Raw genomic sequence first — 111,161 nt, forward strand, 5'->3', positions numbered from 1 at the left:
TGGGAATATATGTATACATATAGCTGATTCACTTTGTTATACAACAGGAACTAACACAACATTGTAAAGCAATTATACTCCAATAAAGATGTTAAAAAAAAAAACTGCACAGCATATCTAGGGGCCTACCAATGTGCTCTCTCAGGATGGGGGCCAGGGTACTCTATCTTTGCTCTCTGTTCTTCTGCCTCTTTCCAGGTCACCAGTATCTCCCAGAAAGGAGCTTATATACTCTTCTGGCCTGTGATTTTGGTGGTTGCCATCCAGGGGACTCCTCTAGATCACCTGGCTCTGGTGGCCAGTGGGGTTTATGCTTATGGGCCCCACAGAACTGTAAAAATGAAGAGTTCTTAACTGGCTACCACCCCCAGGGAGAGTAGAGCAGCAGAGAGGCAACAGACTGAGGAACCCAGTCTTTCTGTGAAAGAGGTCTATTAGCTTATCTTCATAGCTATGGCCTGAGGCTCAGGTTTCTAATTAGACACACACCTAAGGCCATCCGTAATCCTCTCCAAAGACCTCAGAGTGTGGGTGCTATCTTTGCGTTAGTTCTCTGCCATGCTTCAGAGGGCAGGTACTCTTGGCAGTGCCCCAGTTTTTACATCTGTTACCCTGGTTTTTGTGGCTGCCACCCAGGGGACATCCCTATATCACCTGTCTGTGGTATCCAGTGGGGCTTATGTTCACAAGTTAAATAAGATTGTAGCAAAGAAAGAAGCCATTCTTAACTGGCTATAACCCCAGGGCTCAGTGCAAAGGGAGCAGACAGAAACAGCCATCTCAGTCTTCCCCCAGAAAAAAAAATTTACATACTTTAAAAGCTTCAGCCTGAGGATCTACTCTTCTATCAGCCTGAATCTAGGTGCTGACTGAGGTCATCTCCTCTGAGACACTGACAGGTCTTTGCACACTCTCAACTACTAGGAGCCACTTAAAAAAAAAAAAAAGGCTGCACAAAGGTTTGAGGACAAAAAACAGCTAGGCAGGGTTGAACAAAAAGGCTCATCTCCAATATGAGGTTATTCCTTTAAGACTGGAAGTGGTGGTTGCTTTATCTAATGCACAGAAACCAACACAGAGAGTCAAAGCAAATGAAACAGAGGAATATGTTCCAAATGAAAGAACAAGATAAAACTTCAGAAAAAGGCCTTAATCAAATGGAGATAAGTGATTTATCTGATAAAGAGTTCAAAATAATGGTCACAAAGATGCTCACCTAGCTGAGGGGAAGAATGGATGAACAAAGTGAGAATTTCAAAAAAGACATAGAAAATATAAGGTATTACCAAATATAAGTCACAGGGCTGAAGATACAATAACTGGACTGAAAAATACAACAGAGGCGTTCAACAGCAAACTAGATGCAGAAGAAGAAAGGATCAGTGAGCTCAAAGAAAGGGCAGTGGAACTTACCCTATCAGAGTAGCAAAAAGAAATAAACAATGAGAAAGAATAAAGCAAGCTTATGAGACTTATGGGAAAACATCATGTGGACCAACATTCACATTATAGGGGTCCCAGAAATAAAAAAGAGGGGCAGAAAACTTATTTGAAGAAATAATGGAGAAAAACCTCCCACACTGGGGAAGAAAACAGATATCCAGATTCAGGAATCCCAGAAAATTCTAAATAAGAGGAACTCAAAGAGACCTACATCAAGATACATTACAATTAACACGTCAAAAGTTAAAGACAAGGAGACAATCTGAAAAGCAAGAGAAAACAACTTGTTATGTATAATACAAGGAAACCCTCATAAGGTCATCAGCAGTTTTTTTTAGCAGCAACTTCACATACCAGAAGGGAGTAGAACAATATATTCATTCAAGTGCTGAAAAAAACAAAAAGCCAACCAAGAATACTCTACCAGGCAAAGTTGTCATTCAGAATTGAAGAGATAGAGTTCTCCAGAAAAGCAAAAGCTAAAGGAGTTCATCACCAGTAAACTGGCCTTAGAAGTTAAAGGGACTCCTTTAAGCTAAAACCAAAGGGTGCTAATTAGTAACAAGACATGTGAAATTAAAAATCTCACTGGTGAAGGTAAATATTAGTAAAATTCAAAATAATCTAATGTTGTAAAGGTGGTGGATTAATCACTTATAAAGCAAGTGTGAAGGTTAAAAGACAAAAGTAGTAAAACTAATTATAATAATTAAAGGGATACACAAGAAAAAAGGTGTAAAATGTGAAATTAAAAGCAAAACGTAGGGGTGGGGAGTAAAAATGTAGAGCTTTAGAATGTGTTAAAACTTAAGTTGTTATCAACTTAAAATAGATTGTTATAAATATACGTTGTTTTATATAAGCATCATGGTAACCACAAAGCAAAAACTTATAATAAATACACAAAAGATAAAGAGAAAGGAATCTAGCATACCACTATAGAAAATCATCAAATCACAAAAGAAAAGAAGAAAGGGACAGAGGAACTACAAAACAGCCATAAAACAATTAACAAAAAGGCAATAAGTACATGCCTATCAATAATAAAATATAAATGACTTAGATTCTCCAATCAAAAAAGAGAGTGGCTGGAGCAGAAGCAAGAAGACAGCAGAAGCAAGAAGGACTACAATCCTGCAGCCTGTGGAACAAAAAACACATTCACAGAAAGGTAGACAAGATGAAAAGGCAGAGGGCTATGTACCAGATGAAGGAACAAGCTAAAACCCCAGAAAAACAACACAATGAAGTGGAGATAGGCAACCTTCCAGAAAAAGAATTCAGAATAATGATAGTGAAGATTATCCAGGACCTCGGAAAAAGAATGGAGGCAAAGACTGAGAAGATGCAAGAAATGTTTAACAAAGACCTAAAAGAATTAAAGAACAAACAAACAGAGATGAACAATACAATAACTGAAATGAAAACTACACTAGAAGGAATCAATAGCAGAATAACTGAGGCAGAAGAACGGATAAGTAACCTGGAAGACAGAATGGTGGAATTCACTGCTGAGGAACAGAATAAAGAAAAAAGAATGAAAAGAAATGAAGACAGCCTAAGACACCACTGGGACAACATTAAATGCAACAACATTTGCATTATAGGGGTCCCAGAAGGAGAAGAGAGAGAGAAAGGAGCAGAGAAAATATTTGAGGAGATTATAGTCAAAAACTTCTGTAACATGGGAAAGAAAATAGCCACCCAACTCCAAGAAGCACAGAGAGTCCTGTACAGGATAAACCCAAGGAGAAACAAGCCGAGACAAATAGTAATCAAATTGGCAAAATTAAAGACAAAGAAAAATTATTGAAAGCAGCAAGGGAAATTGACAAATAACATACAAGGGAACTCCCATAAGGTTAACAGCCGATTTCTCAGCAGAAACTCTACAAGCCAGAAGGGAGTAGCATGATATACTTAAAGTGATGAAAGGGAAGAACATACAACCAAGATTACTCTACCCAGCAAGGATCTCATTCAGATTCGATGGACAAATCAAAAGCTTTACAGACGAGCAAAAGCTAAGAGAATTCAGCACCACCAAACCAGCTCTGCAACAAATGCTAAAGGAACTTCTCTAAGTGGGAAACACAAGAGATGAAAAGGATCTACAAAAACAAACCCAAAACAATTAAGAAAATGGTCATAGGAACATACATATCAATAATTACCTTAAATGTGAATGGACTAAATGCTCCAACCAAAAGACACAGGCTCACTGAATGGATACAAAAACAAGACCCATATATATGCTGTCTACAAGAGACCCACTTCAGACCTAGGGACACATACAGACTGAAAGTGAGGGGATGGAAAAAGATATTCCATGCAAATGGAAATCAAAAGAAATCTGGAGTAGCAATACTCATATCGGATAAAATAGACTTTAAAATAAAGAATGTTACAAGAAACAAGGAAGGACACTACATAATGATCAAGGGATCAATCCAAGAAGAAGATAAAACAATTATAAATATATATGCACCCAACATAGGAGCACCTCAATACATAAGGCCACTGCTAACAGCTATAAAAGAGGAAATCGACAGTAACACATTAATAGTGGGGGACTTTAACACCTCACTTACACCAATGGACAGATCATCCAAAATGAAAATAAATAAGGAAACAGAAGCTTTAAATGACACAATAGACCAGATAGATTTAATTGATATTTATAGGACATTCCATCCAAAAACAGCAGATTACACTTCCTTCTCAAGTGCGCATGGAACATTCTCCAGGATAGATCACATCTTGGGTCACAAATCAAGCCTCAGTAAATTTAAGAAAATTGAAATCATATCAAGCATCTTTTCTGACCACAACGCTATGAGATTAGAAATCAATTACAGGGAAAAAAATGTAAAAAACACATGGAGGCTAAACAATACGTTACTAAATAATCAGGAGATCACTGAAGAAATCAAAGAGGAAATCAAAAAATACCTAGAGACAAATGACAATGAAAACACAATGATCCAAAACCTATGGGATGCAGCAAAAGCAGTTCTAAGAGGGAAGTTTATAGCTATACAAGTCTACCTCAAGAAACAAGAAAAATCTCAAATAAACAATCTAATGTTACACCTAAAGGAAGTAGAGAAAGAAGAACAAACAAAACCCAAAGTTAGCAGAAGGAAAGAAATCATAAAGATCAGAGCAGAAATAAAAGAAATAGAAACAAAGAAAACAAGAGCAAAGATCAATAAAACTAAAAGCTGGTTCTTTGAGAAGATAAACAAAATTGATAAACCATTAGCCAGACTCATCAAGAAAAAGGGGGAGAGGACTCAAATCAATAAAATTAGAAATGAAAAAGGAGAAGTTACAACAGACACCACAGAAATACAAAGCATCCTAAGAGGCTACTACAAGCAACTCTATGCCAATAAAATGGACAACCTGGAAGAAATGGACAATTTCTTAGAAAGGTATAACCTTCCAAGACTGAACCAGGAAGAAATAGAAAATATCAACAGACCAATCACAAGTAATGAAATTGAAACTGTGATTAAAAATCTTCCAACAGACAAAAGCCCAGGACCAGATGGCTTCACAGGTGAATTCTATCAAACATTTAGAGAAGAGCTAACACCCATCCTTCTCAAACTCTTCCAAAAAATTGCAGAGGAAGGAACACTCCCAAACTCATTCTATGAGGCCACCATCACCCTGATACCAAAAGCAGACAAAGATACTCCAAAAATGAAAATTACAGACCAATATCACTGATGAATATAGATGCAAAAATCCTCAACAAAATACTGGCAAACAGAATCGAACAACACATTAAAAGGATCATACACCATGATCAAGTGGGATTTATCCCAGGGATGCAAGGATTCTTCAGTATACTCAAATCAATCAACGTGAAACACCATATTAACAAATTGAAGAATGAAAACTATATGATCATCTCAATAGATGCAGAAAAAACTTTTGACAAAATTCAACACACATTTATGATAAAAACTCTCCAGAAAGTGTGCATAGAGGGAACCTACCTCAACATAATAAAGGCCATATATGACAAGCCCACAGCAAACATCATTCTCAATGGTGAAAAACAAAGCATTTCCTCTAAGATCAGGAACAAAACAAGGATGTCCACTCTCACCACTATTATTCAACATAGTTTTGGAAGTCCTAATCACGGCAATCAGAAAAGAAAAAGAAATCAATGGAATACAAATTGGAAAAGAAGAAGTAAAACTGTCACTGTTTGCAGATGCCATGATACTATACATAGAAAATCCTAAAGATACCACCAGAAAACTACTAGATGGAATCAATGAATTTGGTAACGTTGCAGGATACAAAATTAATGCACAGAAATCTCTTGCATTCCTATACACTAATGACGAAAAATCTGAAAGAGAAATTAAGGAAACACTCCCATTTACCACTGCAACAAAAAGAATAAAATACCTAGGAATAAACCTACCTAGGGAGACAAAAGACCAGTATGCAGGAAACTATAAGACACTGATGAAATAAATTAAAGATGATACCAACAGATGGAGAGATATACCATGTTCTTGGATTGGAATAATCAATATTGTGAAAATGACTATACTACCCAAAGCAATCTACAAATTCAATGCAATCCCTATCAAATTACCAACGGCATTTTTTACAGAACTAACACAAAAAAATCTTAAAATTTATATGGAGACACAAAAGACCCCGAATAGCCAAAGCAGTCTTGAGGGAAAAAAATGGAGCTGGAGGAATCAGACTCCCTGACCTCAGAGTATACTACAAAGCTAGAGTAATCAAGACAGTATGGTACTGGCGCAAAAACAGAAACATGGATCAATGGAACAAGATAGAAAGTCCAGAGGTAAACCCATGCACCTACGGTCAACTAATCTATGACAAAGCAGGCAAAGATATACAATGGAGAAAAGACAGTCTCTTCAATAAGTGGTGCTGGGAAAACTGGACAGCTACATGTAAAAGAATGAAATTAGAACACTCCCTCACACCATACACAAAAATAAACTCAAAATGGATTAGAGACCTAAGTGTAAGACCGGACACTATAAAACTCTTAGAGGAAAACATAGGAAGAACACTCTTTGACATAAATCACAGCAAGATCGCTTCTGACGCACCTCCTAGAGAAATGGAAATAGAAACAAAAATAAACAAATGGGACCTAATGAAACTTCAAAGCTTTTGCACAGCAAAGGAAACCATAAACAAGACAAAAAGACAACCCTCAGAATGGGAGAAAATATTTGCAAACGAATCAACGGACAAAGGATTAATCTCCAAAATATATAAACAGCTCATGCAGCTCAATATTAAAAAAACAAACAACCCAATCCAAAAACGGGCAGAAGACCTAAAGAGACATTTCTCCAAAGAAGACATACAGATGGCCCAGAAGCACATGAAAAGCTGCTCAACATCACTAATTATTAGAGAAATGCAAATCAAAACTACAATGAGGGGCTTCCCTGGTGGCGCAGTGGTTGAGAATCTGCCTGCCAATGCAGGGGACACGGGTTCGAGCCCTGGTCTGGGAAGATCCCACATGCCGCGGAGCAGCTGGGCCCGTGAGCCACAATTGCTGAGCCTGTGCGTCTGGAGCCTTTGCTCCGCAATGGGAGAGGCCACGATAGTGAGAGGCCTGCGCACCACGATGAAGAGTGGCCCTCACTTGCCGCAGCTGGAGAAAGCCCTCGCACAGAAACGAAGACCCAACACAGCCATAAATAAAAAAAAAAAAAAAAAAAATAGAACCTGCAAATCAGAAAGAATTTAAAAAAAAAAAAAAAAACTACAATGAGGTATCACCTCACACCAGTTAGAATGGGCATCATCAGAAAATCTACAAACAACAAATGCTGGAGTGGGTGTGGAGAAAAGGGAACCCTCTTGCACTGTTGGTGGGAATGTAAATTGATACAGCCACTATGGAGAACAGTATGGAGGTTCCTTAAAAAACTAAAAATAGAATTACCATATGACCCAGCAATCCCACTACTGGGCATATACCGTGAGAAAACCATAATTCAAAAAGACACATACACCCCAATGTTCATTGCAGCACTATTTACAATAGCCAGGTCATGGAAGCAACCTAAATGCCCATCAACAGACGAATGGATAAAGAAGATGTGGTACATATATGCAATGGAATATTACTCAGCCATAAAAAGGAATGAAATTGGGTCTTTTGTAGAGACATGGATGGATCTAGAGACTGTCATACAGAGTGAAGTAAGTCAGAAAGAGAAAAACAAATATCATATATTATCACATATATGTGGAACCTAGGAAAATGGTACAAATGAACCGGTTTTCAGGGTAGAAACTGAGACACAGATGTAGAGAACAAACATATGGACACCGAGGGGGGAAAGCAGTGAGGGGTGGGGGTGGTGGTATGGTGAATTGGGCTATTGGGATTGACATGTATACACTGATGTGTATAAAATGGATGACTAATAAGAACCTGCTGTATAAAAAATAAATAAATAAAATTCAAAAATTAAAAGTTTGCCAACCAAAAAAAAAAAACAGAGTGGCTGAATAGATATAAGAAAAACAAGACTCATTACATGCTGCCTACTAGAGCTTCACTTCAGATATAAGGATACACACAAGCTAGAAGTGAAGGGATGAAAAAAGATATTCCATGCAAATGGAAACCAAAATAAAGCTGGAGTAGCTATACTTAGACAAAATAAACTTTAAGATAAAGGCTGTAATAAGAGACAAAGAAGGGCATTACATAATGCTAAAGGTATCAATCCAATAAAAATATATAACATTTGTAAATATTTATGCACTCAACATAGGAGAACCTAAATATAAAATATTAACAGACCTGAAGAAAGAAATAGATAGCAATACAATAATAGAGAACTTTAATACTTCACTTTCATCAATGGATAGATCATCCATACAGAAAATCAATAAGGAAACATTGGTCATAAACAACACGGTAGACTAGATAGACTTAAACATTTAGAGAACATTCCATCCAAGTAACAGAATACACATTCTTCTCAAGTGTATGTGGAACATTCTCCAGGATAGATCATATGTTAGGCCACAAACAAGTCAATAATTTAAGAAGACTGAAATCATGTCAGCATCTTTTCCAACCACAATGCTATGAAACTAGCAATCAATTACAAGAAAAAAACTGGAAAATTCACTAATACGTGGAGATTAGACAACATGCTACTGAACAACCAACGGTCAAAGAATAAAAAAATACCTTGAAATAAATGAAAATGGAAATACAACATACCAAAACCTATGGGATGCAGCAAAAGCAGTTCTAAGTGGGAAGTTCACAATAATAAATGCCTACATAGAGAAACAAGAAAAATCTCAAATAAAACATCCCAATGTTACATCTTAAGGAAGTAGAAAAAGAACAAATGAAACCCGTAGTAGAACTAAGGAAAAAACAAGGATCAGAGTGGAAATAAATGAAATAAAGCCTAAAAAGACAATAGTAAACATAAAAAAAAACTAAGGTGTTTGAAAAGATAAAAATGACAGGGCTTCCCTGGTGGCGCAGTGGTTGAGAGTCTTCCGGCTAATGCAGGGGACACGGGTTCGAGCCCTGGTCTGGGAAGATCCCACATGCCGCGGAGCAACTGGGCCATGAGCCACAACTACTGAGCCTGTGCATCTGGAGCCTGTGCTCCGCAACAAGAGACGCCGCGATAGTGAGAGGCCCGCGCACCGCGATGAAGAGTGGCCCCCGCTTGCCACAACTAGAGAAAGCCCTCACGCAGAAATGAAGACCCAACACAGCCAAAAATAAATAAATAAATAAATAAATTAAATCCTTGTTTAAAAAAAAATGACAAAACATTAGCTACGTTCATCAAGAAAAAAGGACTCAAAATCAGAAATGAAAGAGATGTTTCTACTGATATCACAAAAATATAAAGGATCATAATTACTATGAACAATCATACACTAACAAATTGGACATCCCAGAATAAACTCCTAGAAACTTACCAAGACTGAATGATGAAGAAATAGAAAATCTGAACAGACCAAAGAGTAGTAAGGAGATTGAGTCAGTAATCAAAAACTTTCCAACAAAAGTCCAGGACCAGGTGGCTTAACTAGTGAGTTCAACCAAACATTTAAAGAATGCCAATCCTTCTCAACTATTCTAAAAAATAGAATGTACACTTCCAAACTCATTTTATGAGGCCAGCATTACTGATACCAGAATGAGACAAGAACACCACAAGAAAAGGTCAATATCCCTGATGAACATAGATGCAAAAATCCTCAACAAAATATTAGCAAACTGAATTCAACAATACATTAAAAGTATCATACAGGATAAAGTAGAATTTATTCCAGGGATGTAAGAATGGTTCAGTATCCACAAATCAATGTGATACCACATTGATAAAATAAAGGATAAAAACCATATAATTATCTCAATAGATGCAGAAAAAGATTTGACAGAATTCAACATCCATTTATGATAAAAAACTCTTAACAAAGAGGCTATAGAGGAAATGTACCACACATATATGGTGTGTTTAATAAAGGCCATATATGACAAGCCCATAGCTAACATCATTCTCAACAGCACAAAACAAAAACAAAAAACAAAAAACCAAGAAACCCAAAAAAAAAAAAAAGTGAAAAAATTTCCCCTAGAATAAGAAACAAAACTTTTCCCCTAAAATCAGGAACAAAGTAAGAATGCCCACTCTTGCCACCTCTATTCAACATAATGTTGGAAGCCCTAGCTACAGCAATTAGTCAAGAAGAAATAAAAGTTATCCAAATTGGAAAGGAAGAAGTAAATTGTCATTATTTGCCGATGACACGATATTATGTATATAAATTCTTAAAGATACCATCCAGAAACTTGTTGGAACTAATAAACGAATTCAGTAAAGTTGCAACATCTATACACTAATAATGAACAGTCAGAAAGAGAAATTAAGAAAAATCCCATTTAAAATAACATCAGAAAAAATACCTAGGGATAAATTTAACTAATGAAGTAAAAGGCCTCTATACTGAAAAATATCAGATATTGATGAAAGAAACTGAAGACACAACTAGTTGCAAAGATATTCCATAAGAATGGATTAGAAGAATAAATACTGTTAAAATGTCCATACCACCCAAAGCAATCTACAGTTTCAACATAATCCCTATCAAAATTCCAAAGGCATTTTTCACAGAAATAGAAAAAATTCTAAAATTTGCATGGAACAACAAAAGGCCCTGAATAGCCAAAGCAATCCTGAGAAAGAAGAAGAAAGCAGGAGGCATCATGTGCTCTGATTTCAAATTATGTTACAAAGCTCCAGTAATCAAAACAGTATGGTATTGACATAAAAACAGACACACAGATCAATGGAACAGAATAGAGAGCTCCAAAATAAACCCACACATATATGGTCAATTAGTTTATGGCAAAGGAGTCAAGAATACACAATGAGGAAAGGATAGTCTCTTCAATACACAGTGTTGGGAAAACTGGACAGCCACATGCAAAAGAATGAAACTGTACCACTAATTTACACCATACCCACAATTAACTCAAAATGAATTAAAAACTTAAACATAAGACCTGAAACCATAAAACTCCTAGAAGAAAACATAGGCTGTAAGCTCCTTGACATTGGTCTTTGCAATGAAATTTTGGTTGTGACACCAAAAGCAAAGGCAACAAAAGCAAAGATAAATAAGTGGGACTAAGTCAAACTAAAAAAGCTTCTGCACAGCAAAGGAAACCATCAATAAAATGAAAAGGCAACTTACCAAATGGGAGAAAATAATTGCAAATCATATAATCTGATAAGGGGTTCACACCCCAAAATATATAAAGAACTCATACAACTCAAGAACAACAAAAAAAAATCTGATTAAAAAATGAGCAGAGGACATTCTTTTCCAAAGAAGACATACAGATGGCCAACAGGCACATGAAGACATGTTCAACATCACTAATCATCAGGGAAATGCAAATCAAAGCCACAATGAGAGATCCCCTCACTTCTGTTAGGATGGTTATTATCAAAAAGACAAGAAATAAATGTTAGTGATGGATGTGGAGAAAAAGGAAGCCTTGTGAACTTTTGGTGGGAATGTAAACTGGTTCAGACACTATGGAAAATAGTATGGTGTTTCCTCAAAAATTAAAAATAGAACTACCATATGAATCTGGCAATTCCACTTCTGGGTATTTATCCAAAGGAAACAAAAACATTAACTTGAAAAGATATGCACCCCCATGTTCAATGCAGCATTATTTACCATAGCCAAGACATGGACGTGTCCATCAATGGATGAATGGATAAAAAGATGTGGTGTACACACACACACACACACACACACACACAGGAATAATATTCAGCCTTAAAAAAAAGAAGGAAATCTTGCCATGTGGCAACATGGATGGGCCTCAAGGCATAATGCCAATGAAATAAGTCAGAGAAAGACAAATACCATATGCTTTTACTTATCTATGAAATCTAAAAAAGAATAAAAACCTGAGCTCACATATACAGAGAACAGATGGTGGTTGCCAGAGGCAAGGGTGGAGGGTGGATAAAATGGGTGAAAGAAGTCAAAAGGTACAATCTTCCAGTTATAAAAAAGTCATGGGAATATAATGCAATGGTGACTATAGTTAATACTATATTGTATATTTGAAAGTTGCTAAGAGCATAGATCTTAAAAGTTCTCATCACAAGGAAAAAATGTGTAACTATGTGTGGTGTTAGAAATTAACTAGACTTATTGTGGTGATCATTTCACAATATATATAGGTATTGAATCATTATGTTGTATGCCTGAAACTAATGTTATGTCATTATGTTATATACATCTCAATTAAAGATAACCCCATTTTATATATAAAGTCATTTGCAGAGTTAAGTCTAGACTCAGTTCATTATAAATAGGCTTTCCACCTACATGAATGTCCAGTGGGAGGTTAGAAATTTGTGTAGAACATGAGAATTCTTCTTTGTATAGGAGTGCTCCGTGCTCTGCAGGATGTCTAGCATGAAATTCAAGCAGTAGCTCCCCACTGTCATTGTGACAACTCCAACCATCCCCAAAGATTTCCAAGATGACTTCTAGGGGGGTGCTGCTGCCGCCCCCCCCCCCCATTCCTCTCATTGAGTAGCACTGTTCCAAGATGGTGAACTTTATGCTAGGGCTGCCTGCGGTCCTCTCTCCCAGCTTCATGGAAGCAGCCATTTGTGGAAGCTATGTATGAAGCCAACGTGGAGAGGATGGCAGAACAGAGAGGGGGCAAGGGAGAAAGGCAGAGTCCTCAAGATATTATTTGAGCTCCTGGATCCAGCTATGCCTGAAGTCAGATCTATACTTCCCCTTCACATGAACATTAAATGTCATTTTTGTTGCGTTTGGTTTCTGACATGTGCAAACAAAAATTTAGTCTAATACATGCTTCAAAAGGCAGTTGTAGGGCTTCCCTGGTGGCGCAGTGGTTGAGAATCTGCCTGCTAATGCAGGGGACACAGGTTCGAGCCCTGGTCTGGGAAGATCCCACATGCCGCAGAGCAACTAGGCCTGTGAGCCACAACTACTGAGCCTGCGCGTCTGGAGCCTGTGTTCCGCAACAAGAGAGGCCACGATAGTGAGAGGCCCGCGCACCGCGATGAAGAGTGGCCCCCGCTTGCCGCAACTGGAGAAAGCCCTCGCGCAGAAACTAAGACCCAACACAGCCAAAAATAAATAAATTAATTAATTAATTTAAAAAAAAAAACGGCAGTTGTAGACACAACTTTACTTTTTTTTTGCTTGTTCAGTGATATTTTATCATTACTACTGACTTATTTTTTCTCCTGCAAAGTAGGAATAGAAAGGGAAGGTGAACTCTAGGGTGTTACGTTCCAATAGGTCAGACTTAGTAAAGCGTATGAGCAAATGACTCTACCTTCTCTTTTTCTCATGGAATTGATCTACACCCTGCCCCACCCCACCCCCACACACACATGAACTCTAGCAAGCATATTCATACACTATGGTCACGTTCTCTGGGTATAACTGATTGGACCAGGGATGCACCACTCAAATTCTCTTTCCCTGGAATTACAACCCAGGGCCTGGCGGACTGAAGCACTCTCTCCAGGGCTGGAACTGTTACCAGGTAACAATGAGCACTCGGGTCGGGGAGGGGGAGAGCTGTAAGGCAGCTTTATTCTGCCTGGCGGCTTCGGGAAATAGGAGAAACTGATTAGCAGATACATAGAATGAGGAAAAGAGACACAGAGTTTCAGGAACTTTCTAGTTCCAAGACCCATTGCTTCCCAAGATCCAACTATAGTCTGCTCTTGGGCTCTTTAAGAAGCCCTGTATCTTTAAGTGAATTTCCACTCTTTGTTTACATCTCCAGTGGGTTTCTATTACTTGTCTCTAAAGAATTCTAATCTAACACTTTATTCCTATAGGTATTCTAAGTTTTCTCCTCACATCAAATCAGATCACCAGGAAGCCACACTGCATGGTGAGGGTAAGGGGGTGGGTTGTCCCTGCAGAACCAGGGGGTTGGGAGAGGTGGTGGGGAGCTAAGTGTTGCCCTTGGCTTTATTTTTAATTTTTCTTTTCAGAGTTTCTTTCATTTTTTTTTTTAAACGTCTTTATTGGAGTATAATTGCTTTACAATGGTGTGTTAGTTTCTACTTTATAAAAAAGAATCAGCTATACATATACATATATCCCCATATCTCCTCCCTCTTGTGTCTCCCTCCCACCCTCCCTATCCCACTCCTCTAGGTGGTCACACAGCACCGAGCTGATCTCCCTGTGCTACGCGGCTGCTTCCCACTAGCTATCTATTTTATATTTGGTAGTGTATATATGTCCATGCCACTCTCTCACTTCGTCCCAGCTTCCCCTTGGCTTTAATCAAAGGTCAACACAAGAAACAACCACAGGCTTTCACAATCAAATCTAGAAATCCAGGCTCTGAGCTTCATCAGCTGTCTCTTTGGGTAAGTTACTTAACTCCCCTGATCTTTAAGCTTGGGACAATAATGACAACCTAGCTCCCAGGGTTGCAATGGCAGCTCAGTGAGATGAAGACAGAAATGTGCTCAGCACAGTCGTCTGGGCTCAGTAAATATTTCTCCTACGTCCTCCCCTTTCCTCTTTGCCACCTTGCTCTTAGCTGTTAACCAGTTCCTCAGTATCGGCACAACAGGTAATGCCTCTCTTGCACTTGAATTTTAATCTGAAATTCTGACAAAGCACAGAATGATAGAGGAGGATTGGGTCTTAAAGGTTATCTAGTCCAATCCCCACCCTGTTTAATTTAAATTTTTTTAATTTTTAAAAGGTTAGAGTTGCATATAGGTTAGAGAGCCAACTAATTCTATAAGGTTTATGAAGGCAAACAGCAGTCTCTAGACCTCACCACCATCTTACCCTCCCTAGAGGCAATCTTTCCTTGTATCTGGCTGATAACCTCCATGCCACCAAATACCACGCTTGTAACGCCGCATATTTTTCGGGATCAGGCATCATCTATTGACCTCTCACTATAGAAAATGAGGATCTGCTCCCTTATTTTGCAGATCAGGAAGCTGAAGTGGTTCAAGACCAGTGACTTGTCCAAGGCCCCACTTAGATAATTTGAGGTTGAGGTCAGAATTGTTTTTTTTAAAGCTTCTAAGCATTGTCTCACACTCGATGCAAGTTTGAGTCGCTGCCAAGGCAGTGAGAGCTTCGGAGGCGGAACTTCAGCATTTAAGTCTTGGCTCTGATGCCTCTGGCTATGTCCTCTTGAGAAAACCTTTTCTGAGCCTCAGTTTCTTTATCTCTAAAATAGGCACATTTTTAAGGACTTACAGGAATAAAGGGGGACGGCATGGTCAAATGCTGCATGAATATGAGTGATGATTGTGAGTTCCAGCTACAAAAGCGTAGGCACAGTAGTGGCTTCCCAGAGCCTCATTTTCCTCATCAGCACAATGGGCCTCACCTGGCCCCATCTTACCTCCTGCTCCTCCACTCCAATTCAATGGCCTTATTTCTGTTTCTCCAACTGAACTAAGGGTTTCCTCACACTTGCCCATTTTTCTACTTTAAACACTTCTCTTTCTCACTCTCTTCACAGGCTCTTCATCCGACTCATCCTGACTCACACCTCAGGTCTCAGCTAACTGTCCCTGGTTCAGGGAAGCCTTGCCTTTGCCCCTGACTCAGGGATGACCCCCCCTTCCCCAACCCCATGCATGCTCTGTGCTCTATGCCTGTCCTGCATAGAACAGATTGTGCTTAGAGTCTATTGTGATTTTTTTCTTGCTGAATGTCTGAGACTGTGTGAGCACTGCAACAACATCTGCACGGTCCCCAGGTACCCACAGCCCGGGCACAGGGCAGACACATGGTAGATCTCCACTAAACATTCTCTCTCTTGGCTGAATACCAGTGCATCTTGCTGAACCAGCTCACTGCTGGAACCACCAGCTCAACCTTGCCCTTCCAACTCACCGACTAGAGATGCAGAAAAGCTGGTTGTCCTCAAGTTCATGTTTGTTTCAACAAAAGCAAAGTCTGATAGCTGAATAGTAAGACAGGCTCAACAGGCAGGGCATACCCAGGCAGGTTATTGTTGACAGAGTGTCCTGGCCTGGCTGGTAACGCACTGTCTTCATCGCCAGCCATGGACCTGTGGCTCTCATTTCTCTTGAAGGAACCAAATCTTCTTTAAATGAATCCTTAAACAATAGAGGGCCAAGAGGCAGGGAGCGCCCAGCTCTGCTGCAGAGCTGGGGGGCATCACTGCAATTCACATGGTATCCTCGCAACTGAGGAAGAGGGGCCAAAAAGAATCAAAAGCAGAAACAAAGCTTTTCCGAAAAGGCATTCCAAGAAAGCCCTGTACTCTCAGAAGAGGGTGGCTTGGGTCATTTCCAGTTGTACTGTTGGGAAAAGAGTTATTTCTCTTTTTAAACTTTCAAATACAAAGATACTATTCAGTGGCAATCATGTGTTCCTGATTTTTGTTGATTTTCAGAAGTCAAAATTATTCTTTTAAAAAGATAAGGCCAACTGTGTTATGATATTCTATCGTTGGAAGAGAAATTTCTAGTGCTAAACAAATTCATTTTCCATTCAATGAACACCTGAAATAGATGTTGTAAGGGGACTTAAGCATGTGGTAGGACCGTTTAGATGACAAATGATGGCAGTTATTAAAAGCCTGGGCACTGCAAATACAAGGTACAACTGCCATCTCCCCACTCCCACATAGGACAGGGGTGGCTAAGTTTTGGTAACAGTTAAGCAGGACAGTTGAGAATGTTGGCTCTAGAATCATGCTGTCTGGGTTTGAATCCTGGCTCTGCCCTTTAACACCTGCATGACCTTGGGCAGTTTACTCAACCACATAGTGTTTCAGTTAGCTCATCGACAAAGGAGCAGGAGAAGAGTACCTGCCTCATACTGTGTGATTGGCTGAATGACTAAGTGATTTGATATATATATATATATGGTGTTTGGCCAAAGTAAGTACTCAAAAAATATTAAGCTCTTAAGTCAAAAACTGGACACAACCCATGTGCCCATCAACAAGCCAATGAATGGATAAATTGTGGTATATACATACAATGGAATACTACTCAGCAATGAAAGGAAAAACTATTAACACACACGAGAACCTGGATGAATCTCCAAATAACTGTGCTGAAGGAAAGAACCTAGACCAAAAAAACTATTTGATTCCATTTACACAGAACTCGTGAAAAAACGAACAAATCTATAGTGACAGCACATCAGAGGTTTCTTGGGACTGGAGAGGTGGGAGGGAAGAAAAAGGGGCACAAGGGAACTTCTGATGGTGATGGATATGTTTACTGTCTTGACAGTGGTGATGGTTTCAGGAGCGTATGCATGTCAAAACTGATGAAATTATACACTTTAAATGTTCGGCTTGTATGTCAATTATGTCTCAGTAAAACTTCTTTTAAAAAATGTCAGCCATTACAATTTCCCACTAATCCCATCCTTGTTTACACAGCACCCCAGGTGGTCATTAATGGATCAGAGTCACTCAATTCTAGTCCTATTGGTTATCCCTGGTTTAGATGAGCTTTTCTGATTCTCTCCTACTTTTGAGAATTTATTATTTTGTAACTTACTAGTGCTCTGACCTTAGACAAGTCACAAACTCTGAGCCTCCATGTTTTCCATCAGGAACATGGAAATTATATCTACCTGCCTTTCTGGAAAGTTGTGAAGGTTGAATGTGGAAATGTTCATCAAAGTGCTCCAAAACACAGTACAGTGTTAGGCAAACACGAGGGACTGACATGTGCTGTATTCATTTGAATATCTGATGTATTTGCCAGGACTTGGTCTGCCAGCAGAGCTTGAGACTAAGCACCTCTTAAAGCAGCCCCTTTTACAAATACTACTTGGATTTATGGTTTTTGTATGAATACCGTTTTAGCTCATTCTTATGGTTACTCATCAGGCTGTGAGGAGGAGGGATTCAGAGGTGTCAGAGTCTTGAGGGACCCAGGCCAGGCCACTTGGAGAGGCATGGCCAGTGTTAGCTGGATCATCTTATACAGGAATTTTCCAGGTGGAGACTCTGCTACCTATCAAAGCTTCTTCCTTCTGGCCAGGGCCCCTTGCCCTTTGATGAGTTAAAGTCTGCTGCTGAGTAGTGTAGCAGGGACTGGTTTGATCCCTTGTGTTAGAAAAAGACAGTTGTTTAGTATCACTCCAGAGAGCCTACAGGGGTGTTTGCAAAAAACAGCACTTGTTAGAAGATCTCATTTTAGGGGTGAGAGGGAGTTTATAAACCTGGAGTGAAAAAGAGTGGAAAGATGCAAACTAAAATTGTACCAAGTATGTGCCAAGGGGTATAAACCAAAACACTAACGGTGGTCACATTTTGACTTAGGGTTAAGCTTTTTACTTTCTTCTTTCAGCTTATCTGTATTCTCTAAATTTTCTACGAGTGGACATCACTTTTTCAATAAGAAACTTAAAAAAAAGCCAAACCAAAGTATTTCTGGTATGGAATTGCTACCTTTGTTCAGAAAAGCAAGAAACATTCCTGTTACCTCTAACCAATAAAGATAACATCAGCTGTAAACAGAAAAAGAATTAAAATGCCGAAGTATGATCTGCCAGCTCAGGCATCCGCCTCTGAAAGCTGTGCCACTGGGTAGTTTCAGGAAGGTCCTGCTATGCCCCTTGACACCCAGATGAAAAAGATAATGCTGTCCCCAAGCCTCCTTATGTCCCTTAATGCTAGATCTTGCTCTGTAATCCATATGTAAATCTCAATTCTTCTTGAACCCACATGTTTTCTACCTGTATGACTCAGCTTGAGCCTAACCCTATTGGACCCTGAATTCCCCCAAGACTATTAGTCACTGGGTCCCACCAAGAGTGATGAAACACTGTCACCGGTTCATGGCCATCCCTGCTCAAACCGAGACCGGAAGTCACCGTAAAGAACTTTCTAAAAAGTATGGTGATCCCAGGAGCATTTCATGTGTCCACTTTGGCCATGCGCCACCACTGTTCTTTTGTCTTACATTTCATTGCAGAGCCCAAACAGTCGAATTTCAAATCCTGGGATTTACCAGCTGTGTAACCTTGGGTGAGATAGTTAATTTCTCTGTATCTCAGTTTCTTTGCATCCACTTACCTCCCTCAGTAGGTCCCCAGCAGCATGGGAAGCAAATCTTCACTCTGCAGATGGATGAAAAAAGACTTTGAATAAAATCCCAGGCGATGCTTCAGAGACTTCAGTTTTATCTCAGCAAGCAGCTTGGATGAAGCTCTTAATGCAGCCTCCTAGGGACCCACCTCTTCAAGACTAGACATCATCTCGCAAAGAGCACGTTGGAGCCAAACTCAACCTTCAGAATCCTAAAAACCTATGAGGGGCTCTGACTGCAACGGCTTTTATTCACCCTCCCGTAACTTTCACACCTGGGAAGTTTTAAAAACCAGATAACCAGGATGTAGCCCCAAACCGATTAAATCAGGCTCCCTGAAGGTGGGACTTAGGCTTCAGTAGTACAAGCTCCCCAGGTGATTCTAATGGGCAGTCAAGGCTGAGAAGCGCTGCCTGGGTCTAAACCAAAAGTCATGAGTTTATGAATGTTTTCACAGTAGTAATGGGTCACAGGTGGTGACTAATGTGTGTTGATATTTAAAGATATGCGATGCTAAGAAACTGGCAAGATTGGGGGCAGAAAAGGTTCAGGAATGGGGCCCTTTAATGAAATAGGCTGGGACTTGGGACCCTTTGCTGCAGTGCTTGCACCTGGACAGACAACTCTTTGCGCAACAAACTCCGTAAGATGTTACGGATAAAACCTGAATGAACGTTTTGGCCAACCGAATACAAAGATACTATAAGGGACTAAAAATAACTGCATGAATGCTCAGTTGGGCAAATTATGAACAACAGATACCAAAAGACAAAAACCCAGCTTCCACTTCTGAGGTGCCAGGAGCAAAAGCAGGGGCTGCCCATGATCCCTGCACACGGCACCCCCCGGGGGCAGGCAGACCACCTAAGCCGTCCCTCTGGCCTGACCCACCAATCCACTCCCACCCTCACCCCATTTAAGGGACCAGCTCACCCCGCCTCGGGGAGCAAGCAAGGGCACCTGTTACTGGTTTTCACTCCCTCGTGCAGCAGCAGGAGACTCAATAAAGCCTTGCCTGAATTTCTCGTCTGGCCTCTTAGCAATTTCTATTGATTAAAGAGTCCAAGAACCTAGATCAGTAACATTAAGATGTCAAAGCTCCATAATATTTGATCTCCTTTTCAAAAGATGCTTGGTCTGGGGGATCCTCAGGTGGTACTGCTTGTGTTCTTGTAATTTACAGAGTTTTAGGGGAACAGTTCCCTCTTGTTTGCTAACACCTGCCCTGCTCTCAGAACCTCCTATGTGAACCCAAAGGCAGGGCCGGGCAAAGGCAAAGGTGAGCCTCGCCCTTCTGAAATGGCCCTCACAGAGGAGAACTGATGTATAAAGGGGAAATGACCAACCCTCCCGCACATGCTGAAGGTGCAATGGGACCCACGCCTGGAACACAGAGAAGGGGGCTATGGAGAGTCTCTGAAGAGGTGAGGGGAAGCTGGAGGAGGCCATGAGGGAGGGATGAGGGCTGTGCATCCCTAAGAAAGTTTCTCAACCTCACTGTGCCTGTTTCTTCAAAGGTCGAATGGGGATAATAGCATGTATCTCAGGGTCACTGTGAAGACTGAGTTAATACAGTATATGGAAAGTAGATAGAGCTTGGCACTGAGAAAACCCTTACAGGTTTAGCTGTGCTTATTATTATCATCGTCAATATTAAGTAGCAGTGGTTATTCAGACTCTTCTACAACCTGGATTAAGTTTTCCTTTGAGAAACTTTTGAGAGGCAGCAAACTCCTTTCCATTGTAGCTTTTGGGTAATGCTTTGGATGGTCTTTGAACTCTGATGTCCAAGGTCTGTGTTTGTGTCATAATCATGGTTGACATCTACACCACCTGTAATAATTTAACAGTGTGCTTTCACTTTATAGCCCATTTCTCTACAAAAGGTCATTTGTTCTTTATCCCCTACATCAAAACATCTATCTTTACCTCAAAAGCTGTGGGTGTGGGTACCATACAGCAAAGGACCAAAAAATTACACAAAGTAGATAAGGGGCTATATGCAAATAACATTTAAAAGGCTTAAAAAGCAGTAGATGGATTGCCGCAACCATGATGCCCAAACGAAAGAAACAGAATCAGCAGCCTTCGCCGCCGCAGCAGCAGTCCCTCCACCCCTCCCCACTGCCAGCGCGGGAAGAGCCGGGAGATGAGGAGGATGAGTCCCATTGGACCACCCAGGCTTCTGGGCCCCCCCCCATGACCAATGGAAAGACTGGTGGCCCCAAGTCAGACAAATTCGACCGCCCTGCCTGCCGACACTTTGCCAAAAAGGGCCACTGTCGATACGAGGACCTCTGTGCCTTCTATCACCCAGGCGTCAATGGACCTCCTCTGTGAGACTGTGCCTTCCCATCCACACTGGACGGAGCTCTCTGACCTAGCGGCCATATACTTCCCTGTGGCCCTGTGATGGCTACCGTGAGGCTGTTCCACCCACCACCCTCAGTCAGTCCAACCCCACCACCACCTCCCTTACTTGGGGTCCAGAATCATGTTCCATCACTGGTGCACGGTGTGCACCCTTTCTTCCAATCCAGCCTCTAGAGACTCGCCTCCTGGACCCTATCTTTGTTCCATTCAACTGCCTCCTGGATCCTCTTCCCCCTCGCCAGCTGACTGTGGAACAGGAAACCTCTTTGGTGCCATTTCTTGTGCATCTGTCCACCCAGCCCTTGGTATTGCCCTGGATTCCTGAGAGCCCTGGAGCAGTTTCCTACCATTCCCTTCTTCAAGCTGCTTGTTCTAAGTCCTTTTTATGTGACACCCCCTCCCCGCCAATGTTGTCAGCTGCTCTGTGCCACTCACCAGGTTGTCTGACCTGGGGTCGAGTTGGGATGACTGGTGCAGAGTCACTCCTGAGAGGCCACGTTCCCTGCTTTTGCATGTCGTGGTTTCTGTGTCAGCAGCGTGATCCCCACCACTGTGGTCTGTGATCACTGTGCCTTGTGAAACTGAGCATCCCCTCAAGGCCTTTCTCAGTGTCTGTGGCATTTCTGTGACTTCCCAACACTAGAGTAAGTTTGTCTGCCAAAATGTGTGGGGCCATTGGTGCCCTCTAAACTTTCCCCAACTCCTGACATGGGAAAACTGTGAAACTTCCACAAGACTGCCTCTCTGGTCCTCCCCATTCTCCCAGTGTCGGTTTCTCTGGGTTTCACACAGGCCCAAGAGATGTCGTCTAAAGCCTTGGATGGGCCTACCCTATCTCCTCTCCGGCCCATTTTAGTTAGACTACATTATTGTTAGGCCACCAGCCCTTTCGTTTGAATTCGGTGAATCTCCACTTGGTCTTCCTGTGGGGGAACTGGGCGACAGTACTGTTGCCCTCTTCCAACCGTCTTCCCCTACATCCCTGGCACTGGTTATTTCCTGTGAAAATGGCAATGAACAGGTTCAGTTTTGAACTGGCCCTGACGAAATATGTCAGGAGTTGTGTAGGCAAGAGGGAGGGATGAGAGCTGTTGGAGAACTGAGAATTAATTTTTTTCTTTTTAACGTTTTTTATATTAGTAATAAAGGCAGTGGAAACAAAAAAAAGCAGTAAATGGTGTATATGTTTGGTAATACTACGGATCACACTACAGAAATAACCTTTAAAAAAAAAATCTATAAACTAGGCTGTAGGTTCTATGAGGTTGGGATACTGAATCTGTCACGGCAGTGCCCAGCCTATAGGAGGCATTCAATAAATAGTCCTTGACTGAAGGAATGTTAAGCTTTTGTTGAATGCCTACCATGTGCCAGGCACAGAGTAAATTAAAATACCCCTTAAATACCCCTTAAAAATAATACAGAGTTGATTCAGAGATTGAGCACCATAAAATTTATTTACTTAAAACTGCATTAATTGTTAAAAACTATAAAGGGCATCATGGTAAAGTAATGGCAGAGATTTCACAAGGAACCCTTGAAAAGCAACTTCCTAGAACATGGGCTGTAGATGCAGACTGCCTGCTTCATATCCCAGCTCCACCACTTACAAATTCTGCCATTTGGAGCAAGTTTCTCAACTGTTTGTGCCTCAGTTTTCTCATCCATATATGAGGATAATATTAGTACCTACTTCATGTGGTTATTGTGGGAATTAAATGAGTTCATTTATGTGAAGTGTTCAGAACAATGCCTGGGAGAGTAAGTTCTTAAAGTGTTAGCTATTATTATTATACTTATCTCTTGGACATGTTTGAGCAATGTATCTTGCATAGTGCTGGGTACACAGAAGGAGCTCAATAATGTTCTTTGATAAATTGTAACATCAATAACCTAAAATGTGAGGGGAAGAAGCAAAAGCATAGAATTTCTATATGCTATCAAATTTAAGTTATCAGCTTAAACTAGGATGTTATAAGATATTTTATGTAAGCTTCACGGTAACTACAAAGGAAAAACCTGTAGTAGATATGCAAAAGATTATGATAAAAGAATCAAAGCATACCACCACAAAAGGCGTCAAGTCACAGAGGAAGACAGCAAGAAAGACTGAAACAAAGGACATATAAAACGGTCAGAAAACAATTAATAAAATGGCAATAATAAGTCCTTACTTATTAATAATTACTTTAAATGTAAATGAATTAAATTCTCCAATAAAAAGACATAGAATGACTGAATGAATTAAAAAAAAAAAAGAATCAATGACATTCTCCCTCAAAGAGACTCTCACTTTAGACTGAAGGACACACAGGCTAAAAGAGAAGACATGAAAATATATATTCCAAGCAAATGGTAACCAAAGGAGAGCAAGGCAGCTGTAGTTATATGAGACAAAATATACTTTAAGGTAAAAATGTTAACAAGAGACAAGGAAGGTTATTACATAATCACAAAGGCATCAACTCATCAAGAAGGTGTAACAAATGTAAATATTTACCAACTCACATAAGAGCACTGAAACATATAAAGCAAATAGTAACAGAACTAAAATGAGAAACAGCAGTAGAATAATAGTAGGGGACTTTAATACCCCACTCTCAATCATGGATAGATCATCTAGACAGAGAATCAATAAGGAAACAGTGGATTTGAACAACACTATAGACCAAACAGACTGAACAGACATGTATAGAATATTCCATCCAACAACAGCAGAATACACATTTTTCTCAGTGCACATGGAATAATCTCTAGGGTAGATCATGTTAGGCCACAAAACAAGTCTCAACAAATTCAAGGGAATAGAAATTATATCAAGTATATTTTCTGACCTCAATGGTATAAAATTAGAAATCAATAGGAGGAAATATGAAAAATTCACAAATACATGGAAATTAAACAACACTCTCCTGAACAACTGATCGATCAAAGAAGAAATCAAATGAGAGATTAAAAAATTCTTGAGACAAATAGAAATGGAAATACAATATATCAAACTTAAAGGATGAAGCAAAAGCAGTTCTAAGAGGAAAGTTTATAGCCATAAATACCTATATTAGAAAAAAGAAAGATCTCAAACAACCTAGCATTATGCCTCAAGGAAGTAGAAAAAGAATAAACTAGGCCAAAGTTAGCTGAAGGAAGAAAATAATGAAGATTGGAGCAGAAATAAATGAAATAGAGAATAGGAAAAAGACAAGATTAACAAAACTAAGTATTGGTTCTTTAAAAAGATTTAAAAATTAACAACCGTTAGCTAGACTAACCAAGAAAAAAAGAAAGGACTCAAATAAAATCAGAAACAAGAGATGCTACAACTGATACCACAGATTTAAAGGATCATAAAAGACTACTATGAACAATTATATGCCAACAAACTGGGCAACCTAGAAGAAATGGATAAATTCCTAGAAATATACAACTTACCAAGACTGAATGATGAAGAAATAGAAAATCTAAACAGACCAATTGCTAGTAAGACAGTTGAATCAGTAATTAAAAATCTCCCAAAAAACAAAGGTCCAGGACCAGATGGCTTAACTGGTGAATTCTACCAAACATTTAAAGAAGAATTAACACAATTCCTTTTTAAAATCTTCCAAAACTAGAAGAAGGAACACACCGAAACTCATTGTCCAAGGCCAGCAATACCCTGATACCAAAATGAGAGAAGGACACCACAAGAAAAGAAAGGTACAGGCCAATATCCCTGATAAACATAGATGCAAAAATTCTCAATAAAATATTAGCAAGCTGATTTAACAATACATCAAAAGGATCATGCACCATGATCAGGTAAGATTTATTCCAGGGAAGCAAGGATGGTTCAGTACCTCAAATCAAAAAATATGATGTACCAAACTAACAAAATGAAGGATTTTAAAAATCATATGATCATTTCAATAGATGAAGAAAAATCATTTAGAAAATTTAACATTCATTTATGATAAAACTCTCAACAAAGTGGGTATAGAGGAAACATACCTCAACATAATAAAGGCCACATATGACAAGCCCACAGTTAATATCATAATCAATGATAAAAAGCTGAAAGCTTTTCATCTAAGATCAGGAACAAGACAAAGTGCCCACTCTCACCACTTTTATTCAACATAATATTGGAAGGCTTAGCCAGAGCAATTAGACCAGAAAAAGAACTAAAAGCCATCTAATTCAGAAAGGAAGAAGCAAAACTGCCACTATTTGCATATTACATGGTATTATACTTAGAAAAAACTAAAGACTCAATCAAAAACCTGTTAGAACTAATAAATGAATTCAGTAAAGATACAAAAATCAACATGTAGAGTTACAGAAAGATAGAGAAGATGAAAAGGCAGAGGGCTATGTACCAGATGAAGGAACAAGAAAAAACCCCAGAAAAACAACTAAATGAAGTGGAGATAGGCAACCTTCCAGAAAAAGAATTCAGAATAATGATAGTGAAGATGATCCAGGACCTTGGAATAAGAATGGAGGCAAAGATTGAGAAGATGCAAGAAATGATTAACAAAGACCTAGAAGAATTAAAGAACAAACAAACAGAGATGACCAATACAATAACTGAAATGAAAACTACACTAGAAGGAATCAATAGCAGAAGAACTGAGGCAGAAGAACGGATAAGTGACCTGGAAGACAGAATGGTGGAATTCACTGCTGCAGAACAGAGTAAAGATAAAAGAATGAAAAGAAATGAAGACAGCCTAAGAGACCTCTGGGACAACATTAAACGCAACAACATTCGCATTATAGGGGTCCCAGAAGGAGAAGAGAGAGAGAAAGGACCCGAGAAAATATTTGAAGAGATTATAGTCAAAAACTTCCCTAACATGGGAAAGGAAATAGCCACCCAAGTCCAGGAAGCGCAGAGAGTCCCATACAGAATAAACCCAAGGAGAAACACGCCGAGACACATAGTAATCAAAGTGGCAAAAATTAAAGACAAAGAAAAATTATTGAAAGCAGCAAGGGAAAAACGACAAATAACATACAAGGGAACTCCCATAAGGTTAACAGCTGATTTCTCAGCAGAAACTCTGCAAGCCAGAAGGGAGTGGCATGATATACTTAAAGTGATGAAAGGGAAGAACCTACAACCAAGATTATTCTACCTGGCAAGGATCTCATTTAGATTTGATGGAGAAATCAAAAGCTTTACAGACAAGCAAAAGCTAAGAGAATTCAGCACCACCAAACCAGCTCTACAACAAACGCTAAAGGAACTTCTCTAAGTGGGAAACACAAGAGAAGAAAAGGACCTACAAAAACAAACCCAAAACAATTAAGAAAATGGTCATAGGAACATACATATCGATAATTACCTTAAACGTGAATGGATTAAATGCCCCAACCAAAAGACATAGACTGGCTGAATGGATACAAAAACAAGACCCATATATATGCTGTCTACAAGAGACCCACTTTAGACCTAGGGACACATACAGACTGAAAGTGAGGGGATGGAAAAAGATATTCCATGCAAACGGAAATCAAAAGAAAGCTGGAGTAGCTATACTCATATCAGATAAAATAGACTTTAAAATAAAGAATGTTACAAGAGACAAGGAAGGACACTACATAATGATCCAGGGATCAATCCAAGAAGAAGATATAACAATTATAAATATATATGCACCCAACATAGGAGCACCTCAATACATAAGGCAACTGCTAACAGCTATAAAAGAGGAAATCGACAGTAACACAATAATAGTGGGGGACTTTAACACCTCACTTACACCAATGGACAGATCATCCAAAATGAAAATAAATAAGGAAACAGAAGCTTTAAATGACACAATAGACCAGATAGATTTAATTGATATATATAGGACATTCCATCCAAAAACAGCAGATTACACGTTCTTCTCAAGTGTGCACGGAACATTCTCCAGGATAGATCACATCTTGGGTCACAAATCAAGCCTCAGGAAATTTAAGAAAATTGAAATCATATCAAGCATCTTTTCTGACCACAACGCTATGAGATTAGAAATGAATTACAGGGAAAAAAATGTAAAAAACACAAACACATGGAGGCTAAACAATACGTTACTAAATAACCAAGAGATCAATGAAGAAATCAAAGAGGAAATCAAAAAATACCTAGAGACAAATGACAATGAAAACACGACGACCCAAAACCTATGGGATGCGGCAAAAGCAGTTCTAAGAGGGAAGTTTATAGCTGTACAAGCCTACCTAAAGAAACAAGAAAAATCTCCAGTAAACAATCTAACCTTACACCTAAAGAAACTAGAGAAAGAAGAACAAACAAAACCCAAAGTTAGCAGAAGGAATGAAATCATAAAGATCAGAGCAGAAATAAATGAAATAGAAACAAAGAAAACAATAGCAAAGATCAATAAAACTAAAAGTTGGTTCTTTGAGAAGATAAACAAAATTGATAAACCATTAGCCAGACTCATCAAGAAAAAGAGGGAGAGGACTCAAATCAATAAAATCAGAAATGAAAAAGGAGAAGTTACAACAGACACTGCAGAAATACAAAGCATCCTAAGAGACTACTACAAGCAACTTTATGCCAATAAAATGGACAACCTGGAAGAAATGGACAAATTCTTAGAAAGGTATAACCTTCCAAGACTGAACCAGGAAGAAACAGAAAATATGAACAGACCAATCACAAGTAATGAAATTGAAACTGTGATTAAAAATCTTCCAACAAACAAAAGTCCAGGACCAGATGGCTTCACAGGTGAATTCTATCAAACATTTAGAGAAGAGCTAACACCCATCCTTCTCAAACTCTTCCAAAAAATTGCAGAGGAAGGAACACTCCCAAACTCATTCTATGAGGCCACCATCACCCTGATACCAAAACCAGACAAAGACACTACAAAAAAAGAAAATTACAGACCAATATCACTGATGAATATAGATGCAAAAATCCTCAACAAAATACTAGCAAACAGAATCCAACAACACATTAAAAGGATCATACACCACGATCAAGTGGGATTTATCCCAGGGATGCAAGGATTCTTCAATATACGCAAATCAATCAATGTGATACACCATATTAACAAACTGAAGAATAAAAACCATATGATCATCTCAATAGATGCAGAAAAAGCTTTTGACAAAATTCAACACCCATTTATGATAAAAACTCTCCAGAAAGTGGGCATAGAGGGAACCTACCTCAACATAATAAAGGCCATATATGACAAACCCACAGCAAACATCATTCTCAATGGTGAAAAACTGAAAGCATTTCCTCTAAGATCAGGAACAAGACAAGGATGTCCACTCTCACCACTATTATTCAACATAGTTCTGGAAGTCCTAGCCACAGCAATCAGAGAAGAAATAAAAATAAAAGGAATACAAATTGGAAAAGAAGAAGTAAAACTGTCACTGTTTGCAGATGACATGATACTATACATAGAGAATCCTAAAACTGCCACCAGAAAACTGCTAGAGCTAATTAATGAATATGGTAAAGTTGCAGGATACAAAATTAATGCACAGAAATCTCTTGCATTCCTATACACTAATGATGAAAAATCTGAAAGAGAAATTATGGAAACACTCCCATTTACCATTGCAACAAAAAGAATAAAATACCTAGGAATAAACCTACCTAGGGAGACAAAAGACCTGTATGCAGAAAACTATAAGACACTGATGAAAGAAATTAAAGAGGATACCAACAGATGGAGAGATATACCATGTTCTTGGATTGGAAGAATCAACATTGTGAAAATGACTATACTACCCAAAGCAATCTACAGATTCAATGCAATCCCTATCAAATTACCAATGGCATTTTTTACGGAGCTAGAACAAATCATCTTAAAATTTGTATGGAGACACAAAAGACCCCGAATAGCCAAAGCAGTCTTGAGGGAAAAAAACGGAGCTGGAGGAATCAGACTCCCTGACTTCAGACTATACTACAAAGCTACAGTAACCAAGACAATATGGTACTGGCACAAAAACAGAAACATAGATCAATGGAACAAGATAGAAAGCCCAGAGATTAACACACACACCTATGGTCAACTAATCTATGACAAAGGAGGCAAAGATATACAATGGAGAAAAGACAGTCTCTTCAATAAGTGGTGCTGAGAAAACTGGACAGCTACATGTAAAAGAATGAAATTAGAATACTCCCTAACACCATACACAAAAATAAACTCAAAATGGATTAAAGACTTAAATATAAGACTGGACACTATAAAACTCTTAGAGGAAAACATAGGAAGAACACTCTTTGACATAAATCACAGCAAGATCTTTTTTGATCCACCTCCTAGAGTAATGAAAATAAAAACAAAAATAAACAAGTGGGACCTAATGAAACTTCAAAGCTTTTGCACAGCAAAGGAAACCATAAACAAGACGAAAAGACAACCCTCAGAATGGGAAAAAATATTTGCAAATGAATCAACGGACAAAGGATTAATCTCCAAAATATATAAACAGCTCATTCAGCTCAATATTAAAGAAACAAACACCCCAATCCAAAAATGGGCAGAAGACCTAAAGAGACATTTCTCCAAAGAAGACATACAGACGGCCACGAAGCACATGAAAAGATGCTCAACATCACTAATTATTAGAGAAATGCAAATCAAAACTACAATGAGGTATCACCTCACTCCTGTTAGAATGGGCATCATCAGAAAATCTACAAACAACAAATGCTGGAGAGGGTGTGGAGAAAAGGGAAACCTCTTGCACTGTTGGTGGGAATGTAAATTGATACAGCCACTATGGAGAACAATATGGAGGTTCCTTAAAAAACTAAAAATAGAATTACCATATGACCCAGCAATCCCACTACTGGGCATATACCCAGAGAAAACCGTAATTCTAAAAGACACATGCACCCGAATGTTCATTGCAGCACTATTTACAATAGTCAGGTCATGGAAGCAACCTAAATGCCCATCAACAGACGAATGGATAAAGAAGTTGTGGTACATATATACAATGGAATATTACTCAGCCATAAAAAGGAACGAAATTGAGTCATTTGTTGAGACGTGGTTGGATCTAGAGACTGTCATACAGAGTGAAGTAAGTCAGAAAGAGAAAAACAAATATCGTATATTAATGCATGTATGTGGAACCTAGAAAAATGGTACAGATGAGCCAGTTTGCAGGGCAGAAGTTGAGACACAGATGTAGAGAATGGACATATGGACACCAAGGGGGGAAAACTGCGGTGGGATGGGGATGGTGGTGTGCTGAATTGGGCGATTGGGATTGAAATGTATACACTGATGTGTATAAAATTGATGCCTAATAAGAACCTGCAGTATAAAAAAACAAACAAAACAACTAATACTAAACTTTCATTGGGCTATTTGTATGGAAATATGTTAATATAAATGTTTCAGACATTACATGAAATTTCTAAAAATCTTATATTTGTATTTGTATGGAAATATGTATGGAAATATGTTAATATAAATGTTTCAGACATTAAAAACAAACAAACAAACAAACAAAAAAAAACAACATGTAAAAGTTTGTTGTGTTTCTATACACTGACAACAAACTACCAGAAAGAGAAGAAAGCAATCCTATTTACAACTGCATAAAAAAGGAATAAATTTAACCAAGAAGGTAAAAGACCTATACAATGAAAACTACAAGACACTGAAGAAAGAAATTGAAGAAGACACAAATAATTGGAAAGGTATTCCGTGTTCATGGATTAGAGGAATTAATATTGTTAATACCAGAACTTCCCTGGTGGTGCAGTGGTTAAGAATCCGCCTGCCAATGCAGGGGACATGGGTTTGAGCCCTGGTCTGTGAAGATCCCATATGCTGCGAAGCAACTAAGCCCGTGCACCACAACTACTGAGCCTGCGCTCTAGAGCCTGAAAGCCACAACTACTGAGCCCACGTGCCACAACTACTGAAGCCCATGCACCTAGAGCCCGTGCTCCACAACAAGAGAAGCCACAGCAATGAGAAGCCCGAGCACTGCAACAAAGAGTAGCCCCCGCTCACTGCAACTAGAGAAAGCCCGCACACAGCAACGAAGACCCAACGCAGCCAAAAATAAAAAGTAAATAAGTTAATTAATTTTTAAAAAATGTCCATACAACTCAAAGCAATCTACATATTTAACACAACGCTTATCAAAATTCCCATGGCATTTTTCACAAAAGTAGAACAAACAATCCTAAAATTTGTATGGACACTCAAAAGACCCCAAATAGCCAAAGGAATCTTGAGAAAGAACAAAGCTAGAAGCATCAGGTGCCCTGATTTTAAACTATATTACAAAGCTCTAGTAATCAAAACAGTATGATACGGGCACAAAACCAGACAATGCAACAGAATAGAGAGCCCAGAAATAAACCCACACATACAGGTGAATTAACTTACTACAAAAGAGTCATATAATGGGGAAAAAACAGTCTCTTCAATAAATAGTGCTGGGATAACTTGACCACTATCTTACACAGTACCTCCCAAATTAACTAAATATGGATTAAAGACTTGAATGTAAGACCTGAAACCTTAAAACTTCTAGAAGAAAACATAGGTGGTAAGATCCTTGACATTGGTATTGGCAATGAATTTTGGATGTGAAACCAAAAGCAAAGGCAACAAAAGCAAAAATAAACAAGGGGGCTACATCAAACTAAAAAGCTTCTGCACAGCAAAGGAAACCATCAATAAAATGAAAAGGCAACCTACCAAATGGGAGAGAATATTTGCAAGTCATATATCCGATAAAAGGTTAACACCTCAAATATATAAAGAATTTATACAACTCAATAGCAAAATTTAAAAATCTGATTTAAAAATGGGCAGAAGATCTTCCTTTCCAAAGAAGGTGTACAGATGGCCAACAGGTATAAGAAAAGGAACTCAACCTCACTAATCATCAGGGAAATGCAAATTAAACCACAATGAGATATCACCTCACTCCTGTTAGAATGGCTATTATTAAAAAGACAAGAAATAACAAGTATTATTGAGGAAGTGGAGAAAAAAGAACACTTGTGCGATGTTGGTGAGAGTGTAAATTGGTGTAGCCACTGTTGAAAACAGAGAGTTTCTTCAAAAAATTAAAAATAGAACTGCCATATAATTCAGCAATTACACTTCTGGGTATTTATCCAAAGGAAACAAAAAACACTGACTTGAAAAGACAAATATGCCCCCATGTTCATTGCAGCATTATTTACAATAGTCAAGACTCGGATACAACCTAACTGTCCATGAATACACACACACACACACACACACACACACACACACACACACACACTCAATGGAATATTATTCAGCCATGAAAAAGGAAATCCTGCCTGGTGCAAAAATCATGGATAAAACTTGAGGGCATTATGCTAAGTGAAATGAGTCAGACAGAGAAAGACAAACGTTATATGATCTTACATATGTGGAATCTAAAACAAAACACATTCATAGAAACAGAAAGTAGACTGATGGTTGCCATGGGCTGGGGCTGGAGGAATGGGTGGTGGTGGTCAAAGGTGTAAATTTCCAGTTATAAGATGAAAGAGTTCTGGGCTTCCCTGGTGGTGCAGTGGTTGGGAATCTGCCTGCCAATGCAGGGGATATGGGTTCGAGCCCTGGCCTGGGAGGATCCCACATGCCGCGGAGCAACTAGGCCCGTGAGCCACAACTGCTGAGCCTGCGTGTCTGGAGCCTGTGCCCCGCAACAAGAGAGGCCGCGATAGTGAACGGCCCGCGCACCGTGATGAAGAGTGGCCCCCACTTGCCGCAACTAGAGAAAGCCCTTGCACGAAACGAAGACCCAACACAGCCAAAAATAAACAAACAAACAAAAAAAGATGAAAGAGTTCTGGTGATATAATGTACAGTATGGTGGCTGTAGTTAATAATCTGTACTATGTACTTGAAGGTTGCTAGGAGAGTAAACCTTAAATGTTCTCATGAAAAAAAACAATGTAGCCATATGAGGTGATGGATGTATTAATTAACTGTATTATGGTGATGTATATATGTGTATCAAATCACCACATTGCACACCTTAAACTTGCACGATGTTATATGTCATTTATATCTCAAAGCTGGGAAAAAAATACTCTAGCAAAAAAATTGCTCACTGGCAATGAGTGATTAAGAGCTGACTGTCAGGGGCAGAGACTGGGGATGGAGGAGGGCAGGGACTTACACAGAGGCCAGACCTGTTTTAGTTCAGATTCAGGTGTGGCATTAGTTAAAGGAAGGAAATGGCCTTGTCTGGACATAGCCATGGGGGTTGAACCAGGGCCCAGGCCCTTCACAGGTAGAAGTAAGTTCCCAGGAGGAGAAGCTTGACCAGGATGCTTTGCTTTGCTGCCTGAAGACTGGACCAGATCCCAGAGCATACCTGATTAGCCTCTAGTCAAGGGGATGCTCAGGGACACCCCTGCCTTGCTATAGAGCAGCCCTCCAGATCAGAGATGGCCCACAGGCAAAGGATGCAATGAAAATCCTCTTGAAGTGGGTAGAGTGATTAACATGAATTCATAGGAGGAAAGTGTAGTTTAAGAATCCACTAACATGCCCGAGGCCCCTGAGCCAGAGGCCGCTGAGCTGGGATATGAATTCCTGCTGCCATTCTCTTAGCCGCTGCCTTATTCAGTCTCCCTAACTCTAAGGCCCTAAGTCTCGATTCCCTTTTCTGAAAAACCAGAACAGTCGAAGGTTCCTAGCTCTAAGTTACTGGGGAAATTAAACGGCATGATGTACATCAGAGCCTGGTACCCAGCAAGCCTGTGAGAATGAATGGGGGCTCAGCGGTGCTGTTCTCCTTCCCTCGTCTCAGATTCCCATGTCAGGCCCTCAGCTCTCACCCAGTGGTGACCTGCATCTTTAAGGACTTTCCATGATTCTGATGAAATCTTAGAATAAACTATTCAGACCTATGAAAAAGTGATCTGTGAGCTTGGAAAAGTTACTCCACTCTCTGGGCCTGTCATTGGTGGGATGTTGCTCTTACTGTTTACCTGAAAGAGTTACAGGAGGATTAAAGGGCAGGAAGCACAGAGAGGGCCCCATGCCTGCCTATGACGGACACACGTGTGACTGCTGCTTCCCTCCAGCCTCCTTCCACCCTGATGACCACCGCAAGGCGGGAGGAACGCTATCTTGGTTTAACTAAAATAACAGAATTGGGAGGATTACTTTCCACAGCAACTAACAATGAGAGACTGTTGAAAGAACTTGGGATGGTTAGTCCAGAGAACAAAGGGTTTATATGAACCCAGCTAACTGGGTGCTGGCACCTATTTGAAATCAGGGCTTCTTGGGGATCAAGAGTTGCCCAAACCACTTCCAGTTGATGAGGTTTCTGGTATATTAAGGGGAAAAAAATTGTTGAAGTTTCTCGTATATTAGGGAAAAAAAAGTTTTTCTAAAAGGAAAAATATTTAGTATTTAAAAAATACTAAAGCAGGGTTATAAATACTGCGGCATACCTTAAGTGTTACATTTAACAAATGTTAACACATAAAACTGAACCTAATAGAAATGTTCTAGTCATAGGGTAATTGCTAGATGTATGCATATTTTGAAAACCTTAATTCACAGTGTACTGCAGGCAGTGTTGGCAGGTAATGGGACACAGAATTTTTTCAACCCTGGCAGGGCACTGACTTGCAGAAAATGTCAACGTTTTGAGTTTGAGGGTCGGTCTGAATGTGATCTGTCTCTGTCTCTCACGCCAGACCCAATGGAAGGCAGACTGGACATTCTGCAGGCCACAGAGATCAGAACGCGGCCCTGGGGCGGGCGCTTGGAGAAGAGGGGCTTCTCCTCAGCTGTGCCTCCCTCACCCCTAACCCCCAGCAAGGAGCCTGAGCCGAGATGCTGGGGCAGTGTGGGGAGTAGTTAGTGAATTACTCATCAGGCGGGGGTACGGGACATCTATGCAGCTGGAGCAACGATTTTTAACTTTTGTGAGTTCGAGGAACCTTCTGAAAATCCGATAAAACCCTGGACCTTCTCCCCAGAAGAATTCCATCACCTCACCCATCCACGCACAACTTTCCCCCAAAGAGCCCCCAGGAGTCCATAGACCCCAGGGTGAAACCCCTGGCCCGAGGGAGGCACTGGCACTTTCTAGAGTCTCTCTACCCTGAATTGCGTCTCAGGCCCCGCCTCGCACCTGGGAGCCCTGCCCGGGGCGCAGGCCTGCCTGGGGGCTGTGCACGGGGCCCGGGCCCTTGGCCGTGGACGCGCTCCGCCTCCCTCCCTTCCCGGGACCCGAGTGGCGCAGCCGGAGCGGGGCGGCGACCAGGAGGCCGGCCCCACCTGCGGACACTAGAGGCGAGGGGTCAGCGGGAGCCCGGCCCCGCCCCGGACCGCGGGGCCAGCCCACTGCACCCACCGCCGCGGGGCTCAGAACAGAGGACCGCGCCGCCGCCGCCGCCGCAGGTCCGGCTTCCCCGCCGATCGCGGAGTCCGGATTCGCTAAAAGCGCCGCCGCCGCTGCCACGGGTCGGGTTCCCAGCGCTGCTCCGGGGCCTCCGCCCGAGCCATGAAGATGCATTTCTGCATCCCAGTGTCCCAGCAGCGGCCCGACGCGCTGGGGGGCCGCTACGTGGTGCGCCGGGGGTCGGGGTCCGACTGGGCAGGGAGGAGGAGGCCGGTGACAAGGCGGGGGCGGGAGCTCACCTCGCTCGGCTAATCCGGACGTGATGACTCTGTTTGCAGCTGTACTCCGTGTACCTGGACGGGTTCCTGTTCTGCAAGGTGCGCTACAGCCAGCTGCATCGCTGGAACGAACAGGTGAGCGTATCCGCGGTGGGTACCAGCCCGCCCACCTGAGGCAGGTGAGGAAAAGTGCGCCCAGGGGGCTCTGGGTGCTTGACTCTGGCAGGACACTGCACCTCTTTTTTAAAAAAATTATTTATTTATTTATGGCTGTGTTGGGTCTTCGTTTCTGTGTGAGGGCTTTCTCTAGTTGTGGAGAGCGGGGGCCACTCTTCATCGCGGTGCGCGGGCCTGTCAGTGTCGTGGCCTCTCGTTGCGGAGCACAGGCTCCAGATGCGCAGGCTCAGTAGTTGTGGCTCACGGGCCTAGTTGCTCCGCGGCATGTGGGATCTTCCCAGACCAGGGATCGAACCCGTGTCCCCTGCATTGGCAGGCAGATTCTCAACCACTGTGCCACCAGGGAAGCCTCGACACTGTACCTCTTGAGGGCTTCAGGCTCTTAATCCTGGTCGTGGTAACAATTAATTGTGAATTGCTTGGCATACAGCTCAATGAGTACATGATATCGCCCCTAATCACCTATAGCTGTGAAATGAGGGAACAGGGCGCAGGTAATTATCCCGACCCGTTCCAGCCCGGTGATCTCCACCAGCCCCACCTGGGCTGCATCTCAGTGCCAGCTGCTCCCCCAGGACAATATCCCTGTTCAAAATGAGCAAACCAAGTCTAGATCAAGGCGTAGTCTTATGAATCTTGTACATGGGTAATCTCTTTTCTCCCAGAGTTTAATTTCCCTCTCTTTAAAAAGGTGTGTCTTTATTTTTGTTTTCAAACGAGGGTATTCATAGGCTTCAAACACGGGCGGTCTGGAAACCCAGGAAACAGACGACTTATCAAGTCAGAAGGCCATTTCTCACTCCAGTTTCTCACAAGTCCCGATGGCATTTTCTTCCGGGAGGTAGACTGATTTATTAGCCTGCCCTAATGGGTTTTTATTTTCCTAATAAGGAAGTGTTGCAAGTCTTCAAAGTGGGTTAGAGGAGTTTGAAAGGAACTCCACCCTTCCCCCACACTCATGCACAGTGTTTTATTGTTTTTTTTTTTTAAGATTTTGTGTACTGATTATAAAGAGCACATACCTAAAGTTGAAAGAAAGAAAGAAAGAGAGGGAGAGAGAAAGAAAGAAAGGAAGAAAGAGAGAGAGATGGAGGGAGGGAGGAAGGAAGAGAGGAAGGAAAGAAAGATGCTTGCCTAGGCAACAACTATTAACATTTTTGGGAGAGTCCTTTCAGACAATCCTGGTTTCTAGTGAGTAGATACATCACGTTTCCTTTAAGACCATTTTCTGTTGATAGCTCAGTTCCATTGTTCTGCTATTAAAAACATCATTGCAGTGAGCCTTCTTGCTCATACATCATAGTGCATTGGAAAAGTCCATTTTCAAGGTATGACTAAGTTTCTTTGGAATCAACGAAAACAGGTGTAATGTGGTCGTTAGTTAATTTCTGTGCTTGTCTTTAAGTCGGTAGCACCTAACACAGTGCCTGTGACCTGGTAGGTCCTCAGGAATGATTGTCAATGGCTGAATAAAAAGGGCATGGATTCAGACTTCTGAAGGATGACAGGCTACTTGTGACCGAAACATTTCTGGGGAGTTGGGAGGACTGCAGAGGAAGGCAGATGCGGATCTCAAAGGAAGAGAAAGTACAGGTCATTTAGGCATTTGGAGGAGGAATTTGAGGGTCATATCCCGCCCTCATCTGTCTTCCTGTGTGTGAGGTGTGATCAGGGAGGTGACTATCACGGGGTAAAAGCAGGAGACGGCCGGGAGGAGCAGGGAGGGTGTGGGATTGACTGACCACTTCCTGGCTGGACACTTCACCTCTTCTCTGATCTTCAATTTCCCTTTCAGAAATAATCAGGTAATTGGTTATGGATGTCAACTTCACACGGCACTTATGAAGATTAGGGTCCAGTTTCTCACAGAGCGTGGCACATAGTTTACGTGCTCAGTTAACATTTACTGACTCAGATGCTTGGAGAATTCCTGAATCTGGTCCTTATTAACCAACAGACATAGGAAAATGCTTGTTTTCAGGAAAATTTGGACCTATCCAATCTTAGAAGGTCCAGAAGTGGAGATATAAAGCCAGTTCTTTTGACCTTCTATTTTGGAAGCCATGAACAAGAAACCGTCTGTTATTCACTGCAGTGGATTTTTTGTTTTGTTTTTCTTTATTTTTTTGGCTGTGTCAGGTCTTAGTTGCGGCACGTGGGATCTTCGTTGTGGCACGCAGGCTTCTCTCTAGTTGTGGTGTGCGGGTTTTCTCTCTCTAGTTGTGGCACACAGGCTCCAGAGCACGTGAACTCTGTAGTTTGCAGCACGCAGGCTCTCTAGTTGAGGCACACAAGCTCAGTAGTTGTGGCGTGCGGGCTTAGTTGCCCTGCGGCATGTGGGATCTTAGTCCCCCAACCAGGGATCGAACTCTCATCCCCCGCATTGGAAGGCAGATTCTTTACCACTGGACCACCAGGGGAGTCCCTGCAGTGGACTTTTACATATGGAATTGCCACAGCCCAGTGCCCTCTGTGAAGTATACAAGGGATATTAATGAATACTTCATATCTGTCCCAGGTTTTTCAAAATTCTAAAGTGGGGATTTCTTTATCCAGTTTCTAACTACCTTACACGTGTCATTGTTTCCCTTTTCTGTAGGAACAACTTCATTTTAAAGAAACTACTTAGATCTTAGGAGGTGGCTATTGGTATTATTATTAATTTAAAACAATAACTAACATCAGTTACTCTGTGCTAAGGTTGGTGCCAAGAGCTTTCCATGTCATATCGTGTTTAAGTTTTACAACAGTCTTATGAGTTAGGATTATAATTAGCCCCTTTTAACAGATGAGGAAACTGAGGCACAACTTGCCCAAGGTCATACTGCTAGTAAGTGTTGGAGCCAGGATTTGATCTCTAGAACCTGCTCTAACCCATTACATTTTGTGGTTCCTTATCAAAGTTGACAAAATAAATTGCATCAGAAAAACAGTTGCATCCTAAACTACCATCCTGTTAGGCATAACATAATAAAATTCCCCAATTTTATGTATTGTGTGATGAATTTTGGTAAATATATACAATTACCACCACCATAATCAAGACAGAGAACAGTTTCCACACGCATAATGTTCCCTTGTCCCCTTGCCCTTGGTCCCCTCCCTCCACCTCTAGCCCCAGACAACATCTGATTTCTGTTATTAGAGTTCCAGGCACAGGATTTTATTCCACCTGCCCAGGAAGCCCCTGTAAGGTTGGTATTGCAAGATGAAGAGTCCAAGTAAGGTTGCTAGATTTAGCAAATAAAAATACAGGATCTCCAGTTAAATGTGAATTTCAGGTAAACAACAAACACTTTTTTAGTATAAGTATGTCCCATGCAGTATTTGGGGTACTCTTAACTGGTCATCCTCTATTTTAACTGGCAACCCTAAGTCTGAGACTGAAGGGTTGGGTGACTTCTCCCAGCCACTTCTCAGCTAGTTTTTATTCTTCCTATTCCATGGAAGATGTGAAATGGCTCAGAATTCTTAATCTGATCTAATACTAAGCACTATAAAAAAGGGAAACAGTATAAAGGCCCCATCTGTGTTTATGTGTGTGTGTGTGTTATGTGTATGTTTGGTGAGTATAAGTTCATTTCCAATTGATTTTTGGGGAAGTTCTGCATCACAATAGAACAGAAATTTCATCTTAATAGAGTTAACTGATTTACTCATTTACTTAATAATATTTACGAAGTACCTATTAAATACCAAGCACTATGTTAAATTAAGTGAAGACTCTGACTTTAGCACGTGTGATTTTTGGATTTACGAATTGGATTTCTGTTTTGTGTATTGGGGAACTCTGCAATCAAGGAGGAGAACCTGGCCCAGGTGAAGTGGCCCCTGCTCCTCTCAGCCAAGCTGTGCGGAGACTAATGCCTATAAGACTGACCTGAGGAGAGATGGTTGTGTTTCCCAGAGGTCAGCTGCGCTCTCTGAAGACATCACTGGCGGCCCTGTCCCCACTGAGGCTCCCTTTAAGGTCTGGCGGCTTCCCTCGGCTGCTGAGTGCTGCCCATCTCTCCGCTGTGTGAACTGCCTGACCTGACTGCTTTCTGTGCCTTTAGATGAATAAAACCAGTTGGATCTATGCCCTTGTCTGTACCGCCTCCCTCAAGGGGACTTAAAGAAATCTGTAAAAGAAACCTTTAACTAGCTCATTTTGGCCATCCTGTGTAAGTGAGGGTAGACTCTGTGGAAAGGATGCTTGCTTCTTTGAAAATACCCTGCCAGTGCCAGACATGGCAATGCAGACAAGCCGTGGGAGCTTGCAAAGGATCCTTCAGTGGGAGAGGAGGGCTACACACCGGCTTAGTCTTCCTCCCTGCCGAGTGCTGACTCAGCCTTGCTTCTTCCCTTCTTTCACCGGATATCCCCTCTTTCCCCCACTCAGACCCTCTGTTCTCATCAAGCAGCCCATTGCCTCTGCCTGGCTCACTTCCCCCTTCTGGGAAGACCCCTGCTTTCTGGCCCATGGGTTAGGGACCAGCCCTTTCTCAAGGCTCACCTTAAGCCTCACCACCTCTGGGAAGTCCCCCTTGATTGCACAAGATGCCTTTCTCTGATTCCTGTGCCTCTTTATGTTTAGACCTTGTTGCGTTCCTTTTGTGTGTGTGAAGATCTTGTTTCCCCTGTTTATTTAGTTGAAAAACCCAAATACTTAAATGAAGGAATGAATGAAGGCTGTAGGCATAGTGTATCCAGCACAGAATCGTGCTTTAGGAGATGCCCAATAGAGAGTTGATGGAGGAGGAGGATGGGAGGAAAAGAGGGCAAGGAGAAGGAAAAAAGAGTAAAAAGACTGTGTCCAAGTTCTGCTGCTGTAGGATCTTGGTTTAAGTCACTTCAGCTGCCTGAGCTTCAGGTTACTCATATTGTCAAGGAACCCTGTTGTCAAGGTGGAAGGATGTTGTGAGATTGCCCTCATTGTCAAGGTGGGAGGATGACAATGTTAATGGCAGCAATGATCATCTACCTCACAGGATTGTTTTGAGGAAGAAATGGAATAATATACAAGGCTAGTGTTCTTTGGTACAAGATATCACAGTTCAGATTGCTTTGAGCTTGTGGCCCTTTATCTGGAGAATCTGAGATTTTTATTACCAGGGGCCTTGGAGAGGTGGGATGAATGAGTCAACAGTAGAAAAAGAGACTGTAAAAAGGACAGCATTTGTGACTGTAATTCCACTTGTCCCAGGTCACCATTGTTGGATAAGAATAGGGGTCTGTGAGTGCATGGGATGGGGAAGGAGGTGACATTTTCAATTGGCCAGTAAAGTTCTCTTCATGTTAAGAGGCAGAACTGTACGATGGAGAAATTAGAACAGGAGATTGTGCTGGGATTTAAAAAATATGCTATCTGGGGCTTCCCTGGTGGCGCAGTGGTTGGGAGTCTGCCTGCCGGTGCAGGGGACACGGGTTCGAGCCCTGGTCTGGGAGGATCCCACATGCCGTGGAGCAGCTGGGCCCGTGTGCCACGACTGCTGAGCCTGTGTGTCTGGAGCCTGTGCTCCGCAGCAGGAGGGGCCGCGACAGTGAGGGGCCCGTGCACCGCGGTGAAGAGTGGCCCCCGCTCGCCGCAGCTGGAGAAAGCCCTCGCACAGAAACGAAGACCCAACACAGCCATAAAAAAAAAATGCTATCTGAACATGGTCTTTCAAAGCAAACAAACAAGCAAAAACACCTCATAATAAATGAACAGAAGAGGTGTGTTTTCCTTTTGATCTCTTGAAACAGCTTTTGAAAGAGTGATGGAGCTAAACTCTAATGCCAGATAATTCTTAGTATGTGAGTGCTTTTACTAGCTAAACTATGTGCTATTTGAGACCAGTGGAAAAGACTGTATTTTGATAGAGTTGAAGAACTTGTGGAGTGGGTGATTGACTTTTGGTGGACTTAACTGCTCAGTTTATTGTGTGTTTATCTCCCCCCCTTAGACCAGTGCTCAAGAAAGGAGGGGAAAGATTCCTTGAGAAGTCAGCTCAGGTTGTAAAACCTGCTGGGAGAGTTTTTGCTCTGGGTTGGGTATTAGGACCTTAATCCTTGTTGACTTTTTCCCCAGCTCTTGGCCTTAGGGCTCCCCCCCTCCAGATGCTCCCCTGTAGATGGGTAACCCAGGCAGCCCTACTGGCTCAAGGCTGCTATGATTCCAACCAATTTGGGAGCATCTGCTGCATTTATGAATACATGCCAAGGAAGACAATTGCCTTTTAAAGATCACTCACTCAGTTCATCAAGAAATAATTGCATGCAAAGAAGACAAATTCCTGCTTCTACTTAATGGAATTAGCAGAGATGGGGTGCATAAATCCCAGGTCGTTGGAGCAGCCCTGCCTGGGATGGTGCTCTAACTGGGGGGCCTTTGGACCATCTCTGTCACAGCAGGAAAATTTCCTTGAATTTAAAAGAAACATATCGTTCCTCTAATATTTTATACTACTAGATTTAGAGGAAAGATGACAAACTAAATGGCTACTGGGGTCAGGCAGGTAATTTAAATGAGAGGCATGGATCAGATGAGAGGCAGTGGTGGGTGGTGGGAACAGCCTGAGAGAATGTAAACTTGGTGATTCCAGACCTTCTGATTTTTCAAGAGAAGCCAGAACATCAGTTTTTCTTTTTTTTTAATAAACATTATTTTTGTGGCCCAATCTTAGATTTATTTTAAAAAATTGCAAAGATAGTACAGAGAGTTCCCATCTACCCTGCAACCAGTTTCCCCTGTTGTTTTCCATGAGTATTATACTTTGGTTACAGTTAATGAACCAGTATTGATACCATGTTATTTATTCAGACTTCTTTAGTGTTTACCCAATGTCCTATTTCTGTTCCAAGATCCCACCCAGGTCCCACATTACATTTAATTGTCATGTCTCTTTAGGCTCCTCTTGACGGTGACAGTTTCTCAGACTTTCCTTGTTTTGAATGATTTTGACAGTTTTGAGGAGTACTGGTCAGGTAGTTTGTGGAATGTCCCTCTATTGGAATTTGTCCAATGTTTTTCACATGACCAGACTGGGGTTATGATTTTGAGAGGAAAACCACAGGAGCCAAGTGCCATTCTAATCACATCATGGCTAGGATACTTGATATTGACATGACTTAACACTATCGATGTTTACCTTGGTCACCGGGCTGAGGTAGTGTTTGTCAGGTTTCTCCATATAAAGTTACTTTTTTCCCTCCTTTTCCACAGTGTGCTCTTAGGAAGGAAGTCACCATGCACAGCCCACACTTAAAGAGTAGGGATTTATGTTCCATCTCCTTGTAGGATAAGTATCTACATACATTATTTGGAAATGTGTCTATTCTCTCCGATTTGTTTATTTATTCAATACTTTATTTTTTTTTAATACATACATTTATTTATTTATTTATTTATAGCTGCATTGGGTCTTTGTTGCTGCGCGCGGGCTTTCTCTAGTTGCGGCGAGCGGGGGCTACTCTTCGTTGCGATACGTAGGCTTCTCATTGCGGTGGCCTCTCTTTGTTGCGGAGCACGGGCTCTAGGCGTGGGGGCTTCAGGAGTTGTGGCTCACGGGCTCTAGAGTGCAGGCTCAGTAGTTGTGGCACATGGGCTTAGTTGCTCCGCGGCATGTGGGAACTTCCCAGGCCAGGCATCGAACCCGCGTCCCCTGCATTGGCAGGTGGATTCTTAACGATTGTGCCACCAGGGAAGCCCGTAAAATCATAATTTTTTTATAGACAGGTTTTTAAGTCTTCATGGGAGGGGTCAGCCTGCATTCAGTCTTAGCTTTTAAGGTAAGTTGATCAAGTGTGGGTCCCAAGGGGGGGAGGGCAAGTTCTTGCTAATTAACAATCATCATTTTGGTGAGTTAACATTTTTCTGGAGCAGTAGGAGGAGCAGTGAGGCAATGGATCAAGGGCTTAGGAAGAGGAGCCTCAGGGACCAGGCCATGTAGAGCCACAGGGGACATTCTTAGTCCTTACGTGTCCCTCACACTGCCCAGAACAGTGAGCGGGTCAAACACATAACAGGGCAACAGGGACAACCTGAGGTGGGTATATAAAGAAGATGGACAGGACCTTGGAAACGAATCACTGCATATGGCAATGGAGCCAGTGTCAAATCTGGGGTGACACCAATAACCCAGTCCGGAGTGCCTGGCTTAGTGCTGCTGTCCCTGTGGAGAACTTCCCAAGCAGGAGGGTGTTTCCGGGAGATGTGCACTGGTGAAAATGAAGCTGGAGACCCTGGTGGAGATGCAGATGTCAGGTGTGGGTAGTTCATGGTCAGGACACAGCAAATGGAGGCCCTGCTCGGAGGGGCAGGAGAGAAGCCAGTGGATGGGTGCAGTGTGTAGATGAACCACTCTCATCAAAGTCCTGGCAGTAGTGAGCCCTTGTGGAAGTCCCTCAACCTCTCTGAGCTGGACACCCCTCCTTTCATAAATGGCAATAATAATAACTGAATCACAGCACTGGTTTGGTTGAGTAGATAAATGGAGTCAGTCACAGGAAAGTCATCAATATTGGTTCCCAGAGAAAAGATAATCCTGTCCATCAGCATGGGACTGGGGTATGAGCAGGGCTCCTGGTGTGGGGATCGGCTGGCAGAAGTGTCAGGATGGGCAAGGTGTTCTTTCAGTCCCCAAACCTGGGTGGGGGGCAGGGGAGGAGTGAAGTGACCAGACTCCTGATATCCTGAACCAGGCAACCTGGCATTGAAGCCCAGATCCCTGTCCATTTCTGGAAGATCACAAACAGATGACACATCATCTCTGTGCCTCAGTTTCCTCTCTAGAAAGGGTCCATTAGCTGTACGGGTTCTTCTTACTCTCTTACCACCTGAAACTCCTTCAACATCATTGCCAGCCATATTTGCGATATTCATAAGACCCTTTCTCCACTGTGAACTCTCTGATGTTTAATCAAGTGGCACCTTTGGGTGAAAGATTTACCACATTCCTTGCACTCACAAGGCTTTTCTCCAGTGTGGATTTTCCTATGGATGCAGAGGAGCTGTCTTTGCTTAAAGGCTTTTCCGCATTCAGTGCACTCATAAGGCCTTTCTCCAGTGTGAACTGTGTGATGATCATAGAGAGAGGATCGAGTAGTAAAAGATTGCCCACATTTACTGCAGTCATAAGGCCTTTCTCCACTGTGAACTCTCTGATGACGAAGAAGGCTAGAGCTACCAGTAAAACATTTCCCACATTCACTGCAGTCATAAGGCCTTTCTCCACTGTGAACTCTCTGATGATCATGAAAGCCTGACCTAGCAGTAAAAGATTTCCCACATTCACTGCAGTCATAAGGCCTTTCTCCACTGTGAACTCTCTGATGACCACGAAGGCCTGACCTAGCAGTAAAAGATTTCCCACATTCACTGCACTCATAAGGCTTTTCTCCAGTGTGAACTGGCTCATGCTGAATAAAGTTACATGTGTGGGTGCAGGCTTTCCCACGTTTGCTGCACTCACAAAACCCTTTACTAGTAAGGACTCTCTCATCCTGAACAAGTATTTCTGTGTGGCTGGAGGCTTTCTTGCCTTCTCCCCAGCTGTGATGACCTGTTCCACTGTGAAAAACAGCTTCACACTCCTTACTGTTGTTCAGTTTCTTCCTGGTGTTAGTGGCCTGTGGCTGAAGTCCCATGTTGGCCACGAAGTCGTTCCCAATCTCCATGTAGGTAGGTAGATTCCCTATTGTGTGGATTGTGCAGCTCTTCCAAAATGAGGGTCTCCCCATATCATATCGTACGGGATTCTCTCTAATATGCGGCTTCTGGTGCTCTTGAAGGTTTTCAGTGAAATAGAATTGTTTCCCGCATGGCCCACATGTGTATGCTTTCTGCCCCCTATTTGTTCCTTGCTCTTCAGCCAAGTGCAAAATGTCTCTCAAGACTGGGGTGCACATCTTACAGGGCTGGGTCTTCTCAGGAGACAAACCTGCCCTGGGGGTCCTCATCTGTGACACTCCTTCTGCAGATACGCTCTGTTCAGAAGGTGTCTCTTCATCCTCAACTCCAGGAAAAGAGCCTGCGGGAATTCCCTGGCAGTCCAGTGGTGAGGACTCGGAGCTTTCACTGCTTTAGCCTGGGTTCAATCCCTGGTCAGGGAACTAGGACACTGCAAGCCTGAATCCTTAGCTGCAACTTTGGGGCTACTGGTGTTAGGGCACTAAGGAGTAGGGATGCACTCTGGCTAGCCATAGTAACCACAACATATGACCAAGCAGTTGAAGAAGAAAGCAGTATCCATGGTCCAGATGTGAGAATGACACAGCAGCCCCTAGGGAAAAGCAGAAAGGCAGAACCTAGCTCAGAAGATAGGGGTGGGTGTGAGGGCCTTACCCAGCATGCATACAAGTGCAAAGTTCTCCACCATGACATCGAGGTACAGGTGTATCTGAACCTCATCAAGAAGACACCATTCCTCCCAGGAGAAGTACACGGCCACATCCTCAAAGGTCACACTGCCCTGAGGTGGGTCCATCAGCGCAGGCGCTGCCATCGGATCCTTTGCGCGGAGCGGAGCGGCGACAGTCCAGCAACCGGGTCAGACTCGACATGGTTACTCCCCACCTATTCAATAATTTATATATATGTAGACTCCTAGATATTTACTTTATACTTTAGGTTATACTTCAGTAAGACTTTATTTTATTGTTCAAATTGTTCCAGCTTGTCCTATGGGAGCTCTTTCAGTTTGCTCCTGCGTTTCTTTGACACACCCCTGTTGTTGACTCTTGTTTGTTTTGCACACTTTCTTATTTGCTGGTGCTACAAGATACCCCAGACTCACCTTGTATATTTCCTGCCTCGGTCCTAGAGTCAACCATTTCTCCCTGGAGCCCTAGTTGCTTTTATTGGAGAATGATATTAGAAACCAAGATCTGGGCACCAGATGTGTTCCCTGCTACTGCAGTGTCATTGCTTCTAGGCCCTCTCAGCTGACACAGCAAGAAAATATATGTGTATATATGCATGTCTGTAAATACTTCTATGTGTAACCATCTGTATGTCTATTAAGTTAAACATGAGTTCATACCAATATCTCTGACAATAATCCATTACCACATGGCTTACGCTAGCCTATTCCCTTTACTTACCCGAAAACTCTCATTCCAACAGTAAGAAACCTGACTCCCACCATCTGCCATCCATTTACTTAATTATTCCATTCTGTACACACATATAGTGGTATTAGAATTGTTAACCTGTACCTGTGTAGGAAACAACTTTATCAGCTAAAGCGCAGTGCTTCTGTACAGCTTCTTTTGCCTTTACTGTTACAGACTCCACTCATTTGCAAAGTGACTTAGGTCAGCACCTTTTCCCTCATCCCCTTCATTGCAGTTGTTTCATATATTTGTAATATAGTTAAATTGTTTTCTCACATTCTGCATTCCATCCTGTTTTTTTCCCCACTTCCTAAATTATTTTAAAAAATATTTGGACACATTAAGGTTGTATTGTAAAGTTCAGTAGGCTTGACAAATGCATAGCCTCATGTATCCACAATGACAGTATCATACAGACTAGTTTCACTGCCCTAAAAAATTCCATGTGCTTCACCAATTCAATACCCCCATCCCAAGCTCCTGGTGATCATTGATGTTTTCACTCTCTCTATAATTTTGCTTTTTTCCAGAATATCATATAATTGAAGTCATATAGTATGTAGCTTTTTCAGACTGGCTTTTTATTTATCAGTATGTATTTAAGATTCCTCCATGTCTTTTTATGGCTGACAACTCATTTCTTTTTATTGCTGGGTAATATTCCATTGTAGGGATACACCAGAGTTTGTTTATCCATTCACATACTGAAGGACATCTTGGTTGATTTCAGCGTTTGGTGGTTATGAATAAAGCACCATTTGTATGCCGGTTTTTGTGGACATAGTTTTCAAATCTGTTAGGTAAAAAACTAGGAGTGGGATGCTGCACTATGTGGTAAAACTATGTTTACTTTGTAAGAAATTGCCAAACTATCTTCCAAAGTGGCTGTACCATTTTGTATTCTCTCCAGGACATAACTTTAAAATTTTTTTAATTGCAAAAATAAATGTTGGCATCAAATGAAAATTCTTTAGTAGTCAAACAAACAACCTAGCAGACCAAACAAAGCAAATCAGGGAGCTGTATCTTCCCTACAGGTAGGCAGTTAATAACATTTCTAGGTGTTAGATCAACACTGTCCAATAGAACTTTATGTGCTGGTGGAAATGCTCTATATCTTTTGTGTCCAATTCAGTAGCAACTTGCCACATTTCCAGTGGCTATTGAGTATTTAAAATGTGGCTTGTATGACTGAGAAACTGAATTTTAAATTTTATTTTATTTTAATTTAAGGAGTCACAGGCAGTTAATGGACATCTTATCGGATGGTACAGTTCTGGGCCACTCTAAGAATTTTGGCTTGTACTTGAGTGAGATGGGATGCCATGAAGGATTTTGCACAGGGCAGAGGAATGATCTGACTTACATTTTTAAGTTATAACCTCAGATTCTGTATTAGGAATAGACAGAAGGGAAGCAAGGACAGAGGCAGAGAGATCTGTTGGAAGGCTACTGCAATAAACTGGAAGAGATGACAGTGGTTTGGGCCGGGGTGATGGCAGTGGGGGTGGAGAGATGTGGTCAGATTCTGGTTGTATTTTGAAGTTAAGGCCTATGCAAGGTAAATATTTGCCAAACACACACTGTATTTTTGACAGAGGTCATGGAATGAAAGTTCTTATTTGTTTGCAGTCTCATTTCTCTTAGATCTGCTTTCATTTTCTTTAAACCACTGAGCCTTCCTGCTCCAGAGGTACCATGTTAAAATCTCAGTGGGTTTCTTACTGGTTTCCTTTCTCCTATTTTAAAGAGAATGATGAGGTATCTTATCTTCAAGCTATCACTGTAAGTGTAAGGCCAGAATGAAGGAAGATGCACTTTTGGTTATCTTAATTTAAAAATTATTTTTGATGCATCCACTATGAGCTTGCATAAAAATAATTTCCGCCATGGTCTTGGGTCATATGTGTGTGGGGAGGAGGAAGGGGCCTGGCTGGGTTTCTACCGGGATCATCTGTCAGCACTATAGGAATTCTAGAAACCAGCGTTGTCCACTAGAAATATAACGTGAGCCACATATGTAATATAAAATTTTCTGTTAAAATTTTAACATGTTAAAAAGCATAAAAAGAAACAGGTGGAATTAATTTTAAGAATATATTTTATTTAATCCAACAGATCCAAAATATGATTTCAACAGGTAATCAATACAAAAAATTATTAACGAGATGTTTTGCATTCTCTTCTCTCTGTACTAAGTCTTCATAGTCTGGAGTGTATTTTACTCTTACCGTCCATCTCAGTTCGGACTAGCTGCATTGTCAGTGGCTACCAAATTAGATAGCACAGCTGTAAACATCTGCTGTTATATTCAGATTGGGTGGGGGGCATGGTGGGGGAATTAAATTCCTAACTCTCATCATTGACGTCACAGATGCTATTGGGGAATTAATTAAAGGAATATTGTATGATGTGACTGGTGGGCAGTTTTGTAAAAACAAATGAAAAATTAAAATGTACCCCAAATCTACCAAACTCAGACTGGAGTTGTCAGTCCATGATATTTCTAATAGTGTTCTAGAAACCTATACAGAAATAAATTGCTCCTTAAGAAAATCAAGGTATCTCCTTTTGGCCACCAGGAAGGGTTCATTTTGAATAAAGTGCTGGAGAGAGACTTGCCCTAAGAGGAGGCTTTGGTATCTCACCAACCCTGAATTTCAGGCGCTTTGCCTTAACCGTGTGTTTTCTGGATCTTTCAGCTAAGGCGGGTGTTTGGAAATTGCCTGCCACCCTTTCCACCAAAGTACTATCTCGCGATGACCGCATCTATGGCTGATGAGAGAAGGGACCAGTTGGAACAGTATTTGCAAAATGGTATGTATTTGGATTTTTTAAAACGGATTTATCGAGATGTGAAAGTCACCCATTTTATATATATACTCAGTGGTTTTTAGTATATTTACAGGATTGTGCAACCATCACCATAATCTAATCTAAGAACATTTTTACCACCCCAAAAAGAAATTTTATACCTATTATCAGTCAATCCCTGTTTCTGTCCTCCACCAGCCCCTGTCTTTATACACTAATTTATGCCTTTATAAATTTGCCTGCTCTGGATATTTCATATAAATAGAGTCATAAAATATGTGGTCTTTGTATTTGGTTTAAAAATGCTTTGTTGGGCTTCCCTGGTGGCGCAGTGGTTGAGAGTCTGCCTGCCAATGCAGGGGACACGGGTTCGCGCCCTGGTCTGGGAGGATCCCACATGCCGCGGAGCGGGCCCGTGAGCCACAATTACTGAGCCTGCGCGTCTGGAGCCTGTGCTCCGCAACAAGAGAGGCCGCGACAGTGAGAGGCCCGCGCACCGCGATGAAGAGTGGCCCCCGCTCGCCGTGACTGGAGGGAGCCCTCGCACAGAGACGAAGACCCAACACAGCCATAAATAAATAAATAAAATATTAAAAAAAAAAAATGCTTTGTTTAGATTCATCACCCCGCAGCCCCTGCCCCCGGGTGCTCTGTGTTGGCTTTGATTGTAGAAGTCAAAGAAATATCTCTGGATTAAGACTGAACAAACAGATAAAATGAACTGCTTATGTGAAAGCTCTCAGGAGATAGCGGAGATGTTTACTGGCAGTGCCAGAGTTGGTTATTCCATCTCTGTCTTCCCCAGGAGCCATGCTAAGGCACCAGGGATACTCTGAGGTCTACTCTGGCCTTGTGAGGTTGGCAATACAGAGGTCCTGGCCCATTGCTGGTTTCCTGAAAAGTGTTGTGCACAACAGGACTGAGCTCTCACAAAGAGAACGGGGTGGGGAAAAATAGAAACACTGGCATTCAAATATTTAAAGGTTTAAAAAGGGGGAAATGGTATAGACATAAAATGTTTTAAAAATATAGCCCGTCCAAAGAGTATAAAATGAAAGGTACATTCCCTTCCACCTCAGATTCCCAAGCCTCTAGAAGAAAACACTATTACAAGTGGCTTGTGTATTTCTCAGAAACCATCATGTGTATTCTAGTGTGTGGGTACATCCCTGTTGGTTAAACACAAATTGAAACTTACCTTATACACATTTCTGTATCTGAGTCTCTGAAACTTTTTATTCTGAAAGAATTTCTGATTTACAGAAAAGTTGCAAACCTGATGCAAAATTTTCTGTATTCTCTTTACCCAGATTTCCCAAATGTTAACATATTACATTTGCTTTATCATTCTCTCTCACTTTCCCATGTCTCTGTTTGTATTATGAATGTGTGCATACATATATATTATATATAACTTTTTGAGATGCTTGTTTTGCATATACAAGCCAGTTTACCCTTAAATACATCTATGTGTATTTCCTAAGATGGAGGACAACTCTTCTGTAACTACTGTATAGTTATCAAAATCAGGCAATTAGCATTGATATAATAATGCTATCTAATATAGAGACCTTATTCAAACTTCACCAACTACCCCACTAATGTCCTTCATAACAAAAGAAAAAAAGCTTTCTCTTCTGTATGCTGATTTTATTCCTTTTAAAATATTACTCTTACAGGTCATTTTAGGTGAGAGATTATAGATTTACCTCATTATTTCTCAGGGCTGCACATATTTTTTTTAAACATGGTAAATAGAAATTCTAGAAGTCATCTATTTTCCATTCATCTTTTGTAGTGGAGACTATACCTCTTTTAGACCTGTTAAATAAACCCTTTCAAACTCAAAATGTAATATCTTCTGAATTTTCATTCCTTCTTGGTTTGTGTTCTCATATCTTCGTGAAATACTCCTTTTAACAACTGGCCTTTTCACAAATGATCACACTGCTTAAAGGGTCACTTCTCCAGGCCTGGCCTTTATCTGTAGTCAGGATGCTTCATGCATCCTCTTGGAAGGTGAAGGAAGGAGACAGTGCAGCATAGTGCTGTGACTGTGAACACAGTCTCTATTCAGACCTAGAGTCAAGTCCCAGGTTTGCACCTCACTGGCTGTGTGACCTGGGGCAAGACACTTACCTTCTCTGAGCTTCAGTGTCTTTATCTGTAAAATGGAGATACTATCTACTTCAGGTAATCTTCTTTTGTTGTGAAGATTAAGTGAGCTAAAATATACCAAGTGCTTTGCATAGTACCTGGTACTTAACAGTTGTACAGTAAATACTAGTTGGATGAACACTTCTTCAATAGCTTTCCCCATCCCCAAGGATCCACGCTAATGATTATAATGATTAGTTTGTATACATGGTACACATATTCCAGAAAATAAGACAAGAGCTTTTTCCCCCTTTAAAAAAAAAAAGTTTCTCCTGTTACAGAGACACTCTCTCTCTTAGTTACTTTATTTTGAAAAACATGGCATCGTTTGGGAAGCACTACCTCAAATGACCTCAGTCAGTGCTAGTTTTGAATGCTGGTAGAAGTTATTTGACAAAATCAGTAAAACAGCAACAAAAAGAAAGACATTTAATACAGATTTAGAAATTGGATAAGTTTAGCTCAAGTGCAGGGTCCAGGAGAGGACTTGTGGGGAGGAAGATAAGAAGTGAGGAAGCCGCTGAGAAGCACTTCACGTGTGAGTGTGAGGTCCTCAGGGGAAAGTCTTGGCCCATCTGCTCGGGCCACAGTGCTGGGTATTGGTATCTGGAGCCTTAAAACTAAGGGGGAAATTGCTCTTATAAGTATAGAAGAATGAAATTTTAAATATCTGACGGCCTTATAATTGCTTTTTTTTTGGTAACCTCTTGAGAGCTCCTATCGTGAAAAGAGGTCCTCTCAATCAGTGTTTCTTGGTTGATTTAAAATTTTCAAATTACCAAGCATCTTGCTAAAGTGGGAGTCTAGGTCCAAATTTTTAGATCTTATTGCTACCTCGTATTAACCTCATAATCCTTCTATAGGGGCAGCTAGATGGATATTGGGCCATGGGTGTGCATGAATAAAGTAGGATTCCTGGAAACAGTCAGCCGGATTGGTGTGATGGGTTCATGCCATCTGCGAGGCTGCCTGGAGGAGGCGGGCTTTGTAGATTTTCTTGAATTTGAGAAGTCACAGGCTCCATCGCCTTCAAGGAGGCAGCGGTGCACTGGCAAGGCCTGGAGGGCTTCCTGGAGGACAGAGCAGTCAACCCAGCCCCGTGGTAACCTGGCTCGCTGTCCCTGTTTTTCAGTAACCATGGACCCAAACATGTTGAGAAGTGATGTCTTCGTTGATTTTTTGAAACTGGTGCAGCTGGTAAGCTTGCTTTTCTTGACTAAGGTCATTATTTCACTGCAGAATATGTCTCCATGTGTGCTTTTCTGGTCATCAGCCCTACAGAGCCTGGATTCAGATAAAATACATTCGTTTGGAGTAACAGGAAAATGGTTCCTATTTTGTTGTTTTGGAAGTTTAGATTCTAGATGGAAAATTAAGTGTGTCACTTGACCTTTTGCCCATTTTATTTAAGCAGATACCTTTTTTCCTGTAGCTTAAGCATTGTGCATCTCAAAACTGGCCATGGAGAAGAGAACATTTTACCATTAAGGGCCCCCATGACAATTGTGGGACCCTACTTTTGTATCTGGGACTTCCAAGTGTGCCACAGTGAAGACCTCAGGACAGCAGTAATAGCCATGTATCACTTGTATATTCTCTGCTCCTAATTTTTTTTTTAAATATTTATTTATTTATTTATTTATTTTTGGCTGTGTTGGGTCTTCGTTTCTGTGCGAGGGCTTTCTCTAGTTGCGACAAGCGGGGGCCACTCTTCATCGCGGTGCACGGGCCTCTCACAATCGCGGTCTCTCTTTGCCGAGCACAGGCTCCAGATGCGCAGGCTCAGTAGTTGTGGCTCACGGGCCTAGTTGCTCCGTGGCATGTGGGATCTTCCCGGACCAGGGCTCGAACCCGTGTCCCCTGCATTGGCAGGCGGACTCCCAACCACTGCGCCACCAGGGAAGCCCCCTCTGCTCCTAATTGTATCGTAAACGGATCATGGAGAAAATTCAGTCTCAACATAGTGACAGACAGCAACTCCCTTTCCTTTGTTGGTCTAAAGAACAACTGGCCTCTTGTCCCCTAGAGGCTGGAACTTGGCCAAGTACATTTGTTTAGCACAACACCCATTCAGGTGGTACACATGGGAACATTTTTATGCCGCATGTACATTCTTTTTTTTTAATATATAGATTTAATTAATTAATTAATTTTTGGCTGCGTTGGGTCTTTGTTGCTGCGTGCGGTCTTTCTCTAGTTGCGGCGAGTGGGGGCTACTCTTCGCTGTGGTGCGCGGGCTTCTCACTAAGGTGGCTTCACTTGTTGTGGAGCACGGGCTCTAGGCGTGCGGGCTCAGTAGTTGTGGCACGCGGGCTTCAGTAGTTGTGGCTCGCGGGCTCTAGAGTGCAGGCTCAGTAGTTGTGGCGCACGGGCTTAGTTGCTCCACGGCACGTGGGATCTTCCCGGACCAGGGCTCAAACCTGTGTCCCCTGCATTGGCAGGCGGATTCTTAACCACTGCGCCACCGGGGAAGCCCTGCGTGTACATTCTTGACTGAATGGAAGAGCTTCAAAAGGATTGAAATTACATGATGACGTGATATTATTGAACTGGCTCCTTAGGTCAGGGACGAATGATACCTTGATCAGACGTGTAAAAACTGGGAGCAAATTTGCATTTACTCAGTTGTTCAAGTGTGTTGACAAACTTACTGGTCCAGCCAACTGAGAAATGCCCCTAGAGCCTCCCCTCCCATTGTATAATTGCTCGTACTTTCACATACACTTAATGGTATGTGTGTATATATATATATGTATATGTACATACTTTTCTTTTCTTTGAAAAGGTTGTTTTTGAGGCGGTGCTGGTGGTAACATTCCAACAGCACAAAAGGGTCTATGATGAAAGTAACCTCGCACCCACCACGGATCTCCAGGGCCCCCCCCTCAGAGACAACAGTTGTTTACAGTTTAATGTATGTCCCTTCTACACATTTCCATGCACATGCAAGCATTCATATGTATGCATATCCTTTTTTGCTTTACAGATAAGCACACACTCTACCCACTTTCTGAACCTTGTTTTTCAAAGTTTACATCTTGCAAATCATTCTATGCGAATGCATGGAGGTACAGTCAGCCGTGGTTCTGTCATCTTTGTGTGCATTATGGTTTTTGCTTTCAATGCTTTCTAAAAATCATTCAGAGGGTGGCAGTGTTTTGGAGCTTTGTTTTGAGTGTTTTTTTTTTCCTGATAATTTAAAGGAGTTGTTGTTTTTTTTTTTAATGTGTTTTTCTTTCCTCCTTTCTTTCTTTCTTTCTTTTTTATTGGGGTATAGTTGTTTTACAATGTTCTGTTAGTTTCTACTGTACAGCGAATTGAAGTAGAGTTCCCTGTGCTATACAGCAGGTTCTCATTAGTTATCTATTTTATACACATTAGCGTATATATGTCAATCCCAATCTCCCAATCCATCCCACCCCGCCTTTCCCCACTTGGTGTCCATACATTTGTTCTCTACATCTGTTTTATTTGATTTTAGTGCTCTCAGTATTTTTTTATCTGTATAACTCTGCACAGAAACCTTTTGCCCCCGCTGCATTTTGCAGTGTCTCTTCTTGCTTCTTCTGATGAGATTTTCACTTTTGCAATGGCTTTATTTTTCGCTTCTGTTGCTTCCGTGAACTTGGCCAGCTTCCTTTCATGTCTATTCGCTTACCTCTTTTTTGAGACCTTGATCTGTTCTTTGAGGTCTGAGTTCAGAGAAGCCTTATTTTGATTAACACAGCCATTGTTTTCATCTCCTTGGTGGCATCACTTTTGGGGGGATATATTTTTCACCCTTAGTTGGTCATGTTTCTTTCCTCCTTTCTTGCGGGATTTTTGCCTCTGGTTCTTCCCAGGTGATCCGTCAGCTTTGAAAGGGGTGCATTCAGTGAGCCAGCTGATGGCTGACCCACGGTGTTGGGAGTTGCTGGAGCTGAGCTGGTGGAACCTGTCTGCCGTACTTCTGGATCTTGCCTCTCCGTTTCTGAGGACTTTCTCACTAACACTTTGCCCCAGGCCAGAGCGTCATGTCTGCAGTGAAACCCAAACCACAGTTTCTCTTATCAAGATCACATCTGCAACCATCCTGCTGACTAATCAGCCTCAGAACTAGCTTAGTGGTTAGGAGTGCAGGCTCAAAGTGAGATGGCCAAGGTTCAAATTTGGGCTGCCCTACTTTGGATTTGTATTTACTTAGTCTCTTTGTATCTCAGTCTCCCTATCTCTAAAATGGGGAGAATGGCTCCTCTCTTAGTGTTGTTGGGAGGATTAAGTGAGCCAGTGCTCTTAAGGCACTTAAATGTAATCTGGCCAATGTCATAACACCTGTGAGGTCCTCCTGCTATTACCAATGCCAGTCCTTTTTCCTCTTCCCAGCCTGCTGAGAGATTGCTTCCGGCAAAGATGGCGCCAGCACATCTCTCCCCAGACACTAGGTGGTGTCAAATGGGCCCAGAGTTGTGCTCCCAGACCTGCCTAGTGCCTCCTGATGAACTGCTTTAACACAGCTTCTATGTGGCTTGAGTCCTGCCTGCTGCATCTTTGTACCTCTGCTTCCCTCCTCCCTGACCAGACCCAATTTTCACCAGAGACAGCCCCTCTGAAAACCCAGTTGTCCAGGCTTGGGACCATTTTCAACTTCTTCAAAGATGGTGAGGTGTGGGTCTGCCAGACCATTAAAGGAACCCAGGGAGCAGGGATTGGGAAGTTTCCCCACCGCAGTATTATATAGACCCCACCTAAATATTTTCACTGCCTTTGATAAGTGCCTGGCCTGCAGTTTCCCAGTGGTTATTGCCAAATTATCACACGCTCACGGGCGTGGCTCTCCAGGGCTCAGCAAGTACGAGCACATCTTCCTGTCTCTGGGCAAGGACACGCCGTGTGAGAAACGTGAATACATGTGACCGCGTAGGAGACTTCCGAGGAGGCTCTATCAAGGATGGCCAAAGGCAAGCTGCAGTCATCAGAGGGGTTTGCCTGTACAGGGCATTCAGTCTGGGCCAGACCCAGTGCTTTCTGTGTGGTATCTCATTTATCCCTCACAACTTGTGGAGGATGGTGCTGTTAGTATCTCTTTTTCAGGTTAAGTAATTTGTCCAAGGACCCACATCTTCATAAGTGGAAGCCCAGCGAGCCTGGATCCACTGATGCCATGAGATATTTCTAGAGTGGTGGCCGCCCCCCAGCCCCGCCCCCCACCAAGTACCCCTTGTTGTGTGTGTCTAGCCTCCACCCACCCCCTCGCCCCCCGACTTACCATGCTCTGTGTTTTTGCCCTGCGATTGCCTCTGAGATGAAGGGACTTTTGAAAAGGCAAAACCAAAGTCTTTAGACTAAAGACTTTTTATGTTCCTGGTTCTTAATCTAAAGTGTGAACAACATGTTTGAGAAAAAGGAGACTAAGAAGGTATTTGGAATGGCTTTTGTATACTTGGGAAGTTAGGGGCAATTTATGTATCTGGGAAGTGTTGCCCACCATAGCTCTGGGGGCTCTAGGAAATGACTGTTTCCCCATTTCCTCTTAAGAATGTTTTCTGTGTCCCTTGGAGTGAAATGATTAGGGCCGATTATTAAGTGTGATGGAAATTTAGAGGTTGGCGAGTCCAAATATGGATTTTCTTGGATAATAAAGCTCAGGGTAAGCACTGTGGCTACCAGACATTCTTCTGCCTCAGAGCAGAATATCAATAAAGCATACTGATGGAGCTTCTTTGATAAATTAAACAATTTCTCAGGGTGTTACATTCGACTTGAAAAGAATTAGCACATGTTTCAAAATGTGTTAAGGCAGCCCATGGTATTGGAGGATTTCGAGGTTTCTTAAAGATAAATGCATTCCATTTACTACTGTGAATTGTTTTAATTCCTGATCTGCCCTAGATCAAGATGAGTTAAGTTTTGTTTTTCTACAATCCGAACCCACCACTTTGGTTTCTTTCCTCTAATTGCGTTTTTGTATGGCTTTTACATTTTATAAATTATATATGTAAAGTAAAATTCAAATATCACAAATAGAGCCAAATTCCTCCTTGATCACCACTCCAAATGTTTTATCTGTTGTTCACTTGCTTTTATCTCATAATACAAAGGTTTTTCAATGGTTTATTTCTCCTCTTTACCATATTGTTCTAAAAATGTTTATTTTTTTAATCAAAGCAAAATGTGCTGATAGTTTTAAAAGTAAAATAGTGCTAAAAAGGATTTAAAAGTAAAATAGTGCTAAAAAGGATTTAAAAGTAAAATAGTGCTAGAAAGGATTATACTATAACCATTTCCTGCTTTCCAGAGGCAATGGCTTTCAAATCTTTTAGCTTTTTCTTTAGATATTTAAATATCTAGAGGTTAACGATATACATCTCTTTCCCCTGTTCTTCAATTTGAAGACATTATCCACTGACTGCCTGTTATGGGGGACGAGAATTCAGCCTTCTTGTATCACCTTCTTTCATTCCCCTCTTCCCCCCAATTTTGTTATATTACAATTAAAAAAAATTAAATCCTTAGTCAATATTTTGATCATTATAATACATAAATATTTCTTACTACTGAACAAATAATGTTTATGATTACCCTTACTTTCTTGAACAACTTTTGTGGGTTTTTGGGGGGGAGTTAAAAATGGCATCATTTAAAAGAAAAAAAAATGCTTAGTTGTTTTTAAACATATGACTCTATCCATACCCATAGCAGTACGGAAAGCAGAACTTCTCCCACGGTCAAACCAGTCAGATCCTTTTCTTGGAGGTGATCCACCCAGAGTCTCTGTCTTTCTGATGTTTGAGAGAGATTTGAGTAAATCCGCCTGCCGGTGGGGAGTAGCCAGTGGAGAAGGAGATGGGATTGGCCTTGATAATCAATGGGACCAAGTCCTTGAGGAAGGAGGGTTGAACACGAACTGGGATTGGGTGGAGGAAGGAGTCCTCCTGAAATGAATGTGAGACAGAGAGAAAGACTGGGCGAGGCTACAGGCAGGTCTGAGGTTTGTGAGATGAAGTAGACTGAGTCCCCTCTTGATGTTTCCTCTGTGACTTATAAGAGGTGAGGTCACCTGGTGGGGATGAGGGAGGAGGTAAATATGGTTGGAGTCTTGGGGAAAGTGGGAAAGCTTGAAGCAGAGTGAGAGTCAGAACTCCGCTGGCTGAGGCAACCAAGAGGACAAGCTGGAGGGGCGGGCAGTTGAGGGCCGGTTGCCAACCAACGCGTCTCCTTTTAACCAATGGCAAAGAGTTGGGTGGCACTTAAACTTTGTACCTCCTTTGATGAGGAGGTTACCCACGGAGAGGAGGTTGCCCAACTGAAACCAGTGTCGCTGTGTCAAACAGAACACTGGAGACTTTAATCTTAACATTCTCTTCTCAAATCGAGGTCATGTAAATATGGAGTGGTGGGCTCGAGAGGGAGGTTATGTGCATAAATAATCAATATTAAATGTGCCATTTTAGATGCCACTATCATAGTTCCTTTGATCCTCTCACTTGGATTATTTTGAGAAATATGGCACCAAGATTATTCAAATATCTGTTTGCACAGGGCACCCTTCAAAATAAATGTACTGCCTAATCCCTGCTCTGAAGGAGTTTATCATCTAAGCAGCCATCTGACCCAGCTTTAAACAAATTACGTATAAAAAAGCCAAGAGCACAGGGCTTCCCTGGTGGTGCAGTAGTTAAGAATCCACCTGCCAATGCAGGGGACATGGGTTCGATCCCTGGTCCGGGAAGATCCCACATGCCCATGCACCACAACTACTGAGCTTGCGCTCTAGAGCCCACAGGCCACACCTACTGAAGCCCGCGTGCCGCAACTACTGAAGCCCACGCGCCTAGAGCCTGTGCTCCACAACAAGAGAAGCCACCGCATTGAGAAGCCCGCACGCAGTAGCAAAAACCCGACGCAGCCAGAGATAAATAAATAAATAAATTTATTTATTTATTAAAAAAAAAATAGAGCATGCAAGAAATGAATACTTAGCATAGGTAAGGTGGAGTTCAACTATTTCCATATTAGTCAGGCCTTTTTCAATCGCAAGGGACAACCATAAAAGGGAAATGTATTCATTTAACGGAAAAGCTGGGGAAGCTTGGCCGGCACACTCTTTCCACTCCCTACCCCGAGCTCTGCTTTCCTCTGTGTTGATTTCATTCTCACAGAGCGTCTTCATGCCATGGCCTCTGCTTCAGGATTGGCAGCCCCACCTGAAGGAGAGCACCCTCCTTTCCCTCTCTCGGATGGGGTCAGAGCTCCACTGGCTGAGGCAACCTGTAGGGTGATTGCTAGAGAGAAGGAGGAAGGAGAGTGAAGGGCAACTGCCAACTGACTTGCCTCATCCTGACCAATGGCAAAGGGTTGGGTCTCCGAGACAGAATAAGAAATAGATATTTAGACTCTGAAGTTTTTCAGAGTTTTTGGTGAGGAAGATCACAAAGGTAAAGTGCCATTCCCATCACATCATACCTAGGGTATGTACTCTCAAGATGACTTATCACTGGTGATGTTGACATCAATGCTAACATTTTTTTTTAATTGTTTTTAATTTATTTATTTATTTTTGGCTGTGTTGCGTCTTCGTTTCTGTGCGAGGGCTTTCTTTAGTTGTGGCAAGCGGGGGCCACTCTTCATCGCGGTGCGTGGGCCTCTCACTATCGCGGCCTCTCTTGTTGCGGAGCACAAGCTCCAGATGCGCAGGCTCAGTAGTTGTGGCTCACGGGCCTAGTTGCTCCGCGGCATGTGGGATCTTCCCAGACCAGGGCTCGAACCTGTGTACCCTGCATTAGCAGGCAGATTCTCAACCACTGCGCCACCAGGGAAGCCCCAATGCTAACATTTTTACGATGCTGATTATCTTCATGTCCATTTGTAAACTGAGTCAGAGGAAACTAAAATATAAGATCCTAAATATGTTAAATATTAACTTCTCATTTTATGTGCACATGAGAAAAGAAATAAATTGTGGAACACTTAAAAAAAAAAAAAAGAAATAGATATTTGGTCTCTGAACCCGGTTCCTGACACAGAGCTCCAAAAACCCTTGCTGTTTCCTGAGTGATGGGGATGATAGGAGCATCTGACAGAGTTCCTAAGGCCCCTGGAACCTCTGGAGTGCTAAGGGTGTGTTTTTGCATGCTGATGAGATAGTTGGTGGCTGGGGGCCCCTACAGAGCTTCAGGATGGGGGCTGGTCACCCCAAAGACCAAAGCATGATTGGAAGGTTGGAACTTTCAGCCCCACCCCCTGGCTTCCTGGTTTGGGAGAGGGGCTGGAGATTGAGCTGATCATTGATCATGCCTACATGATGAAACCGCCATAAAAATCCCTGAACTATGGTGTTCAGAGAGCTTCTGGGTGGGTGAACATGTAGAGGAGCTGGGAGGGTGGTGCACCCACATCCCTTGCTCTATCCTTCTCTTCCATTTGGCTCTTCCTGAGTTGTATCCTTTATAATAAATGGGTTGTAGTAAGTAAAGAGCTTTCCTGAGTTCTATGAGCTATTCTAGAAAATTATCAAACTCAAGTGAGGAGTGCTGGGAATCCCAGATTTATAGCGAGTTGATCAGAAGTATGGGAGGCCTGGACTTGCAGTTGGCTTCTGAAGTGAGGGAGGGGCAGACTTGTGGGACTTGGTCCTTAATCCGTGTGGGCTGTGCTAACACGTAATTAGTGTCAAAAATGTTGACGTGAGTGGCGTAGAGAAAAATAGTGTTTTTCTTTTTAGTGTCCCATGAATGATGTAAGGACATTAGAGAGTTTGGAGCATGAGAGGTACATTTTCAGGTTTGCATTTAAAAAAATATTTCTCTGACTGCTGTGTGGAGAGTGCCTTGTGGGGAGCAGGGGAGTGGGGCAAGAATGGAAACAAGGTGACCTATAAGGAGGCCATTGCAGGAGTCTAGGGGGGAGGACATATCAGTTGGGACTAGAGTGCTGGTGGTGAAGATGAAGAGAAGTAGATGGACTGAAGAGATACTTTAAGATGTGAATATACAGGACTCAGAACTTGATTGGATATGAGTGTTGAAAATATCTCTCTGAATCTTTTCTTTTCTTTTTAAAAAATTTATTTATTTATTTATTTATTTGGCTGCGTGGGTCTTAGTTGAAGCACGCGGGATCTTTAGTTGTGGCATGCGGGATCTTTAGTTGCGGCATGTGGGATCTAGTTCCCTGACCAGGGATCTAACCCGGGCTCCCTGCACTGGGAGTGCAGAGTCTTAACCACTGGACCACCAGGGAAGTCCCACCCCTGAATCTTTTCTTGACTCTTTTATTTCTTATCTGTTGCCACTAAGTCAAATCAAAGATACATAACGACCTCATCATTCCTACTGCTAACAATAATGAAACAATAAAGCTGTCATCTGAGTGTCTGCAATGAATGGCATCCCACTCTTGCCATCCTTACTTTTAGAGCTGAAGGAATGGAGTACACAGAAGGGAAGTCACCCGTCAAGGTTTACACAGGGTCACATGCAGTGAGGGTGGACTTAGGCTTGGAACCAAGCAGTCTGCTCTGTGGATCATGCGTTTCTTAAGCACACGGTCTAGCCCCGTCCCTCGGTACCTCACGCACGGATGACTGTCTCCAGCTTCGCTCAAGTCTCTCACATCCTCCAGTCCCTCCTCTAGCTCATTTTCACCACAGTTCCAGACACATCTTTCCATGACTCCATTTACATCCTTCCATGTGCCTGATCCAGAACCACCATGGCCCCCTTTTGCCTTTTTAAATAAAATCCTCAAGTGTCTGATTTCAGGGCCATCTATAATCTGACCCACTCTACCAATGCAATCTGCTTCCTCACTTTTCTTTTGCAGAAGAATTTAATATGGATATGCGTTTCTATCATTTTAACTGTTTATATAATTTAGATATCTATTGGTCTGCAATATAGTTTGAGTTGGGAGTTGCACTGAAGTAACAAATTAATGGTAGCTTTTCCTTAAATCATATCCAAAGGCAATGACATCTTTCCGTTCATTTCAAGAGTGTTTTTCCTCGGAGGTAAGAAGTGTTTGTGAGGCCAAATACCTTTAAGAACCTAAGACCTAGGCAAAGGTATACCTAGAAAGGGACTATTTGCAACAGTTGCTCTGGGGAAACCCCTGACCCTTGACTACTCTGCTAGATATGGGGTCTTGGGAGCCCTACTGTTATCAATTACCATAACTGCAGGGGAAGTGGGGAAATCTGCCACAATTCCCCCCAGGAAGGTAGAAGTGAAGAAAGTAGGGCTGAGGTTGTGTAGGGAGAGCTCAGGGCCTGTGCTATGTAGGCGGGAAACCAGTGCCCCTGACATGCTGTGGGAGGGCTTGGAGTGATTTTCACAGGATCCCAGGAGGTGGGTTGTCCCAGCACTGGATGCTTGAAGGGGAAACCTGGCAGGTGGTTGGTTTAGCATCTGCTGATTTGGAGGCTAGTACTGACAGGGAGAAGCCACAGGACTGTTTGAAAATTGACCAGCACAGTGTTCAATAAGTGGCAGATTCACTCAGGCAGACAGACACTTATTGTACATGGAGGGGGCAGCATAACATGGTCCCTTATGCTGGTACTATGGTAGTAACGTGGCAGCCATGTAACTTATCCAAACTCAGACACTTTTGAGAGTGGAAGGAACACTATGATTGTTATGATACGTTAGTCTGCTCGGGTTGCCATAACTGGGAATCTTAACAGAAATTCCTAAAACTGTGAGAAATAAATTTCTTCTTTGTGTGTGTGTGCAGAGAGAGCAAGGTCTGTGGTGTCTCTTCCTACAAGGAAACTAATCCCATCATGAGGGACACAACCTCACTTAACCCTAATCACTTCCCAAAGGCTCCATCTGCAAATACCATCACATTGGAGGTTAGGGCTTCAACATATGAATGAGGGAGAAGGGACACAAATATTCACTCCAAGGCAATGCTGGACCAGCCTTCCTGGACCAGCCAGGAGTTAAGTCCAACCTAGTTGAGCCCAGGCTGTAGAGTCATGAGGAGCTGGCCTTGAATCCTGCCTCTGCCACCAACTAGCAGTATGTCCTGGAGGAGTTATTTAACCTTTGTAAACTTGTACTTCATCTGAAAAAGGGGGCTTAATAAGTGCATATCCCTCATGGAGTTGTTATGAGAATTACATGTGCTACTATCAATGTATGTGAAGCAGTTAGCACAGAGCACAATTATCAGTATCGTGATCTAATAATATATTTGTATGTAATAAATACATAGATATTATATTTACTCATAAATGAGATGCTATCTCTACAAGTTGCCTGTATATGTAGATATAACACATTCACAAACTGCTGCTTTTGTGGACGAACCCTTTGAATCCGGGGAACAGCAGCATTTCTCTTCTAAAGTACTTAGGTTCAGAATCATAGACATTTAGTGATTGTAAGTGGGTTCAGGGTAGGCGTGGTTAAGATTTAAAGTCAAAGCTTGCCCTTGGATAACAAAATTAGGAAAAAATAAGCCTGTCACTAACATGATGGACCTTTTGAGGTACCTGGGCAGTGCGATTGGGTTGTTGGATTTCCCGGTTCCCTACAAAGCCTGGTGCCTAATCCGCTGTGTCTGTGAATGGCAGGCGGTGGTCAGGAGGACTAAGGAGGGCGAGGTGCTGCCTGTTGAGGGGAAAGGGGTCTCACCTGGTCAGCTGACCTGAGCCCCAACCCCGTGTTCCCCCAATAATCTTCTGATCAGTCATCAGGATCTTCCCTCCCCCAAACCGATACCAGGAAGGAGGTGACCTGGATGTAAATTTTCTGGTCACTAAAAAGAGATACTTCCTCTCCCCGCATACCCCCCGCCCCCATCCCCACACACTGTGTTGCTAATTACTAATATTCTGGCTTATATCAGGCTCAGAACACAGAAAATGATTTGAATGGCTCTTTTCTCATTTCTCCCAAGGATGACACATCACTAGTGCCATTCTAAATGCCTAGGAGAGAAGTGAACACATTGCATGCAGTGGCTGCGTCAGGGTTTAGTCCATCGTGGAACCTGAGATAAGAACGCTGTGACCAGGATCAGCCTCCCAGAGACAAGCAGCTCTGTGGACTGACAGGGTCCCCTTCAGAGGCACTGAGAACAGCTCCCCCCCCCCCACCAGATGCAGCTGCCCTGGAGGCCCGTGTGGGCAGCCGCTGGCCCTGCCTCCCTGCCAGGGTCACTCTCTCTACGGTAACTGAGTGCCAACCTCAGCCTCACGCTTTCCTGAACTCGGACCGGCTTCCCCTGTCTCTAGCATGTCTCTGACATACTAGAATGCTCCATCCGAGAGGTTCACAGGTGCCCGGACTCGCAGTCCCCTCTGGCACACACGCATCCCCTCACAGAAGGCCAGAATGCAAAAGTGCAGGCAGGGCTCTGCTGAGCTGGGGTGTTGGCCCCTTAGCTGGGTACCCATTCACCAGATAGAGACCGGATCCCCGCACAGGCCTCAGAGTTTGCGGCTTCAGAGTTTTGCTGCAGCAGAACCATAAATTAGCGCATATTATGAACTTTTAGGGATGTCTGGCAATATTCAGTATGAGAGTTAAAATCTGGGATGACCAAGAGTCACGTGGATGATTTTCTCAAAAGCTTTTTTCCTAAGACGGATGCCTTGTTTATTTGGAAATTATTCAAGCTGCATGTCATTGCTTTGCCTGGGCTCCTCTCCACCCTCTCCTCACCCCTACCCCACCCCCAAAACCAGTCCCCCAAATCTCTGCACTTGGCTTTCATTTGCTTTGGATACTGTATGCCCCAAGGGCCCACAGAGAGGAAGATGACTGTCTCCTGCGTCGATGTGCCCCACGGAAGGGCGCCAAAGCTTATTGTGCTTCCTTTTGCTTATAGGACACATTTAGTATCACTACCAAGAAAGCGTCTCTGGATATATTTCTGCCCGATGGAAGGAGCATTAAAGTCGAAATTCTAACATCAGATACTGCCGAAAGAGTCCTAGAGGTAAATTCTATCCAAATTCCAGCCCCAGAACTGAATTTAGGAATCATTCTGTTTGAAGGCAGGGACTAGGATACGGTTACCTTCCAGAAGCTTCCTGCCTATCATTTTACTCTGGATGACTTATCTGTAGAGATGCTGGCTTTTTCTGACAGACTGTTGGAGGAATCTCAGCTACAGCCAATCCCCAGTGTCTCTTTGTTTTTTTTCCCCCTCTGTGGGCATCAACTTTCTAGGTCCTTGCGAAAGCTGCTGTTGGTTCTCTGGAACTCAGCCAGGGATGTGCCCTGCAAATATGCCAAGTGCCTTATTATAGGATGTCCCTACTTAGGAGCAGGAAGGAGGGTGGAGCCCAGATGAGACTACCCAGGTGGGCTGGTGACAGCTTCTGGCAGAGAGTGACAGTGGGGTTGTCAAAGCCAGAAAGAGTGGTCCCTCCTCCCTCGCAGGGGAAAACCCCTGAAACCAATGCCCAGCACTTCTAATTCTGGGTCCACAGGGCCAGAACTGAGTTCTGGTCGGTTCTCTGAGGACTCAGAGGACGAGACCCAGAAAGCATCCTTCCTTCTGCAGATGCAGCCATTACCAGCTCTGTCCCTGAGGCCCTTCCTTCCTCGAGCTGGGCTTCAGAGAGGACTCTGTCTTCTCACACCCACACACTGCTCTAGGGCCAGCTCCCAGGTCCCTTGCCTTTGGAGGGTTTTAGTTTGTCAACTTAAATAAAAAGGTAAAATGAGGTAGTTCAAAATTGTCAAGAAGATGAGTGTATTCAGGAATAGCAGAGGAATTGCAGCTGGGGACATGAAAGCTGGAAAGGCTGCCGGCATGTCTGCTGAGGGTTTGGGGGAGGCTTTATTTATGAGCCAGGAATGTAAAGAGGGGAGAGTTCAGTTAGAGTCTACCAAAATCAAAACAAATGGAGACCAGATTTGAAAATTCCCCCAGCAGACAAAACCAGTCCGGTCACACAAACAAAGCTCAATTCCACTTATTTTGTGAGACCAACCTGACCTGGGTCATTATCTTGTTTGGGTCTCTAGAAACCATGAGCAAAATTTCCCAAGGCTGATATGAGGCAACCCCGGACTAACTCCCTATCATTTAAGAAAATTCCAATATTATCTGTTTTCTGTGAATTAGGCATTTACGGGAAATCAGCCTCTCAGTCCTTACGTCTTGTCTTCCTGAGGCACACTTGTGGGGCTTTCCATCTTATATCCTCCGGTTCCATTTAGATCGAAATTCTTTCACAAATTCTAATCCTCCAGAGAAATATTCAAGGGAGAATAAGAAGTTATAAACAGGAGGAAGTCGGAAAGTTTCTAGGACCTTTCCAAGGACGGAAATTTCTTGTGCTGGGGTCCTGGTGTCTGCCACCTTCTGAGCCGATGACCGGAGGTGCTGCCTGCTGGGCTCCCAGCTCTTGAGCCTGCCTCTACCTGAGACTGTGGGACCCTCCTCTGCATCATGGCTCCCCTTCCCAGCCTGGAGATTTGAGCCCACCTATGCCCTCCTGGCTGAGTCCTCAGATTAGGAAATACTCCTTCTCTAGATCTTGCTCTGCTCAAGAATGATTATTTTGCACCTTTCTTCCTACTAAAGTCACTACATACACCCTTTTCTTGGCTCCTGGATTGTGACCTGGTTGCTGAGGCCATCCGTTGAGAAGTTACCCTGGGTCCTCCTCCTTCACTCCCCCAAATCCTACTGACACTACATCCCAAGTCTCTCTCCTATTCATCCCCCTCTCAATTTCCTCCCCTTCATCCCCATGCCCCTAGCAGCTCCCAAACTAATCTCCCTGCTTCCAATCTTGCTAATCTGTACTGATTTCTAGAATGATCTTTCTAGAAATTATCAAGGGCCCTTGATGCTTAACACTTGAGTGGATTTATACCAAGAGACCCCAAAACACAAAACACAGTTCCCTAAATTGCCCTCCCAGGACTTACAAAGTGGGAGACAGACACGTAATAGAAAGAGGAGAAGACAGAAATAGTGAGGGTAGGGACCACAAACTCAGGTACTCTGGGGCCAGGCAGGTAAGTCAGGGGTGCAGCTGTAGGATATAAGCTCATTTGGAAATGGTTGGGCCTACACAGAACCGGAGAGCAGCTGCCCTGCCCAAGGACACCATTATTGACATGTTTTATACACACTGGGCTCGCTGGCCAAACTAGACATAACTGTAGCTGAAGTTGGCTGCTGGTGGGAGTGTGGGGTCTCCTATCTGCTGGGCTTAGGACAAGTCCCAGATTCAAATTACAGAGCTGCCACATGTGAGTTTGGGTAAGTTATTTAATTTTTTGAAATGATGTCTAAGTAATTATAGCAATAGCTCACGATCCGTCAGCAGTGCTGAGTACGGTTCTTTATCATTATTAGTATTGATGTTAGAGGGAGTGCTGAATAAGTATTGAGTAGGGCAGTAAGTCTAGGTTTCCACAGTGCAACTTGTTTTGTCCAGTTCCCCTTGTAACTGATAGCAGAAGTTGAATGAGGTATATTAACCTCAGAAAAATGTACTTCCCCTCTTCCATCACATTGGCTCGTGAGAAATTCAAATCCATAGCATGGACATCATTAACACTGGAGGTAAAATGAAGTAAAGGCGTTTCTGTATAAGGTAAAGGCCTGTATTGGCCAGGCACAGATGTGAATTCTCTTCCAGGGGCTGGGAAATTCTCTAGCTGACATAAAAATGTAACGTACATTTTGTAATTAAAAATTATTGTCCGTATCTTCTCAAGCATACTTGTCACCACGCTCACTTTGCTTCTCCAGCCATCCTGATGGGCTCTTTAAGGACCAGCAACAAACTAAAATCTCTTTTTTGCTTTCTATGCATTTGTGCTAATGTTTTATTGGTGGTGTTTGTGTTTTGAAGCATCATTAACATTTGCTAAGAAGGAAATACTATTGTGTCTCTTTTTGTGCTGCTTTCTCCTCCTCGAAAGGTGTCTCTATTTATGTCTTTATAAATTATAGAAAGTGTCTCCGTTCCCACTCCTCTGTCTTCCTTGGCATGTAAGCTTGCTGTTTTCACTGAATGAGTCAGAGAAGAGAGAAATCTAATTTGAGTGGGCATGGGTTCATATTTACTCTAGGAGAAGATGACTTTGTAATCTGTTATCACTGGTGCATACTCAGCCCCACACACAGAGGTGCCCTATGTTTTGGTTCAGGGTTTTGCTTTGTTTTGTTTTTGTTTTTGTTTTGCAAGGGCATGGGGAAGAGGGTAAGGTAGAAAGAAGGAGAATGGGGATAAACATTGAGTAGAAGTTGTGAAAAGTTCCCAGGCTCTTCTTTGTTTTCAGAGCTATACTGAGAACATCTACTCATACCATCCACCTAATCAGACTGTCTCCTAAGGTAATTTATAGACCTCTGACAAGAAAGTACCCCTTTGAGCCTGGTACAGCTGCCACCTTGAGAACTTGGAGCCATGGTCAAAGGGTCAGCTTACGCACAGAGCCATACAGGTGGACCCTTGCACAGAGGGTTGCAGAGGTGATCTAGCGAATTCAGACTAGGCATGCAAAGAAATCACCCAGCAACCCAGCCTTAAAGAGGGGGTGGGCTGGCCGAGTGAAGAGGGAAAGAGTCTGTGGAAGCATGAATGTTCCTACTAAGGGAGGGTGAATGGATGTGAAATGTTTCGAGGTTACAGCCTCATGACCAGTTGGTAAAAACGAAATCACTGGTGTTGAAATGAAAGCTGTTTGAGGTAAAGGTCAAAGAGGAATATGAAATGAGGGCAGCCTGTGCCCGGGATCTGAGGTTTCGCTGAGCAAAAGCCACATAAATTAGACTTGAGCATCCCAGCAGACATCAGAGAGAAGCAGGCCTGGAGTGTCATAGGCGGACATTAGCCTGTATACTTGTATATGCCAGCCAATGGTGGGGAACATCCCTTTTCCCAATATCTGGTAATCCAGCCCCCAGGGAAGGTAAATTGGAGTGTGGGCCCCAGGGGCAGGTATTACAGAAGGGCTGATGATCCTGGAGAATGGCTACTGCCCTCCAGTGGACAATAGAGGCCAAACCGATCTGGGAGACGAGTCCTCATCCCAGATGGGACAAACCAGTCTCAGCTGGGGCCGGTTCATGTCCATTGTTGGGGGGACTGATTTTTATTTTTTTCACTGTAATTTTTTTAAATTTCCAAATTTTCTAAAATGAGTATATATACCATTTTTAGATTCGGGAAAGATTTCTCTTAATATCCATTGGCCCCTTAAAGCTCTTTTTATTGATATTTACAGGCGGACACTCCTAACTTTTCCCTCCTCTTTCCCATCTTTGGTTAAAGGTGGTATCACGCAAAATTGGACTGTGTCAGGAGCTGCTGGGATACTTTGGACTATTTCTCATTCGGTCTTACAAAGAGGGCAAGCTGTCTGGTAAGGAAAGAAGGAAATGCAGGCAGCCTGAGACGGGGTGGGCAGGTGTGGGCAGGCACTCAGCCAGGAGATGCGGGGTTGCAGCTGAGGGGCCAGTCACCCCCCCCAGGGGAACGCCCTAGTGTGTGGTCTCTACTACGACTCTCGGCCCCTGAACCGGACATTTGGGGATGGGGGGGCTGTGCCTTTGTTCAAGGTGAGCTGGGGGTGAGCAGCTCCAGAGAGGCAGCGTGGTCAGGAGCAAGACATCAGTTCTCTCCAGTAACCACACTTCCTCTTGTGCCTCCTGAGTCCCAGCGCTGCTGTCCGGTGCACCTTTATCCCTGCACCCTGGGGGCTGGTCTCCAGCCACGCCACAACCCCCTTGTGGATGGAGTGCTGGACTCAGGGCATCAGCCGATCCCATCAGACCTTGTTAAGGAATATCTCCTCGTTAAGGAATATTTGCTATGAAATGTGGATGATGTAAATAAGTTCTTAGGTTCTTTAAAAAATATACATGCAGTGAGATAGTGACCAATGACATTGTTTCATATAGCTTTTGCTTTTCTCTACAGTGCATTTCTAGATATTACAACTTTTTTTGTTGTGAGATGGTATCAGTTGTCTCCGAGTAGTTTACATATGTCCTCAGAAGCTGTGGGGAGGTGATTTGGAGGTGGAAGTTTGCTTGGCCACCAGGAGCTGTGGTGTGCTGGTGAAGGCACTGGACCTCTCTGGACCCCAGTTTCTTCATCTGTATCACAGTGAAAATGTCCCCTACTTAAGCCATTGGTCTTTTATGAGGATCACATGCTACTTATTTTTTAAATGAACTTCAGAAAGTTAAAAATTACATATAAATGCAAGACAGTATTATTATTCTTCCAATAGTAATGCTCTATTTTATCATTTTAAAGCACTGCACTGTATGAAAACTATCTGTGCTGTTTCAACCAATAAGACTCTTTTCCCTTTCTCTAGTCATTAAAAAATTGGTGGACTTTGAACTCCCTTATGTTAGCCTTTGCAGTTCTGAAGTGGAAAACTTCCAGGTTGGACTCAGGAAGTGGTGAGTAAGCATTTACTGTGACAGAAGGTATCTCAGAATATCTTAGCTTTGCAGATCAGAGCTTGTCAGAATCTCCCACATCCAGCTCACAGTCTGACAGCTCCAGGGAGCTCAGGAGCTTGGGGAAGGTCCAGGAAAGCAATGAAGGAGAGAAAGGAGGGAATGAACCAGAACACTTGCCCTAAAGAATAGGACGTTGAGGATGACTTTCACTGGTCTCAAGTTAAAAACTTGAGGGATATTATCATGAGGATGGCAGCCATGAAGGTAAGGCTGGGGGTGGTGGGGCTGGGGATTGAAGCAGGTAATGGTGAGGAATTATAGGTCGTGTGTTTGCTTTGGAATAGATGACTGACTGTATTTAATTGAAGGACTTTGTTGATGATTACAAGCAAGTCTGATTTATCTGTTGAACTGTGGTATTCCCTGAGGGCAAAGAGCAGACTCAGCCGATTCGCAGTGATTTTTGTTTTTTGCCGTGCTGCACAGCTTGCGGGATCCTAGTTCCCCGATCAAGGATTGAACCCACCCCCCCCCCCCAGCGGTGAAAGTGCAGAGTCTAACCACTGGACCCCCAGGGAATTCCCCCACAGTGAATTTGAACTCTACGTATTTGGCTTATATTCCTAAAGGGTTCCAACAATACATGCTTATTTACTAGAGCCAGACATATTTTCCTAGATTGATAGGACACAATCTAGGAAAAAAATCTGCAGTATTTTTGCAGAAAATACTTTTATTTCTCCCAGAAACAAGGGGTCCTCTGAAGAACAAACAAAATAACAATGGGGGAATGGGGGAATTAATCTGTAATTCCCAATGTTTATTACTGTGGCTGTATTGGATTGCTTCTTTGGCTCACTCTCGCCCAGCCCAGTTAATCTGTAATCTAAACACAGAAGTTTTCAAAGAAAGGCATTTTGACATCGAGGAATAGTAGATATCTTGACCTTGTGATGCCTTGCTAGAGCTCCAGGCTGTGCCTTTGAATTTTGGAAGAAGTTTCCCAGCAGGGCTAGAAGTTCATATACTGCTATTCAAAAGTATTCTGAGAAACGGTCAAAACCTGTGGCATGGAGCCCTGAGAAGGGGAAAAGGATGCAGTTCTGTCTGAGAGTTTAGAGAGTAGTTATTCTTCTGGAAGCTGCCCATAATAACAGGTGGCTAAGCATAGTTGTTCCTAGGATCTGAGTATGTGAATCGCAGGGTTCAGCTGAACTTTAGTCAAGTTATTCAAGCTCTCTAAGCCTCAGTTTCTTTATCTGTAAAATGGGAAATAATAATAATAGGGTCTATCTCATAGGATTATAGTGAGAGTTAAATGGAGTAATCCTATATGCTCAATAAATTTTGGTCATGTTTATTATTGTTATATTGATGATAATAGTAACCACCCCTACCCCCCAAATCCCTGGGGCTTAGACTGTTTTGTCCATGGACTCTCCAGAGAACTTGAGATCAAAGAGGAGATGAGGATTCTGTCCCTCACCTCGAAGCTTGAATTGGAAATTGGGCTTTGCCTATGTCTTCATTAAATAGATAACTTCTGGATCATAAGTGCAAGACAAAATGTCTACCCCATCACCAGCCTGTATCTCAGATCTGGGCAGATTACCTTTGCTCCTGGGGACTGGGAGGAAAGGAGGTCCCACTTCAGCTGTTAGAGCTGAGGATGAGGTCACTGGAAGGGGAGAGCCTGGAGAAAGGATCCCGCAGGTGCCTGGCCCTCTGTCCAGAGTGAGGTCTTATTGGGTTGGAGCAGGGAGGCTCGCTTGACTAACACTAGCTGTGGAATTCCCAGCAGGTGAGGCCTCGCAGTGAGACCTAGTCAAGTTTTAGGGATTTTTCTCTGTCTGTGAATTCCCTGGTGCATCTCTCCTAAGATGGTATAGTTCCTTCCAGACCAGAGGGTGCCTGCCCTGGCCTCGCAGGGCCCCAGTCTGGGGTGGGTCCGGGAGTTCTCCAACTCTGGTGCAACAGTTGCTATTCTCTGCCACACGGGGCACCTGGGGAGAAGGGGTGAAATAGCTAAGTGGAATACAGGGAGGAATACTTCAGCTTCTCCTCAGCAGCCCCTAGAATGAAGCTGATCTTCAAGCAACATTTTCATCTTTTTCCTGGTCTATGCCGATCCCACTGTCTCCTCCCCCTCCACTGCTGAGTGCCCTGATTCTGCTCACCTGTGCCTTCAGACTGGTGATAGACCAGCCCTGGTGCACCCTCTCCTGATGGTCTCTGTCGGTTCTTAGCCTGCTACTGGGCTCACACAGTACTTGTAACTTCACTTCATCCTGGCAATTCTAGAGCTGTTAGACAGACATGAGGCCCTGCTATTTGCAAGTCCCTTTGTCCAGAGGGGCAAGTCTGAATAGGACCCAGCCCTGATCTAAGGGGTCTTCACACCTGGTGTCAAGATCAGCTTGATCAGAGCAGCAGTCAGGATAAACTCAGGGTGCTGAGGAAGCACAGTGGGTGGGTGGGTTGCTAACACAGACTCGGGGAGTAGAGACCAGAGAAGGGGACATGAGGATGAAGCTTGTGGGAGAGGCGGATAAGGCCGGGACAGAGGCTGATGAGGCGAGTGGTCTTCGGGGTGGAGGGAGAGAAGAGAAAACAGGGTTGGAATGTAGAGTGTGGGGGAGGGGAGAGAGGTCAGAGATGGAACCGGAAATGACATTGGGGTCTTGGGAGCAAACAGGATAAATGCTCTAACTCCTGGGACTATGAGAGTCTGAAAAGTTACTTGGGAAAGACCACTCCAGTTAGAATGTGGAGTGTGGGACTGAGGGAACACATCCAAGGCAGAAAGTCTGGTGAGGAGGTCACGGGAGCAGCTCAGGCAAGAGATGACGTGGCCTGGGTACCGGGCAGTGATATAGATGTGGGTACAGGGCAGATCGTTATGCCAGGAATTGCGGGTGGGGAGAGGGCGTGAAGACTTGGTGGCCAGGAGGGGGGCTGGGTGTGAACGGTGATGTGCACCATTCCCTTCAAGCTTTTTTTTTTTTTTTTGCATTTTTATTCTCAGAGCCCACCAGGTAAGCTTACAATATAAAGACAATAGGAAACAGAAGAGGCGGAAGGACAGGTGAAGACTAGGCAAGCAGAGGCTTGTGGCTTTGCTAGAAGAGGGGGCCTTGGTTCAAGGCGTCGAGGACCACCACTTCAGAGAGCATGCCCTCCCAGGTGTGCCCATTAGCCGTGTCATGAGTTAACTGAACGCTCCTGAATCACGCAGGTACCTGGACCCGTCCCTCGACTCCAGGCTGATGGACTGCAGAGCAGCTGTAGATTTGATCTACATGCAGGTGAGGCGAACCAAGAGCTATTAGACACCAGATACTATAGGCCTTTTGAGTTTGAAACCATTACAGAACACCTGTGGCAGTTCAGAATTCTACCTCCATACCTAGAAGAGGCAAATTCATATAAACAGAAAGTAGAATAGAGGTTACACAGGGCTGGGAGGAGGAGAGGAGTTATTGTTTAATGGGTACAGAATTTTTGCTAGGGATGATGAAAAAGTTTTAGGTATAGAGAGTGGTGATGGTTACACAACATTGTCAGTGTTTTTAGTGCCGCTGAATTGCATATCTATAGATGGTTAGAATGATAAATGTTATGTATATTTTAACCACAGTAACTAAATAAATAGAATATAAATAGATAAATAGATAAATATTTTTAAAGAAGTAGAGTTTAGAGGGAAAAGAATTCTACCCCTTTCTAACAGTCTCTCCGAATTGGCAGCTGACGCTCCATCACCTAGGCTAATTTACATGAGCCCGGAAAGGATATCCCTGCTAATTTAAAGTCACGCGTGGTCCCCACATCTCACTTTAGCATAATCTTCTTTTTCCCTAAACCAACAAGTAGTGTACCTGCCCCCAGGGCCAGCCTCATGGGCAAGTGGCCTGTGGCGCGGCACTGGCCCCTGCCCTCCGTGCTCAGACGGCCCCAGGTTTGTTGAATACTCTGCTGTCACATCTTGAAATTCTTAATTTTTTAACAAGGGACCCTGCATTTTCATTTCGTACTAGGCCCTGCAAATTATGTAGTCAGTCCTGCCTTACCCCTGCCCCTCAGTCTCCAGAAAAGTAAATTTAGAGTTTGGCCTCCTTTCCTTTCCCTACTTAACGTGGTGAAGGCTCTGCTCAGCCATGGTCAGCAGAGGCTGTCTCTGTGATGCCCCACTGGTTACCCCCATCTCAGCTCCCGCCTGCTTCCCCAGCTCCCCGCCACTCTTCACCCTCATGAGGCAGCATCTTCGGAGGCCTGATCCTTTCCCAGGCCTGGCTTGCTAGTTCTGGGAGGGAGGTTTGGAAACTTCTTTTAAGGTGTTCCATGAGGTTATCCCTCAGTTTGTTCTCAAGCAGCAGAATGGTGGATCGAACTCCTGGCCTGTTCAAACCCTCCCACGGTTTTCTATTCCCTCAGACTAAGCCCCACATCCTGACGTACTTGCTTTATCTTCTCCTTAGCATTTCCACCATTTCACTATATATAACATTTTGTTTACTGTCTCTGTCCCTGCTAGAATGACTTCTCCATGAAATTGGGAATTTGTTTTGTTCACTGCTGTATCTCCAGAAACTAGAACTATTCCCAGCATGACCTTAGCATTAAGCCTCCTGGGGGGCCTCTCACAGTACTAACTGTTTTAAATGCATTGTTTCATTTAAGCTTCATAATAATTCTGTCAGGCAGTTGGTACCATCTGCATTTTTAAGAAAAAGAAAAAATAACGTTTGCTGACAAAGGATTGAGTAGGCTTAGATGTGGAGGGTTTAGAAAAGGGATTTAACACATTTGCAGGTGGGTTTTATGCAGTGCGGTTCTAAGCTGCTATACTCTGTGGCTTTTCATAAACTAAGGAGGTAGAATTGAAGAGAGGGGAGAAGTGTCAGGTCAGACATTACTTTTAATGAGCTTTGCAAGGGGACAAGGAAACACTGATAGAACCTCCTGCAGTACTTTGGTTGTAGCAAAAAAGTGAAAGGGTGGATTTTGATGCTTTGGTTTACGAAAGAGCATAGAAGAGGAAAAGCACACACTTCCTTAGGTGACTTCTGGTTTTGTTTTAAGCAATTACATTGCTTTAATTGGATTATTTTAAGCAAGTCTTCATTTTGGAGTGGTTTGTTATGCAGCAATAGCTAACTGATACATAGCTGTTCATACTGTTTTCCCTTTAGTTGAATTAGGTGTGTTGTTGACATATGTGTTGAGTCTAATTGTCATTTAAACTTACTTCATAAAGTATGATTCTGCATGGAATGGGAGTTATTGCTTACACAGAGAGGAAAAGAGTGGGTGGCAGGGTTCCCTTTTATACTGGAAAAGCAAATGTTCATCTTTGAAGAAATGACCACAGTTCCATGTTTCACATTTTCTCGCAAAGCAACAACCAAGTGCTTTATGTTCCCAGAGAGAGGAAACTGCTCCATTTTATACTAATATTAAGCAAAAGGACTGCCTAGCACAGGCTGAGCAGTGCTGCTGAAGGTGAGAGAAATTGCCACATGTCTCAGAAGAAATGAAAACAATTACCAGCCAGAGAGACTGGCATGAGCAGTTCATGCACTGCACAGGACTGCCACATGGCACTGTGTTATAATTCAATTGGCAGTGTTTTTTCTTAGTGTCACACAAGACCATTGTACTGTAAAATCAACGGAATCATCAGTTTGACAAAATAGAGCATCATTTGTGTGTATATCTCCCCCACTAGACCACCAGCTCCACACAGGGGCCTTGGCTTTTTCAGCACAGGGCAGAGAATCTGGGTGTATAACTGAAGAGACACAGCAGACCCCAGCAGCCAGAATGTCACAGGACTCACAACCTTAATACACATTTCTCCTTAGGTGATTTTTTAAGAGACCAAGACCATCTAGTAAATGATTTCCACGAAACTCTTCTAAATTCTAAGAAGGCAAATCAAAATATCACTTATTAAATAGTTAATGTTCACTATGGTATTTTTTATGGCTAGGATATAGTTTTGAGCTCGTTTCATATCCCACTTTGATCCATGTATACCCATGTTCAGTGTACTTACACCCCTGTTACATGAGCTGGAACATAATTTACCGTTTTAAATGCTTACTGAGGCTCTGTGCCATTCTTACTGTTATGATACATTATTAGTGTCTGGTTTATTTGCCAGCACATCCTTCATTGAGAATGCATCACCTAATTCTAATATTGTTTCTGTGGCATGGTTTCCAGGGATACAGAGTAGTGAGAATTAGGAACTGCTAGCATCATAATATGATATTTACCTGTCTTCATTAAGGAGTTGTAAACCAGAGAGGTATCGATGGTGTCTCCTCCTCTTATAGCTGGGGGAAAGATGGCTTCATGGAAAGCACACTGAATTGTAGTTTCAAAAATGCATTCTATCCCTTGCTCTGTCACTGGCTTTCTCTCTCTCTGGGTGACCTTGGGCCAGTCACTTCATCCTTCTGGAACTGGAACTACAATTTCTCCCTGTGAAGCGACGAGACTGAACTGATAGTCTCTAAGTAAGTTTTCTTCCAGCTTTAACAGACTGACATTCAAACCTTAGCTCTTTGCCTGGCAAAGTCTTCAAAAAACTGTAGTTGATGTCATAATATCTTGTGCCATTATCATTCCTTGAATTCGAGCGGAGCCACTGAGAAATGGAAAGGGGGCCCCAGGGCAGCAGGAGGGAGGGAACCACAGTGCTGCCTCCTTTGGGAAGCCTTACTTGCCTTCTCCCTCCCTGCCCCTGTGGTATTTTGTTCTGCCCTCCATTATGGTGCCCGCACCTGGTATTGTGAATACTGGTTCACATAGTATCTCCCTAGCTAGACTCTGAATGGCCAAGGGCACAGACTGTGTCCTGGGTGCTTAGGATATGTGAGTGAGAAGCAATCATCCTTTTAAAAAGTTAATGGAAAAAGTTCTGAGGAGTTCTGATAAATAACAGTGCCATCATAATTAACCATTAAGGAATACTCTCAATTTTTTTAAAGCAAGCGTGTCCAGTGATGTCCCACGAGCCAAGTGGACTCCTGCAAGGTGTTTCCTTCCTCCTTCTTTTTTAAAATTTGAGTGACATTAAACAAAATGGAAGATTGCATATAAAAGTATAAGTTTCTGGATTTTCTAAAAAATACTGAAGGCTCAGTCAATTCTGGGCCTACATTCAGCAGGGCCACCACTGGCCCATTTACAATTTGTGCAAATTAGAAAAAGGTGCCCCTTCCCCCAGGCAGGCCCAGCCCTGCATCAGGGCCCATGGTACGATAAGGGGAGTGTGGGCTGACCATTAGTCTCCTAATACCCCCATGACTCAGTGCCCTTGTATGGGCCCAATCTGCTCCCGCATTCCTGGCCTTGCTCTGCTCAGCCTCAAACACCCAGAGCCAAGTGGCTGATGCCTTGTTTAAAAAGGCATGCACTCTCCATTTCTCACTACAAAAGCCTCTGCAGAGGGCACTAGCGTATGCGTGACTGAAGCTCATGAAAACCTTGACTTACGTGATTTCATGCAATTTTAAAAATTAGGTTCCACGTGAGTCTCCATCAGCCAGTCTTCGGGGAGCCATATAACTGAGTAGAGACATTTATCTAAACTTGACTCTCTCATTGCCTGCAGTGAGGTACTGTATATAATACATTTGAGTGATGACTTCTGAAGTCATAATCAGGGGCAAAGGTTTTCAAAGGTAGTAAAACAAAAACAGTTATGTTACCTCTCCTGTAGGACATGTAAATCTCTGTGTTTGAGACTCACAGATCTTCTAATGATGAATGATGTATCTTTGGTTAGTACTTACGTACTAACCGCCATGATTGCTGTTTACCTTGTATTTTTAGCCATGTTTCTCTTTGACATCGTTGCCCTGTTCTAACAGTCCTTACAGGGCTCTAAGATCAAGTAGAATTCTGGAAAGAAAAAGGTGTTTTCTTCTTCACACCCATGCTGATTCCATTCTGCTGTGGTATCTAGGTTCAGTTTTGAGAATAGTTGGCAACAAGGAGAAAGCCTTGGGGTGTGTAGCTGCCTACGTGGTCAGAATTCAGTGTCTTGGGCAATAGGAGGAGGGCTTGGTGGAGTGATCAGATCTGGGTTTTAAATCAACCCTTGCCACTTACTTACTGGGATGTCTTGAAAGTCATAACCTCTCTGGACCTTTATTTTACCCATCTGTAAAATGGGGGTAAATGTTCCTAACCCACAGAGCAGTTTGGAAAAAGTCAATGAGAAAACTTATGTAAAACAGGTTCTCCACAAATAGTAGTTATTCTTCTTCTCCTCTCTAAATCCATCTCCTTTCCTCCAACCTAAAGAGCAGAGTCAAAAATTTATTCAGCTTTTCTTTCTCCTTTTGGAGATAAGGCATAACCTGTCCTTCAGTGATATGAGGGACATAACACATAGACTTACATTCAGACTAAGCTATAAATAAGTGCTGATAATTGGCGAAGAATTGTTTGCAGTTTTGCTGTATGTAAGACATTGGACAAGATACACTGAGGTAAAGGATTCAGGCTCTTTCCTTGAGGTGTTAACAGTCTGAGGACCACTGGAAAACTCTTTTTTTTTTTTCTTTTTTTTTTTTAAACTTTTATTTATTATGTTTATTTTTGGCTGTGTTGGGTCTTCGTTTCTGTGTGAGGGCTTTCTCCAGTTGCGGCGAGTGGGGGCCACTCTTCATCGCGGTGCGCGGGCCTGTCACTATCGCGGCCTCTCTTGTTGCGGAGCAGAGGCTCCAGACGCTCAGGCTCAGTAGTTGTGGCTCACGGGCCCAGTTGCTCCGCGGCATGTGGGATCTTCCCAGACCAGGGCTCGAACCCGTGTCCCCTGCATTGGCAGGCAGATTCTCAACCACTGCGCCACCAGGGAAGCCCTGGAAAACTCTTTTAAAGCATGATGGCAGCATAGCACAGGCTAAGTGTATGCAGCTGATGAGATGGAAAGCTGATCTCAGAGCCTGCCCTGGGGCCAGGCGGGATAAAGGGGTAAGGGAGGCTGGATGCCAGGAAAAGAAGGGAAGAGCACAGAAGAAATTGCTGAGGGCTTAAGTTGTCTTCAGGTGATTTCTGTCTTTAAGACCAGTGTTGTTCTGCTTAAATTGTCAGTGCAGATTAGGAAACAAAACTGAGCAGCCCATCAGGGAGTTGGAGTTTGGGAACACTAGCTGGTGGCAGTTACCCAAAGCTGAGCAAAAAGGGCCTAACAGTGTATTCACTTTTAATTGTTTTTCAATTGTAAAATTTGTTTTCATCTTATAAAAATATGCAAATATGGAAGAGCTCAAAAACAAAAGTAAACATCATCCCAAATCTTAAATCGACCATACGTATAAACTCAACTTTTTTGATGTGTTTATTTCATATACTACATTTCGCTCATATATACATCCATTTTCTTGACTCCTAAGTGTGGATACAAGGTCTTTTGGGTTTTGTTTTATATATATTTTTTGTTTTATAAAAACCAGGATCTACTACTATGCCCTTATTTTGTAACTTGACATTTTTTCATTTATCAATGCATCACAGACTTTCCTCATGTTGTTAAATATTCTATATAGTCTTAAATGATAACATAACCTATTATTTGGTTGTACCTAAACTCAATCACCTATTTTGGGGCATTTCATAATAGTACCTATTTCATAGGGTGGCTGTGAGGGTTGACTTTTTTCTTTATGCGGGGTGGGGGTGGGGGGAGGAGCGCTAAAATAATAGAAATTTATTCTCTCACAGTTCCATAGGCCAGAAGTCTGAAATCAAGGTGCTGGCAGGACCATGTTCCCTCTCAAGGTGCTAAGGGAGTTTCTGTTCCTTGCCTCTTCCATCTTCTGGTGGCTCTGAGCATTCCTTGGCTGGAATACTACACAGCCATAAAAAAGATGAAATCCTGCCATTTGTGACAACATGGATGGACATGTTGTATTTCACTCAGTGAAATACAACATTTTGCTGAGTGAAATAAGTCAGATGGAGAAAGACAAATGCCATATGATTTCACTGAAATATAAATTAAATAATCAATAAATAATATGATAAAATAAATGAACAAACCAAACCAAACAAAAACAAATGCATAGATACCGAGAACAAATTAGTAGTTACCAGAGGGGGAGGGGGTGGGATTGACTTTTGTTTTAGAGCAATTAGAAGATTGCCTGACACATAGTAAGCACTATACATGTGTTTGCCACTATTAATAGTTGAAAATTTTTCAGTATTACAAACAATAGTAATAATAGCCTTATCAGTACATTTTTCCCACATCTATGTTTATCATGCCTATAGGTGGTTTTAGATTTATATGCCAAGTCACCTCCATAAAATTTTACCAGTTTAAATTGCATCAGATCTATATGAAACTTCCTGTTTCTCCAAACCCTTGCCAGCTCTGAATATTATATATATTTTTTGTCTTTGCCAATTTGAGAGGCAAACAGATTCTTTGACTACTAGTGAGGTTCAATCTATATTTGTCATTTGGAATTCCTTTTTATTAATTTCTGATACATATCCTTTGTCCATTTTCCTATTAGGGATGTTTACATTTTTACTGTTGGTTTACGTAAATAAGATCAACTCTTTGCCACATATGATGCAGTCATTTCCCCTGGTTTGCCATTTGCTTCTTAGTTTTGTTCTTGGTGGTTTTATATACAGAAGTTTTTATATTTTTATGTAATTATACATTCATTTATATGACATTTTATCTTTGTATCTTAGAAAGGTATTTCCTATCACAATATCAGATAAAAATACCTTTTATTTCCTTCTGGTTCTTTTATGGTTTTTACATTCGAATCTTTAACCTATCTGTGTTTATTTGATTGGGTGGTGTGGGGAAAGAGCTAGTTTTATTTTCTTTCCTAAGTGCTATCAGTTGTCCCCAAACCATTGAGAAATTACTTCCCACATCCAACTAATTTAAAAAGTAACCTTTATAACATGCTAAATCCTTATATGTGTCCACTTGGGTCTGTTTTCATAGCCTTTCATACACAAGTATGTTTTTGTCAGATTAATTCATTTCTGTTAATTTTGCTAATTTTACAACTTATATTGTTTTAAGGCAATACAGGACATTGAAAAAGAATGGGCCAAACCCACAGAGGTGCAGAGGCAGAAATTAGAGGCTCTCCAGAAAGAAGACAACCAAACTAAGGTGAATGAAATATTGCACCAAGAGAAATCTCTTGGAAAGGAGTTAAAGAAACAGACGAATTGAGCTGTTTCTGTAATTTATAAACCCATGAAGCACTAAAAATGGGGCCTTTTTAAAAATGAGAATACCTTCATTGATTTTTCTTTTCATAAAATTAATAAAGGCTTATTGTTTAAAGATTCTAAAAAATACAGACAATATATTGTGAGTCCTTTGCCAGGTTAATTAATATAGACCTTCAACATCATTTTTAATGACACAGAGTATTCCATTTTATAGTTATGTTATCATTTAGCCAACCAATTTCCTATTATCGGAAGTCAGGTCGTTTCCAGGATTTGCTGCTATAAATCACGTTGGCAGCGAACGCCATGAGGCCCAGGACTGAGTCTAATTTATACATACTCTGTGTGTTCCCAACACCTGGTATGGTTCCTGGCTGAAAGTCCCTGAACACAGCAGCCAACATCCTCTATCTTTGAATACATGTTCTATTATTCTTTAGGATATATTTCTAAATGTCCATTTTTAAAACTTCCATAAATATGGTACCAACTCACATTCCTCCAAGCAGTGTATACGAGTCTGACAAGTCATATTTTAACAGAAGAAATGGCCTTTGCTTCATTGTGTTGTCTTTTTTTTTTTTATCCTTTATACTTTACGAGTGTTCACCACCAAAGCACTGATTTTGAAGAAAATGCCAACAAATTTAGAGGACTCATTTATACTTAGGTTGATATAGAAAGTAATTCTTCAAAGTCTACCATGAGAATTTTATTGCTGAGCTGCAAAAAAAGAGAAGAAGCATATACTGCCATGATTTAGTATTTCCCGCCTTAGTATTCCACCACAGCTTTGTCTCAGAAATTTTGAAGTTCAGTTTCTCTGTGTATTTGTAAATTTTTATAATTACAGCTTCTATTTTGATGGACAGCATATTGCTACTACTTTGGATACAGTTACCAGTTCTAAGGACGTTTCTGCTCTATAAACTTCTTAATTTAGTAAGAATGCCGTTTTTAACCATGTTGCTTGGCTCTACCAAAATTTGTATTTGTATTTTTGCCACAAAACAAATTTTCTTTTCTTTTTTTAAAAAATGTTTTATTTATTTATTTATTTGGCTGTGTTGGGTCTTCATTGCTGTGCGTGGGCTTTCTTCTAGTTGCGGTGAGTGGGACCTGCTCTTCCTTGTGGTGTGCAGGCTTCTCATTGTGGTGGCTTCTCTTGTTGCAGAGCACGGGCTCTGCTGTGGGCTTCATTAGTTGTGGCTTGCGGGCTCTAGAGCGCAGGCTCAGTAGTTGCGGCACACGGACTTAGTTGCTCCGTGGCATGTGGGATGTGGGATCTTTCCGGACCAGGGCTTGAACCCGTATCCCCTGCATTGGCAGGCAGATTCTTAACCATGGCGCCACCAGGGAAGCCCTAAGTTTTATTTTCTATGTTGAATGTTTTACCTGATTTTATCATACTATTTTGATAGTGGTCTTTTAAAAAGCTCACTTTGAGTGCATGAATTTAGTCCTCTAAATTTTCCTTGCATTTTGTTCAAAATCAGTGCTTTAGTGGTTGGCCAAATATAAAGAATAAAAAAAAACACAATGAAGCAGAGGTCATTTCTTTTGTTAAAATATGTCTTGTTTGTCAGACTCATCTATACTGCTTTGGGACAGGGTATGTGTGGGATTTTTTTTCATTTGAAAAAATATTGAACCATTATTCAAGTTAACAAATGATTTTCTCTTGAAGCATCTGAGAATACTGCTATAAAACCAGCATTATTTAAGTGTTTGTGAAGTTCTGCTAATGGAGTGAACACATTAACAACTATTGCTTAATTTTATGCACATGTACAAGAAAACTTGGAATTGAAAATGAGTGAAATTAATCTAAAGGAGCAGTCATTTGTTCTAAACCAGAGAGAGGCTATGGCCCATGGGCCACTGTTTGTGTAAATGAAGTCCACGGGCACACAGCCACGCTCATTCATGCATGTATTGTCAAAGGCTGCCTTTGTGCTAGAGTGGAGGAGGTGAGTAGCTGCGATAGAGATCATATGCCCACACAATTGAAAATATTTACTATGTGGCTCTGCAGAAAAGTTTGCCAGGGCTTCCCTGGTGGCACAGTGGTTATGAATCCACCTGCCAATGCTGGGGACATGGGTTCGAGCCCTGGTCGGAGAAGATCCCGCATGCCGCGGAGCAACTAAACCCTGCGCCACAACTACTGAGCCTGAGCTCTAGAGCCCGTGAGCCACAACTACTGAGCCCACGTGCCACAGCTACTGAAGCCCGGGCGCCTAGAGCCTGTGCTCCACAATAAGAGAAGCCACCGCAATGAGAAGCCGGCACCACAATGAAGAGCAGACCCCGCTCGCCACAACTAGAGAAAGCCCGTGCGCAGCAATGAACACCCCACGCAGCCAAAAATAAATAAATAAATAAATTTATTTTTAAAAAAAAAGTTTGCCAAACCCTGATCTAAATGAAAATACATAACCATACCTTCAGCAGTTACACATGTTAAATTATCTTTTTCAGGCACTTTTTTTTTTTTTTTTTTTTTTTTTTTTAGGCCACGCCATGCAGCATGCGGGATCTTAGTTCCCAGACCAGGGATCAAACCCATGCCCCCTGCACTGGGAGCACAGAGTCTTAACCACTGGGCCGCCAGGGAAGTCCCTCTAAAGTACTTCTTAAAAGAACTAATTTTCAGGAATTCCCTGGTGGTTCAGGGGTAGGACTCTATGCTTTCACCGCCGTGGCCCATGTTCAATCCCTGGTTGGGGAACTAAGATCCTGCAAGCTGTGCGGCACAGCCAAAAACAAAAACAGAACTAATTTTCAAATAGATAATCCTTTTAGATTTCTGTCCTCTCGTTTTCACACAGTCAGTAATATCAGTGCACCTCCTTTGAATGGCAAATGCCAGCCAGCATTTTGAGCAAAGTACTTATTCATCAACAACTTTCTTGAGAAATGGAGCTTAACTTTTAATTAAACAAATACTTTCATCTCTTTTAGAGCGTTGCAGCCAAGAGTTTATTACAAATTTTTTAAGTGTTACCAAAGAATAAACTAAATTAAATTTATTTTAATTTAAATTAATTAAATTAGAGATTTATACCATATAATAAAAAAGAACTTTTGTGGTAAAAGCCATGAAACTCTTCTAAATGCTCTGTGGCAAGATTGCTCAGCCCGGGTCCCCACCCACACAGGTAGGTAGCATCTACTTACAACCTGTCATTTCTGTTGTTGCCCACTGACCCAGAGGGAGGCCCGGCAGCTTAACGCATCTCCTAAACTGAATGCATGGGCTGCAGCACAATGAGCTCGTCCAACATGTGGCCGGGAGGGACAGTAGCCTGGAATCCTCTGCCATCTAGTAGCAAGAGTCAGCTGTCCCTCACCGCATATGTCTCAGCAGGTTTCCCTTTATCAGAGAGCGCTCATGTAGTCCTTGAAAGGGAGGTGTCAGTCACCTTGCTTCAGGGAAGGATTGGGAGAGAGCCAAGTTGTCACTGGGTGGTCCTTCTGACTTAACCATGTGGTAAAGTGAGAACTACCTTCTCTGAACACACATCTCCCACCCCATCAGGCAGGACCATGGTGAAGGCTGGAAGAACAAGGTGGAGGTCACCAAACTGATATCAGGTTATTTGAATGCAGTCATTAATAATCACTTTTTTTTAAAAAAAAGTCCTCAATAGACATTAACAAGACAGGATGCCAGGACCACAGGTGTGAAATGCAGCTGTCGTCTGTTCTTGAGTAACATCAGAAGCAGAGGGAAAATCTAAACCTTAAGCATCACTAACATTAAACATTCCCTTGGCACTTTTGGGCTATGGAACTCTACCTAGAGAGAAGACTCACTCTTGCCCTCATTTTGTTGCCATTTCCAAAAACTCTGTCTCTGACAATTAATGCCACCAGCATATAAAACAGCCTGTAAAAATGAACTACTTTCCTGATCTCAGCTTAGTTTTTTAAAACACAGCATTTTAAATATACACTTTTTGTTTATTTTGCTGCTATAATCTGCTGAGATAGAATCCTAACTATTCATTCGATTTCCTTCTACTCTTTTCTTCCTTCTTCATTCACACATCGAATATTTTTATTTCCACTCTGTCTGAGCACTGTAACAGGAGCAGGAACACAATGGTCAACGAGGCAGGACACACCATGAACGTGCGCAGCCTTTATTGTCAGCACAAGGGGCATTGTCTTCATTTGTATCATCCAGAAGAAAAAGGTGCTTTCCTGTGACTCCATTCCACGTGTTGCATTAGAATGGTAGTAGCTTCTGACATGAGATTTTTATCTGCTTCAAGCAGTCTTTTGCTTCCTCCATCCCCCACCCCCCTTTGGAGCAGTTTTTGGAGCTATCCCAAGAGGTGTGGCACTATGGATACGTGCAGCTGGATCCCTGTACCTGTGACTACCCAGAACCCGGCTGTGGCACCGTTCTTTCTGTTGGCAATAATGAGATCAGCTGCTGCATAACCCTGCCTGATAACCAGACCCAGGATGTCATTTTCCAGATGAACAGAGTGAAGTGCTGGCAGGTCACTTTCCTTGTGAGTATCTTGGCAGCTTGCCTTACCCATGATTTAAATCCTCCACCCATGATATTAAAATCATAGTGTTCCTGGATGACAACAGTGGTATTGGGGAGACAGATTTGCCATTTGAATCAGTACCTTGAGTGGACTGACATCTAAGCCACGGTAAACATCACCTAGTGGTAAAAACCTGTCTATTATCTGGTACAAGTTCCCCATCCTTTCTGTAGAGACAACCATCTTCCCACCTTCCACCTTCAGGCTTCTTTACTACTTGAAGGGTGTTTAAAGTAATAACAACGAGTAGCAATAACAGCTACCATTTATTGAGCACTTAATACGTACTCAGTACCGACAAGATCTCTATGCTTGGAAACTGAACGCTGCCCATCAGAGCTACTTTTAAGGATCCCTGGCATCATATCTACATTGTCATCTCCTCCCAAGAGAAACCCTTCTGATCAGACTTACTGAGTGCCTACTTTGTACCAGGTGCTGTGCTGGGCAATGCCACATCTGCTATTTAATTAAGTTCTTAAAAATAACCCAGTGAGCTAAGAGGGATTATCCCCTTTACACAGGAAATGGAGGTTAACTAGTAGAGGATGAATGCTACTAGAGCAACCATGAGACCCAGTTGCTAAATCCATGAAACCCACAGGGATCTTTTAGCTGGCTTGGTACTAGGCCTGTCTGTGGCATTTGATACAGTCAACCATGTCTTCCTTTTCAAAACTTCCCCTGCTTCCTCCCCTAATTTTGTGGGCTGCCTCTCTCTCTGACTACTCCTGAAATGCTGGTGTTTCCTGGGGTTCCATTTCTAGCATCTTTCCCCTACATATTTCCTGAAATCAATTACAGACGACTGGTTAAAAGTCCAGTATTTCCTACTGCATTCATGACGTCTTCACCAAGTGTTTCATAGACACCGCAAACTCAACCTTTCCCCAAGCCAGACTCATGTTTTCCCTCTCATGCCCATCCTAAGGTTCTTCCTCCTGTGTTCCCTATCTTGATAAAGGGAACCTCTACCACCACTCCTTAATTGCCAAACCAGCAATCTTGAAATAATCTCTGGCTTTTCTCTTACCTTACATGGTTTTTAAAAAAAAAAATTTTTTTTATTGAAGTATAGTTGATTTACAATGTTTCAGGTGTACAGCAAAGTGATACAGTTCCATATATATATATATATATATATATATATATATATATATATATTCTTTTTCAGATTCTATTCCATTATAGGTTATTATAAGATATTGAATATAGTTCCCTGTGCTATACAGTAGGTCCTTGTTGTTTACTTTACATATAGTAGTATGTATCTGTTAATCCCAAATTCCTAATTTATCCTCCCCCCACCTTATACATTTAATTGCTGATAGAGACCTATCTATTCTATGACCCTGCTATCCCTCAAAACTCTCCCTTCCTCTCTGCCGTCACAGCTTGGTCTCAACATTTCCTGCCTGGATGAAATCCACAGCCTCCTAACCCTTCTTTCTGTGCCACTCTTTCCCTCTGGGGGTCAGAAAAAAATATATCATATGATTTCAGGCTTTTTAAACTATGGGAACTTGTTTTGTGGCCCAAAGTTTGGTCTATCTTGAAATGTCCAATGTGCACTTGAAAAGAATGTAAATATACACTGCCACTATTGGGTAGAATAGTCTATAAATGTCAGTTATGTCAAGCAGTTGATGGTGTTCAAATAGCCTCTTTCCTTACACATTTCTCTCTACTTGTTCTGTCAGTTATTGTGAGGAGTGTTAAAATCTTCAACTATAATTGTGGATTTGTCCATTTCTTTGAGATATATCAGTTTTTTCCTTCTTTCCCTGCCTTCTTTTGACTGAGTGACTATTTTATGATTCTACTCATTTGCACTGTTGTTTTTTTTTAATACCTTTTAAATTTATGGTTAAGAGATTTTAATATATATCTTTAACTTATTACAGTCTACTTTCAAATATTACACTATTTCACAAAAAGGGTAAAAACCTTACAACAGTGTACCTCTATTTGTCCCTCTGTCCTTTGTGGTATTTGTTGCTATACTTTATTTCCACATATAAGCCTCATGCTATATTATAATTATTTTTGTTTTAAACAGTTAATTATTTTTTAGGTAAACTTTTAATTTTGACATAATTGTAGATTCACATGCAGTTGAAAGAAATGGTACAGAGATCCTGCATACACTTTACCCACTTTTCTCCAATTATTACATCTTACAAAACTATAGTACGACATCACCACCCAGGGTATTGACATTGATACAGTGAAGAGTCAAGGCATTTCCATCACCACAAGGATCTCTCATGTTGGCTTTTTATAGCTGCATACACTTTCTCCCACCCCCATCCCTCCTTAAACCCTTGCAACCACTAATCTATTTGACATTTTCATATTGTATTATTTCAAGAATATTATATAAAACTTTTGGAGGTAATGGATATATTTATTACTTGATTGTGGTGATGATTTCATGTATATATGCATATGTCCAAACTCTTCAAATTGTGTACATTAAATATGTGCAGTTTTTTGCATATCAATTATACCTCAACTGAAAAAACAAACACACATAAAACAAGGTTATGTATTGATCAGTTGATGAAAATGTTGTGACCAGAGGTTCACAGGAACCTAAACCTATATTTCCCCTTGGGCTGTTTTTCAGTACCCACTAATTTAGTGTTTATGGTATCATTATAGAACATGACTACTGTGAATAATAAGAATTGACTGTGTTTAGGAGGTAAAAATATAAATAAAAACAAGGAATTGATTACCTTAAAAAATAAAATAATATTACATGAGTATAATCAAACATTATGTAGCCTGTTGGGATTTTCTTTACTTAGCATAATTCTTTGGAAATTCATTCAGCTTGTTGTGTATTTCAGTAGTTTGTTTCTTTTTGTTGCTGAGCAGTATTCCATGGTAGGGAATGGCTAAAATTTGTTTAACTATTATCTAGTCATTTCCAGTTTTTAGCTATTATGAATAATGCTTCTATAAATATTCATGTATAAGCTTTTGTCTGAGCACAAGTCTTCATTTTTCTAGGATAAATGCCCAGGAGTGCAATTTCTGGGTCATGTGGAAGTTGCATATATAATTTTTTAAGAAACTGCCGAACTGTATTCAAGGGGGCTGTGCCAGTTTACATTCCCACCAGTGATGTATGAGCAATCCAGTCTCTCTGGATCCTCCTCAGCAATTGGGTGTTTTCACTATTTTTTATTTTATCCACCCTGATAAGTGTTTAATGGTATTTAATGATTTGATTAGATTTGCTTTTCTCTCATGGCTAATGATGTTGAACATCTTTTCATGTGCTTATTTGCCATCTGTATATCTTCTTAGGTGAAATGTCTTTTCATATCTTTCACCCATTTTCCAATTGGATTGTTTGTTTACTGTTGAGTTTTGAGAGTACTTAAATTTATTCTAGATACTAGTCCTTTGTTAGATATGCGGTTTGCAAATATTTTCTTTCACTTTGCAGTTTTTCATTTTCTTAATAGGGCCTTTTGCAGAGCAAAAGATTTTAATTTTGATGAAGTCTAATTCATCTGTTTTTTTATTGTGTTTCTGGTGTCAAGTCTAAGAATTCTTTGCCAAACCCTAAATCCTGAAGGATTTTTCCCTGGGTGTTTTTTTTTTTTTTTTTTTCCTAAAAGTTGTATAGTTATAGGTTATACATTTAAGTCCATGACCCATTTTGAGTTAATTTGCATATAGGGTGTGAAATTTAGAACATGGTTCCCTTTTTTTGCCTATGGAAGTCCAATTGCTCCAGCACCACTTGTTGAAAAGGCTATCTTTTCTCAATTGAACTGCTTTTGTGCCTTTGTGAAAAATCAGTTGAGCACATTTGTGTGGGTTTATTTCTGGATTCTCTGCTCTGTTCCACTGATCTTCGTGTCTATCCCTCCACCAATACCACACCATCATTCTCTTCCTTTGTAACAGTTTTAGTGAGATGTAGTTCATAAACCATGCAATACATGTGCCACCCTCCAGGAAGGCAGCATTTCCTGACAGTCCTACCTAGAGAGCCACAGCGAGGAGGGAAATTTTTCCCAAGGGAATTTGAAACTCCAGTACTAGAAGAGAAAGGGATAGATGCTGTATAGCAAAAACCACAGGGGCTTTCTCCAGGCTTTCAGGATCTGGCCCTACCCTGCTCCTCTAAGTCCCTTTTCTCACCACCCCCCCCCACGCCTCGCAGTCTGTGCTTCAGCCACACTCCACTGTGCCAGGTTCCCTCAGGCCTCAGTGCATTTGCACTTGTTTTTTCTTCTACCAGGAACCACTTGTCACCATCACCCCCCTCCCCCCCAAAAAAACATACAACAAACTTGGATAATTTCTACTTCTGCTCAAATAACACCACCCCCCTCCCCGCGCCCCCCCACCCCCCACCGCCCCAGCCTCCTCCAGCCTTCCTTTACATTCTAGTCTGGATTAGGTGTCCATTCCTATTTACTTCCATAGACCTGTATTCATTCCCCTTATAATATTATACTTATTATATCACACTATGATGATTTGCTTTAATGGATCCCAAATAGATTGATACTTATAGTTTCTTGAGAATAGGAATAGTCTCACTTGTTTTGATATTTTGCCCAGCACATAATAGCCACTTACATTCCTACTGAATATCAAATAATATCTTTTCCTTTGTAGGGAACTCTGCTGGATACAGATGGGCCCCAGCAAACTCTCAACCAGAACTTAGAGCTCAGATTTCAGTATAGTGAGGATAGTCACTGGCAGTGGTTTGTTATTTACACCAAACAGGTAAGTTCTTAAGGCAGAGCAGGAAAACCTTCTGTGCTAAAATGCTCTCTTGCACTCTGGGGTGGACAAAGCACATTACCCCAAACCAACTGGAGCAGAGTACTAGAGTTTGCTACACATGCTCTTTTGAGCCTGTAATGTCATTTATTTTGTTTGGTTTCATTTTATTTTATTTTACTAGTCACCAAAGCTTTCATATCAGTTAGAAATGAATTTAGTTACCAAGTAACAGAAGACTCAAGTAACAGTGACTTAGACCATGGGTCAGTAAACTTTTTCTCAAAGAACCAGTTGGTAAATATTTTAGGTTCTGAGGTTCATATGGCCTCTGTTGCAACTACTCAACTCTATTGTAGCACAAAAGCAGCCACAGACAATACATGAACGAATGGGTGTTTCAATAAAACTTTATTTATAAAAAGAGGTGGGGTGGCTAGATTTGTTTGCCAACCCCTGGCTTAGACAATACAGATATTTATCATCTCATTTAATAAGAATACTGGAGGCAAATGATTGGCATCTCTATAATTCTTTTGGCATTTTCCAAGTAGATAAAAGCTATCCCTTTTATCTGGAAAGCAAAAGCCTTACCCCAGAAGCCCCCCAGTAGACTTTCCATTTTGTCTCGTTGGCTGGAACTGGGTCACATGAGCACTCCTAGCTGCAAGAGAGTCTGGGAATCAAGCACTTAGCATAGAGGAACTGGATTCATGATCAGTTTAGAATAAGCATCATTGCCTAGAGCTGGGTACTTCCAAATCAGTGTTCTGTTACGAGGGAAGAAGGAACAATGGCTGTTGGGTAGCAATAATTAAATCTGAAGTAAATTTGAAATAATTGAAATAAAAAATCCATTAAAAAATCTAATTTTCTAAATGCCAAATCCAATTGAAAATTCTTTTTACGGAGATAAACTATTTCAATTTGGAGTCAAAACTACAGAAGTTCTAAAATGAAACCAAAATATCAAAGTAATCTTTGCATCAACATTATATTCAACCTGAGTCCCTGGTGATCATACTCACTTCTGTGTTCCATGGAGCATTCTGGTTTCAGGCACAAAGCTCCCTTTCAACTCTCTGCTGGTACAGGGGTGATCAGGAGATAACAGATACAACGTCCTCTGAAAAACACAAAGTACTAAACCAACATCCTAGGTTAAAGAAATGTCTCCCCAGGTTCACCTTAAATAGAAAACATTCTTAGGGAAATGATAGGATGGTTTGCCGAGGCAAGATCTGCAGTCACTTGGAGAGACACAGAGAGATTTTGGCAGTGAAACCACGCCCTTCCGCTAGAATGTTATGTGCAGTAGTTAAATTTTATTATGGTCTTTTAATCTAGTCCGAGGCAAATGAGTTTAAGCCACTATAGAGATGTGCAATAAACATTCTTTTAAAGGATTCCTGGTAAGGTCGTATTTCCTTTGGAGTGTGGGTTTATTGATATGCACCCAAGAGCTGCTTCTGCAAAAGACAGAAATGTGGCTTGTGTGCCTTGCAAATACAAAAAAGGGCTGGGGCCCAAATCGTTCCTGAGCCCCTTAAACGGAAGCTCAGTCCCTTCATATTTAATAAACCTTACCTGGCTTATAGCAGAATCCTAACCTACATATCTCTGTACTTTGTACAGGAGTATGGAATCAGTCCCCACCTTGTGAGACACCACTAAACACCCTTCCTAGCTGCATCAGCTCAGTTTGTTGTTTTAACTATTTCGTACCCTGGTTTTGTGTAGGTTATATATATGCACAGATAAACAGGGTTAGTTTTCAGCTAAACCAGGAAGGCAAATTTTGTTTCTGTGTATAAACCCCACATCTGTGACTCTTTTCCTTGTTGGTGGAAGCCCTTTCTTTTTCCTTCCCTCCTTTCTCTCCCCTTGAATAAAATGCAACCCATCATGCTCTACAGTCCTGCAAAACTTTGGAATGCTCCCTCTGTGTAACCCAGTCGCCCTCTAATTCTGCTTTCTATGTCCTGTCCTCCAAGAGTGTTCTATATCGGCTACCACCCCCAGCTGAGTTTTCTCTCCCTCTCCCCCCTCCTTCTCTCTGTCATTTCCCCAGTCCCCAGCCACCCTGTTCAGTGACCATCCTTCGTCACAAATTTATACTAAAGTTCTATAGCCTCAAGCTTTGAGCTTCAGTTGTCTCAAACCTCAGTCGGGCTGAATAAGAAAAGAACAAGCCAAGAGTTGAGAGCAGAAAAAAAGAGGGGAAAAAAAGGATTTGTGGGAAAGGAGCAAATGGGAAAATCACAGGGAACCTTAAATTTGGCACATGGGATGAAGTTCCTGGAAAAAGGAAGCCCCGGCTTTTGTGCAGCAAGGTGGATGACGTGTGTCTTGGCACTAACAGCGATGAGCCAGAAATAAGCCACAGGTGATGTTGGCGGCAACTGACAGTCTTGACAGTGAATGATTAAAACTACCAGAAAATTTAAAAATGAAGAAAAACAACTAATTTTGTCTTTAGTTCAGTAAAAGCCATAAGGTACTAATATATTCTTTCAAGCAGGTTAGTATGTATGCCTAATAATAGGTCTCTCAGTCATGCATACAATTAAATATAAGATTGACCATCATCAGTTGATTTGATTGCAATTATAAGCAGTTTTTATTATTTGTTGCTCATAAGACGTGAGCTGTTTACAAAGTAATAGAAAAAAAAGGGATGTAAGGGGGGAGTTTTGAAAGGGAAAAAGATTAGTAATGAGATCCTGGTCATTTTTAATCTACCTTTTAAAAAATTACTGCAAATATATCCATGTAATTGAGAAAATTTATGGTTATTTGCTAATTATATCTTATGCAAATTAATGAAAGTTAAAGAAGAACTCTAAATTCTTTTTTTTTAATTAATTAATTAATTTATTTATTTATTTTTGGCTGCGTTGGGTCTTTGTTGCTGCATGAGGGCCTTCTCTAGTTGTGGCGAGTGGGGGCTGCTCTTTGTTGCAGTGTGGGGGCTTCTCATTGCAGAGCACGGGCTCTAGGTGCACGGGCTTCAGTAGTTGTGGCACGCAGGCTCAGTAGTTGTGGCGCACGGGCTTAGTTGCTCCACAGCATGTGGGATCTCCCCAGACCAGGGCTCGAACCCGTGTCCCCTGCATTGGCAGGCGGATTCTTAACCACTGCGCCACCAGGGAAGTCCCCTAAATTCTTAAAAGTATACTGTTGTAGGGCAGAACACAAAATCTGCTTCGCTGTATGAAGAGGGAAGGAAGAGAATGAGGATCTCTTCAACCAACTGAGAGAGTTCTTTATTTCTGGGTTTCTTAGGCTTTTTTGCTGAGTAGCTGCTTGAAAAAGATGATCTCAGAAAAGATGGTAAAGCAAGCTGCAGAGAATCCAGAAATGGTAAGTGCTCTTATCTGTATATATGTTTCACTTTGTTTCCACCATCAGCTGACACTAAACTACACTGATGAATTCCCTGGGCCCACAAGTCTGGTCCTCAAGGGAAGAACCCAACTGCCCAGAACTGAGCTTCTCTGCCTTCTGGGAGCTCAGTCTTCAGAATGCAAGCCATTTTTTCCAAGGAGAAGTCATCCTTGGATTGCTGAGAACTCTCTAATCCTCTACTCTGTATCCTTGTATTTCTACCTTCGCCCAAACGGAAGACTCCAGATTTACCACAAAAGCAACATCATAAAGACAGGATCTTAAGAGGTCTTTAACACAGCAGCGATGAGCTTACATAAGCTCTGCAGTTTTGTCTCTAGAAAGAACTCACAGCCTCTTAATACTTCCACGGTGCCAAATTAAAATGCCTTTAGCAGTTTGGAGAAGCCATTGAGTAAAAGAAGCTCTCAAGGCTATAATTTTTCCTCAATGTAAAATTTACTTTGTTTTTCTAGTCTTCATCTCTTCAATAAAGGCCTAGTTACTCACTGAAAGTGTTGGTGCTATAAAGAGAGTTCCTGAGATTTTAAACTTTCTACTTGCCTTGTCACCATCATGAAAAAAGCTTGTCCCAAATAAGATAGTACAGTTTGGTTTTAAATAAAAAATGATTACAAATACTAATGCTTGCTTGACATTTATAAACATAATTCTCTTGCAGAATAGTACACTGGTCTTTAAAAATACAACAGAAAATATTTGAAAACTTTCCCTAATGTTTTCATTTAATTTTAGTGTTTTATAAAAGGGTGGATAATACCATTAGTTTAACATTGATCTTTATTTGACTTAGCAGCTTTTTTCTAAGAAAAAACTTGCTTTTTATACTTACTTCTCTTTCTTCTAGAACTGAAAGTATTTTCCCAGGGAAGATAAAATTCACTGCCCCTTGGTGTTCGAACACTTCAAAATGTACTAGAAAGTAGCAAATCAAAGCAATAAAAGAATCAAGGATGCTTTTTTTTTTTTTAAATTAAGAACGTGTCTTTTTTTTTTTCTTTTTTTGGCTGTGTTGGGTCTTCGTTGCTGCACATGGGCTTTCTCTAGTTGCGGCTAGCAGGGGCTACTCTTCATTGTGGTGCGCGGGCTTCTCATTGTGGTGGCTTTTCTTGTTGCAGAGCACAGGCTCTAGACATGCAAGCTTCAGTAGTTGCCGTACACTGGCTCAGTAGTTGCAGCACGCAGGCCCTAGAGCACACAGGCTTCAGTAGTTGCGGTGCGCAAGCTCAGTAGTTGTGGATTGTGGGCTCTAGAGCACAGGCTTAGTAGTTGTGGCGCACGGGCTTAGTTGCTCCACGGTGTGTGCGATCTTCCTGCACCAGGGATTGAAGCTGTGTCCCCTGCATTGGCAGGCGGATTCTTAACCACTGTGCCACGAGGGAAGTCCCAAGGATGCTCTTTTTAAAAGAGTAATAAAATCTAACCTCCTAGGCAGGATGGACCCTCTTAGGCTCCAATTTACATATTTACATATATATATATGATAAATATGTATAAACATAAATATATCACGTCATTATACATATGTGTGTGTATATATATGTAGAGAGAGAGAGAGAGACAGATACAGAGAGACAGAGAGAGAAAAGTAATTAAAGTAGCCCCATTAAAAGGGAGAAGTACTCTCAAATGTTGTTCAGTAAAGTGTAAGCTATTTGATGCAGGAAACACTTGTACAGTGAATAGCAAAAGAGTTTGCTCTATAATAGGAGAAGGTAGTAGTCTATTTAAAGTTTTCAAGAAAAACAAGCACGCTACCACATTCCTTAGATTTGCACGCAAATTAAAATCTATAGTTATCCCAGTGGCTGACAGCAAAATCAGCATGGTAGTCAATAAAACTTGTACTGCTTTATCCAAATACTGACGTTTTATTTCCACGAACTCTTTATTTCTTCCCTTATTTTGGTTCTTAGAAAGAAAAGTTAAGAGCCTTCCTCTTGAAAACTGGATGTTGTAGGAATAGTCCACATTTTAGTCTGGAATTTCATCTACAAACCCCTGGGTTGAATGGGACCCTGGAAGGGAAATAGAACAGACACATCAGCTGTTTAACTGCGACTAAGTTCTAGACCTCCTCACAAAGCACAATTGATGAGAACAAGTCATTTTATGGAGCTTAAAGTAGCCATATAAATGTTTGACTGTGACATTCACTCATTTTCTAGGTAAACACATAACGTCTGAACTGACACCTATCGCTTATAGAAGGCTTGTATGGACTAAGATACAGAGGTCTCTAATTTGCAGGCAGAATAAATTCTAAGATTTTGATAACTTTGAAGAATCTGGGGAGGGAAAGAGAAATTAAGAAAACTGTAACCAAATGAGCCCCATGAATAAAGCAGATGGTCCCTAGGGAGATTAAATAGTACTGTTTTATCCTGGTAAGAAGGAAGGAGTGAAAGAAGAAATTCAGTGCCAACAAAGTTAATTAGCTTAGTTAGCTTTAAGCAATGCTTTCAAAGGTAAGACTTGAACCATTTATGAAGAGATCATTAAAATTTGAAGTCAAACAAATGCACTAAAGGAAAATGTAAACACGCAACAAAAACCATGTTAAATTCTTCAGACAGTATTAATTGAAAACCAGAAAGGGAAAAAGAAGTGTAACATTCTTCTTAGAGCTATGCTCCTACACAAAAACCTAAATTGTTTTTTTTTAATATTTGCTACTTGTAAATAGAACAGAATTAAAGGATTATTTTATTTGAAAATAAAGTCTATTAGTTAGGAATAGATTTGGCTTCCTGTAACAAAAAACAAAACAAGACAAAATAAGTGTCTTGGACAAGATAAAAGTTTGTTTCTCTCTCATCTAAAAGAAGCCAAGAAGTAGGCAGTCTGGGGCTGGGATGGTGACTCCATGATGTCACCAGAGACCTTTCTGCTCTACCGTCTTCAGTGGGTCTGAATCTCTAAATTGGTTTTCCGAAAAATGGCAAAGAACAGGTAACCTTCTGATTCCAGCTTACCTCATACCTCCCCTCCCCTCCCCAACTACCACTGCCATAAATATTTCTCTCTCCACTCCTCTTTCATTTGGGGCAAGATCAGACTATGTAAAAGGCCACTGGGTTCAGAGATGGGTGCTTTGAAGTGTGCTTCTGCTATGTGATGAGAAGGGGAAACACCAAGGGCAGTGCTATGTGATGTCCCAAGAATGGCAGCCTTTGCACAGCTGGTCCAGTTCAGGAAACAGAAAGTGTACTGACATTACAGTCATCAGAAGAATGGTCTGAGCACAGCAGGAGGACAAAGTTTTAGAGAGCCAGGGGGAAGTTACTGTGCAGGAATGAAGGGTTATATTATTAACAGAAATTCTGTTGATGAGAGGGAGAGTGCAGGAATACTGCATTATGAAAAAAGGATTACCTTTTCCCCCCAACTTTATTACCCCAGTATATAAAATATATAAAGCCTATTGAAATAAGTCAAGGAAACTGATTATATCAGAAATTGCTTAACATCTGTAGTGGGTTCTATTTTATTGCATTTCTACATGGGGAGGGGGAGGGGAAGGAGACTAGGAGAGAGAAAAATTCCGGGAGGTTTCCCCCAACTTCTGTATTTCGTCGCACAAGACTACTTACAAACTATAATGTAATATCGTAAAATAATAATAATGAAACACATAAGATATCAGAACATTAATTTCTCATTTACCAAGACCTAATAATGATTTTTTAAAACTATTGAGATAGGCTTCAACTATATAACCATCTCTGTTGAGAATATTAACCTAAAGGAAGTCCTACGTATCCTTCAAAGCAATGTATTTTATGGCAAAATTAAGTTAAAAGATAATGCTCTTTTGCAGTGTCATGTTATTTATCCCACTTATTTTGTAATGTCCCACTCTATAGTCTCATGAGTAATAAGCAATAATAAACAACTTAGTTAATTCACCCCCTCATTCTATCATTTACCAATGCCTATGTTTACCATACAGTGGCTAGAAACTGAGAATCCAGTGTTAAGAAGTTTATTTGTTGAGGGAGAAAGGCAATTAGTACAGAAACACTCAAGATTATAGAGTGATAAGTTGAGATACGCACATAATGCATAGTTGTTTAATAGCAGTTCTTTTCTTTTTCTATAAGGAGAGTCTAAGAGCACTTTCCCCTAAACCCTGGCTAGGAGACTGACCTATGTGTGCCGTGATCTTGCCCTCTGACCTCCAGCCTCCGACCAGTGTCAGCCATGGGGAAACCCAGTGAGGCTGGAGAGTGGGAGAAAATGGAGACTGGGGTATTTATTTCTCCAGCTCTGTCCCAGCTGGGTCTCTGGGGTTGGCCCGGCCCTCTACTGAGGGCCACAGCTCCTGTAGGTGACCTCTCCTCCCTGCTGCTACGGCCACTCTGGTTCCAGTACCAGCTGCTGCCCTCGCCCCTTCAGGCCTAGAAGTGGTAAGAATTACTCCCACCCTCCCTAGCCCCTCACTGCTAGCCTCTGAGGGTTCCCACACCCCGTCACTGATTCACTTGAATCCTCCCCACACCCCCATTAGGCAGTTCCTTTTAGAAACTCCGCTAGTTACCCCAGGAGTGGGCCATCTGTGTTCTGCTGGGCCCCTTACCATTATATTAAGTTTACCTTATGTGCATGAGATATATTCAAGTATTTTAAACTTTGGTTTGATTCTTCCCTTGATTAATGATGCCTTTTGATTAATCAAAGCCCCATCTGGCTTTGGTTCAGCATGTGGATTGGAGCTCTGTGGATTATTTCTGGATTCAGGAGTTCATTTCGTGTGAAGTCCTTTTAAAAGCTGTGTTAAATCACAACATCCACAGGCAGCCTCCAATGTTAAACATTAAGCTTCACTTCACTTTTGGGGGACTCAATTTCTGTAACACTGAGATACTTGCAAACGAAGGGGGCCTGTGCAGTTGACGAGCAGGTGTCCTGCTGACTGGCAGCCTTCGGGACCATTAAGAGGATTATTGTGGAAGGAGAAATGTGCTGGTTAAATAGATTATTTGTGTGCTCGCTTCTCCGGCTGTGCTGACTGACATTTCACTAATCTGTTTAGCAGATTGAAGTTCCAGAACAAGGCAAAAGTAAAAAACACCACAGTCAACAAAGCCAGGTCTGTGAGTAAAATTATGTAATGGCTATATTATAATTCTGATAAATCTGCCTGTTTTTCCCCTTTAAGTTACCAGTCATTCTACTTTTAAGGTTAAGCCAGAATTGTCTTTCACAGAAGCTCCTCCATGTAGGCTGGTCCAATTGGACAACCATCATAGAAATAGTGTTTTTTTACCATGGCACCCAGTTGGGTGAGGAGAAATACTTTCCTGAATTTATATATAGAAAACTTCCAAGAAGCACACAAAATTCTTTAGTAATTTTCTTCTACACTCCATACATTTTTTAAAAATCCTCTTTCTAGTTTGTATATTTTAGTTTCATTGACTTTCTGCAGTGAACTCTGTAGAAAAGAACTTTTAAGTTTATAAACTAGTTTTTCAAGCATTTAGGTCTGCTGTGCAGATAGCAATAGCAATAAATATCATAATAGGAAGCATTAATAGACACTCATTGCCAGGCACTGTTCGAAGCACTTTTCTGTAGATTAATGCATTTATCCTTACCATGATCCTATAAATCAATTGAGGAAATTGGGGCACAGAGAGTTAGGTGACTTGCTCCAGGCTGTACAGTTATCAATGGTAGAAGGAAGCAGGCAGTCTGGTTCCGGAGCCGTGCCCTCAACTAACGCTTCCTTTCAAGGTTCAAATCCTAGAGTGGGTGAACAAAATAAAGGTAGCCTCTAAGTAGCATTTGAATGGGATTTATTATTGGTCCAGCTCCCGTCACAGAGTCCACTGTGTATATAAAGATAGTATATAAGTACAGTATTTATAAATATATAAGGTCCTTCCTCGAGTGAATGAGCTCAGAGAAAAATTTTAAAAACAGATTAAATGCAGAGCTGTCTCCCCTACATAATAACAGCATTCCTGGCTGCTTACATCAGAGACAGGAGGTGAGAACTCCACCAATTACTGGCTGTGTGTCTTCAGGCAGATCAAAAAACTAAATGTGTATAAGGGACTCTTGGGGTGCTTACTGAAATGCAAATTCCTGGGCCTCACCCCAAAAGGTGGATTCAGTAAATCAGCATTTATAGCAAGAACGCCAATGGGAAACACTGCACCAAGCTTCAACTTCTTTATCTGTAAAATCACTCCGTCACTTAAATTCATCCATTTCGGCAGCATAGTGATGGCATAGAGCTGTGGTTCTCAACCTTGGCTGCATATTGTTATCACCTGGAGAGCTCGAAAAACTAATGATGGCTGGGCCGCACCCTCAAAGATTCTGATGTAACTGATCTGAGGGGCCTGGCAGCAGAATTTTTTAAAGCTCCCCACGTGGTCTAAAGCACAGCCAGGATTGGAACTATTATCCTAAAACAGTGGTTCTCAGAGTGGGGTCCCTAGACCGGAAGGGTCAGCATCCCTAGGGAACTTACTAGAAATTCAAATTCTCGGGCCCCCAACTTACTGGATCAGAAACTCTGGGGTTGGGGGCCAGCAATCTGTATTTAGCAAGCCCTCCAGTTGAGTCTGATGCATGTTTGAGTTTGAGAGCCACTGTCCTAGAACAACAGACAACACAATAGTCAGCATGGGTGAGCAGAAATGCTAAAGCAGGCAAACTTCCCTCATGCTCTGAGCAGGGCCAGCATGTCAGAAGGGGGCCTGGTGTCCAATTATATTGAATTCCAACTTATTTTAGCCAACCTTTATAGAGAGCTTATCCTGAGCTAGGCACTGTTATAATTGCTTTCCACATATAACTCATTTAATCTTCACAGCAACCCAAGTATTATTATTATCTTTGGTTTGTTGCCAAGGGAGCTGAAAACACAGAAAGGTTAAGTAACTTGCCCAAGGTCACACAGCTGGTAAATGACAGAGTTAGTATCCATACCCAAACTGTCTTTATTTGTTATTTAACAAATAAAGTTTATTTGTGCCTTTAACCACTCTGCCATGGGGCCTCTCTATCAAGACAAATCTCTCAGAGAAAAAACAATTTTAGCTGCTCTGCCTGGTGAGCTGCCACACATTTATTTCACCAGGGCCAAAGCCCCACTCTCCATGGCCCTGTCTTAGAGATTTTATAAACACTGAAAGCCAACTGTTCACTTACTGAAGGTCTGCAGCAACCATAACTTCTTAAAATATTTTAAAATAACTATAATACTTTTTAAAACTTTGTGTGGGATGTACACTAAAGGTTTTGGGTGAAGTTAACAATTGAAAGTCACATGGCTTTAAGAGAGGGGGAAAAGACAAGAGAGGCAGAGTTCAAGTGTTACCTGGAGAGATCCCAGTGCCTGGAAAGGTGCTCTGGACAGGCGTACCTCTCCATACCGGTAGGAAGCACTCAGCACTAACAGATGTATACCTACCTCGGAAACAAAGCTTCTACAGGATAAAACCATTTAAAACAACCAGTGCTTAACAGATACAACCTTTTAGTTGCCTTTTTTATATTATTTTAAACTTTGGCTTTTTAACTATTATTGTTGTTATGGAAATTATTTCCTCTCATATATATTTCTAACCTCTCTGTTTACTTCGTAACAGAAAGACTACTCTAGTTTTCTGCCAAGAAAAAGCAAGATTAAGACAGCTGAAGTTGACTGTGGTTTGGGGACCATAAAGGAAGAAGGTCTTTGAAGAGAAAGTCTAACTTTTTAAAATGTTCTCAAAGGCTGTCTTGACCATGAGAGAGCTTGGGGGTTGAAAGTAGGCTTCCTACCACCAGTGGAAGAAATGTGACTCCTTCCCATTTTTTTCACATTAAGATGGACCACATTCATCAAGACTACTTCAGAACTCTACTCATCTCAAGATTAAAAGGAAATGCAAAACGAAGTTATATAGTTTGTTTTTAGTGACTTATAAATGACAAATGGCAAATCTGAACCAATTAGTACAAAGCTCGTTAGGGTTTTTTTTCCCCTAAAATAGATATTTACCTGGCTTCATGAAACCTTTTATATGTTCTGATATTGCATGAATGAAAGGCTTAATATAAAACACTAAAAATGCATTTGGGGTTAAGATCTGAAGACATGACTCATCAGCTGTGGCTCTAAGAAATGAAATAATTGAAAAAGAAATCTGGACTTCACTAATCCATCCCCAGAGCAAGGAGGAGATGAAATACCAATTTGTCTCCTTATATAATTCTGAGCCTACCAATATGGATGTACTCAAAGTAATAGGCTGCCCAGTTCTCTGTTTCTCCACTGTTGTAGTTGTATTCTGTTCTTAGAATACTGAATTCAGTTCAGTAGTCATGATGCTATTCTGAATATTTTTATTTTGGAAACCAATGGGGCCCTGCACTTGATATCAGATACCTTAGCTTTAAAACTATGTATACTTTTTCTCTAGACTTTTTCTTATCCAGTTTCAGTTCATCATTAATTAATAGAATTATATATAGAATTAAGATTGCAGTAAGGGAGAGGGACAGAGGAATCAATGTAATTAGGTAAAGTGCCATATTATAATGTTCTTTTCTAACTGGGTTGTGTAATTATATAATAAATATGAAATATATTCTAGTGAACATAGAATTTATTGATGAAAATTCTGTGAATCATTTTTTGAAGTGTAGAATCTATTAAAGCCCTATAATATTTATAAAGCAATGTCTCTAGCCATAACTTCTAGCGCCATAAAGTTTTATATTTATATTTTAGGCTGTAGTGAGACATTTTTGCAAGGGGGAATCATAAACATCCCAGATCACCCATGGTGAGTGTATTAATGGGCTAGGATGCATTTTCAGATTAAAATAGAAGCTTATCCTCTATTTCGCCAGTTTAGGAATAGTCAAAGTCTATTTCTATTTAATAGCAAATGCCTACACTGTATAAGGATCTATTGAAGACCCTAGGAATGCAAAGAGAATTTGTATTTGGGGTGAGAAGATGCATATATTAGATTGAACCATATGTAACTGCTGTTTTGTAGGACAAAAATAGTTGAATGTTACCCATTTCATATGTTGCAACTTGATACATAATTGCGAGTAATCCAAGACAGCATGGAGTAGGTGTCCAATGTGTAGTGTGGACCTGTGTGTCATAGGAAGGTGGTGGGTGGGGTGAGTCAGGAAGGCCTGAGGGGAAGAGGGACTTTGAAGAAAGAGTAGAGACAAGTAGAGGCAGAGATGGGGGCACACATGTAAAAGGAAAGGATAGACACTGATGGGAGAGTGAGTACAGTATTTAGGGAAGGATAAGCAACTGTGCTAGTAAAGTTTGAGATTAAGGGAGTGATTAGGAGATAAGAGGAAAGAAGGATCAGTATACATGTGTACATGACTGCAGCATCCCTATAATATAATAGAGCGATTTATCCCCATTTGAAGATGGCAAAAATTGAAACATTGAATTTAATAGTTTTTTTCCAAGACATTGAGATTATCATCAATATCAGAATAATACAAGTGAAGAAAAATACAAGTGATGAAGTACATTCTACAGTATATAACGTGGAGAATAAAGGAACTGAGATAGCAGAAAATAAAATTCCTCAGCAGCTATGCAAGAGAAGAAGGGGCTGTTAGCCCCTTTGGGGGTTACTGGGCCTATCTTTCTCTAGACGGCGTTGGGAGTTTGAATCACCTGTGGATCGAAGCACTTCATCGTTGAGTAAAAAGCCTAAGCTCCACCTGTCAGAGTGGCCTGCCCTGCTGCAGTCTCTGAGAGAAGATGGAGAGTGAGACCCCGTCTCTGCTGGGGGTGATGCCTTCACTCTTCAGGTGGTGTTGCTGGGTCGGGACCTTCCCAACGGCACAGCCATCCAGCAGGGGAGAAGACATCATTCAGGGCATGAGTTATAAAGGTAGGCAACTGTTGAATTCCTTCAAGTAACTCCTAAGGGGTGCGACGTGGCTTTGCAAATTAGCATATGGTTTAATCTATAGATTCACTCCTCGTGGTCCCCACTCAGCCAGATTTTCTCCTGATACACCTACATTCACCAACATCACGTCTCTCCACGCGTAGACATATGTATTTGTTTCTACTGAGATATAAACTCCTAAAATAACTGTCATAAGCACTCTGCCCACGGGCAAACACACTTGGGTTTCAAAAGTTCACAAAAATAATTATGAGAAAAAAAGGACAGAGCTGATTAAATTGTAGTCAGGCCTGGAGGTCCGAGCCCCTTTGCGTCCCACGGAGGGAAGCACGCGCGGGCTTTGTTTGAAGAGCTGACGTCTTGCCAAAGCCACCAGTATGTGGTGAGCTTACGGCTTGCACACGTCCCCATGTGGACAATCGGGAAGCAAATTTTATGTGAAATATGTAAACTAGAAATTACCTTACGTTTCCCCCTCAGAGTGATTTTAAGAAGAGCTAAGGGATCTTAATTTGCAGAAAACCAAATAGGTTACAAGCCTCAGTGGGAAAATAATGGCCAAAATGACCCTAAAATACAGAACGAAAGAAAACTCCACAATGGAGGCAGCTACTTCTCCAGATGCTTTCTGGTCATCCCTCCTCCTGCAGTGTGTGGACAGTGGTCCACCAGGCAGGCTCAAGGAGGGGCCCATGTGGACTCAGGAGATGGAGTAGAAAGCGATTCTCTCCTTCATGAGGAAGCTCTCAATCCTGCCATCAGTGATTCCAGAAAAAAAAGTCCAGAAAAAGTTAGGTACATTTTGCTGGTTCATAACACCCCAAAATAAGATGTGCTGAGTTAACTTAGAAGAAGTATGGCAAACTAATAATCCCTAATAAGATGGCTTTTAAGTCTTCTAATTGTACTTTCCCCCCACTTTATTGAGCTATAATTGTACTTATAAGTTGCTTTATAATAGCTATTTGTTAGTATTCTTAATAAGCAAATCATTTGTATAACAATTTTCCAAATAAGAAAAATTAGAGCTATAGAAAAAATACATAGTGGGCTTGGGTCTTTGGTGTAGCCCCAGTCCGTGTACATTTTGTAAGGTAGTCTTTAGCTAACCATATGGGCTTTGCTTGTGTAATATTTTAGAAGAGGTTAGACATTCAGTTGATTTAAAGGCACTGACCCTAGTGGTTTTGCACTGCTCTTGCACCAAATGTGGTTTCTCTCCTGCAAATGTGGGAACACAGAGTTGGCTGTACTTCCTAATGGGTTTTCCATCTGTCCACATGAGCACATATTTGATGGGGTCTGTGGTACAGCAGTTGTCTGGGGTGGAAGCGCTCGGAGCAGCAGTCTGAAAAGTCTGAGTTGGCTTTGCTGTGCACATGCGTGCTCTTATTCTCACTAGAAACTGGTCCCTGTGGAATTTCTGAGGAGCTCCAATCCTTTGGAATGGGGTCTAGTGAGCAGAGGAAGAGATGATGTAAATTTACTACTTCAGGGTCCCAATCAAGGGAAGGTCAGAACAAAAATGATGAGTAAGACAAGTGAAATGGCAGTTATTAAACATATATGTTGCAGAAGTCAACAACTTGGAGACGAGTTTTATTCAAAAATCAGTTAATCGTAGAGTTGATTCCCGGATTTTGCTTCACAAGAGCTGGTGGAGCTTCATGCTTTCCAGAAGCACTAGTCCAACAAGTACACATCCTTATGTTCAGAGGGAATGCAGTTCCACTCCCACCACTTGTATAGCACCACATTAAGGAAGAAAATAGGAAGATTGTACATCAGAGTTTATTTTCATGTATTGACTGAACACGTACCACAGTGGTTAAACCTAAGATGTTTACAGGTAACTGAATTTATATCTGTTATGTATGTAAATATGAGTCTTTTGCAATTAACTATGGGTTGTCCGTATCACAGATGTTCTTTTTTCCCCTTTTTCTTACCTCATCTCCTCTTTTTCCTTTTCATTTGTCAAAATTAAAACAGGTGACATGCAGTCTGGGGATTACAGTGAAGATAGGCTGAGATCTTAGGTAGTGAATTCACTGAAGAAAAATCCTAAAACCTTACTGCCCTATTGCAAACTTGCTTACCTAGGACTTATCCTGCTAGATGATTAACAAAACAAAAACAAACACAAAAAGTAACTAAATCCATTTGTTTTTTTTAATGTACCTTGTGAGATTGGAAGGTAAACATGTAAAATACATTTTTGGGGTTTTTAAAAAGTAAAATCATTTGTAAGTCTTTTCTCATTCTGTTTGCCTAAAAACAAATGCATAGGCTAAGAGCAATTTGTATGACTTATCCACCTTTTCTTTCCCTATAAAAATGTCAGAAGTTTCCTTTCTTGTTGGTCAGAAGATGCTTTAGTCCAGTTGTATTTGCAGAAAATAATTGTCAGAGTAGAACAGCCTTGGACTTTATCTTGACTTTGGCATCAAAATTTTGTGAAGATGAAAATGAAACCACAGGATCAGTGTTTTGAGAGAAAGGGAGTGGAATTGAGGCCAGTTCTGATAAAATTCACTTCCTGGAGTATATTTCAAGACTAAGATGTGCTTTGCTTCTGTTTGAATGATCACCAGGAGTTTGTTGTGAGACTAAGATGAGAGTTAAGATCCCTCTCAGCCTAAAATTTCAGTTTGGGTTGAGCCCCTGGGGTGAGCTAAGTGTCATTCTAGGGCTGAAGCGGACCCTTTAACAACACAGATTGCTGGAATCTTCTAAACTGCTCATTATCTGGACCAAGAAGACATGTCAGAGCCTTCTGGGATCAGTATGAGCCCTTCCTTAGCTTTTCTTTGGCCAGATGTAACAAACCCTGAACTAGCATGGTTTCTAAGGACTGAGAATATTAAAGGGTTAGAAAGGAAACCCAGCGCCAGAAAGGAATAGAAAAAGGCAAAGCTAGCCTGGACTTTCCCATGTTATCTCCTTTTGGCTTTCCTTGTCCGTTTCTGAAAAAATTTACAAACCTTTGACTTTATGAGTTTCTGGTGCTTGTTTTGAAGTATAAAGGAAATGATCAAATATATGGACATCATAATTTCTTAGGCACTCTGCAGAGTTTTTATTGATGTTTTCTATGATATGCAACAGTGCTGTCTGGGCAATCAATTCTTAAGTGGTTTGGAATCCAAGTTCTCACGTAATCCTACACCCCAAGTAAGATGATCCATCACATGCCTAATAGCACGTATCCCATTACTCAATGATTTTGAGATCTGGTGGCCACAGGCATAACTTCTCATCAAAGAGCCCCTGTAACCCAGATGCCCAGACATAGTCTGGGCAAGATAGTCTGATTTATGCCTAGTGATGGTACACTGGCTACTCAAAGACTCTTAGCCTAGGAAGGGAACTCAGAAGTGATGCATGAAATTTTTCTACCATTTTCTTGAAATACTTAAGTACCACAAGGGATGAGAGGCATGATAGTGGAGTGGAAGATTACCCCTCTGACTTGAATTCTGAGCTTGCTTCTGCTTTGAGATAGTAATGTGAGTTTAGGCAATTTACCTAACTATGTGGCCCTTAGTTTTCTCATCTGCAAAATTAGTTGTAAGAGCCTATATGTGTGCTGTTTTTTTTGTTTTGTTTTGTTTTGTTGGTCAACTTGGTTAATGTGCGAACTATGTTTCCCAGTGTCCCCTTTCCGGTATGATTCCAGTTTAAAATTAGCACAAGGAGGACTTTCCAGGAGAATTGGGAGACAGAGCAAGGCAGTGGCCGTTATCTTCTGATAGTCTTTTCACAATCAGATACAGTGACATGGAAAGTCAAGTTCCTGGCAGTTTCTGGCATGTCCTTGTCCCCCTCCACTTCATGTCCAGCTCTTCTTCTTGCCTTCTAGCCCCGCTGAGCAACAGAGCACAGGCCCACCACCAGATAGATGCTTGGTGGGGGGCTCACACAGCAGTAGCTGGCCGCACAGAGGCAGCAGGTCCTAAAGATCCCCTTTGTGGTCCCACTTCAGCGGGGCCCCCTCAGGCAGACTAGTTTGTAACTTTTTATCTGAGCCTAAAGCATCTCCTTCCAAACCTTCACTTCCTGGACTCCTCCCCCAGTTGTGTGAGACGGAATGCCTGCAATAAATCCATTATCCCCTCACACAGATGTTCTCCCTCCCTGACTGAACCCACCTCTCACCAGTCACATTTAAAGGCTTTGCAAAGCAATGCGTTTGCTTAAACCTTTGCAAAAGGTATTCCCTTGCTAATGATCAGTTACTTTACTTTCGGAAGGGAAGGTTAACTAGGGCTAAGCACTATATACATTCCCATCACATACGTTATTTCATCTAATGTATATGTTAAACCCTGTGTGGTTCTGCCATGTGTGGGTAAACGCAAAGAAAAATAGCAAATTGGGTTTTCAGCAAGTAGCCGAGCTCGTTTCTTCTTCCCGAGGGGTCTAGCTGTGATTTTAACTCCAGAAATTCAAGGAGACCTATGATGTTTTCTTTGCAATTAACAAAAGACAAGAGATCTCTTTCCGAAAGATTTGCTTGATACTTCATTTCCACTTGTACTGTCTGCTGAAGGAAAATTTTCCTTAGTTTTGCAAATACAATACCTGACACACTTACATGATTCATTTTTTTTCTGGTGGTTTAAATGCTTAAACTGTTGGAGAACTGAAATGAACCGAACTCTGGCATAGATAAATATATGCTACCTATCTCTAATCCTGTGACTTGCTCACTCCATGGTTAATGCCTTGAGAGCTCTCAGTGTTGTTAAAAACACCTGATACTTGTTAGCCTGGTGTAGACTGGAGACTGGGGGAAGCCAAGCTTTCTGGGAGCATGTCTCCCTCTGATGGTCATTCATTAGTACTACAAAAAACTGGAACGCCTTCTGGGAAATAGAGCTCAAAACCAAGAAATGCCCTTTCCTTTGTAGATACGGTGTGTTTTTTAAACACCTCTCCATTCCAACACATCTCTTTTCTACTGAGACAACTGGTTACACTGGGGTGGTTGCTAGATCACTCTGAGTCTCTTCTGATAAGCGTTCTATTGCTAAGTGGTTTTTTTTTCTTCTTAAAAAATTGAGGTATAGTTGATATATAAGTTACAGATGTACAACATAGTGATTCCCAAATTTTAAAGGTTATACTCCATTTATATTACAAATGTTATTTATCAAATATTGGCTATATTCCCATGTTGTACAATATATCCTTGTAGCTTATTTATTTTAACAACGTTTTTGAAAGACTTTTCTGCATTTTCTAAGACTGCATAGGAATGTATAATCAAGATGGCCAAAACCCTTCTTTTCTTTAAACAGAAGGAAACCTCCTTAGAGAAAATCCTACCCCAAGCAAATATTTTGTCATTCTTTCATTCTTTGCTCCTGCGGTTGTATCTGACACAGTGGCTCTTAACCCTGACTGCACATTAGAATTCTCTGAGCAGCTTTAAAAACTATGGATGTTGGGCCACACTTCCAAACAATTCTGACTTGGTCTCGGCTAGGGTGTTGGTATTTTTAAAGTCCTGTAGTGACTGTAATGTGCTGCCAGGGCTAAGAACTGCTAAGCTAATAA

At 41.7% G+C, this 111,161-nt stretch overlaps 1 protein-coding gene across 7 annotated transcripts; it reads left to right on the top strand.

Moving 5' to 3' along the window:
* Nucleotides 1-35,659: 35,659 nt before the first annotated feature.
* Nucleotides 35,660-104,377, top strand: SNX31 (sorting nexin 31). 7 transcript variants are annotated; one of them, XM_059901335.1, is made up of 14 exons: nt 35,660-35,905; nt 36,185-36,303; nt 50,077-50,191; nt 53,478-53,542; nt 66,164-66,274; nt 70,584-70,674; nt 71,638-71,725; nt 74,964-75,033; nt 82,803-82,895; nt 87,283-87,486; nt 92,176-92,289; nt 95,572-95,649; nt 100,730-100,786; nt 103,302-104,377. In XM_059901335.1, the coding sequence occupies exons 3-14, from the start codon at nt 50,134-50,136 to the stop codon at nt 103,392-103,394; spliced, it is 1,122 nt and encodes a 373-aa protein (XP_059757318.1). In that variant the 5' UTR covers nt 35,660-35,905; nt 36,185-36,303; nt 50,077-50,133; the 3' UTR covers nt 103,395-104,377. The 7 variants fall into 7 exon arrangements, with proteins under 7 accessions (XP_059757318.1, XP_059757317.1, XP_059757320.1 ...); XM_059901334.1 differs by having other exon boundaries at nt 36,185-36,259; XM_059901331.1 differs by having other exon boundaries at nt 35,666-36,074; nt 36,185-36,259; nt 100,733-100,786.
* Nucleotides 104,378-111,161: the final 6,784 nt, after the last annotated feature.

The sequence above is a fragment of the Balaenoptera ricei genome, chromosome 17 (assembly GCF_028023285.1).
Source record: "Balaenoptera ricei isolate mBalRic1 chromosome 17, mBalRic1.hap2, whole genome shotgun sequence".
Classification (NCBI taxonomy): domain Eukaryota; kingdom Metazoa; phylum Chordata; class Mammalia; order Artiodactyla; family Balaenopteridae; genus Balaenoptera; species Balaenoptera ricei.

Bases quoted from the DNA above. Each gene is read 5' to 3' on its own strand.
- SNX31 (XM_059901330.1), top strand. From the start codon at position 36,009: ATGAAGATGCATTTCTGCATCCCAGTGTCCCAGCAGCGGCCCGACGCG. The intron at 71,726-74,963 runs GTGAGTAAGCAT...TGAATCACGCAG, and splicing joins CAGGTTGGACTCAGGAAGTG to GTACCTGGACCCGTCCCTCG. The intron at 75,034-82,802 runs GTGAGGCGAACC...TATTGTTTTAAG, and splicing joins TAGATTTGATCTACATGCAG to GCAATACAGGACATTGAAAA.